The sequence below is a fragment of the Mesoplodon densirostris genome, chromosome 5 (genome assembly GCF_025265405.1).
Source record: "Mesoplodon densirostris isolate mMesDen1 chromosome 5, mMesDen1 primary haplotype, whole genome shotgun sequence".
NCBI lineage: Eukaryota > Metazoa > Chordata > Mammalia > Artiodactyla > Ziphiidae > Mesoplodon > Mesoplodon densirostris.
Genome location: NC_082665.1, coordinates 106,536,829 through 106,669,467, shown reverse-complemented (window position 1 = coordinate 106,669,467; position 132,639 = coordinate 106,536,829). Strand labels below are relative to the sequence as shown.

The 132,639-nt window shown below is 53.4% G+C and overlaps 11 protein-coding genes and 2 non-coding genes across 34 annotated transcripts in view; 4 read left to right on the top strand and 9 right to left on the bottom strand.

Annotated features, from left to right (window-relative positions):
- CHRD (chordin) overlaps nucleotides 1-3,156 on the bottom strand; it is an 8,895-nt gene extending 5,739 nt beyond the window's left edge. For all 5 annotated transcript variants that reach the window (XM_060100091.1, XM_060100092.1, XM_060100093.1 and 2 more), the window contains exons 1-11: nucleotides 2,949-3,156; nucleotides 2,605-2,708; nucleotides 1,997-2,126; nucleotides 1,730-1,858; nucleotides 1,534-1,633; nucleotides 1,323-1,410; nucleotides 823-964; nucleotides 567-707; nucleotides 400-482; nucleotides 176-323; nucleotides 1-17 (exon numbers count right to left, since the gene is read on the bottom strand). The exon at nucleotides 1-17 is cut by the window's left edge and continues 90 nt beyond it. In XM_060100091.1, the coding sequence (XP_059956074.1) occupies nucleotides 1-17; nucleotides 176-323; nucleotides 400-482; nucleotides 567-707; nucleotides 823-964; nucleotides 1,323-1,410; nucleotides 1,534-1,633; nucleotides 1,730-1,858; nucleotides 1,997-2,126; nucleotides 2,605-2,708; nucleotides 2,949-3,096 (1,230 nt within the window). In that variant the 5' untranslated portion in view covers nucleotides 3,097-3,156. The remainder of the gene's footprint in view (nucleotides 18-175; nucleotides 324-399; nucleotides 483-566; nucleotides 708-822; nucleotides 965-1,322; nucleotides 1,411-1,533; nucleotides 1,634-1,729; nucleotides 1,859-1,996; nucleotides 2,127-2,604; nucleotides 2,709-2,948) is intronic.
- A 3,666-nt stretch (nucleotides 3,157-6,822) lies between these two features.
- Nucleotides 6,823-10,155, top strand: THPO (thrombopoietin). Its single transcript, XM_060100090.1, has 6 exons — nucleotides 6,823-6,835; nucleotides 7,070-7,197; nucleotides 7,505-7,591; nucleotides 9,087-9,254; nucleotides 9,494-9,574; nucleotides 9,691-10,155. Exons 1-6 carry the CDS (start codon nucleotides 6,823-6,825, stop codon nucleotides 10,072-10,074), a joined length of 861 nt encoding a protein of 286 aa, XP_059956073.1. The 3' UTR covers nucleotides 10,075-10,155.
- Nucleotides 10,156-14,330: 4,175 nt separating this feature from the next.
- On the bottom strand, nucleotides 14,331-19,745 carry POLR2H (RNA polymerase II, I and III subunit H). 3 transcript variants are annotated; one of them, XM_060100089.1, is made up of 5 exons: nucleotides 19,533-19,745; nucleotides 16,668-16,751; nucleotides 16,490-16,583; nucleotides 15,614-15,697; nucleotides 14,331-14,702 (listed from the first exon to the last, which is right to left on the bottom strand). In XM_060100089.1, the coding sequence occupies exons 2-5, from the start codon at nucleotides 16,714-16,716 to the stop codon at nucleotides 14,585-14,587; spliced, it is 345 nt and encodes a 114-aa protein (XP_059956072.1). In that variant the 5' UTR covers nucleotides 16,717-16,751; nucleotides 19,533-19,745; the 3' UTR covers nucleotides 14,331-14,584. The 3 variants fall into 3 exon arrangements, with proteins under 3 accessions (XP_059956072.1, XP_059956070.1, XP_059956071.1); XM_060100087.1 differs by lacking the exon at nucleotides 19,533-19,745 and adding an exon at nucleotides 18,007-18,740; XM_060100088.1 differs by lacking the exons at nucleotides 15,614-15,697; nucleotides 19,533-19,745 and adding an exon at nucleotides 18,007-18,747.
- Nucleotides 19,746-20,005: 260 nt separating this feature from the next.
- On the top strand, nucleotides 20,006-34,215 carry CLCN2 (chloride voltage-gated channel 2). Of its 5 annotated transcripts, XM_060099233.1 has the most exons (24): nucleotides 20,006-20,215; nucleotides 22,477-22,633; nucleotides 22,777-22,908; nucleotides 23,252-23,380; nucleotides 23,467-23,600; nucleotides 23,706-23,783; nucleotides 23,881-23,959; nucleotides 24,062-24,187; nucleotides 24,285-24,369; nucleotides 24,460-24,561; nucleotides 25,430-25,514; nucleotides 25,652-25,807; nucleotides 26,192-26,261; nucleotides 26,499-26,609; nucleotides 26,829-27,042; nucleotides 27,368-27,501; nucleotides 27,745-27,917; nucleotides 28,044-28,158; nucleotides 28,376-28,449; nucleotides 28,682-28,741; nucleotides 28,884-28,922; nucleotides 29,095-29,199; nucleotides 33,420-33,506; nucleotides 33,638-34,215. In XM_060099233.1, exons 1-24 carry the CDS (start codon nucleotides 20,141-20,143, stop codon nucleotides 33,830-33,832), a joined length of 2,715 nt encoding a protein of 904 aa, XP_059955216.1. In that variant the 5' UTR covers nucleotides 20,006-20,140; the 3' UTR covers nucleotides 33,833-34,215. The 5 variants fall into 5 exon arrangements, with proteins under 5 accessions (XP_059955216.1, XP_059955219.1, XP_059955217.1 ...); XM_060099236.1 differs by lacking the exon at nucleotides 23,252-23,380; XM_060099234.1 differs by lacking the exon at nucleotides 28,682-28,741.
- A 610-nt stretch (nucleotides 34,216-34,825) lies between these two features.
- Nucleotides 34,826-43,052, bottom strand: FAM131A (family with sequence similarity 131 member A). Of its 3 annotated transcripts, XM_060099240.1 has the most exons (7): nucleotides 42,557-43,052; nucleotides 41,279-41,339; nucleotides 40,140-40,282; nucleotides 37,894-37,987; nucleotides 37,477-37,659; nucleotides 37,202-37,318; nucleotides 34,826-35,895 (listed from the first exon to the last, which is right to left on the bottom strand). In XM_060099240.1, the coding sequence occupies exons 4-7, from the start codon at nucleotides 37,961-37,963 to the stop codon at nucleotides 35,420-35,422; spliced, it is 846 nt and encodes a 281-aa protein (XP_059955223.1). In that variant the 5' UTR covers nucleotides 37,964-37,987; nucleotides 40,140-40,282; nucleotides 41,279-41,339; nucleotides 42,557-43,052; the 3' UTR covers nucleotides 34,826-35,419. The 3 variants fall into 3 exon arrangements, with proteins under 3 accessions (XP_059955223.1, XP_059955222.1, XP_059955224.1); XM_060099239.1 differs by lacking the exon at nucleotides 41,279-41,339; XM_060099241.1 differs by lacking the exons at nucleotides 40,140-40,282; nucleotides 41,279-41,339 and having other exon boundaries at nucleotides 42,557-42,887.
- Nucleotides 43,053-43,383: 331 nt separating this feature from the next.
- On the bottom strand, nucleotides 43,384-61,737 carry EIF4G1 (eukaryotic translation initiation factor 4 gamma 1). 4 transcript variants are annotated; one of them, XM_060099229.1, is made up of 33 exons: nucleotides 61,592-61,737; nucleotides 60,715-60,771; nucleotides 60,399-60,492; nucleotides 60,021-60,107; nucleotides 58,724-58,900; nucleotides 58,394-58,493; nucleotides 57,201-57,313; nucleotides 56,309-56,401; nucleotides 56,044-56,110; nucleotides 54,938-55,756; nucleotides 54,601-54,689; nucleotides 54,322-54,508; nucleotides 54,097-54,230; nucleotides 53,810-53,968; nucleotides 53,472-53,660; nucleotides 53,087-53,284; nucleotides 52,731-52,877; nucleotides 52,283-52,519; nucleotides 51,984-52,088; nucleotides 51,709-51,868; nucleotides 51,406-51,506; nucleotides 50,711-50,813; nucleotides 50,383-50,485; nucleotides 49,925-50,157; nucleotides 49,663-49,781; nucleotides 49,365-49,537; nucleotides 48,934-49,059; nucleotides 48,694-48,775; nucleotides 46,853-46,951; nucleotides 46,606-46,740; nucleotides 46,399-46,480; nucleotides 46,121-46,261; nucleotides 43,384-44,009 (listed from the first exon to the last, which is right to left on the bottom strand). In XM_060099229.1, the coding sequence occupies exons 3-33, from the start codon at nucleotides 60,456-60,458 to the stop codon at nucleotides 43,825-43,827; spliced, it is 4,803 nt and encodes a 1,600-aa protein (XP_059955212.1). In that variant the 5' UTR covers nucleotides 60,459-60,492; nucleotides 60,715-60,771; nucleotides 61,592-61,737; the 3' UTR covers nucleotides 43,384-43,824. The 4 variants fall into 4 exon arrangements, with proteins under 4 accessions (XP_059955212.1, XP_059955213.1, XP_059955215.1 ...); XM_060099230.1 differs by having other exon boundaries at nucleotides 53,472-53,657; XM_060099232.1 differs by lacking the exon at nucleotides 58,724-58,900.
- On the bottom strand, nucleotides 51,585-51,660 carry LOC132491483 (small nucleolar RNA SNORD66). Its single transcript, XR_009532699.1, has one exon. It is a non-coding gene; the product is annotated as a small nucleolar RNA SNORD66 (small nucleolar RNA).
- Nucleotides 54,806-54,885, bottom strand: LOC132491484 (small nucleolar RNA SNORD66). Its single transcript, XR_009532700.1, has one exon. It is a non-coding gene; the product is annotated as a small nucleolar RNA SNORD66 (small nucleolar RNA).
- Nucleotides 61,738-66,448: 4,711 nt separating the features above from the next.
- On the bottom strand, nucleotides 66,449-75,366 carry PSMD2 (proteasome 26S subunit ubiquitin receptor, non-ATPase 2). The gene is made up of 21 exons (XM_060099228.1): nucleotides 75,178-75,366; nucleotides 74,672-74,728; nucleotides 74,126-74,290; nucleotides 72,864-72,985; nucleotides 72,474-72,698; nucleotides 72,033-72,191; nucleotides 71,735-71,879; nucleotides 71,491-71,551; nucleotides 71,094-71,240; nucleotides 70,816-70,922; nucleotides 70,491-70,618; nucleotides 70,184-70,271; nucleotides 69,258-69,420; nucleotides 69,031-69,132; nucleotides 68,720-68,865; nucleotides 68,396-68,479; nucleotides 68,014-68,182; nucleotides 67,827-67,921; nucleotides 67,471-67,597; nucleotides 66,937-67,055; nucleotides 66,449-66,790 (listed from the first exon to the last, which is right to left on the bottom strand). The coding sequence occupies exons 1-21, from the start codon at nucleotides 75,310-75,312 to the stop codon at nucleotides 66,608-66,610; spliced, it is 2,727 nt and encodes a 908-aa protein (XP_059955211.1). The 5' UTR covers nucleotides 75,313-75,366; the 3' UTR covers nucleotides 66,449-66,607.
- Nucleotides 75,367-80,828: 5,462 nt separating this feature from the next.
- Nucleotides 80,829-111,225, bottom strand: ECE2 (endothelin converting enzyme 2). Of its 4 annotated transcripts, XM_060099227.1 has the most exons (20): nucleotides 111,006-111,225; nucleotides 106,774-107,057; nucleotides 94,117-94,341; nucleotides 93,772-93,907; nucleotides 93,342-93,557; nucleotides 92,756-92,880; nucleotides 92,493-92,639; nucleotides 92,275-92,340; nucleotides 88,333-88,521; nucleotides 87,495-87,637; nucleotides 87,097-87,211; nucleotides 85,611-85,721; nucleotides 84,588-84,686; nucleotides 84,384-84,461; nucleotides 83,531-83,634; nucleotides 83,242-83,352; nucleotides 83,049-83,116; nucleotides 82,677-82,867; nucleotides 82,474-82,569; nucleotides 80,829-81,777 (listed from the first exon to the last, which is right to left on the bottom strand). In XM_060099227.1, the coding sequence occupies exons 1-20, from the start codon at nucleotides 111,199-111,201 to the stop codon at nucleotides 81,601-81,603; spliced, it is 2,877 nt and encodes a 958-aa protein (XP_059955210.1). In that variant the 5' UTR covers nucleotides 111,202-111,225; the 3' UTR covers nucleotides 80,829-81,600. The 4 variants fall into 4 exon arrangements, with proteins under 4 accessions (XP_059955210.1, XP_059955206.1, XP_059955207.1 ...); XM_060099223.1 differs by lacking the exons at nucleotides 106,774-107,057; nucleotides 111,006-111,225 and adding an exon at nucleotides 94,611-94,752; XM_060099224.1 differs by lacking the exons at nucleotides 94,117-94,341; nucleotides 106,774-107,057; nucleotides 111,006-111,225 and adding an exon at nucleotides 94,611-94,752.
- CAMK2N2 (calcium/calmodulin dependent protein kinase II inhibitor 2) lies at nucleotides 103,039-104,329 on the top strand. Its single transcript, XM_060100208.1, has 2 exons — nucleotides 103,039-103,371; nucleotides 104,259-104,329. Exons 1-2 carry the CDS (start codon nucleotides 103,203-103,205, stop codon nucleotides 104,327-104,329), a joined length of 240 nt encoding a protein of 79 aa, XP_059956191.1. The 5' UTR covers nucleotides 103,039-103,202.
- A 776-nt stretch (nucleotides 111,226-112,001) lies between the features above and the next one.
- Nucleotides 112,002-117,242, top strand: ALG3 (ALG3 alpha-1,3- mannosyltransferase). Of its 2 annotated transcripts, XM_060100097.1 has the most exons (9): nucleotides 112,002-112,205; nucleotides 114,043-114,142; nucleotides 114,240-114,387; nucleotides 114,497-114,657; nucleotides 115,148-115,268; nucleotides 115,691-115,896; nucleotides 116,036-116,113; nucleotides 116,707-116,850; nucleotides 116,994-117,242. In XM_060100097.1, the coding sequence occupies exons 1-9, from the start codon at nucleotides 112,010-112,012 to the stop codon at nucleotides 117,154-117,156; spliced, it is 1,317 nt and encodes a 438-aa protein (XP_059956080.1). In that variant the 5' UTR covers nucleotides 112,002-112,009; the 3' UTR covers nucleotides 117,157-117,242. The 2 variants fall into 2 exon arrangements, with proteins under 2 accessions (XP_059956080.1, XP_059956081.1); XM_060100098.1 differs by lacking the exons at nucleotides 116,036-116,113; nucleotides 116,707-116,850.
- A 358-nt stretch (nucleotides 117,243-117,600) lies between these two features.
- On the bottom strand, nucleotides 117,601-128,517 carry VWA5B2 (von Willebrand factor A domain containing 5B2). Of its 3 annotated transcripts, none has more exons than XM_060100085.1 (19): nucleotides 128,379-128,517; nucleotides 128,125-128,295; nucleotides 126,002-126,233; nucleotides 125,676-125,833; nucleotides 125,018-125,149; nucleotides 124,659-124,783; nucleotides 124,102-124,257; nucleotides 123,565-123,675; nucleotides 123,276-123,484; nucleotides 123,076-123,187; nucleotides 122,441-122,626; nucleotides 121,397-121,568; nucleotides 120,997-121,310; nucleotides 120,278-120,467; nucleotides 119,820-120,176; nucleotides 118,738-118,875; nucleotides 118,554-118,637; nucleotides 118,236-118,480; nucleotides 117,601-118,149 (listed from the first exon to the last, which is right to left on the bottom strand). In XM_060100085.1, the coding sequence occupies exons 1-19, from the start codon at nucleotides 128,515-128,517 to the stop codon at nucleotides 117,601-117,603; spliced, it is 3,780 nt and encodes a 1,259-aa protein (XP_059956068.1). The 3 variants fall into 3 exon arrangements, with proteins under 3 accessions (XP_059956068.1, XP_059956066.1, XP_059956069.1); XM_060100083.1 differs by having other exon boundaries at nucleotides 125,676-125,878; nucleotides 126,014-126,233; XM_060100086.1 differs by having other exon boundaries at nucleotides 126,014-126,233.
- Between the last annotated feature and the right edge of the window lie 4,122 nt (nucleotides 128,518-132,639).

Genomic DNA, 132,639 nt, shown 5'->3' with positions numbered 1-132,639 from the left:
AAGGACACTTTGCAGAACTGCAGAGGGGCAAGACAGGTGGAAGGAGGTTTGCTGCATGGCCATTCACAGCCCCAGCCCCCAGGATCCCTCCTATACCCACCCGGCCCCTCCTCTGGCACTTCTCTGTGCCTCTCACTTGTGTGTACCCAGGGTGCCAGGCTTCGCCCTGCCTCACCATCACAGCTCTGCCTGGCAGCAATGTGTCCACTGATGCGCAGCCCTGGCCCACTTGCCCTCTCCAGGGCCATCTGCAGCTCCCCCAGCACCAGCCAGTCCATCTCCTGGGCTGTCAGGTTGGGCAGCACTTCAGCAAAGCCTGGCTCCTGGGGGCAGAGCAGGGTATGGTGGGCACAGCAATAGGCCAGAGCCGGTGGCAGTAAGAGCCAGACCCGTGCTCACCTGGGCGGAGGCATTGGCCTGGAGCTCTCGCAGTAGCTTCCCCTGGTGTAGAATCTGGAGCCGCAAGGGAACCTGGGTTGGTCCTGCAACAGCCGCACATGTGGACACCTCTGAAACATAGGTGATCTCCCTACCCTCCTCACATGTGCTGCCCCCATCCCACTTACCCCCACTCCTGGCTTCCAGCAGCCCACGGAAGAGCAGCAAAAAATGCAAGGAGTCCTCTGTGTCACTGAGCGTGAGGAGGGCAATGCCCCCTATGCCCTGCTGTGGGGGGCCTTCCAGGGTCAGGATGGCACTGAAGGTCTCTGGGGGAGAAAGGACCATGAGAGCCCACCAGAAAGTCCCCTCCTCAGCCCACTCCATTCCTGGGGGTAGAGAAGACTCCAAACTTCACGTCCAGGAGCTGTTTGCTCCCCTCACCTGCGGCCAGGGCCCGATGCCGGATGAGAGGCCCCCAGACCTCCCCTGAAGGGTGACTGGGTGTCACGAGTGCTACATGCAGCTGTTCTGCCCTAAGGAGCCGCAGAGACAACCGAGGCACTGCTCGCCACACCCCACAGACCTGGAGCAGAGAGACGAGAAGACTCTACTCAGAATGCAGGACAGGCCTGCTGAGAGGCCCACGTCTGGTGGGGAAGGAATATGGGAAGCTGCCCCCAGGCCCTCCTAGGAAGTTTGAGAAGGGGCCCTGGAGCCAGATGCCAGGGTCCAAATCCTGGCTCCACCACTTACTAGCTGTGTGACCTTGAGCAAGTCACATTCTGCTACTGAGCCTCAGTTCCCTCATCTGTAAAATGGGCATCATAATGTCAGTGCCTTTCTCCCACTGGGCTGTTGTGAGGACCCAAGCAGGTAATGCAGAACATGCTCTCAGCACAGCGCCCAGACTGGATAAGCACTCATAAACGGCATCATCTCACCAGGCCATCTTGGGTAGGGGCTGCAGGGTGTTCAAACAGGATGCTGCCAGTGGAGTCTGAGAAGCGGATTCGGGTAGGGCGGTCCAGCCTGGTAATGAGAGTCCCCTGAGCACGGACTCCGAGCCTGGGCCAGAAGCAGCCCCTCCAGCCTCTCCCAATTCTCCCTCCCTGGCCCCCAGCTGACCCCTCCTCCCTCCTTCCCCTTTCTCACTGCCGGTAGGAGATGGAGAACCGCAGACTAGAGCGCAGCAGTGACACTCGGGCCCGTGCCACCGCTTGCGACCTTGGCCCTGTCAGCAGCGCCACGAAGTCTGTGAGGGAAGGAAGATATCCCTAGTACTGTCACCCGCTGCTGCAGCCCGGCCCCAGCCATGACCCCGGTCCTCTCTTGCGTAGCCCCTGCCTACCCGTGTGGCCGTCTCCACGCCCCCGATCCTCAGCTCCAGGCTCCCCGCGGTCGCTGTAGCTTCGGTGCTCTGGGTCCCGCGGATACTCGAAGGCCAGGCCCGTTGGCTGCTTTCCTGGACCGCTGCGCTCTGCACCGGGGGTGGGGGACGCGGGTTTCAGCTGGGCACGAGGAGGGCCAGTTGGCCGCTCCATTCGCTCCATCCGCGTGGCCCAGGACTAAGCATCGCGGCCCTGCTGCCCTCCTCTCACCGCGGAGCGGGCCTTACCCTGGGGGCAGGTCTGGCAGCAGTGTCCGGGCAGCTGGCGCGGCTGCCCGCAGGCCAGGGTTGGGCACTCGGGTTTGATGTTCTTGCAGCTGACCCTGCCCGCGCCCCTTGCGCGGCGACCCCACTGAGGCTGCTCGCAGAGAAGACGGGAAAACCGAGTGAGGGCAAGACGCTGTTGGTGAGACTCAAAGGCGAGCCGGGAGGAGGCACGGGACCAGGGCAAGGTCTTCCCACGGGGTGAGACTGCTCTGCTACATACAAGCTGCATAACTCTAGACAAGTTACTTAACCTCTCTGGGCCGTAGGATCCCTATCTGAAAAATGGGAGTAATGATAGTATCTATCTAGCATGGTTGTACTAGGAGTTAAGCGAGAGACAGATGAAATGGAGTTGGCAAAGAGCCTGACACACAGTGGGTGATCAATAATAGGCAACACCTGAGACTTGAAGGGGGCTCTTCCTCCCCGCTTCCTCCGTCAGAAAAATATCCCAAATATCTACAGACTGACTTCTCTTTCTTCAGCAACTCCGAGTCCCTCCGACGTCCCAAGACCCCAGCGGTCCCCGACCCGCGAGGGCCCCGGCCACGGCCATTGGGTCCACTCACCGCCTCGCAGGCACACAACACGCAGCGCATCACCCCGAAGGGCTCCCCCAGGTCTGGGTGCCACGTCTCGTCCAAGGCATAGACCTTCCCGCCGAAGGAGCAGCCTACGGGGACGGACTTGGCTGGCGGCAGCTGTCCCGCTCCTACCGTGTACCCGCCCCGGGCGCTGCCGGCCGGGCCCCGGGGCCCCGGGTCCCCGGGCGCGACGCGCCTCGCGGCCCCCGCCCACCCCTCCGGGCCGCCCGCCGCACCGAGCCACCTGCGCCCGGCGCCCCCTCCGGGCGGGGGCAGACTTGCCCGGAGCAGGACTCCCCGCCCGCGCCTCCCCAGGGGCGTCCACCTACCTGCTGCTCCCCGAATGGGCAGCGGCTCCTTCTCGGGCCGGATGGGCAGCGCTGGGTGCTCGGGGCCGGCGCCGCGGGCCGGCCGGGAGCAGAGCAGCAGCAGCCCGAGGAGCAGCAGCGGGGCCGGCGGGGCCGGGAGGCTCGGCATGACGCGAACGGGACAGCTGGGGAGGCGGGAGGGAGGAGGGAGCTGGAGAGGGAGGAGGGAGGTGGGAGGAGGGCCGGGCCGGGGGCGGTACGGCGGGAGGGGGCCGGGGCCAGGGCCCGAGCTGTGCGGCTAGGGGCTCGTCGGGCGGCCGCGGAGTCGGCGCCGGGCCGGGCGGGGCGGGAGGAGCGGCCGGGAGGAGCGCGGGCGGGCGGGCGGCCGCTGACCCGGGCCGTACGCGGCTCTAGTGCCCCGGACGACGGCTCTGGCCCGTTTTATGCCCCGCGCCCGGCGCCCCGGCCGGGGGCCTCCTCCTCAGCAAACGGGGCGGCGGCGGCGGCTCGGCGAGGGGCCGGGCTGAGCCCGGGGGGTCCGGCCCAGCAGCAGCGGCCCGGATCGCGAATGGGGGAGGGGAGGGAGGGGCTGGAACCGGGCAGGGGAGGAGGGAGGGGCTGTAGGGGAAGGGGGAGGGGAGGGGGAGGGGAGGGGGAGGGGAGGGAGGGGAGGGGAGGGACCAGGGGGCGCAAAGAGGGGAGGAGAGGCGGGTCTGGAGCGCCCCCCACCAAGCTGGACCAGGAGGTGCGTGTCCGGCCCAGGATGGGAGCCCCAGACCAGGGAGGGGCAGAGACTGCCCGAGGCCTGGGCCGGCCACTGAGCTAGGACTGGGTTCCTGCAGGAAGGATGAAGAGTTGTCTTTAAGGATGACTACGTGCAGAAAAGTCCCGTCAACTCATCTTCGCCTGACGCTGGGCCCACAGCACCTCTCAAAGCCCACACCACTCTCACTGCCTAGCCTGTGTCCTACCTCTTCTCTGAGCTCTCCTCATTCTACTGTTCCCCAGGATAGGAACTTAGCCAAAAACAGATAGTGACAGTGTTTCTCTCCCTACAGTTACCTGTGCTCAGGCCCATCCAACCATCATCATCCCCAACCTGACGCACTTTCCCACCCTCTCCCTTCACCCTGGGGACCCTCTGTCTCTCCACCCTACCCACAACCTCTTTTGTCTTGGTTTCCTGGTCATGACACCCTCCCTGCCCCCTCCCACCCCTACTCTCCCACCATCCTCCCAACCATCCCGGCACCCTCCTTCCTAATCTTGGGAGGCATCTCGTCTGGCTGAACTGGAGAATTCCGGGATCTAGGCCATACTCTTTAGCAGACAGCCCCATCCTGGGGAGGAGGAGCAGGAGACAGCCTGAGGAAGAACTAGGGGGGAGGGGGGGATGGGAACAAGGTCAGGCCAGGAGGCCCCTGAGGACGGACTGTGGGGAGAGTGGGACTGAGGGGAAAGCAAAGGAACTAGAGCCAGGGCCAAAGGAAGAGGGGGGCCAGCGGGAGGTATTTGCGGGGGAGGTTCAGCAGCTGTCTTTCCTAAGACAGGGACACATGGGCCTGGTTATTCCTCTTGTCACATGTGGAGTGGTAGGAGATGGAAGAGGGAGAAAGACCGGGCAGGCAAAGAGGGCACCGGCACAGAGATAAGTGAGCTTAGCCATCGGAGCCACTGGGCCCCAACAGAGTGGTACCTGAGCACTGCTTAATCCAGCACAGGCACCCCCTCAGCTTGAAGGCCTCTCAAACTGTCCAAACTGCTTCCTGGCAACACCGACCCCTGACAGGGTCTTCTGTAATACAGGCGACACCCACGTTCCCACTTGCAAAGGGGGCATAAGACATGACCCCCAGAGGGTGATTGGCGAGAAAAGCAGGAAAGCAAGAGTCCTAGTAGATTTTAGCAGCAGGTGTGGTGTCCAGGGAAAAGCAATTTGGACAGCCAAGAACTGAGAGACCCACCAGTCTAAAGCCAGACCTCCATGCCTCTTCCTCAGGGACAAAAGTGTCCTGCCAGAATCCTCCTGGAAAAAAACCCGTTTCTCTCCCATCTTCTCCCCCAACCAGGTCCCAGATTTCCCATCTCCTAGGGAAAGACAGATCCCCCTGTTCAAATCCTCTGTGTGGTGTGCGTGGGTGGAGGAGCTGGGGCTCCGCTAGTGAACCATGGTCCAGGCAGGGGCTCCAGGTCCTGCGCGGGTGGGAGGAGAAGGCGTCACTTCCGGGGGCCATTGCCAGTGTCTAGTGGCTCCCTGCTCTCTGATTGGGCAGAAGTGGCCCGGGCAGGCGTGTGACCCCACTGCCCTGGAGGGGCTATGCCCCAACGCCACCTGTTTTCCTACCCATCTGCTCCGCAGAGTGCCGCCTGCTCCGCACCTGGGTCCTGGAGCCCTTCTCCACCCGGTGAGTGGCAAGCAAGGTTTGGAGTTCAGTGAGGGTAGGAAGGACAGGAAAGAAGAACTGGGCTCTCTGCTGGGGGAGGGGCAGGCAAACTGGAACCTGCAGGCACTGACCTTTGTCGAGAAGAGTGTAGCCTTCCCAGAATGGGAGGAGCAGGACAGAGCAGGGGTAGGGGGTGGGGTGCTGGGTTCTGAGGGACTGATCACAGACTTGGTGGAATACAGCACAGTCGCGGCTGGCCCTAAGGAAAGGGGACATGGGCCAGGGGGGAAAATAAGGAGGTGTTTTTTTGGACTTAGGGAACATAGCACCAAGCTGGACACAGCCCCAGTCCCCATTCTTACCCAGTCATTCCTAGTTAGCTCACGAGGTTCTGAATCCTGGGGCTGGGGAAGCTGGGCCAGGCAAGCCAGGGCACAAGGAGAGGGCAATGGGAGGAGGGCTCATGCATGTTGACAGACCTACAGGAAATCCCAATATTGAATCAGGTGCAGGCCTCTTTGCACAACTTGTGAAAGAAGGAGGAAGCCATGTGTGGGGTCCTGCAAAGGAACCGGAAGGGGTCTGCAGAGGGGGCAGGGAGGAAGGTGCAGGCTAGGAGACAGATATGGTGGGTGTCTAAGGCGAGGTAAGCCCTGCAAGGTGGGCATCATCTCACCCAGCCTGTGCTCATTCCTGGGCAACTTGCTTCAGGAAGGAAGTTCCAGGACTGTTAGCCCATCTCTTCACCTTGGATAACCCAGTATTTCAGAACCTAGAGTACAAAGAAAAACTCCAAGAGGCTTTGTATGTTGGGGTAAATAGAAAAAGAATGAGAGGTTAATTTCTCCTACACCACCTTCTCAATCTTTTAATCACCGACCTTTAGTAGTTAAGTTTCATTTTTGCCCAATTTCCCTCCTCAACCCCACTCCCCAAGCTACCCCTGAGCACACTGTACATGTTTGCTAGCTCCTTGTCCTGGCCCTGTATCCCATTTCCAATCTCTTCTCCAGGCTTGTGCCACAATACTTCCCTTCTCTATCCCCATCCCAGATTTTCTCCAACCAAACAGGGTTGCTCAGACTTTGAGGCCAATTAGATGTGTGTGTACATCCTGTCCTGCAGCTCTCGGCAGGGGGCAGGGGCACCAGAGCCACCGCAGACGTCCTGAGGAACCCTGACAAAGAGGAGATGCCGTATGCTAACATCACAAGATGCTATGGGAGCGGTCCGAGCTTTAGCAGTCCTAGGCTGGTCAGCATCTCACACCCTCCCAGCATCTGTTCCACCAGCCAGGCAGAGTGTTTTCCTGGAAACTCGATAATGTTCATTATTCCTGTCACTTGCAGGATAGATTCTAGACCCTCCTCCTTGGCCCACCTGTGCCCCACCTGTGCCCCACCCCACTCTGCCCAGAAGTGCAAGAGCCCAAGCCGCCTCCATGGCCCCAGGACGGATTCAGGGGAGAGGCCCCATACAGGGAGCCACTCCAACCAGACAGCCTGGCCAGAATGGAGCTGACTGGTAAGAAAACCCTTGAGAGACCTAGGGCCAAATCAGAACTTGGTAGAGGGGAAAGAGAAAGGAGATGTGCTGTGGTGCGGGGGCAGGGGGACCTCAATCTCCCAGGAATAAGGCCTCTGAGAGGCAGATTCCCTGGATTTCAGGTCTGGGTCCTAAGTGGGAATTCCTGGACCACCACCCAACAACGATTTCTTCCTTATCCGCCCCTTTCAACCTCACCTCTCCTCATCTAAGAATTGCTCCTCGTGGTCATGCCTCTCCTAACTGCAAGACTAACTCTGTCCAGCCCGGCTCCTCCTGCCTGTGACCCCCGACTCCTAAATAAACTGCTTCGTGACTCCCATGTCCTTCACAGCAGACTGGTGAGAATCCCCAAGCACTCTCCCCACTATCCACCTAACTGGTGAGATACCCTGACTCCCATCACTTCCTCTCATTCCCTCCAATCACCACTCTTCTAATATTGTCTTCGGTAAGACCACCCCGCCCCCGCCCCCCCCCCGCCCCGATTACCACCCCTTTACAAGGATTATGGTTTACAATCAAACCCTCTCCTAAAAGCTCTAGTCTTGTTATATTTCATGGAAGCCTGTCCTGGTAATTGGGCCACCATAACCCCCTCTATTTCAGCGCCCTCTCCACCATCCCCCCACCAATCTTTTTCAACAGAGCCAGTGCCCAGACGTTAACCCTTTGTCCACACCCGTCCTGCTGCCCGCTGTGGACTTCAGCTTGGGAGAATGGAAAACCCAGACAGTAAGAAAGCCATCCTTTCCCTTGGTTTCCCGAATCCTGTCTTCATGTGTTTCCTACTGATTCCCATGGATTTTTCAAAATTCCTGAGCTCCCTAAAAAGATCTCACCTTCAGTTTGGCCACCCTAACCCAACGTACAATCTACTATGGGGATATCCTCTGGACAAGATGATGGCTTGTGGTCCAGTATGTAAAATAGAGTCAAAGTTGACCACCATGAAAAGCGGGATAGAAGTCTCTCATGGCCATGCTTTTGACCTATTTCTGTTCAGCCTTCTTAAGTTGGTGTGAAGAAGACTGATCTGTCATCCTCAGATGACACAAAACTGGGACGCACAGCTAAAATAACAAAAAACAGAATTAAGGTTCAAACTGCTAAAAGGCTAGGTCAAAAACAAGGTGAAATTTAACAGAGATGTATATAAAGTTCTAGATGTGAAAAGTAATTGAATAAAGTCCTATTCCAGCTTTCAGGCCACAGTGTCCCTACTTCCCTCATATAAACTTCTAGCCCTAGTACTTACTGTGTAAAGGACCGGGGAGGGGTGGATTGACCCCAAACTTAGCATTGTAACAACATTATTGTTGTACTTAAAAAGGTAGGGCTCATAGGTGGCTTTAGATGTTTTAACATCCACATGGTAGAAATCTTCCTAAAAAACTCTATTCTGAGTGGACTGCACTTAAACTACTGCACTGAGTACTAGCCATCCTCTTTTAGAAACATGCTAATTTACTCAGAGGGACCATATTAAACTAGCATGTTTCCAAAAGGAGGAAAGCAACCTGAACAGTGAGAGGTTAGAAAATATGTTATGCAAGGAATGGTTTAAAAAAATAATAAAGCTTGTGTGATTAGCTTGGAGAAGAGTGTCAGTCTTGTGGTAGTGCATGAAGTGCGTCAGTCTGAGACTCACTCAGGAAACCTACCAGGAGGGAGCACTGCTTAGAAGGTCAGCTCCTCTCCCCTCAAGATCCCTAGAACTCCCTTGCTTCCCTCAGGTCTTCTGGGGGACTGGGCCAGGGAGGAAGGGTAATTGCTAGTGATCCCATGTAGTTCTAGCTCTGCCATTTATCAGCAAGCCCCTTCCCTTCATCTTTATAATCTTTATGATGGTCTTATATCTACATTAATTTTTTTTAAAGCATATGATCCTGGTTTTGTAGCAGAAAGAGTAGATTTGCAGCACTAGAACCAAGAGGTAAAAGCTCTAATAGGGCAGATTTCAGCATAATGTAAGAAAAAAAAAAAAAGAGCTTTTCTCACTGAAATTACATGGGAGACCAGGCTGCGTTACTGGACACTGGCGTTATTCAAGCAGAGGCTGATGACCAATTGTCGGGAGACTGAAGGAATTCCTGTACTGGGTGGGACCTAGGTCCTGTCCAATTCTCAGCTCCTATGATTCATTCTGCTGGCTACTCTTACAGGCTCCCCACCCGCTATTAGCATACCCTTTGAAGCTGTCTGCTTCTCTCTTCCATCTCTTTCCCAGGAGCAGACCAAGGCACAGGACGTTCTGGGAGCCGCGACCCTTCTGCTGGAGGCAGTCATGGCAGCGCGGGGACAACTGGGACCCACTTGCCTCTCGTCCCTACTGGTGCAGCTTTCTGGACAGGTCCGCCTCCTCCTTGGGGCCCTGCAGGGCCTCCTAGGAACCCAGGTAAGTCCCCAGTCAAGGGAACTATAGAAGCTGTCTTTCTTTTCTGACTCGGTCCCCTCAGAAGACCTGAGGGAAGAAAGGGGAATTTTAGAAATCTTGAGGGTGGAAGAGCTGACCTGCGAAGGAGTGCTCCCTCCAGCCACAAAGCCTGGGTTCTGGTACCTTATCTTTCCCACATAGACAGGGAGGCATGATATCTGGCCCAGGTCTCTGGCCTCAGGCCCATCCTCTGCCCTCAGCTTTCTGCACAGGGAAGGACCACAGCTCACAAGGATCCAAGTGCCATCTTCCTGAGCTTCCAACGACTGCTCCGAGGAAAGGTGCGTTTCCTGCTGCTTGTAGTGGGACCCACCCTCTGTGCCAAGCGGGCCCCACCTACCACAGCTCTCCTGGGGAACACCTCTCCATTTCTCATACTGAACAAGCTCCCAAACAGGACTTCTGGATTGTTGGAGACAAACTCCAGTGTCTCAGCCAGAACTACTGGCTCTGGACTTCTGAACAGGCTGCAGGGATTCAGAGCCAAGATTCCTGGTCTGCTGAACCAAACCTCCAGGTCCCTAGACCAAATCCCTGGACACCTGAACAGGACACATGGACTCCTGAGTGGAATTCACGGACTCGTTCCTGGACCCACACCCAGGGCCCCAAGAGCCCCGGATATTCCTCCGGAAACTTCAGACATGGACTCCCTGCCACCCTACCTCCAGCCTGGAGAGTCTCCTTCCCCAGCCCATCCTCCTCCTGGACAGTACACACTCTTCTCTCCTTCACCCACCTTGCCCATCCCCACGGTCCAGCTCCAACCCCTGCTTCCTGACCCCTCTGCTATCACACCCAACTCTACCAGTCGTCTTCTAGTTGCAGCCCACTCTCACTTCCAGAATCTGTCTCAGGAAGAGTAAGGTACTCGGGCACTGCCGACATCAGCATCGCCTCCCAAGTACAATCCCCTTACTCGGAGGAGAGGCCCTGGGAGACAACTGCAGCTATACAGGCATACCTCATTTGATTGCGCTTCATTTTATTATGCTTTACAGATACTGCATTGTTTACAAATTGAAGGTTTGTGACAACCCTGTGTTGTCAGATGATGGTTAGCATTTTTTAGCAATAAAGTATTTTTGAATGAAGGTATGTACATTGCTTTTTTTTTTAGACATAATACTATTACAGTTAATAGACTAGAGTATCATGTAAACATAACTGGGAAACCAAAAAAAACCCAAAAAATTTGTGTGACTCGCTTTATTGTGATATTCACTTTATTGTGGTGGTCTGGAACTGAACCTGCAATATCTCCGAGGTATGCCTTTACCAGATTTCCTGCTTTCACCTGAAACCCAAAGCCCGGGTGAAGGGAGACATGCAGGACAGAAAAAGTATAATTTTTTACTACATGCCATAAAACTACAAAAGCTATTTTTTAACTATTAATAATGTTCACCAGAGCAGTTAGTTATCCCTGGTCTATTTTCTGAACAAATTTATAACTTACTATTACTCTATATACTCTTTTTTTTTTTTTTTTTTTTTTTGCGGTACGCGGGCCTCTCACTGTTGTGGCCTCTCCCATTGCGGAGCACAGGCTCCGGACGCGCAGGCTCAGTGGCCATGGCTCACGGGCCCAGCCGCTCCGCGGCATGTGGGATCTTCCCGGACCGGGGCACGAACCCGTGTCCCCTGCATCGGCAGGCGGACTCTCAACCACTGCGCCACCAGGGAAGCCCTCTATATACTCTTTTTCATATGATAATTCTGCAAAGGCCTGGCCTGGCCTAGCTTCTGAACGGAGGTAGGGCTTATAACAGAAAAAGGCTTTGGTTTTCTGCTCAGAACTAAGGTTAGTCTCTTTACCCCCTTTATTACCATTCTTAATGGGGCTCTGATCTCCTTTTCTTAGGAGATCCTTACCCTTGAGAAATGAATGAGAAGTCTCTCAGAAAAGCAGTTCCTACGCAATAGACAAAACTGAGACTGTATAAAGACAGAATAAACGAGAGGAACCAAAAGCTACCTGCAAAGCGAGGGGAAGATGTTCTTCTCGTGGGCAACAGATCCCCCCTCCCTGAGAAAAAGCTAACAGGAAGCTTTGGAGAGCCTTACACCCCAGGTAAGGCTGTGCAGACGGGTCAGTCAGACAAGATGAGACCCGGATGTGACAGCTGAGCAAACAGCCAGCACTTCAGCAGCTCAGCAGGAAGCTTCACCAGGCGTGGGTTCCTGCCTCCCTCCTGTGGAGGTCAGGGGGAAATGCAGGAAGTGGCTTGAGTCAGTCTCCTAGAGCTCACACAGCAGGAGGGACAAGCACAAGTCAAGTGCAAGTTGAAGGCTCATTTCCCAATTCCCAGAAGTGTACATTATCTAAAAAGCAACCCTGTGTGACACCATAAACTCTGCCAGGGGATCTCTAGAAAAGAAGTCAGGCTTATGGGGCTTTCTGAATAAATGCCACCATGGTGCTTGGGAAGCAGAGGTTTATATTGCCCCAAGCACTCCACTGCAAGGTCAACACTACCTCCAGAGTTGTCTGTAGGAAAACTAATGGAAGCTTTTTCCTCTCCCACCTCAACTCCCCAAAGGACAGGAAAAGTTAGCATGTAGGTAGAGGAGCCAGAAACCTAGGGTTCCAAACACTACCATAAAACCCCAGGGTCATTAAAGGCATTCCAAAACAGTAGAATGGAAGCCAGTATGTCAGGAAACTTATGCACATTATCTTTTTTAACACTCACACATCTCTATAAGGTAGGTATTATCATCTCTGCTTTACGGATGAGGAAACAGGCTCAGAGAAGCCCGGCAAGTTCCCAGTGGTTTCACAGCCTGTGAACAGGAGAAGAAGCACCCTAGGTTGACTTAGTCTGGAGCCCATACATTCCCCAGTGTGGTGCACTGTCCAGTATATCAGTCAGTGACTCTATTTATTGGAAAAAATTTCCAAGTCCTTAGGGAGTACACATCAACAGTTAAAGAGTTCTGAGTAGAAAACCAAAGCTCTTGGTGGAGTGACCAATTTAGGCATCTCCAGGTGTCTCCCCCCACCACCCCATGGACAGAACAGTTGCCATGGAGAAAAAGTCAACAAACGCACAAAGCTCAGAAGTGCCGTCCAAATCTCGGATGGTGTCAGTTTCTGCATGGTAGAAAATCAGTTCATCCACACTACAAATTCCAGCATGGAGTCAAGAGAATAGTAAGTGGAAATTTTAACTTACTGAAATATTAAAGTAGGTTAACTTTAATGAACAAATGAAACATTTTATGGCACATGAAAGCCAGCACCCAGTACAAGAGATGCCAAAGGGACCAGAGACAAAGGATTAAGGGCTTTTCAGACAGTCAGCTGAGAGACAAAGATGGCAAAACTGCAAGAAGTACGTAGCCAGAAAGTTCCAGGCATCCAGTACTGGCATTTGACTTACCCTAGGGCAAAGGTAAATAACCCATGGGCTTCTCCAGTGGCAACTAACTTGCCTCTACAGAGCATCTAACCAATTCCCAAATCATTCTATCTGGCTGATTCAGTCCCTTCTTCCCTTTACAGAAAAGACAAAAAACTGTTACAACGAGGAAGCTCTTCTCTCTATTCAACTGTACACCAGTTCTCATTCTTCTGCCACCCCAGGGCAGCTAGGACAGTCTGCTACACTACCCTGCAAACTATTAGCTATCCCGCAAACTGTTATCGGTAATTATGTTCTCCCTCTCCAACCTAAATCCATCCTTCTCCAACCCCTACAAAAAAATTTAACTGCACGGAAGAGGTTCTAGGATTCTATAAAAATTCACCCCAACTCCCACTTCACCTCCTACTTCCCTCTCCCCTCACCCCCACCCCACAGTAAAGCAAAAGAAACACCTTTTCCTCCCCCCTACAGAGGCCATTCATTTTCAACCCATTTCCCTAAATACTATTTCTAACACCTCCTGTGAAGACCTGAAAATGATGGGGAAGGAAATACCCCAGGCATCCCAGCAGGAGGACCAACTCTCACGGCAAAACCAGGAGATCAAAAGAGACAACTACTGGGCTTCCCTGGTGGCGCAGTGGTTGAGAGTCCGCCTGCCAATGCAGGGGACACGGGTTCGTGCCCCGGTCCGGGAGGATCCCACATGCCACGGAGCTGCTGGGCCCGTGAGCCATGGCCACTGAGCCTGCGCGTCCGGAGCCTGTGCTCCGCAACAGGAGAGGCCACAACAGTGAGAGGCCCGTGTACCGCAAAAAAAAAAAAAAAAGACAACTTAATACACACTTATGATCTTTCTGGATTGTTACCCTGAACTTCCCAGGGGAAATGAGAGTCTCATGTACTGAGACCTCAAATGCCAGGCTGAAGACCCAGCTCCAATGCTGGAGTCCTTGTAAGCATCACCATTTCCTCAACTTTGTTCTTCCCCCACTGATAAATTAGATTAGTGACTGCAGTCAGACTGCTGTATTGTCCCAAGCACTGAACTGCCAAACCTCATTGGTATTGCTGTCCTGTCTACTTCACTGGTCTGTGAGGCAGCTCCCTGTTGAGTGTCACTGGTAAAAACCACCACCACTTACCCTCCCTCCAGGTCACCACTAGAATGTAAAGCAGAGAGCTAACTCCTCCACCTGCTTCCACAACCACCGAATCGTTCTTCCTCTCCTCTTCAGAGTTGTGTCCCATGCGTGTGTCGAAAAGCCTCATCTCAAAGCTTCCATAAAAATGACGAACATTTCCAGGCTATGCAAGCAACTCATTCAAGTCAACGTGATCTGACTTCCTGAGAAACTGAAAGTGTTGGAAGAACACGAGCAGAGCTCCTTGCCTATTCAGGGTTCTATGCCAAATGGGTGGTGCCCTCAGGAGCCAAAAGCACAACACTCTCTCCCAGACAGAAAACCACACTGGAGGATAAATACTGGGGGTAGTCAGCCAGGAGACGGAGAGAACCCCGAACCCAGATACCAAAATGTTGGGATAGATCCTAACATTGACATGTGATCATCTGGCTGTGGACCAGAAACATAATATACCATAGGCAAACTGGAAAAAATGGTTTTAAAATAAATGGAAAACACTTTGCTAAAAAAGAGGGGAAAAGAGTCTGAAAAAGTAAAGTTTAATTTAAAAAATCATATACATAAAACAACTTCTGATTCATTTTAAGCTCTCCCACTGGGTCTTTTGCAGGCAAGTCAGTTTCCCATTGAGTCCAGACCTCCTAAAGATGCACCCACAGTGGACGGAGAGCCAGCCCCTCCTGAACAGGTGAACAACAGCAACTGCTACTCGGGCTTGAACAAACGTCCATGACCTGCGTGACTAAGCAGCAAGCCTGGCTCCCTAGGTGGTTCAGAAGGCCAGTTTCTTCATCAGCAGATAAACTCGGGAATCCACTTCAAATCCATGCAGATTGTTGGCATCACCCTGCAGCCTCATGAGCAGGCCCCCATAGGACACGTAGGCAGAGCTGAAACAGAAGACCCAGTCCCATGAGTCTGAGCTCCATAGCCACTGCTACTCAGCAGCTCTCCAACCCAACCTAAGAAAAAAAAGGCATCCTTCTAGAGTTTTGTCATCAGGAACCAAATTGTTCTTTATATCGGCAAAGGTGGAAAATACTCCATGCCCAGAATAAAGGAAATGGTCAAATCAATTAAGATATATCCGTTTACTAGAATGTTACATAGCTATTAAAATGTTTAGGAATAGCTTAAAATTGACATGGGGAAACATGTTTTACATAACATTAAGCAAAAAGAACAGAACAAAACATTGTAATAAACAACACGAGCTCAAAGAAAAAAGTACACAGAAAAAAAAACCCTAGAACATTCAAGAATGTTTATGTAAAAGATTCCCTCTGTTTATAGAACTATAGGTGACTTTTTTCCTTCTTCACATTACTTCTCTGCTTTTCAAATTTCTTACAAAGGGCACATGCTGTTTTAATAAGATTTTAAAGAAAAGAAAAAAATAATTGGGCAGAGAAACCAAAGAACTAGGGATTGGATTGCAGAGTGGCAAAACACACACACACACACACGCACACGCACGCGCACGCGCGCGCCTAGCAGTTTAATCACTTATGCTGCATTTAGTTCTTGGAGAAGTAACCTTCCTTGGCATTTCACACAGCTAGATTACCAGTTTCTCATTTGGACCACCAGGCCCTGAGGTCCTGACAGAGGGCAAAGTGAGCAATCTACATTTCAGACTGAAAATTGTTCCCAAAACAGTTTCTTCCCGGGTCCCACCTAGGCCTGAGGTGCTTGGGGAAAGAAACCCAGGAAGCCTGAGCATGGTCCAAATTTTCAGAGCATAGTCCAAATTCTCACAAAAGGGAGGGGGCGAGGGCTCTCACAAGACTGCGGAACTTACAGGCGTGTTGCTGCTTCAGTAGAAGTTTCATCTCCCTCAATCCTGTACACTTTCCCATACATTACATACTCAAATTGGTCAGCCCTGTGGAACAATAGTGGCAGTTATTCTTAAATGTAGTTAACAACAATAAGAGGCCCTTTAAAAATGGTAACTGGTAACTAAGTGCCAGCATCATAACAACAGGCACTTTCCAAACATAATGTCATTTAGTCCTCAGAGTAGCCCTGTGAGCTGGGTATGACCATCGATATTTTACTGATGAGAAAACTAAGGTTGAAAGAGGTTAAGGTTGGACTTTCCTGGTGGCACAGTGGTTAAGGATCCCCCACCAATGCAAGGGACACGGGTTCGATCCCTGGTCCAGGAAGATCCCACATGCTGCGGAGCAACAAAGCCCCATGCGCCACAACAACTGAGCCTGCGCTCTAGTGCCCACACGCTGCAACTACTAGGCCCCCGCTCCCTGCAACTAGAGAAAGCCCAGGTACAGCAACAAAGACCCAACGCAGCCAAAAAGAAAAAAAGAAAGAGGTTAAGGTTATTCAACAAATAAGTGGTAGAGCTGAGATGTGAACTGAGTGGGGCTCAAAAGCCTCTGCATCACACCAAACTCCCTCCCAAGACACAAGGCCCACAGAGCCTAGGTCATTCAGTGGTCATTTCCTCTGCCATCAAAAAGCTACAACTCACACTGTAATCACTGCTTTGGATAAACACCTGAATGTCTGAATTCTTAAGTGCAGCAATTTCCTTAAGGTTACATAGATTCTGCTGATAATCATTTATTTTATGAATTAAGTAAGGGTCTTTCTATACCACTTATCTACTTAGTCCTCAGGCATATTTCAAGTTCTCCCTGCTCCACTCCCTCACCTGGAAGGCCTGTCATCTGTAGGGTTGTATTCACCATCATCCAGAGTACCATCTTCATACAAAGTACTGGCTATGACCAACCGGAACTTGTCACCTGAAAAATAACAGCAGCATCAGAGGGTGAAGAATAGCTGAAATGGCAAAAAGCCTCCTGCTGTTGTTTATGTTCAATACTTACCCAAGTCTACAGGGTAAATCTGAATGTTTACATCTAATATGAGGTCCATCTTGAAAGATTCACTCTCACAATGCAGTCGAGACACTGGAGGGAAATAGGGAAAGAGTGGCAGAGGTCATTGCCTGGCCCAGGGCAGACCCTACAGCACAGGGCAGACTCCTACTTTGTGGGGGCTGGATGCAATAGAATACTCAATCTAACCCAACCTGTATCCACTGGCCTCTCATAGACGTGCAGGCTCAACCAGAACCACATATGCAGGGACTTCCCTGGTGGCGCAGTGGTTAAGAATCCACCTGCCAATGCAGGGACACGGGTTCGAGCCCTGGTCTGGGAAGATCCCACATGCCACAGAGCAACTAAGCCCGTGTGCCACAACTACCGAGCCTGTGCTCTAGAGCCCACGAGCTACAACTACTGAGCCCACATGCCACAACTACTGAGCCCTCGTGCCTAGAGCCCGTGCTCCGCAACAAGAGAAGCCACTGCAATGAGAAGCCCGCGTGCAGCAACAGAGACGCAAGGCAGCCAAAAATAAATATTTTTTTTTAAAAAAGAACCACATATGCAAGAAGGAAAGGGGACACAACCTATGGCAAGTGGATAGAATCCCCAGAAAAGAATCAAAGATCCTCTGGCAACAAATAGTATCCAGGTTCTAGGCCTACCTAGGTGGTTAAGAAACAACCTGATTTGGGGCAAGTTATTCATTCATCCAAAGGTTTTGTCTCTCTGTGCCAGGTGCTCTGCTAAGGGGATTATCAACTTGTGTAAGAACTGCGTTTTGTCCCAAAAAACATCCCAGTCTCTAGGCAAAAGAAGAGACACCAAGGACAATTATTGATCAATGACAGAATAAAGACTTGTACACCAAGCAGTCAACTCTGACTCCGAGAGGATTTCACAAAGAGCTAAAGACTCTGAGGGCAATGGGCTCTGAGGTCGGATTATTCGCTGTACAGCCTTGGGTGGGTTGCTTAGTCTCTCAGAGCAAAATGGGTAAGACATCACCTCCCTCATGGAGGCTCTTGAAAGGAATAAGTAAGATAAAGTGTGTGTAAGCGCCTAGCACTGAGTGGGTAGCGATTAGAAAGATGCCCGGAGAAAAGGCCATCCAGGCACCGGGCACAGCTTGTGCCAGGGAGAGCCAGGAGAGCCAGGAGAGCCAGGGAGAGCGCGAAGCCTCCGTTTCCTCTGTAAAATGTTTCCTGAGAAAGGTCCCTACACCAAGACCTGCCGGTAGGGGTCGGCTACGTCAAATGGGTGGACTAGAGGCCCAGGGGCGTGTTCCCGAGAGGATTAGCCCCTTCCCCCAACAGCCCCTCCAAATCTTACTTACCTCGGTCAAACTTTTTGCCCTCCGGATCAATGTCTTTTACATCAAAAATATCCTCAAACAGGATGCCCGCCATGGTGAGGGGGCCACGAAAATAGCGGAGGGGCTGAGAGCACGACCACGACGACTAGGGGTACGCGCACCCCCTCGCGTGGAGGTAAAGAGGAGAAAGGAAAAAGAAGCGCTTGAAGAGCGGCGGCTAAGAAATAGAATAACGCATGCGCACGGACAAGCAGGAACGCGGCCACTTCCGCCACCTAGCTCTCGGGGCTTCTTAACTTCCGCCCCGAACGGTTCCTTCCGAGAGGCTGCAGTATTAAGGGCGGGTCTCAGGTCCAAATAACTCCGCCCCGGGCGGCAACACGATAGGTCCCACCTCCGGCCGAGGCGGCGTCTTGTCCGGCTCTCTCCAGTGGCTCTACTGCGCCCTCTTCAGAAGCCAGGTCAGGAAGACTGGAATGCTTGGGGGCCTACCCCAGCCAGGGACATTGATCCTTGGCCCAGAGAAGCCCGGCCCGAGCCCTACCGTGCCGGTCTGCCTGCCCGCCGAGGGCACAGTCCGTGCGAAGGGAGAGCGGAGAAGAACCCCGCCCCCAGGGCGCTGGCCCGGCAGGGCTCAGGACCCAGCCCCTCCAGCTGGCACCCAGGCCGGCCCGGGCCGGCTCGGCCCATATGGCTGTCACCTGAGCCGGGTCCGTCCAGTTTGGGAATTTGCCATGATGTCACCATGGGAAAGAGGAAAGCCTGCACCGTCCCCACCCCTACTCTCTTCCCTCACACCGCCCCTTCAGCAGGCATTAACCCCCACGCACTGCCCTCCTTGAGCACTGCCCCTTAAGCTCGGTTCTGCCCTTTCCCCCCGCCACGACCCTCTCCTGGACAAGCTCTCCTATGTGTTCCTTCATCCTGACACTATCCTCTCCTACGGATACCACCTCTTCGTTTACATTGCCCCTTCCTCTAGGGTGCCGGCTCTCACACTGCCCCCTTCCTGGACACTGCTCCCTCCTCCTGGGAACCCCCGCTGCTCCCACGTGCCCCTACACCCTGGTGCTGCCTCCTCTGGCACACTGCCTGTTTCCTGGGCACACGCCTTTCCCCTGACACTATCTCTGACACTGCCCATCCACCTGTGCTCACCCCACCCTCTGCTCTATCCTTCTTCGGACCCTTACAGAGAACGCAGAGCGCAGAGCGCCAGCAGGCCGTTCCCCCTTGGCGGCTAGACGTCAGCAGCTACTCGGATTTCTCCTTGGGCCCTGCCAGGGAGAAGCGACCTCTGTCCCCCCACGCCCAACTCCCAGGCACCTAGACCTCCCTCCCCTCTGGCCTCACCCCTTCCCGTTCCCTCTCCACCTCCACCCCCGCACAAGCGGAAGGCCAAGTTGCTCCAAGTGCACCTCCCTCGGGGAGCCGAGAAGAAGGCAAGGAGAAAGGAAGGGGATGAGAGAGACCGAGGGTCCCAGTTCCAAGCACCCCCCTTCTGGGCCTAGCGTCCCCCTCCGAGTCCCCCCAGCTTTGTTTCTCACCCCCGACGGAGTGGAGGGGCCCTGCCAGGCCGGTCTGAGCCCTTGGCCCCAGCGGAAAAGCAAGAGAGGACGCCGCTCCTGAGGGATTGGGCCTGAAAGTCTGATTTAGACGGCTCGGCAGCCCCCGGCCCCAGGCCCTACAGAGCCCCGGCGAGTCCGGCCCCTCTCGGCCGGACGCGGAGAGCCACAGACCCCGTCCGGCCCCTCCACGTGCCAGTGGACCCGCCCCCGCCCTGGCCCGGGCGCCGCTCTCAGCCACCCGCCTCGGCAGAGACTGGGCCCGGGCTCGCGCGTTTCAAGCGCCCCCTGCCGCCTCTCCCGAGCCCGGGAGGCGGCCCCAACGCGGACCCCGGCCGCGCTGGGCCGGCTCCCTTAGATGGGCCGGCGGGCGGAGCACCACGGAGGGCACCGCCCTCGGCCCGCCCGCCGAGGAGGGGACGCGAGCGGGAGGCTGCGCCAGCGGCGCCCGCCCGGGGCCCGCCGCACTCTGCACTCGACCGCCCGGGCTGCGGGGACGGGACGGGTGTGGGCGCGGGCTCTGCGGGCCGGGAGGCGAGTCCGGGCCAGAGCCCGAGCCGCGGCGGGAGGCCAGAGGGCTGTGAGCGGAGATGGCGGCGGCGGCGGGGGCGGCGGCGGCGGAGGAAGGGATGGAGCCACGGGCGCTGCAGTACGAGCAGACCCTGGTAAGTGAAGCCAGCAGATCCCTGAGGAGTGTGCTCCCGGACCGCTGCTCCTGGTTACCCGTGGAAGCGCGAGGACGGGACGGGGGCGGGGGGTGGGGGGCTACCCTAACCCCGCCCCAGCCCTCTGAGCTGGGGAAACTGAGGCTCGAGGGCCTGAGAGCCTGGAGTGCTAAATGGTGGAACGCTGCATGCAGGTTTCTGGCTGAGGCTGGGGGCCTGCAGACGACAGGGACTTCAGGTGCCTGTTCCAGGTGTCCTTCCCTTTACTCCCCCCACCAACGTTTTCTTTGCTCCTCCCCACTGGCACTTGGGTCCAAGTCTCAGCACCCTACTACCCCTTCCCAGCACCACTCACATGCTTGAACTTTATCTCTCTGCACTGTATCTCCACCATCTGAGACATTCCTTCTGTCTCCACTATGTGCATGGCACTGCTAGGAAGATGATCAGACCCAAACCCAGCCCTGGCCCTTACCCCTGGGAGCTGGCAATCCAGCACTGGCAGGAACCCCTCAGTGGATTCTCTGGAAAAATGTGGCCTGCCACCCTGGGGCACAGGAGCCTTACGGGAGTATGGGTCAAGCAAGAGTTGGGACCTTTGCTCATCTGACTCTGGGTGTCCGGCCCCACCCCCACCCCCACCCCCACCCCAGGGCTGTCCCTCAGTGTCATTAGAAGCAGGGGTTCTGGGGATCTGCGCTGACTCACAGCCACCACTGCAACTTAGTGTTTGAGAAACCTTTTGCCTCTGCTTGTGTCACAGGGGTGGGGGACCCAAACTCTAGGGAAGGGAGTGGGCGTTGTAACTTTTTTATCAGCGTGGGCCGGAATTTGCCCAGGAAGGAGGCAAGGAAGGAACTTCTCCAGGAGAAGGGGGCCTGGGCTGTATCTGAGGCTAGGAGGTGCCCAGTTACAAGAAAGAGTGACTGGATGAAACATGATGACAGGGAGAGGTGGCAAAGGTGAGGGTGGAGCGAGGGTAGAGGGGTAAGCCTCTGCACAGAGTGGGATGTGTCTGTCAATCTGCGTGGGACACTGGTCTAGCAAGCCAGGCACCAGCTACCTCTCCATCTCCTTCGCCCGGTCTCTATCTCTGGAATGAGTTCTCAGGGTCAAGCTCTCTCCCTGGCACTCTGCTCCAGCCTCTCTCTCTTGTCCTTCCGATCCCTTTGTCTTTCTCTCACTCACTCACCTCCCCCTCCTGCGCTGTCTGCCTCTTTATACTCTACTCTCTCTCTTTTCCTCCTCCCTTCTTCCCCTCTGGTTTCCTTCTCTCTCTTCTCTGCCCTTTCCCCTGGACTCTCTTTTCCCCCTCTTTCTCCTCCCGCTGGTTCCCTCTCGTCCCTTTCCTGCGCTCGCACGCGCTCTCTCTCTCTCTCTCCCTCTCTCTCTCTCTTTCCCTCCCTCCACCCCCCCCCAGCCCCAACAGGAGCCCTTTGTGTCCCGAAGCTCTGCGGGTGGCAGCCGGAATCTACTCCTCCCTGCCCCCCAACACACACCCAGCTTGGCAGGTCTAGCCACTGCTCAGCCACTATCCGATCCCATCACCCCAGCATTCACGGTCACACTCCAGCCATCAGCTTCTGCTATCCCCCAACCCACCACTGGTCTCAGGGCAGCTCCAGAATGGGGCTGAGGCCACTAAGTACTCTCTCCCCATCCAGAGAGGCTTTCCACTCCCAGCTGGGCTGGCAGGCTGGTGAGGGGTGGGTGTGGAGAATGGGGACAAGGGGATTAGGGTGGGTGGGGGGGTGCAGCTGAGTTGGTTCCAGGCCAGAGGCCCAGCAGGAACGTGATAAGGATTGGGGCCCCGCCTGTTCCTAGGCCCAAGGCAGCTGCCCCCGGTTCCATGAGGCCCTTATTGTTACCCACATGCCCTTGACCATCCCCTATTCTCTGACCTTCCCTCCTCCCACTTGCAGACTGCCGTAGGACTTTCCATCTTTTCCTCCTCTGGGGCCTTCCCTCCCACTCCTCCTCAGTGCTCCGCGCCTCCCCAGGCGTGTGAGAAGGGGACCGATTATTCTGCCACCCCCAGAGCTGTGTCCCTGTACCATGGCTGTCCCCATCCCTCCAGCCAGGACAGCCCCCACGATCTGCAGTGTGCATTGTTCCCACACGCCAAGCCCAAGTGGGAAGCGTGGGTTCAAGAAGGGGTATATGATGTGGGGACTGGGAGAAGGGGAGTTGAGGCCCCAGGAACCCTCCCTGCATCCCCACTCGGCCCATGTCTGCTGACTCCCATCTTCCCTGTTGCTCAGATGTATGGCCGGTATACTCAGGACCTTGGGGCCTTTGCCAAAGAGGAAGCTGCTCGGATCCGTCTGGGAGGGCCTGAGCCCTGGAGGGGTCCACCTTCCCCTCGGGCTGCCCCAGAGCTTCTGGAATACGGACAGAGCCATTGCACCCGATGCCGTAGTGAGACCTGGGTTGGGGCAGGGGACTTGGCTGTGCTGTGCTGAGGGGGTCCGAGACCATTAGAGCTGCCTGGGGGTGGGGGGGGGGACAGGGGTAGGAGCACTTCGGTGCCAGCCTCCCCTTCTTCCCTTCCCTGCTCCCAGTCTGTACTGTACACTGCCATAAGTTCCTAGTGTCCAGGGTTGGTGAAGACTGGATCTTCCTGGTCCTGCTGGGGCTCCTCATGGCACTGGTCAGCTGGGCCATGGACTATGCCATCGCTGCCTGCCTGCAGGGTGAGGACAAGGGCTGGTGGGGAAGGGCTAGGGAGAACCAACCTGCCTCCTCTATGCCACACTTGTCCATTGACTACTTCCCCCGGCCAGCCTGACTGCCCCATCTTCAGGCATAATCACCGCCACTCCCATAGGCCACAACTTGTTGCCACGCCTGTCCAACTGACCCTCTTACCTATAGTGATCTTTGTCTCCATGCATGCCCTCTAGCCCCCGCCCTACCCCTTGTGCCTGTGCTCTATGTGATATTCCCCGGGACACCTTGTCACACCAGTATGTCCAGTGGCCAGGCGGGGACTGGGTGTGCGCTTCGGAGCTCCAATGGCACATCCTCTCCCCACAGCTCAACAGTGGATGTCCCGGGGCTTGAACACTAACCTCTTACTCCAGTATCTGGCCTGGGTCACCTACCCCGTCGTCCTCATCACTTTCTCTGCCGGATTCACACAGATCCTGGCTCCTCAGGCTGTCGGTACAATAGAAGAGAAAGAGAGGGCAGAGATGGGACATCCTGAAACCGGCACATCAAATGACTCTCCTGGGATTGTGCCTTTCCAGGGTCCGGCATCCCCGAGATGAAGACCATCTTGCGGGGAGTGGTGCTCAAGGAATACCTCACCCTCAAGACCTTCGTAGCTAAGGTTATCGGGCTGACCTGTGCCCTCGGCAGTGGGATGCCCCTTGGCAAAGAAGTAAGTGCAGGTTGGGGAATAAAGGAGACCATCAAGTGGAGGAAGAAGCCAGGCCAAGGTCAGGGTGTGCCCCTTCCCCACTCACCACCTGCCCCCACCTCCCAGGGCCCTTTTGTGCATATCGCAAGCATGTGTGCTGCTCTTCTCAGCAAGTTCCTCTCCCTGTTCGGGGGCATCTATGAGGTAAGGGGGACCTTGGGAGAAGGCCGGGGGGGGGGGGGGGGAGATGGGCTGCTGAGCCCACACTGACGTCAACTCCCCTTTTCACCGCTCTCGCCAGAACGAATCCCGGAACACAGAGATGCTGGCCGCCGCCTGTGCCGTGGGAGTGGGCTGCTGCTTTGCGGCACCCATTGGAGGTGGGCAGTCAGGTCAGCCCCAGCCCTGCCCTTGGGTCTGAGACGATAGGCCAGGCCCCGGCCTCAAGGGGCGCCCTCCTTGTCCACACCCCGCCCCCGCAGGTGTGCTCTTCAGCATCGAGGTCACCTCTACCTTCTTCGCTGTGCGGAACTACTGGCGGGGCTTCTTTGCCGCCACCTTCAGCGCCTTCATCTTCCGGGTCCTGGCAGTCTGGAACCGTGATGAAGGTGGGGGGACCTGGGGCCTGAGAGGAGCCCTGAAATGGCTGAGGTGGGGATCTCCGAGGCTACAGCCACCTCCCTCTGCTACTCTGCTTCCCTTCAGAGACCATTACGGCTCTCTTCAAAACCCGGTTCCGGCTTGACTTCCCCTTCGACCTCCAGGAGCTGCCGGCCTTTGCCGTCATTGGGTGAGGAGCTGAGGGAGCTGAGGTGGGTCAGAGAGGAGGAGGTGAGAGAAGGGAGACCTCCTTTCACCCAGGTGCTTGTTCCCTCTCCAGTATTGCAAGTGGCTTCGGGGGAGCGCTCTTTGTCTACCTGAACCGGAAGATTGTCCAGGTCATGAGGAAGCAGAAGACCATCAACCGTTTCCTCATGAAGAAGTGAGTTGATTCTGGGGCACTTTGGGTTGTGTGAGGGTCATGGCCTGGGGGCAGGGGGGTGACAGGTGAGATGGCAGATAGTGGCCGAGTCAAAAATAGGCACTCAGTGGTGTTTTCCAGACTGATTGAACATTTTGACTTTTATTTGAATTACCTGAAAATTGGCACTTTTGGATTTTTAGTCAGTGGCAGAGGGCATTTTAGATCAAAGGCTAAGGCTTCCTGTAGGCCCTTGGCCTGGCCCAGATAGCAGTGCTCCCTGGAGAATGTTTGAGTCTTAGCTCTTCCCTCATGGAACACAGCTCTCTCAGTTGTGACCCTGAGGACTGGGAGTGGGGAGGCCTGAGACATGACTTCTGTTGGGACTGACGTCCTTCAGGGAAGGGGCAACCAACTGAACCTGCTCCCTTTGGCACCTTCGGTCAACTTCATGAGTGACCCCGGCTTCCCCCAACACCGACCTTCACTCTTTTTTTTTTTTTAACCTCTTTATTGGAGTATATGCTGTGTGACCTTCCCTGTTAAGTCACCTCAGAGAAACAGAGGCAGAAGAAACTTGAGCGTAAGGGGAGGCGTCACGGCTTAGAGGTGTCCAAAGAGGGCTGGGGGAATGAATGTTCCACTGGTGCTACCCACTTAGGGAGTCAGGAGCCAACAGAAAGACATTTGGGTTCATTATAACCCTGGATGGCCATCACCCTCAGAGACACCGCATCATGAACGGCAAAGGGGGCCTTCTTTCAGAACTGTGTGCTTTTCTGTAAGAGCCAAGGCCCTGCTGTGACCTCAGCCCTGAGGTATGTGAGGGCACCCAAGCCTATCACCAGCCTGTAGTAAGTATTTGATGCTATGAAATCTACATCTCTAGACGCCTGCTCTTCCCGGCTCTGGTGACCCTGCTCATCTCTACTCTGACCTTCCCCCCTGGCTTTGGACAGTTCATGGCCGGACAGGTAACCCCAGGCAGAACAGGAACTTGTACTTTCTCTTGGGATGCATCCCTTCTAAAGCCAACAGTCCCTGCTCTCCTGTGGGCCCCTTCCCTTCATCCTGTTTGTCCCCCAGCCTGAGGCACCCTGTTCACCTACAGCTCTCACAGAAAGAGACACTGGTCACCCTGTTTGACAACCGGACGTGGGTCCGCCAGGGCCTGATGGAGGAGCTTGAGCCACCCGGAACCTCACAGGCCTGGAACCCACCACGTGCCAATGTCTTCCTCACCCTGGTCATCTTCATTCTCATGAAGGTGGGGCTCCTTACATATGTATAGCCAACGTAAACTTTCTAGGTGTGGGGCACTGTTCTAAGCGCTTTCCGAATGTTAACTCCTTTAAGCCTCACAACAATGCTGTGAGAAAGGTACTATTCGTACCCCTGTTTTAAAGATGGGAAGTCGAGGCACAAAGAGGTTAAGTAACTGGCCCAAAGTCACACAGCTAGATGGCAGGGTGAGGATTTGAACCCAAGCCACCTGGTTCCTGAGTCCTCCTTTCCTTCACCTCTGGGGGATTCCAAGATAGCTGGGAAGTTTGTGCCTGACTGATAAGCAAGGTAGGCTTCTGGGGTGGAGCTGGGAGCTGCCTGGGGCCTGGAGGCGCCTCTACCTGTTTGAACGACCTCCTGCCTGCAGTTCTGGATGTCTGCACTGGCCACCACCATCCCAGTGCCCTGCGGGGCCTTCATGCCTGTCTTTGTCATTGGTGAGTCCTCAGCTGCGGTTCTCCCAGCTTGCACCCTCTGGCCGCCCCCTGGCCGCCCCCTGTCTGCCTGGGAGTGGGTTTGGGTCCAGCCCCCGCCCCCGCCGCCACCCCCACAGGGCAGTCCCCTGCACTGAATGACCCACCAGCCCCCTCCCCTACCCTCTGACCCTCTCTCTTCCTAGTGTCCCTGCCCACCCCCTCCACTACCTGTTTCAATTCCCACCCCCCTCCCTGAAGGAGCAGCATTTGGGCGTCTGGTGGGCGAAAGCATGGCTGCCTGGTTCCCAGACGGGATTCACACAGACGGCAGCACTTACCGGATCGTGCCAGGAGGCTATGCAGTGGTGGGTGAGTGCAGCAGGTCCCCTTCTGTCTCCGAAAACCCCTGGCTGAGCCACAGGGCCAGAGGCTCTGGCGCCCCCTGCTGGCAGAAACCAGGCTTCTCTCGGCGGCAGAAGCCCACTCCCCAGGATTGTACTGGGCAGCCCAGAGGGTCCCTACAGGACTGGGGGGTGGGGTCGTCTGGGGCCTGGGCACCCTGAGGAGACTGAGGGTGGCTGTCCCCAGGGGCGGCTGCGCTGGCAGGAGCAGTGACACACACAGTGTCCACGGCCGTGATCGTGTTCGAGCTCACAGGCCAGATCGCCCACATCCTGCCTGTTATGATCGCCGTCATCCTGGCCAACGCGGTTGCCCAGAGCCTACAGCCCTCGCTCTACGACAGCATCATCCGAATCAAGAAACTGCCCTATCTGCCTGAGCTGGGCTGGGGCCGCCACCAGTATGGAGGGCTGGGTGACGAGGGGGGAGCGGTTGAGGGGCAGAAGCCACCCTAGGACTCCCTCCCACCCACCTTCAGCAAGGTCTTCAGCCAGTGAGGCTGGGAGACCAGCCACCCTGCTCCCTCCTGGCCAGAGCTGCCCTTGTCCACTCCCTGGGGGAGCTGTGGCTGACCCACCCCATCAGAACGAAGGCAGTAGGTACACCTCGGCCCTTAGCCCTTGTCCCCATAGCCTCTGGGGCCTTCCTCACGGCCCTGGGCTAGTAGTGCTCCGGGCTCCCCTCCCCATGCTGACGGCAAACCACGTGCCTCTCTCTGCCCTCAGGCAGTACCGGGTGCGAGTGGAGGACATCATGGTGCGGGATGTTCCCCACGTGGCCCTCAGCTGCACCTTCCGGGACCTGCGGTTGGCACTGCACAGGACCAAGGGCCGCGTGCTGGCCCTAGTAGAGTCCCCTGGTGAGACCAGGAGAGGGCCCAGGTGCTAGGGTCATCTGCCCGGGTCGCTGCTCAGGAAGGGGGCGGGGCAGGAGCTCAGGACTGGTCTCCTTGGTTCCGAAGGCAGTAGGCTAGCAAACCCAGCCAGGGTTTCCCTCGGGAGTGTGGTCTGTGTCCAAGGCCCCACACTGGGTGTGAGAGAAGGTCAGGGGGGTAGGAGGGCCTCACCCCCAGCTCCTGAGTCCTCCCACCTGCTCTATCCAGAGTCCATGATCCTCCTGGGCTCCATCGAGTGCTCACAGGTGGTGGCATTGCTGGGGGCTCAGCTGAGCCCAGCCCGCCGGCGGCAGTACATGCAGGAGCGTCGAGCTGCCCGGACCTCTTCCCCCTCCGATCAGGAGAGTCCCCCCAGCCCTGAGACCTCCCTCCTCTTCCAGGTGAGGGGAAAAGCCCCATGGCAGGGGCACCCAGACTTCCTAAATGTCATTGTGTAGACTGCTTGGGAGGGCGACTTAGAGGTGGTCCGAGGCCATGGGCTCCCCAACCCCCTCCTGCCTGTGCAGGTGAACACAGAAGACTCGGGCTTCCCTGCAGCACGGGGGGAGACTCACAAGCCCCTGAAGCCTGCTCTCAAGAGGGGGCCCAGCAACACCATGAACCTCAAGGAGAGTCCCACAGGTGAGCCCATCTGCTAGCACAACGGAGCCAGAGACCAGCCCCGGAGACGCACTAGGGTCCCTGCCCAGCCTTTTTACTGGAGCACATCCCAGCTAAGAGGCTGCCCAGGTGGGCCAGGAGTAGAACCAGGACGCCTCTCCCCTTGCCCTCCTCACCTCTCCTGGTCCTCTCCAGCAAGGATGACATTGCCCTCAGGGCCTTGTGTTTGGGAACACAGGGAACATGGAGCAGGCAGGCATCGCCCTCAGAAGCCTCTTCTGTGGCAGTCCGCCCCCTGAGCCTGCTTCAGAGGTGAGTGGTTCGAGCCTCTCCATCTGGCTCTTTCTCTCCAGCTCTCTCTCTGACGCTGAGACCACCTGTCCGTTAACCCTGCAGTGCCTGCCTCCACTCTCCCTGCCCTTCTGCCCTCCTGGATATCAGCTGTCCCTGCATCGTGCCCTTCCTCCCAGCCCCACCACTGTCCCTCACCTCCCTCCTCCCTATAACATCAACTCCTCTTCTCTCTGGTTTGGCGCTAACAAAGTTGGAGAAGTCGGAAAAATGTGACAAACGCAAGCCGAAGCGGGTCCGAATTTCCTTGGCGGTAAGTGCTCCCTTTCTTCCTGCAGCTCAGGAGCACTAGACAGGGAGGGCCGGGTTCTAGGCAGGGTAAGCTTCCCCTGAGCTGGTGAGATACACCACCTCCCCCAAGCCCCTAGCTGCCAACCTTCCTTCCTCTCTCCTAGAGTGACTCAGACCTGGAAGGCGAGATGACCCCTGAGGAGGTAAGGTGTGACTGGACTCTGAACTCTTCTTCCTGAGTGTGTTCAGTCATCATGTTGGCTGCTGTCCCCATGGGAGGGACCATGGGGTAGGAAAAAGGGCAGGCCAACTTTCAAGGAGGTGAGAGCAGCTGTTGGCACTTTCTCCCTAACCCTGCTAGTCTTGTCCCCTCAGATTCTAGAGTGGGAGGAGCAGCAACTAGATGAACCTGTCAACTTCAGCGACTGCAAAATTGACCCTGCCCCCTTCCAGCTGGTGGAGCGGACCTCTTTGCACAAGGTAGGGCCAGAGGCCCGGGGCCGCCTGGGCTCTCAGGAGCACAGGGTGGGGAGCTAAGTCCTCCCACAAGTTTGGACTCAAGCCATGGGGAAAAAAGAGACAGCAGAGAGTGGGCTCTGTGCTGAGATGTTTTTCAAACACATTGCTTCAAACGATGGGAGGCCAGGAGCAGGGCCCCTTAGCCTCTTCCTGCCTATGGTGAAGCCAAGCATCATTTTTCTTCTGCTCAGCCTTGCCCCCAGGGAACTCTGGACCAAAGCGGCAACAAAGACAGGGCTGGAGCTGGGTGGAAGCCAGAAGGCCTCTGACCCTCTAGAGTCAGAGCTAGGCAGGAGGCTGCCAGCGCCTGACAAGGCTGATACACCCACGCTGAAAAAAATGGGTGAGAAATAGGCAGGATAAGAAAATCTAATAAACAAGCGAACAAACATCCAAGTAGGATTGGGGACACTGCAGAGAAGAGATAAACAAAGATGAGAAGTGCCTAGTGGGGGGCTTGGAATGTCAGACCCCAGAAAGTCTGACTCAGTGTAGGCCAAAGGAAAACTGGTAGAGACAGGAAGATAGCTCAGCAGAAGGGCACAATGGCCTGCATAAATGCAGAGAAAACTGGACTGCAGACAGGTTGGCGGTGGGTGAGGCTGACGCTAACAGAGGGCGGGGGCTCTCTTTGCAGGACTGCCTCGGATACCCCCAGAATGGTGCAGCCGGCATCACTGGGCACCTTCAGGCCTCTAAGCGAAGGCAGGGAGTACAGGCACACCCAGCAGGCTGCTTGGGCAAAAACCAGGGGGGTTTAGCTAAACTGTTGAGAGATTTAACGTGCAAGCCTCTGAGCACATTAGACGGGGGGAAGGGGAGGAATTTTCCCAAGGTCTGCAGCTTGGGCAGCTAGCTTAGACACAAACTGTGCCCAAGAGCCAGCCTAGTGCAGACAAGCAGGGCAGGAAAAACGGGGGACAAAAACAAAAAAGCAAAAGGTAATAAAGGAACGTATAAGCCTTTGGGTAAAGACCTCGGATCAAAATGAGTGGGGAACTGCAGTGCAATTGCAAGAAAAAAAGAAGATAGGCCTGTGAATAATATATTTGGCTTTTATTTAAAGCCTTTCTTCCTAAGACTTCTAAAGCGTTTCCATCACCTTACTTAATCCTCAGACATCACACGATGATGATGATAATGCTGACGTGTTTTTTTTAGTGCCTGCTACATGCCAGGCAGTGGGCTAAGCTCTTCACATGTTTAATTTAATCCTCACAACCACCCTGTAAGATGGGTATTGTGATATTCTAGTTTTTCTATTCTAGTTTTTATGAGGACATTGAGATTCAGAGAGGTTAAGCACGTTGCCCAAGGTCACACAGCTAGTAAGTAGCAGAACTAGGCCTGGAATCCAAGGTGGTCTGACCCAAAAGCCTGTGGATTTAACCATTTTAATACACAGGGAAGCTGAGGCAGTGAGGAGGTTACTTGTCCGAGTCAATATAGCAGAGTCAGGCCCAGAGGCCAGATTTCCTGGCCCCAATCCCAGGATTCTTTTGGAAGGCAAAACTGACCCTCTCCCTGTCAATTCACTGTTTCCAAGCCCAAGAAGTATGGGCCCGCCAATGGGCTCCCTGGTGTCTAATTAAATGAAAATGAAAAAGAACAAAGTAGGCGTTTGTTGCAAACTTAAAAATCAGAGGAAGACAGGCTTCCCTGGTGGCGCAGTGGTTGAGAGTCCGCCTGCTGATGCAGGGGACACGGGTTCGTGCCCCGGTCCGGGAAGATCCCACATGCCGCGGAGTGGCTAGGCCCATGAGCCATGGCCGCTGGGCCTGCGCGTCCGGAGCCTGTGCTCCGCAACGGGAGAGGCCACAACAGTGAGAGGCCCACGTACCGCAAAAAAAAAAAAAAAAAAAAAAAAATCAGAGGAAGAAGTGAAGCCTTTGAGGAACCAACTAACAAAAGTACAAAGAACTGAAAGTGATAAGAACATACAAGATGAGAATTCAAAATGTCCTTGTAGGCCTGAGGAGTCAGTAAGTAGTAGCCCAGTGAAGTCCAGGAAAGGAACATGCAGAGGGAAGAGGAATACACTGGAGACTATTTAGGAACCTGTGCAACTGGACGTCCCCGTACCATCAGAGTGCCTCATTCATTCAGGGCCGCCTGCAGAGCAGCAGTGGGTGGAGGGGGGAAGCTAGAGTGCCAGTGGGCTGAACCCGAAACCTTGTCACATTTCTTAGCCTCTGTGCCTCACTTTCTTTCTCTGTGAAATGGGATCGTTGTGCCAACATAGGTTTTTCTGAGGATTAAAGTTGATAACATGTGAAGCACTTAGAACAGTGCCCAGCACATAGCAAGTATTCGATATATGTTAGGAATTACTGCTACTACTTATACTGAGAGGTGAACAACAGGAGACTTTAAAAGATGGTATCGTGAGGGAAGGGCTGAAGTGTGGAAGAAATGGATGTTCTCAGAAAAGGATGAGTGATTATCTGAGGCTGGAAGCTGGGGTGCCTGGCAGCACCTGAGGCTGGAAAGACAGGCTGAGGCGAGTTTGGGAAGGGTCTTAATGGGCCATTCTGGGGAGTCTGGGGTCTAACTCAAGTTTGAGAAAGCTCTTAGGATGGCAGAGCCAAGTTGGAGGGAAGGGAGGCAGAAAGCAGAACCCATTAGGATGTTGCAGCCCTGTCTGGTGAGGATGGTGAGGAGGTTGGGGGGAATGACGAGGATGTTCAGAAAGTCAATCAGTAAGGCTTAGTGGGACAAGTGGTTTGCAAATCTAAAAAGCATATATAGTCTTCCAGAAGCTCACTCTGATTAGGATGGTGGAGAACAGAAAATCAATGGGAACCATTTAATAGGATCCTTGGGAGAAGCTGAGAGGGATTATTAAATGATAAGAAGGCAAGGCTAAGGGATTATTGAAACAGGAAATATAACGATATGTTTCCCTCTGAAGTCTTATGAAGAAATTAAAGATAACTTGTAGCACATAGGATTCAAGTTAGATATGAGGAGGAACTTGCTAACCACATGACAGTTACGACGTAGGCATGGAAGGAGCACAGAAAAGTGTATTCTAAAACTGAACTTCTGTCTATCTCCTTTTATAATGACTGTCATGTCTTAGATGGAGAATTTAGCACTGTATAATAAAACATTTTTAAAGTGTTAAGATGATAACAGTGAATTCTGAGTGAGTGGTACTCAGAAAGCTGGGTTATTAATGCCCATTTTGATTCAAATATTAAGCCAAAAGGCTTACAAGTAAACTCAAAACAGTGCGATAAATGATGGGCCAAAAATTCCAGGAACTGCTGAGTCAGTAGAGTGTTTTTCAAGACATCTGGCCCAAGAAAATCCACTTAGAGCACAAGGGGAACTGCCTGACAATTTCTGAACCCTTGGTGATTACATTCGAAAGCCTGCGGGGAGGGCCCGAAGCAAGAAAAACGTGGGGGGATGGGTGTGACTGTTGTCCCCCTGGACCCGGGATGCTACTTGGGCCCCAGAAAAGACAAACTGAGAGATGTAGAGTGCTGCAGGCCAAGATTGGAGGGGTACCAAAACTGGCCAGCCAACTGAGAGCCAATGGGAAGCGTGTATCAGCCGCAGAGGTGAGTTAGAGGCAGAGGATTCAGGGCCAATACCCCTAAGGGGGAGTGGGGTGCATGTGGAACTTCGGTCCATGACTAATTAGACAGCTGCATGGGATGACGGGCTGTGCTTCCTCCTTCTATAATGTGATGAAAAGTGAGCTCGGGCTGCAAGGCCACTTCTTCCTGATGACCTTGAGCGAGTCACTTCAGCTCTGACCCTCATGTTGCCTCTCCTGTAGAATGGGTATCATACTTACTTCTCAGGACACTACTGAAATTAAATGTTAATGTAGGAAAGACCTAGCCCGGTGCCTGGCCAATCATCTGATGTCGTATTTCAACAGTTGTTCTCTCCTCTGTCCTCCTTTCTAACGTGGAACAAAGAAGCCTTCCTCTGTCCCTTGCTCCATCAATGTAAGCAACATAAAGATTCCCACTATCAAGTTTCTGAGGCCTGGTTACAGAAACATTCTATTGTTCTTTTTCCTCCAGTGGTTCTGTCCCCTTCCTCACCATCCATCCTCACCCCTTCTACTGCCCCCCACCACCTTGTTCTGGGTTCCTCTGGCCTATAATCTAGAGCTGTCCCCTCACACATCAAGTCCAATGTGTTTTCTCCCCACCCCGCAGACTCACACCATCTTCTCACTGCTGGGAGTGGACCATGCTTACGTCACCAGTATTGGCAGACTCATTGGAATTGTCACCCTAAAGGAGGTGAGATGATAGTGACCACTTCCACTTGCAAAAAGGCTCAGAGGCTTATGTCCAGCTACCTGGGGAAGTGCTGGGGAGGAGTCTGAGCAGGGAGCTCCGAGTCCATACCTCTGATCGTCTCACCTTTCCAGCTCCGGAAGGCTATCGAGGGCTCTGTCACAGCACAGGGTGTGAAAGTCCGGCCGCCCCTTGCCAGCTTCCGAGACAGTGCCACCAGCAGCAGTGACACAGAGACCACCGAGGTGCATGCACTCTGGGGGCCCCGCTCCCGCCACGGCCTCCCCCGGGAGGGCAGTCCTTCTGACAGCGACGACAAGTGCCAGTGATCCCCTCAAGGGGTGGCCTGGGATGGCAGTGGCCATGGCTGTCGGCCCAGATCCTGCAGCTCTCCTGTTCCTTCTGCCTTGGGAAAACAGGAGCTCCAGCCCCACTTCCAGACCTGGGGTGCTAGCTTCTCCTGGCTCATCCTACCTGAAATCTGACCCAGTGCCCACCTGCAGCAAGTGTTCCAAGGGCAGGAAGGTCGGCACTGCCCTGACAGGGTGGGGGTGGGTTCACTTGACCCCTGCTCCCCCTTTGAGGGAAGGGGTAGAACTAATATGGGTTTATACTGGAACCTCCCGTGACCAGATGTATATAGAGATTTACAAAGATTTTTATATTAATTTAATAAAACAAATTCTTAAATAGAACAAAATAAACACCTAATGAGCCACTTCTCTGTAGAATGCCTGTGCCCACCGGCTCTTGTTCTTACCTTGGGCCCTCTCACCTGCCAAAGCCTGCAAGGCTCCAGATTCAGCAGCCACCCACCCCCTGACAGCCATAAAACTCCAGAGCCTGCTGTCCGTGGAATGCAGGGTCTGCAGAGGCCACCACCACCGCTTGCTCATCAACACCCTGGTTGGGGCGCAGTCCCCCAGTAAGGTGGCTTTGGCCTTTTGTTCAGCCAAGAAAGGCACTACCCTCTTTCCTCCCCAAGGAGAGACACTCCCTCATGACTGTCACTCGTTGGCACCATTCCTGCTGACAGCTGCCCGGCCACCTGTGTGGCCCCCTCGTGGCCCGCTCTGGAAGAACATCCAAATCACGGCTCCGTGGCAACCTGAGCCATCCCTTCTTCCAGCTCCACCCTAAAGAGAACTCTCGAGTGAATGGGGCAGCCCCCGGGCTGAGAGCCACCAGGAGAGTCCTACAAGTAGCTGGGAAAGGGCCCAGACCCCGCCAGGGGGGCCAGGGAAAGGGCCGACAGTACAGGCTTTCATCATTCCAGTGCCTCCCAGAGAAGATCCGACTGAAAGAACAGACCAAGACCCCTCTTTAGGAAAAAGAAGATTTAGAGATGATGGACAGGTGAAGCACAGCACGAGCCCAGCTGGGCGAGGGGACCTTGGGGGGACAGCTCAATCCAGAGGCTCCAGGAGGGTCAGAGCCGGCCCCCCACCCCGGGCGGGGGCAATTCTGTCAAGCACTACACATGGACTCGGAGGTGAGGAGAGAAGCAGAGGAGAGGCAGGGGGCGGGGGCGGGGAGGCAGGGCTCCCTCCCGCTCCACCCCCCGCAGCCCAGTCACAGCTGTCCCCGTAGGGGTTCACATCACCCGAGGGGGAAATGTGCACGTGGTGGTTTTGATTTAAGAACATGAACATCACTGTCTGCCACAGCTGTAGCCATGCCCCAGGGGCCCCGGGCAACCCCCGGCAAACCCCAGGAGTGGGGGCAGGACATGCGCCCCCAGCCTGGCCCCTGCCTCCTCTGAACACTTTCATGCAAACACACAATGGAGGAGTGAGTGCTCCCAGGAGCCCTCCAGGCTTTGGAGCTCTGCTGGAAGCCTCGCCCGTGCTTGGGCACAGAGGCTCTGCCCCCAGCAGCGGCCAGGGGACACATGCCACCACCGGGCATGATTTGGGTCACTGTTCCTCTGGCTCCACCTCATCCTCGTCTAAGGACACCACCCCAGAAGAAGCTACGTCAGAGGCTTGCCGCTGCCGTTCCCAGCTGCTCGCTGGCGGCAGGCAGAGCGGCTGGCAGTCCTTGCAGGGGGCTGGCTCCTCCTCAGCGGGAGAAAGGCAGGACTCTGTGAGGGGCGAGTTGTAGAGCGAGTCCTGGGCCTCCAATGGGCCCAGGCTGCGGAAGGCACTTTCCCGGCTGTGGGGCAGTTTGGCGAGGAGCAGCTCGTCGCCCAGCAGCTGGGAAGCCAGGCGGGCCGGGGAGCCCAACAGCCCGTCCTCCAGGCTGCACAGACTAGAGCACAGGGTCTCTGGGGACACGGTCTGCGAGCAGTCGCTCTCGGGTTCCACGGAGCCCTGGCGCATAGGCCGGGAGAATCGGTGGCCGGTGAAGAGGTCCTGCAGGTGGGGCCCCAGGGGCAGCTGCCCAGCCATGTCTGCAGGGGGAGAGAAAGAAGACAGCCCTGCTAGCCCCACTTCAATTGGCTGACCTGGAATGGAAGCCGCAACCTCTCAGCTCCACCCTCACAGGAGCTGAGTAACCTGGAGCAAGTCACTTAACCTCTCAGTGCCTCGATTCCCTTAATGGTGAATTGGGAGTTATAAATTTACAGGGTTCTTGAGAGAACAACAGACTCTGGTACACCGTCTAAAACCAAATATACAGGGATACCATACATGGTGCAGGTTGTCCACTGCACGAGGGGAGCCTGTCCAAGGCAGTGAGTGAGGGCTGAAGTTCAGCCCTCACTCTACCCACCAAGCAACATGCCCTAGCATGGGTCTGTGCCCACCAGATAAAGACATGCCTTTTTCTAATTTGCACAAAGATTCCACATAGGCTAGTAGTGGCCTTGGATAAATGTTAGTTATTATCATTATACCAGGAGTCAAAGCAGGCCTGGAACTCAATTAAGCAAAAACGCTTGTGGTCCAGGCATCCAAATCAGTCCCCTCTAGACCACAGCAGCAGTCTCCAATCTGCTCTAATGTATTGCCCACCTTGGAGAACTTGTTAATTAGCTGGAGGGGTCGGGGTGGGTGGAGGCAATCTTCAAAGGCAAAGAGGTGTAGTGGGGGAAGGTGGCCTGTGAGGTTTGAGCCCAGAAGCTACAGAGAAAGTCAGCCATGTGGTTCAGAGAATGGAAGATGAAAGGAGGGCCTCTGCACAGCTGCACAGCCCCCCACAGGGTCCCCTCTGCACGCCCTGGCCCGGAGAAAGGTCCACAGGCAGGCCTTGGCTGGAAGGCAAGGATGCTGAGCTGGAGCCAGCGGCCCTGTGGGCAGCCCAGGCCCAGCAAGCCTTCCTGTTTGCCTGGGGCCCCAGCCCTGTGAGGAGCTGTGCTGCTGCACTGCAGCTCCTCTGCGCTGCCACAGCCAGCCAGAAGCGGACCCTCTCAGAGAGCAGCTGCTGAGAACGTATCAGTGAGGTCTCTGGGCCTTTTTTTTTTTTTCAGGACTGCAAAGCCCAACTGCACAGACAAGCAGAGAAGGCTCAGCACCTGTGGAAGAGGAACCACTCCATTTCCAACTGCTGACTGCCCATCCACAAGCGTAGATAGCCTGCCTACCCCTTGAAGGTCAAGGACTGCCTGGACAGAGTCTGTCCCTCTCCTCTCCCCTTCCACAGCTGGAGGACATTCTGGATCTCCCCTTCCAAAACCAAGGCCAAGCTCTGAATCGCAAGGCCTATCAGGCAGTTCCAGCCCAGCTGGCAGCACTAGCAATGGGATGTCCCCTCACCTGAGTCAGTTCCCCCAGCAAAGTCCTCATCATAGGACTCATCGGTGGAGTCCTCCCCATCCACTGATGACCACGCCCGGAGCTTGGCTTCTGCAATGGCGAATTGCTCGGCCACTCCTGAGAGGAAGGACACAGAATTCGTTTAGCAGAGAGGATGAACTAAGACTAGGGCTCAGCTTGGACACAGGAGAGGGTAGACACAGGGGTGTAGAAAGACTCCAACCCCCACATCAGGCCCAAGGAGAGGCACGCGAGCATCCCTACGATAAACCCACCTGCTGCAAAGCGAGCCTCTTGTTCACCCTCACTGAGGTCTGAGTAGGAGGAAAAGGCTGATTCTAGGGCAGCGGGCGAGTCACTTGGCTTGCTCCAGCCCTTCCACTCAATGAGGTGAGCCACTCGGCCCTGGGCCATGGCAGTGGGCTTGGTCACGTGGTCCTTCACTACCTGGGAAATACCTGAAGGTGGGGCAGAGTGAGGAAAGCTGGTAAGGGGAAAGACCAGGGAGCACCTGGGAGGGAAGTGGTAGGGTCCACATGTGCCCTTGGATGGGAGGAGGGGGCTGGGATTCATCTGAGAAAGAGAGGAAAAGGGAGATCCCAGCAAGAGCTCACAGGATACAGGCCCCAAGGTCATGTGCAAAAGGGCAAAGAAAGGACCAAATGGCCAGAGGCACGGGAGGGGGTGCATACCATGCAGGGAGGATCTGGCCAGCGCAGCGATCTCCTGGATAGTTAGGGCTCTTCGGGACTTGGGCAGCATCGCGACTGTGTCTCCAACATTCACCTTGGGCGACAGCATCAGAGGGTGAGTGCCCCTCTGACAGCAGTGTCCCCAGATGCCCATGCTCCACCCAAGGCATCAAGCGGATGTGGGCGCCAAGAAGAGATGCCAGAGCATCTCAGGTGTCCCAGTGGCTGCTGGGATATGTAAGAGGGTAAGAAGCCAGGATCAGCAAACTGTGTCCTCCCAGGGAGCAACAGAGACTCCGGCAGGCCCAAAGAAGCAGAACTGCAGCTAACCCTCCACCGTCCCAGCTTGCAGAGGGGAGGGAAGCAGGTTGGCAAGTAAAGGGAGTGGGGCCTTTGAGAAGAGCAAAGAGGAGGGGACAAGGGTATGGGAAGAGGGACTTCCCTTCAGGTCCTCTCCCCCTCGCCCCTCTCCTCCTCTCAGTCTTCTGACCCCCATTCTAGCTGTTTCTAGAGCCTACAGCATGACCAAAACCAAGCCCAACACCTTCTCCCCATATCTGGCCCTGCTTCCAGACTTCCTGACTTTGCATCACCCCACCATTCGCCCATTCAGCCTGGCTCCAAACCTCAGCTCTCCCCTAAGCCTTGCTTACCCATATCTGTTGTTAAAGACCTAATGATTCCATCGCCAAACTGTCTCTTATACTACCCTCAACCTTTCCACTCCCACTGCCACTGCCCTTCCTCAAGGGCAAGCCCTCAGTGCCCCTTGCCCAGATTAGCACAAGTGGTGGTACCCCAAGTTCCGACTCATGCTGAGACTTGGAACACACTGTTTTCTCAGCCCAGAATGTTGTGTATGTAAGTGTTCCCCCACCCCTTCCCATGACTGTCTGGCTCTTTCTCATCTTTGGCGTCTTGGCTGAAATATTACTCTCTCAGAGAGCCTTCCTGGCCACCCTACCAGTAGTCCATCTTCCCTCTGTAGTCTGTAACAAGTCACCATCCTCAATCAACGTGTGTGTCATTATGGTCTATTTCCTGTGTTTCCTTATTTCTTGTTGATCTTTAGCTCTTTGAGGAATTTGGTCTCTCTTGGTCACTGCTGCACCCTTGTGTTTAACACAGCGCCTGGTACACAGTAATCTCTCAAAATACATAGGCTGAATGAATGAGGCAAAGTATAAATGTAAACAAATAATTTTCCTGGAGTGCAACTGGTCACAATATGTCCCTATTTAAAACCTTTCCTGGACTCCTCCAAGGCCCAGTGAAGCGCAAGCTTCACAGTCAGGCACTGAAGGAACCCACTCCGTGAGGCCCCGGCCTCCTTCCAGGCCTGTTTGGAATCCACCACTGATCTCTGCCCAGTAAAAGTCCACTTCCCCGTCTTCCCTCTAGGCAAAGGAACGCAGCTTTCCCCTGGGCGAAGAATGCCATCCTTGCCTGACAAAATGCTCCCTACCATTTAAGGCCTGACCCTCAAATGCCACCTCCCATTATGTTTTCAGTCCAGTTTCTCTCTCTGTCCTCTTGGATGCCTGCAGCCCCACCTCAGCGATGCCCTTGCATCTCTCCTGAGGGATCTTGGGATGGCAAAGCCTGAGTCTGATTCACCTGGGTTCCTACCTCCACCCTACCCCTGGCTCAGCGCTCCTTCGCAGCCCGGGGAAACGTTTCCCTCAATGAATGAATGAAGTCAGAGGCACACGCCCCCTCCTCGGCATTGCCTAGCTCTCCTCCGTTACGTTCCCACCCCTCAGAAGAGGGACTCCACCTGCCCCTTGACCTCAGGCCCACCCTGTCCCTCCCCTTCAGTACCTGGCTGACAGGGCCCCCAGGGTGGTGCCGGCAGCTTCTGGCCAGGCCTGGGGGGAGGAGCACCTGGTGGGTGTTTCCTGGCTCGCCCCCCTCTCACCCATCACTCCCCCCAGCCACCGCCATCCTTGCCTGCGCTCGCGCAGCTGCGGCCCAGGCCCAGAGAAAAGGTGTATGTCTCCCTGGCAACCCATCACCATGCAACAGGGTCTCCAGGGATACGGCCCGGGATGCGCTGACGTCAGGGCCCAAGGCGCAAGCAAGCCCGCCCGCTGGCACAGCGCCAAGCAGAGCAGACCGGCATGGGGGCGGCCTTGGGGCCCCGCCGGCCGGATAGCGCCTCCGCTCGCTCGCAGGAAAAGGGAGCCAGGCTGGCGAAGCGGGGGTGGGGCACACCCTCCCCACTACCAACACCAGGGGCCCAGCACCTCTGGCAAGTCCTGGCTGTCCACTGAGGAAGGGCGGGAGGACCGGCTCCAGCCTCGGAGGGTCCGAGCAGATCCCAAGGAAGATAGAGAGAGGCCCCGAGGAAGTTCGATCCACTCCACAGCCCACGCCGGATCCGAGGCCACTGAGGGGTGGAGGGAAGGCTTTTCAGCGGGGCTCCCACTTCTGCCAAGATCCCCATTTTCATCCGGGGTTGCCGTTCCATTTCTCCATACCACCTCCCCCACCTCCCAGAATATAAGCATCCACTGGAGCGCTCCGCAAGTCTGAAAGCCCCCATCCCACAGCCCTGAACTTCAGGCCTCCAGGGCCCTTTTGTGGCAGCCACTACCCACCATCCTCCTCAAGATATATCGTGCCATCAAAGCCCTAGGTATGAAACCTAGACTTTGATAAATTCGGAATCTTCTCAGGTTTCTCAGCCTACCCATTCCTCTTGGAAAGCACACCACAGTCTTCCACCACCATCACCACCACCACCAACAACAACAACTTGGACCCTTTACAGGCTTGCTCTGGTTCCTTCCTCTCGCCAGCCACAGCTTGTGCGCAGCCCTTTACTCTTCTTTTCTGACAAACCCGTGATTTTTTCTGACTTTCGCCCCAGTCCCCTAAGGCTTTTTCCTAATGCCCTGTTTGGCCCCAACTTGGTTGCTCCTATTTCAGCCTGGTTCCCAAAATCTAAGCCAGAGTAATTTTCCTCTTGCCACATAAGCATCCTACTCCTCAGCTTCCCATCACCTCCCAAATCACATCTGCGTCCCTGATCTCACCTCTGCGACTTGTCTGACAAGTCCATCGTCCTCCAGGCCCTTCACGCTGCCACAGAAACATTTTGCCCAGCACAGAAATCATAGGCATGCTGGCTGTGTTGATGCAGAGAACCAAAAGCCCAGAACTGCTCCAGGCTCAGCTCCCAGTTCTATTCCTATTTTGGCTCCGGATGCTGAGCCAGTCCCCTCCCCACTTGGAACCTGTGCCTAGTCACATAAGGAGAACACTTCTGCCTCATGGCTTTGAGGAGGTGGGAGTGCCAGGGCCCAGCTGAGCTCTCTGGAGCTCAGGGAGATGAGGCTCATCCCCTAGACAGTGCCAACAGGCAATGTACATAACAACTGACCTTTAGCTGGAGCAGCCGTCTCTGTCCCTGAGCCTCAGCCAGCTGGTGGTCCCCAGAAATGCTACCAACCAGAAGGAAGACACAAGGTTACAGGCCATCCCTGGCCGCCAGCTGGTACCTAATCAGGGCTCTTGAGGCTAGTCATGAGGTCAGCCAAACTCTCCTGACTAAAGGAGGGATGACTTCCTGAACTCTAAGCCTTAGCAGGGCCAGAGGAATCAGAGCAGCCTGCTGCTTCTCAGCTTCAAAAGTCGTGAGATTAATTTAGGACTACAAATCCCAGAATTCCTCATGGGAACCCAAGTAAAGTACAAATCTCAGCTAGAGTCTTAGTTCCAAAGAATCTCAAGTACCACACATACTAAGGCCCGTGTGACTGACCACCTGCCCTGAAAGCCCAGGACCCATTCCAAACCCAGCCCTCAATGTCACAAGCTCCTGCCTGGCCTAAGGCGTGGAGAAATACATTACACTGGAGTTAAGTAGGCTGGCCCACCTCAGACACTAGAACTAAGGCCAGGCCCCAGTGTGCGCCACCATCTGTGGGAACCAAGGCCCAAGCAGGGATCAGCAGTTGTGGGAAGGATGCCTTGATAGCCTTGGGAGACTTGGGCTCCTGTTTCCCTCCACAGGGTAGGGTGATTTTTGTTTCCGTTGGAAGTGGGGTAAGGGAACTAAAACAGTTTTAAGAGGTGAGAGGTGATCAGGTGCTCATAGGTGCCCCCAAATGGGGCCGCGGTCCACTTCATCAACCTGCAGACTCTAAAGCGGGTAATAAGTTTAGTCAAAAACTCCGTGGTAGGGAGCATGGCCAGCGTTTCCAGACTACCTCCTGAAGGGGGTTGGGACACAGCTCGGAGAGGCAGGTTCCCAGCACAGGGCCACTCCCAGGACAGTGAGAGGAGAGATGTAGGCAGAGGGGGGTGATCGTGAGTGGGCGTGCAAGGCCAGTCGCCACGGGCTGGAGAGGGTTGACCAGCCCCTCTCTAGGCTGTGCGCCTCCTGCCACCCTCAGCGGTGGGGAGGCAGGTGGAAAGACCACGAGTCCACCCCGCAAAGCCCAGAGGCAGGCAGCAGGCCTTTAGGAGCGAGCCCGAGTCGGTTTAGCCCCCTCCCGGCTCGGCCCGCTCCCTCCTCTTGCCGGGCCCGCCTCCCCAGTGCAGGCTCCTCCCTCTCCCAACACCAGCCCCCTCCTCAAGGCCCCCACCCCCCCCGCGGCCCGCGCACCGGGCAGCCGCAGCCAGACTCCCCAACACCGGCCCGGCCTCCGCCTCTTACCCTGACCCGCCGGGCTCCGAGAGCCGATACAGCCCATGGCCGGGCACCCAGGCACGCTAGCCCGCGCTCGGGGCCCGGGCCATCGCCTTGCAGAGGGTCGGGCCGCGGCCGCCACCGGGGAGGGGAGAGCCCGTGAGAGGGGAGGGGGTGGGAGCCGCGCGTCCGCCAACGCTCCCGGGAGAGGGAACCGGGCTGGTGACGTAAGCGCGGGGGCGTACCCACCCCCGCGTCACCACCCAATGCGGGCGGGGCGAAGCGGACGTCACAGCTACACAGAGGGGGTCTGGGGCCGAGTCCGGCGAGAAAAGCTCGTCCTCTGCTCCCAGACCTGACTGCGGAGTGACCTGAAGGCAGGAGGGGTGGGAACCGAAGGGACGGGGCACGGACGAAGACTCACTGGGGCCGTGCTACCGGTCATACTGCATGGGGACAGAAAACCTCATTGTGTCCAGGGTTCTCTTTTCAAGATGAGACCTTGAAGCCATAGGTTTCAGCTATAGACGGCCTGAAACCCAGGGCCTTCACACACAGGAGTCTGCATCACATTCTGGTAGGAGCCGAGACAGGCGTGTGTTCTACGAAGTACCCCACAGCTGTGTCCCCCTTCTCCCCTCCTAATCAACAGTGAGCCTTACCATGTCCACTTTGAGGGCCAACCCTCCAGAAGAGAGACTCCCTAGCCCTCCCAACCATGGACAGGGGAAGAGGCAAGAGGGGTGCCAAGTTACAGGGAACATGCTACAGTGCCAGCTCTGGAAAGGAAGCTGCCCACCTACCCAGACCCCTTCTCCAGAGGGAGCAGGCCATAAAGCAGAGAGGCAGTGAGCTTAATTGAATTCATGTTTAATAATTACAGGCACCGTGCCCCCCCTTCCCCCTGCCCAGGCAGCAGCAGGGGTGGTGCAGGGGCTGGGGCGTATGCCCCCAGCAGCGAGGACGGCAGTCCCAAGAGTGATTTTTCAGAAAATAAAAAAGGACCAGGGGCAGGCGGTGGTGCCCCCCCCAAGACACACCAAATTTCAAGACTTTATATATAATATATCTCTGTGCCCCAGGGGGAGGAGAGGGACACCTGGCAGCATCCTGGAGGGGAGCCCCACGCAGCCCCAAGCCATCCTGCCTCTTCAGCCACTTTATTAGCTCAGACATCGCACTACAGGAACCCACTGCCACTGCCGCCGCTGCTGCCGCCCGCCCCTTGCAGTCCGGGCGGCTGGCCTGGCCATCCGAGTGTCCATGGGGCTCCAAGTCCCCGGCCCCACCCGCCCTCAGTTGTGGTCAGACTCCTCCTCCTCCGCCTCACGAAGCCACTTGAAGAAAGCCGTGACAGATTTAAGGGCCACACCCTTGCCCTGCTGTTCAGCGGGGTCCTTGCTACTCTCCCAACTATAGAAGGCGTCCTCCTTCACCACGTCCTCATCGTACAGCGCATCAAAGAACATCCGAAGCAGGTCTGCAAGCAGGCAGGACAGCAGTTACAGGCACGCTGCCCACAACCACTCCATCCCCCCTCCCAGGGATCCCTCCCCTAAGCCCCACTGCTGAGACAAGGCCCTGACCCACCGTGCCGACATTTGTGTGTCTGGCCATTCCAGAGTAACTAGGTCTCTGACAGGATGCTTATCTCATGATCTAAGAGACTGATGTGCAAGAGTGAGTCATTTGGCCAAAACTCGGAAACCTGCACGCACACCCTCAGATCCACAACCGCTGCCTATGGACAGCCTCCCACCCCCATCCCACAGCAATGGCAGCAACAGATTATTTACCCCAAGCTTGTTCTCCAAATCCCACGCACACCCATCCTGGGGACCCTATACAATCAATTATCCACTCTGCCCTGTATTTTCAAGCCCAAGTTTCTCCCATCTAAACACAAAAGGCCTCCTTTACAACTGCTCTCTTTACAGCCAAAAAGATCTCTTTTGACAAGAGATTAGTTGAATTCAAAGATTTTTGTCTACACTTGCTGTTTTCTTTTCCTCCTGATTCAGGTATTACTCTGTCCTTTCCAATCCAGATCCTGCCCCCTGCTGTACCAAATACTGTTTCTGCCAGGGTGGCCTCCATGTTTTCACACTCCAGAGGCCCTAATTTTCAGATCTGCTCCTATGGAATCCGGGCACATCTAGCATTACTGACCACTTCCCTCTCCTGAAATCACTCTGTCCTTTGTTCACAGGGTCCTATCCTCCTTTGGTCCCTACCTGTGGGACCTCTACCTCCTCAAGGCTGTATCCCTTGGGCAATCCTATACCCTCTTGTGACTTGCACATGTGTTGCCCTGTGCCAGCAGTTCAAGAGATGGGCCTCCAGCCCTCACCTCTTCCTCTCCAAATGAAATCAGACACCCAGTTGTCTACCTGATATCTCTGATCGCCCCCACCAGGACCACAAACTCAACATGACCAAACTCAACTTGACCCAGTGTTCCCTACCGCCCAGTGAATGGCATCCCCCACTATCACCTCACCTGCTGAAACTATCCTGGGAGTCATATACGACTTCCAATCTCTCACCACCCGTCCCCCAGGCCAGTGTGTGTCTTGAATCTGCCCACTCCTCTCCCATCTCCATTGCCACCAGTGAGGCTGAGTCACTACCAACACACCCCTGATCTGCTGACCCGGCCACATTCACATTCACCCCACTCCAAAACACTCTTCCCACTAATGGCCAGGATGATCTAAAAACTAAAAAAGAATGTTTAAAATCCTTGCTTAAAATCCCATAAAGGCCTTTTCCTATCCATAGATTAAAGCCCAAAACTCATCCCATGGCTTACACAGCCCTGCATGACCTGGCCACATCCATCCCTCCACCCAACTTGCCTCACATACAACTGGTTGCTGTGCTCTCCCACACTGGTATTCCTTCAACGGTTTTTACCTTGCATCATGTTTTCTACCTCAGGGCTTCCCTTAACACACAGTTCCTTCTTGTCAAGTCTCCCCCTCCCATTTGTCATTTAGCTCCCATGTGTCAATTCCCACTCATTCTCTGACTAGGTAAATTCTCCCAGAGAGTACCCTTGCAGGACCCATTTTCCAACATTCATCTTGACTCCATGCCAACATGGCAACTATGCTTGACTTAATCACTGGTAATACCCCAATGTCCTGGCACATACCTGTTTGCTAAATGCATTAACCTCAGGCATATTAACCTAAGCCTCAGCCTCCCAATATGGAAAAGGGGGGAACACCATCTACCCTAAACAATAGTTGTGAGGATTAACTGAGGCAAAGAAAAGCAGCTCAGCCCTGTACCAGGCAGAGGGAGCACAGGATACTTGGAAAACGTTACCATTTATCACCTCTGCACTCCTGGCATCTAACAGTTGGCTAGGCACAAAACAGGTAGTCAATTAACCTTCAAGGCCGAGTCTTGCACTTGTAGGTAAGGAAACAAACAAATGTTTGTTTCAGGGGGAAGGACTCAACCATCAGGATATTTTGCTCTCCAGTGACTACCCACTTCTCCTGGATTGAGACCCTTTCCACAAGTGCCCCTACTATCTGGTAGTTCCTCCAGCCCACCCCATCCCTGTGGCCTGGATCTTACTGGGGGGCTGTTCTAAGGTCACTACAAGGGCCTGGAGGGCATAGAGCGCCTGCAGTTCCTTCTGCTCGTCACATAGGTACTTCTGTAGCAGTTTCGCTCGCGCTTTCAGCACCGCAACATCCACTCGGAGAGGAGTCTCAACTACAGGGAGGAAGACAGGGATAAGTGGAATAATGCACCCTCAGCCTGGTTCAGAACTGGAGACAAAGACCAAAACCTCCCTCCCTCCATATCTGTTGGGCCCACCCTTGCCCCACCAACTCCCTGGCTCCTCTTACAGAAAATTGCAGAATAGCAGACCGTTGTCATGAGAGCTCGAACTAATGTGTTGGATGCTACCTGCTGCTCATTCACGTTGGCCTGTGAAGAAGACAGACAAATGGCCCGTAAGTTCTGAATTATGCCTGGAAGGCTCCATTCCTGCTGCCCTCACTTGCACTACCTTCTCCTTTCTCTCTCTCCCCCAATATCCAGGAGAAATATACCTCTATCCAGTCAAACACCCGCTGGTTACTGCTGCCCTCCTTCAGCAGCTTCTCCAGCTGCTTGCTCAGCTCCTCAGAGGACAGCAACCTCTGGCCAGGGGCTTCTGACTCCTCTCCCAAGGTATACTCCACCTTCTGCAAGCAAAAAGGCCCACGGTTGGGAGGTAAGTGTGTCACGTGAGATGAGGGAAGAGGAAAGGACTGGCTGACCCCAACTGCTAGAGTTAACTTAAGTCCAGCTGCAAACCTGTGCAGTGACAAAGGCACCGACATCCTGGCCTTCAGGTAAAAATTCCTTCCAGCTGAGTCCAGCCTCTCGCCACAGCGTCCCCACCTTCTTGGGACCCTGGAAAACATAAGACCAACTTAGCAACTCTCTTTCTCTCCAAGAAGCTAACAGCTCCACAAATGTCATCCAACAAATGCCTACTGAAAGCCCACTAGGTGCCGGCTAGCAGCTCAGGATGCTACAGAGGTCCTGAATGGGAACAGTGCTTCCACGCCTACGGTCTAGTAACGGGCACCAACATCAGTCAAATAACCACCCCAAGTCATAAGAACTCACCCACCACCACTCTGTGAGCTGTCACAGGATTCTCAAAGAATTACTGGACCACAAAAGGTAAACAACCAAATCCAAGTATCTCATCCTAGCCTTCCACGCTCATCTACATTTTTTCTAAAATAGCTTAGTTTTTCATTATTGCAAGTAACAAATGCTTATGGGAGAGAAAAACTTCTAATAGGTACGCTTATTTGGTTCCCAAGTCCAGAAAATTTTAGAAGCAGATGTTAAGTCCCCATCCCCAACCCAACACAAATCAGAAATCTTCACGTAAACGGCAGTTTGAGTTCATTTTCTGTAAAGGGCAAGAGATTCTGAAGCCATCACTGTTTTACAATAACAGATATTCAGGATGACGCCATCAACCCTTGACAAAATTACTGTACTGCATGGATTTTAAAAACGCCCATTTTACCACCACTAAAACTGAGTTGTCTCACAGTTGGCGTATTACCACATTTTAAAAATATGACCATGGGCTTCCCTGGTGGCGCAGTGGTTGAGAGTCCGCCTGCCGATGCAGGGGACACGGGTTCATGCCCCGGTCCGGGAAGATCCCACAGTCTGCGGAGCGGCTGGGCCCGTGAGCCATGGCCGCTGAGCCTGCGCGTCCGGAGCCTGTGCTCCACAACAGGAAAGACCACGACAGTGAGAGGCCCACGTACCGCAAAAAAAAAAAAATATATATATATATATATATATATATATTTATATATGACCATGTCTTTTCTTTCTCAGCAGTGCATAGATAAGATGTTGTAGAATCTATGGCACCTTAGAGTCAATGAAATACATCAATAGTTCCATATGCTTTTTCTTTTAAATTTCTCAGAAACTATCCTGGTACATATTTCTACCTAAAACAAGTAATATTATGCTGAAAGAACAATTCCTCTCGATTCAAAGACTTACTCCTCTAAGTTCCAGATAGCTGAACTCTTTTAAAAAACTGCACTTCCCAACATCTCACCACTACTAAGTACCACACCCAACTTGCCTTTCCCATCATTTCACCATTCTCCTTGCTAATCAAAATTAATTTTAACAAAGCGGTTTCTGTCGTGAACGTTACCAAATAGACACCACTTTGCAACTTCACAGTACTTAAGGCACTCCATTTTAGCTATTTTATTTCACACTTTACTTCACACTGTTGTTTTCATTAAGCTGTCGTTTCTTGTTTCTTTTCCAACTTGTTTCCTAACTGTGTTTTTATTCACTGCTGTGTTCCCAGTGCCTAGTATACGGTAAATGTTCTAAAAGATGCCAGTTGAATGAATGAGTGAATCAATCAAGGGCCTAGGGCCTTAGATTCTCATTCTCCTCCAGCCTTGGCCAGAACCTACAACAGGCACTGGTCTGAGGGAGAATGCCAGCCTCGACATTTCCTCTCCCAGGTACCCACACAGCACTACCATCCCACCAAAGGACCATGAGGCTTCAGGGTCACTGCCAGCACCCAAAACCACATGGTGGGAAGAGAAGTTCTCAACACACCACCTCTGAAAGGCTCTCTCACTCACCATGCTTTTGCATAGGAGCCCCAGGATCTCCAGCAACAGGGAAGCAGCTTTGCCCAGGGGTCTCAGAGGTTTTGTAATCTCCCTACAAGAGAAAAATCCAGTGTTGATAGCCTTCCACGCCCTCTCAACACACTATCCCATCCCTCCCTAAATCCGGGGGTCTAAGTTGCCACACCTCCCCTCCCTCTCCCCTCTTCTTCCTGTTTTTACCTCCCCTGAATTCCACCAAAGGGGACTAACCTGAACAGCTCCCCCATGGGCACCCCACCTTCATGCAGAATGGGCGTTACCAGTTCTGCTAGGTAGAGCCACACATGAGGGATATCAATTTCCATGTCTTCAGCCAATTCCAGGATTTCATAGAGCCTGCAAAGAGAATTCAAAGTCATCTAGGAGAGACAAGATGCACTCCTACCCTCCTGCTTGAGCAACAAAGGCACGGCTAAAGGATCAACCGTGGAGCACTTCAGGAACACTTCCTAAACATGGGGCAATTATCTCAAACTAAGGCCATCTTCTTCTGCTTAGATGGCTCACCGCCAACCCTGCCAAAAGTTATGTTGACCAGGATGGCTGAGGAGCCTACATTCTTATCTAAGGTTCCACGGGTCCTACAAAGGAGGGAAATTAGTGGGTATGTAAAAGTGGGAGGCCCATCAAGTCAGTCATACCCTTGGTAGTACTGGGCAGTGGAGAGGTGCCCGGCACAGAGCAGCTGGTGCAGCAGTCGCCCCATGTGCTCACGGGCAATGGCGCTGCGCTCCAGTGTGGACTCGATGCCGTGCCGCACAAAGATGAAGAGCAGCGAGGGCGAGGCCAGCTCCTGCACGCACTGAACTGCCTCCTGCAGGGGCGCAGCACACAGAAGAGAGACCAGTCACTGTCTGGCCCAGACCCTACACCCATGCCTGTCGGAACAGGCCCCTTCCCGCCCACCCTGCCATCACTCAGACCACTCCCACTGCTTACCTTCATGTCATTGAGATGGAGGTATTCCTCAATGATGGCCCTGGATTTCTTCTCCAGCTCCTCTTCAGAGAGCGCAGCCTTCGGAGGACTCACAGGGGGCAGGGCGGCTTCTCGCTTCACTGAGCGAAGAAAAACAGATCAGAGATTCTTCAGTTCCAGTCTTCCTAGCAAGCAGGGTCTGGAGCCCTGAAGACACTGTCTGGGTACTAGCTAGTCCCAAACCAGCCCACACCCTTCCCTTCCCCACCCCCCAGCCCCTTACCAGCATCCCGCCCGCGGTCCCGATCCTCCGTGAGGCTAGCTGCCTTGCGCAGTCCCTCAGGCTGAGAGGGCCGCTCTCTACTCCGCTCCTCCACTTCCTTGCTGAAGCTCCGCTTGGTGGCGGGTGTCCGTGCGCGATCAAGCCGGTCACCACGGTCACCTCCCCGTTCACTTCGCTCTAGGCGGTCTCCCCGGTCCCCAGCTTTCTCACCTCGTTCCCGGCTCAAGCTACTCCTGGAAGAAAGACAGGCACATCGTCTCTCACCTATACTGCCCACATGCACTCTTGTTTAACTATCCAACATGCTGAGCAACTGTCAGGCCTTGTTCTTGTCATCAGGTATATGCCCAATCTCAGCCAGGAGCTCTGAGAATTACAGGTGTAAGGATTCCTATGGCAGCAGTCAAAACCCAATCAGTACTCCCAGCGTGAAAACAAAAACACCGAGGAAACCTCACCTCTGTACCACACGTCTGTTATCTGTGCTTTCTGTAGGTACTGCTTGTTGAAGGGCTGAGAAGCGATTCAAGGTACTAGTAGCTGCACGAGCAGCTTCTGATGCTGGGGAGGGAGAAAACCCAGATTAAAACCTATTTCCGTACATCCTATCCCCTACTCGCCAATTTAGGACACTTGGTCCTAGTCCTGACACTAGAGTAGTTCAGTCCCTAGTGCCAAGTATTACCTAACTAACCACTCTGTAATGAAAGCCCCCGGTACAGAGAAGACGCTGCCCTCAGGAGAGCTGATTCCTAACCACCCAGCTCTTTACAGTGGCCTCCATACCTGCATCGGAGGGCTTGGCTCCTGAGCCTCCACTGCTACCCTTGCCCCAGCTCAATCGCCCTCCAGGTGCAAACAGCTGGTTGTTAGAATCAATGGAGCCAGGCTGAGGAAGGAAAGGGAGTGAGGGTCACGGGTCTGATCCAGCCAAAGCCCCCGCCAGCCCTCACCACACACAGCCGTAAGGGGCCCAGACCAGGGTCCAGACAAACTTTCCCTGTAAAGGGCCAGACAGTAAATATTCACTACAGACCAGGTAGTTTGGACTACTCAACTCTGCCACTGTAGCACAAGAGCAGTCACAGACAAAACATAACCACACTGTGCACACTGAAATTTAAACTTTATATAATTCCTTAACACAAAGTATCATTCACTTTTTGATTCTTTTCAACCATTAAACAATATAGAAAACTCTCATTCTTCGCTTGTGGGCTGTATAGAAGGAGGGAATGGCTGGATTTGGTGTGTATATCAGGGTGCTGACCACTGGTCCAGACCAATGTGAATACATCCCCTAGAGTTGGCACTCCCGTCTCCAGCAATCTAACCAGCTAGTCTAAGGGGGAAAACTGAGCTGTCACCTTCCCAACCTCAGACAAGTGAGGGGATTAAGATCCAAACCTGGGCTTAAGGCCCATCTGACCTCTTTATCCTCCCATCACTGACATCAGCCCTTCCAACACACACACCCCTACCTTCGTGATCTTAGTGAGTCGTGAGGTGTCAATAGGGCGGCTGCCCTTGCTGATGGGCACTGTGTTCCAGCCACCATCATCCACAAGTGGAAGGCCACGGCCTGGGACAAAAAGGAAAGCATATGGAATGACGGGTAAGTCCCAAGAACCTCGTTCCCGAGGGCTGCCCCCAGCCTCCCTTCCTCAGATCCTCAGTTCCATCATGGGGTCTCAGTGGCCCAGACACGTGGCACTAACAAGAAGTCATCAGTGGAAAGCACAACCCCTCACATTGTCCCTCCTCAGTCCCAGCCTCAAACTCACTGATGGGTGGGCCTGGAGGGCCACCTCGACGCTTGTCGCTGCCCTTGGCCATTAACTGCTGCACTTTTATGTGCTCCCGATGCTCCTCCAACTCAGCTTCCTTGTGGATCTGGTCAATCGTCTTGGGACCCTGGTCCCCTCGACGCGGCACCCAATTACTCTGTGGGGACAGGCCAGTCACAAGGTAATAACATCAGACAGGGCCAGACAAAAGTGTCGGGAACTGGGACTGTGGGGTCAGAGGCAGCAAACAGTGGGAAAGAGGGGACACACACCCGTCGCAGATCCAGCACATCTTGCAGCATAAAACGGATTCGGGATGAAGTCTTCTTTTCCTTAATGATTTTTTCCATCTGGTTGAAATACTGATCCATCCGGGGCTAACAAGAAGCAAAGGGATCAAGTTCAGGAATTTCTAAAACTTCACCTCCAACTACAGGCCCTGCCCCTCCTCAGGCCTTCAGCTCCGCCACTGTAGCTCAGTGGCACACAACAGCTGGGAAGGGTGTCTGCCAGTGGACCGCAGACCCCATGAGCTTCAGCCTGTCCTCTCCCGTACCCCAGGACCCCCTACCTTGGCCTTTTCAAAGTCCAGGTCTTTGCCAATGGTGGTGAGCAGACGACAAAGGCATTCGAGGGACTCTTCATCATGGTTCTTAAGTAGTTTAACCACACAGTCGTGCATGATTGCCTCTGTTAACATCTTCAGCTTGAACAACTCCCCAATAAACTTGATATTCCCTAAAGAGCGCCGCCGGGCTATGTCTCGAGCCTCTTCCAGCTCTTCCTTCAGGCGTCCCCGTTCCTCTGCCTGCCAGTCATGGGACAGGGACCACATCAAAAAGACAGCCAGCCACTCAGCTAAAACTGTTCTCTCTTCCACTATCTAGATCCTAAACCTAGCAGCAAGCACTCACGTCCTAAGGCAGAGAAACCCCCAAAACACCAATATCCCCACCCCCACGTCTGCAGCTGAGTAGCATCTGGGTGAGCAGCAGAACTGGGAATGGAGTTTCTCTCACCGTAGCAGCTTCATCCATCTCTTTTTGCTTCTTCTCAAAAACCTCATCATCATCTTTGTCTTTTTCAAACTCCTTCTGACATCGATTTAACAACAGTTTTCGGAAATTCACAGTCACTGTTGGCTTTTCTGTAGTGGGCACTTTCAGCTGTATGTCAAAGAGAATGCCACATTCAGACCAGTCCAGGGAAGGGAAAACCCTCCAGAAGTCTTCAACTACCTGACCCAGGAAGACCCCTGGCCCTGGCTCTGCCACCAACAGCACAGGATAGAGGAGAACCAAGAAGCTGGACTCAGAGTCTTAGGAAGAGAAGTGGGAGGCTAAACCACAAGGTTTAGGAAACAGTGGACACTGACCGCCATGAGGCAGCGGCACATGTTGGCATAGGCCACGGAGAAGTTGGGTTCCGAAATGGCCTTCTCGAAGATGAGGTCAATGACCCCTTTGAGGCGCTCCTCGGTGTCGATGGCTAGCTGCGTCACCTGCTTCATCAGCTGCTGGAACATCTGGGGTGTCAGCTTATTCAGGATGGAGCGCACCCTGCGGAACAGGTCCTGGAGAGGAGAGGAGACAGAGGAGACATGGAATCCAGTGAAGTTTTCAGAAGAACAGGGGCTGCTGGGAGGGATGGGGAACGTAGATACCAGTAACGAGAACGGACAGAGGCAAAGAGGGCAAGGCTGGCTCAGAGGGCAGACTTTGCAAAGAAGGGATGGAGACCAAACCACCACGTGCAGGTACCTGGGTCTTGCTGCCATCCGTGTCCTCCTCCCCTCGGTCCTTATCAGCCACTGTCCGCTTGCTACTCGGTTTCCAGGCCTTCTCTGCTTTGTTCAGCTTTATATCTTCGGTCATTGACACCGTGGCAATGATCTTGCGCGGTTCCTTTCGGGGGCCCTGCTGAGATCGCCGGGGTCCCAGACCAGCCTGCTAAGCAAGGAGCAGGGACAAGAGAAGCCACGGAACTAGTCAGCACGACCTACCACCACTACCACACATATCCAGGGCAGACTTCTCCCCACCCCCCAACGAGATACAGGAGGCCAACATCCCCAACTCCCCTTGCCAGTCCCACTCACCGGCCCTCGGGGCAGCTCCCCACCTGGCCCACCCCTTGGGGGCCCACGGGTGTTAAGCGCTGGTCGGCCAAGGTTGGCAAAGGACGGAGTGAAGTCTGGGCCACAATTTATGCCTGGAAGTCTAGCGGGATCCACTGACCGCAATGGTGTTTTATTGGCCTGCGAAAAGGACAGGGAAGGTATGAGAAACAGGCTAGGGCTAGCTACTGACCACTCTTTCAAGACCTCTGGCTCCTCCCCAGCCAGCCAACCTGCCCAGACTTACCCTCTCCCTTAAGCCCACCAACCTTATCCAACACCACATCACTGATATGGGGCAATCCCTCTGGCTTCTGCATACTGGCAAAGATGAACTGAAAGCCAAGCAGGAACTCACGGTCATAACGCTTTTTCTCCTCAAGGTTTAGAGGCTTCCACTGATCTGCAAGGAAAACAGGATGAACCAATCACACTGCTTTCTCGTGGGGCCCTGGTAAGCATACTCAACCCTTCTCAACCCTTCCTCTGCATACCTGACTTATATTCATACTTCTGTTCCCCCGGCTGGATGTTCTCAGCATTTTCAATCTTGTCTTCCTTTGAGTCCCAGGTCTCATCTGCTTCCTCAGGTCGCGGGGGCACACTGCTGCCCTCAGGCTCTGGGCTGGGATTGTTGCCTACAGGAGGCTGATTTTCTACCTCTGGTACTCCTGGGTTCACCTGTCACCATTGGACATTCCGTTTTGGTTGCAGTGTGACCGCTGTTCCATACCCAAACTTTGCCCTTCTCCCTCCACTTTCTGCTCCCTTACCTCCTTGAAGGCATCTAGAAGGTCTCCTACAGCCTCCTTCTTATTGAGCTCCTTAATTTTCCGTCTCCTCTTTGGCACAGATACTGCCACTATTTGGGGGGGGAGGAGTGAGAATAACTTAAGGAGTACCCTCAATCCCTCAGAAAAACAAAAAGCAGCCACTGTACAATATTCCCTTTTTTCATCACACCCTCTCGACTTAAAATTCCTTAATCTAACCCTTAGGAGTTCCATTACAGAGCTTCTATGACCCAGACACAATGGCACGAGAGGTCATCAATGAAGAAAAAGAACCACACCCAGCGTGCCCCACCTCTACCATCCAGCCACACCTTACCTTGGGTGGCTGATGCCACCTCCAAATTCTGGGACAGGTGGGCTGGGACAGGGGTGCTCTCTAGGGGGAGCGGTTCCTCTCCTCCCTTCTCACCCTCAGCTTCTCCTTCCTCTTCCTCTTCTTCCTCTTCCTCCATGTCCTCCTCCTGAGCAGGGGAAGCAGCTGGAGGAGCCACAGCTGGAGTGGCAGAAAGGATGGTGGGAGGAGCCACCGATGCAGCCTCCTTGGCCTGCTCCTCTGGTTCACTGACTGGGCTTAAGTCCACAGCTGGTGGCGAGGGGGCTCCGTTGAGCAGTTCCTCAGGTTGGGCAGTTGGAGCAATGGGCATGGGGGATTCAGAGGGACAAGCCGGGGGAGGGAGAGGGGCAAGCTCCGGGCTCAACTCCAACTCTGGTTCCAAATTCTCAGATAGGACCGTGCCATTAGGCTCAGGAAGAATTTCCACCTTGTGGGATGCCAGCGGGGTGGGAACCTGGAGAGGACTGGAAGAGAACTCAGATTCTGGAACTGGTTTGCTAAGTGTCACTTCTACTTCCAGTATGGGTTCAGCGAGGGGAGTGGGTTCTGGAGAGAGGCAATATGGCTCCCCAGTTTCAGGGGGCATGGGGGTTGATTCTTCTACAGACGTTTGTATCATCCCCGTTGTCATAGTGTCCCCAGGAATAGGGAGGACTGTGAGATTAGGCTCAGACCCTGGTTCCAAGACTGGGGGTGGTGATGGGGTCGGAGAAGGTGATGAAGGCTGGGATTCTGAAGGGCTGTGCTCTGGGCCAGGCAGCCCTGGCCGCTCCCCAATGATTGCTCCCTGCGACCGGTCATCTGCACCATAGGAAGAACGAGTAATTAGAGGCAAGTCCTTCACTGCTACTGCTCTTCCTCCTCCCAGTCAAGCATTCCCAACCTAACAGCCCCCTACACACACACCAGTCTTCTCCCACCTAGGTCTTTTCCATTCTCACTCAAAATCCAATCTACCCTAAAATCCGACTACCTGACACCTAAGTCATTCTTCTCTGGCACCCAGTTCAAGTCACTCCACTTCCCTGGCATTTTAAATGTTCACACTCCTTTTCCCCATAAAGGCTCTGCCCCACCCGCTTACTTACCTGGCCGGACAACAACAGCAACCTGGGGTGTCTCCCCATTAGCCTGAGGCTCCAGACCACCTCCCGTCTGCAGGACACAAAGGGTTACCAAGTTTGCCCTGAAGAGTCCCACAACCCTTCTTTACTAGAGCCATTTCTACTTTAGCCGCCTAGAAATCCAGGAAAGCAGGGAAATAAATCCCTTAGTTGAAGAAAAAGATCCAGGGACCTAGGAGTCCAGGGCAGAACAGCCATCCCAGCCAGGGCATCACTCAAAGAACAGTACCTGGGGAGGGGTGGGTGTGGAGGCAGTGCGGGCCCCAGACATGATCTCCTCTGTGATATCCTTCCCTCCTTGGTTTGGGTCTCGAATTCGGATCTGGGGGAAAAAAAGCTACAGGATGAGTGGGAAGCAGAAGGAACCCACCTCTCCACCCTGCCCCACTCCTAGGACTCCAGGCCAACCCCCTACCCCTCACTGAGAAGCAGGCAGGTGGGTGCCAGAAACCCCATGAGTTCTACTGTCAACCCATCCAGCTGCTCTTACAGTCTCGTCTTGGCCCCCACCCCTAAGACACCCTTGACCTCACAGCAGCCACGTACATCACAATGCCCCTCCCTCCCTCATCCCTGCCCAACCAGAAGTCCTCAAGAAGTGGCTGCATGCCCTGGGGCCCAGGACCCCCATCTAGCACCCATCCGGCTCACTTGTGGCTAGTCTGCTTGATCTCTGGGGGCAGGGACCAGATCCAGTGGGTGGAGCCAGGGTGACTCAGCGGCTTCCCCAGCCCTGGCACCCTATTCTGGGCACCACGCCCAGGGCTTGAGGACCGAGCAGAGGCGGAGGCCTCGAGAGCTTCCAGGACTGGGGGGTGGGGCCACAAAAAGCAAACCATTTCCAAGGCAAGCCACCAGAAATCCAAAACCAAACTTAGATGTTACAGACCCAGGACCCAGGTCTCTAATGAATTTCCCCACCAGACACTCCAATCTTCCAGTAAGCTTCTTCTACACGGAAATCTTAGCACCTTACAAAGAACCTAAGCACTTCACAGATACCCATTCTCTGCCTACTCTCAGCTGAAGATCTCCCTCAATTTCCTGCTCCCTGACCCACAACGTGCCTGACCTTGATTCTCCCTTTCCCAGATATCCTAGAGCCCCCTGCTGCTACTCACCGTCTTCCGCTCCCTCTTAGGAGCAATCTGGGGTGGCTGGTTCATCAAAACCGGCGGGGGAGCCACACCAGTGGGAAATTGCTGCACACCCTGGGCTGGGTAGTAGGCACCAGCTTGGGGGACGGGAGGGACACGGAAAGGAAGAACAGTGGCAGGGTCAGAGCCCAACCACATACAAATGCCTGCTTGAACACCTCCCACCCCCTGGAGAACCTCTCATCACCCACAGCTGGCCCCTCGCCCTGCCCCACCCTCCTCCCCAAGGGAATGAGGTGTCTATCAAAGCTGGGGAACCAGTCTGAACTGCGTTTACAAGAATTCCTAACACTGACACACACACGCCTTGTAGGCAGGCACTTCTTCCCCACCATACACCAGCTACCAGGACTATGTCTGCTCCTCTTCTGCCCCGTAAGGTAACACGTATGCACCCCACCCCCAGCAACACACACACATATACTCTGAGAGAGCAGCAACTACTTAACCTGAAACAGAATCAGGTCTTTGGCTGGGAATGATAAAAACAGATTTGCCACCCCTGTTCCATTCAACCTGAGTCCAATTCCAGTCTCCAGCCCTTTGCTAAGGGGCAAGGAAACAAAAAGTAACATTATGAACCAGGCCCAGGATGAGAAAAATTCCTTAAAGCAATGGTCTCCAAAATGGGATACATTCTTTAATATCATCCATAACCTCCACTTGTTTGTTTCTGACAAGCAACATTAAGTGCTATTTGTCTAAATTATGCATACGTATAACAAACAAAAACATACATTAAAAGTACATACTCAAAATTTTTCCTGATGGTCAAAAAATTTTGGAAACCACTGCCATAAAGAACAGACTAATCCTTTCCTAGAATATAAATGAAAAACAGCTACAGAAACCTCTCAGATCCATGTCACATGGGCTCCCCCCAACCATGGAACGAGTGTCACAGGGAATATTTACTAACAGGCCTTCAAACTAGTGCTTGAACTGTATTCCTTGACGTGGGGAGGACTCCAACTCTCAGCAACCGTATAAAATCCTCTCCGTACCACCCCCAACACCAGTTACACATTAAGCACCAATCCCTGCTACCCCTGTCATTTTTAGACCAAGAAACAAGCCTGGGAAGGGTCTTAGCAATTAGTAAGTGAGTTTAGATGCTCCCTGGGACTCACTCTCACCTGACTCCCTCCCCTGCTTACCGTAGGTCCCAAACTCTGTAGGGCTTGCACCCGGATAGAAGCTTGGGGCTCCCGGCTGCACAGGATACTGCTGTGTCGGGACAACATATGTGGAACGCCCCTGGTGGAGGGGAAGGGGGGAGAAGGAGGGGAGAGGAGTTGACGGAGCTACAAATACCGTATCAGGCTACAAAGAGAATATAAGGCAAGACACGACAAGCCAACTCTAGGCAATGGCCAGAAGAAAGTCCCACCTCTGGAGAAGAGGTGGGACTGGGGGGTCAGGGTAAGGAAAGTAGGAGTTGGGGTACAAGGTTGTGTGGCCTCCAGCCCCCAAGCCTCCAGCCTCACCTGTCCAGGGATGTAGTAGGCCCCCTGGGAGGCTGGGTAGGAGATCTGGGAAGGGATCATCATTACTTGGGATCCAGCAGGGTAGACATGGGCAGCTGGGCCAGGGCGGGCGGGGGCTGCACTCTGCACTCGGGAGGCTGCACTGCTCGGGGGCTGGGCCCGGCTAGGGTAGAAGTGCTGTCAGGAGGGAGGAAGGCAGTTGGCACTGGGAAGGGGAGGAAGTGGACAGCAAAATGGCCATTCTGCTATGTCTCTAGTCTGGTGAGAAGTGCCAGGGGCTTTGGAGCATGGGGACCAACACTTCCAAGATTCACCTGACCAAGTGATGTTTAAGTGGCCTCTTGTACTCACAATGTGCCCTCCAAACTCAGATACACACTTTGCACTCTGCACATTTACTCCCTCCCTGCCATGCATACTCATGTCACCTCCTCCGGTCTATCCTTCAGCAGAGACTTCCTAACACCCAGATGCATCATGCCTAAGTAAAGCCTTTTTCAGCAACATACTCCCCAGCATGCACTGCTCCACCCTAAGGTACTGAGGAGCTAACCGCTAACATGCAAGTCTCCCAGTTCCCAGATATGCGCTATGCAAGATTTAGCCCCTAACATGCATTGGTCAGCCTCAGAATGAGGACCTGAACAGCAAACAAGTCCCCACCCTGAGGAACCCCAGTCCCTGTCTCTAGTCCCTGACTAGGGTGGAGGGTAACGGTGAGACCAGGAGAGAGTCCAGGATTAGCAAAGGGGTATTACCTGCAGAGACCTGAATCCTCCCTGAGAGCACATGGGGACAGGAAAGAAGAGAATTATCCCCAAGGTGAGGGGAAAAGATGAAGGAAAATATGAAGGACGCAGGACAAGAATCCTCTCCCACTTAGTGAGGAAGAATTTAGGGAATAGAGAAAGGCAAGAACCAGCTGGAGTGTTTATCTTCCCACAGTCCAAAGAGAAAGAAGGGATGGGGAATGGAGCAACGGCAACTTCCCAGTAAAAGGAGGAAATAGGAAAGCAGGGCCCAAAGAGTTGGCAGCAGGGCCCAACACTGCCCCCAATTCTTAAGGCACCAGGACCCCTAGTAATGCCGCCCCCACCGACTACATACTAACCGAGGGGCCAGCCACCGTAAGTAATCAACAGTGAGAAGTGCAGAGCCCCATGAAAGAACACATAGCAACTGTCAGGAAACTGGGGCAGGTACAGGGCCTCCATAGTTTCCATCCTAGGCCCAAACTGGCCTAAGCTTTACGTGGCCCCCACCCATGCCCCCTACTCCCCTCCCCACAGCCCCTCACCTGGCGGGGCTGAGAAGGCGTGTTCATTTGTGTCGCTTGAGGCGTACTGAACACCACCGGTGCTGTCTGCCCCGGGGGAAACGCTGGCTGAAGGGGGGAGACCAGATTTCAGCAAGAGGGGAAACCCAGGTGGGGCAGAAACTCAAGCTGGTGAAGGGGGCAGATCTGTGGCAAGAGCCTCAACAGTCCACATATACCCTCCCCATGACAGCCCCTGGGAACAGCCCAGGGGCCGTGTCTCAATTTGGCAGCAGGAAGCTGCACTTTGCCCTGACACAGAAAGGGGTGGGAAAATCCAGAGGCTGGAACCTGTTCCTGACCCGGCTGCCTGGTCTCCCCAACCTGCACCCCAGTCACTGCTAATTCCTCCCTAATTACCTGTGGGAGTCCAGGGGATGGGGCAGGTGGGGGGCCTGTGGGCTGTGGAGCTTTGTTCATTTCATTTGGTGCCACATCAGGGTCCCCCCAGCACCTGTTGGGAAAGAGAGGAGCTCAGAAAGGGGAAGGGACCCAAGCTGAAGGCAAATGGAGTGGGGGAAGGGATGAAGCAAGGGCTGGGGCCCACAGCGAGCCCGGGAGGCGCCAAGCGGGTGAAGGAGCATTAAAGACCCAGCTTACGTCCCCACCAACACCCTGTCAAACCCACACCGCCTCCAACCACCCCCCTGACCTGCTGAAACAACCCCTCACTCACCCCCTCGGTTAAGAATAAATCCACGGTGCGGCCTACAGGTTCTGGGCATCCGAGGGCCTGGGGTTGGGAGGTGAGGGGTATCAACCTGGCTCCGCGGGGCCCAAGACCAACCAGACCGGAAATTCCAGGTCTCGCTGGCACCAGGCTCCCGGATCACAAACGGAGCTAGCAGCTTCGGCCGTGGTGTCCCCACCCCCCACCCGGGGACACCGGGTTCGGGGCCTGGCCCGGGGGAACACGAGGCACGCCTGCCGCGGGTGACCACGGGGGCACCCGCGCGGGGCCAGAGACGAGGCCTGCCGCTGCCCAGGAGTGGAGGCCAGGAAGGGCGGCAGTCGGGCCGTAAAGGGCCAGGCGGGCGGCGGCCGAAGAGGAGCCGGTTTGAAGCAAGTGAGGGTCGGCCCGGAGGGCGGGCGGGGCCGGGGGCTCCTCCCTGCCGGCCGCCGCCGCCTCCTTCCCCTGCGCCCTCCCTGCGCAGCGCCGGCCAGTGCCAAAGAACAACGTGTCACTTCCCGGCGGCCGGGCCGCAAAGGGGGGAGGGGGCGGCGGGCCGGGAGCCGCGGTGCCTGCGCCCGCGGGGCCTCCTCGGGTCGGACCGAGGTGGCACTTAGCGGCCGGGGAACCCGGCGCCCTCCCAGCCCGCGGGGACCGCATATTCCGGCCCCGCGCTCCCCCACCCCCACCCAGCAGCCAGGCCGGGCCAGGCCGGGCACACGTGGGCCGGGGATCAGGCCCTGGCGGGCCGGGGCCCGGGCTTGGGCCACGGGGCCAGGGCGCCGGGGCGGCGGCGCAGGGTAGCCGGTCCGGGCCCGGATGGCGGCGGATGCGGGGGGAGGGGGTGGGGGGGCCGGGTCGGGCCCGGACATGGCGGCTTTACCTTCAGTCTCCTTCAGTCCGCGCGGCCGAGCCCCACGCAGCCGCACAGACGTAGTCCACAACCATTTCCGGCTCCCCGCACGGATCCCGCTCGGCGGCCACCGCTTCTCCGCAGGCGCAGCCGGCGCCCACACGTGACCGGCGCAGAAGGCGGAGCTTCGCCCGGCGCCGCGGAGCACATGGGATTTGCCCCGCCTCATCATGTGACCGCCACTGCCCGCCCCGTGTCCCCTCCCGAACTTTGGAACTCCCCAGACCGAGTCCCCTCTGCGTCTCTGTTCCGCGGTTCTTTAGTTCATTCATAATTCGAGCAAGCATTTATTGACTGCATATTGTGTGCTAGGCGAAGTGCTGGCTGAGGGCTGAGAACACTGAAATTAAAGATTCAGTCCTGCGGAAGTAAATCATGGACAAATACGGAAAGAAATACGAATTAGGCAGCTTTGAAACAATGTAAATTTGATCATTGAAAGACCGATTAAACTGAATGTTACACTAAAAGGATTGAAACATTCTAAGTAGGGAATTAGTAGATTTGTCTTTTATAGAGATCGGCCACTCCCAGGGAGGGATTAAAACCAATCACGGAAAGTTCAAATAGTGATGGAAGAAGTAATCCAAGACCTCTCCCTGCCCGATAGCGAAGATTTTGAACCGCCTGAAGGGACACACTAGAGCCACATCTAGTTACTCAGAGTCAGCCTGGATTTTAATCCAAACTCTGCCACTTACTCCCCTGGCGATGTACCTACTATCTACCTACTTAATACCTGTTGTAAAATGGGGATATTTGAAACGAGGCAGTCTGGCTCAGTTCTGGGCTTTTACCCACCGTGCTTTCACGCTATTGGATTGTGAGGATTAAAGGAATTAATTTTTGTGAAGGTGCTTAAAACTGTGCCTAGGTATCTAGCTCTGTTTTCTCTCTCTCCTCCCCAACCCCCTCTCTGTATACAAACACATATAATCTCAAAAGAAAACATTTTCTTTGCACCAATGATGAACTGGTCACTCAATATATGACCTTTGTGATCTCACTTAATCCTCACAATTTCCTACAAAATGGGTTGTATTATTATTCCCACTGTATCTGAGTAACTGAAACTCCAAAGAAAGGAGAGCAAAATAGACACACAGAGGAGGAACCGTAAAGAGAATGAAAATGCAGATCTAGAGTGTTCTCTGTTACACTCTTCACTTGACTTCTGTGACTTTATCATGTATGGCTGGCTCCCTTCTCTACTCTTCTCATTTCTCTTTCTCCCTAAGCAAACTAATAAATAAAAATCAGTTACTGCCTGCATGCCAATTCGTTTCTAGCTCAGAAATCACTCTCAAATTCCAGTCAGAACAAGGTACTACCTAAAAGACATCTTCACCTAGTCACCCCACAGGCGTCTTAAGTTGTGTATGCCCAGATAGAAATGTGTCATCTCTCCCCACTGGATAGAGTCCTCCTTTTGCCCCCAAACATGTTTTGCTCATGTATTCCTTTTTATGAATAAGTGCCTAACCAGAAAACTTGGGATTCATCCTACATTCCTTCCCGTACACATGTCTCATCAGACATCAGGTCCTCTTGGTGTTTGAATCAAAATCAAGTCCTGTTGATTTTGTCTTTAAAAGCACTTCTGCCCTTCCCCCCTCCCCATTTCTACTGCCATAATTCAGTTCATTTCCCTTGCCTGGCCTCCAGGCCTCCATGGTGAGCTTTCTCACCCAGATAGCTAGCTGACCATGTCACTTTCCTGCTCTCATTCATTGGTCCCCATTGAGAGACACTGTCAATTTCTTAGCACAACAAAGCTCTTCTAAACCTCATCAGCCTGTGTCTCTTATCTCCTACCACAGTTTCCCATAGCTCTATACACAGCCAAACCAAACTATCCATGGTTTCTGAAAACAAATAGCTTGTCTGCCTCTTGCTTTTCCTACTCCTTTAGCTATATTCTGCCTTCTTTTCCTCTGGATAAACTCATCTTTCTCCAAGAATCAGTTTCCTCAAAAATCTCCCCTCACTTACCTGGGCACTTAGGCCCTATTTCAGTGATCCTAGAATAACTTGTTCACACTCCAGTACAACACAATTGTTTTCTTTTTCATTATATAAGCTTTGTGAGGATTTGCTTTTCTATATTTTCTATATTTGCATATCCACAAACTAATGTCCAATGCAGAATAAGTAAGTCTCCATTGATATTTATTGCTGAATGACATTAAATGTGAAAGGTTAAGAGCCACTGTGAAAATTTCTTACTCTAAAGTACAATCACTGACTTGGATAGAGAACTATCCTTTTATTTATGTTTTTCAGTTTACAATCACTTTCTAATTTTGTTTCATGTTTTAAAACTTTATTTAGGTATGTTATAAACTGCACGTTTAAAATGTACAGGGAATTCCCTGGCAGTCCAGTGGTTAGGACTCTGTGCTCTCACTGCTGAGGGCCTGGGTTCAATCCCTGGCTGGGGAACTAAGATCCCACAAGCCACGCAGCCAAAAAAAAACAAGAAAAAGTACAAGTTGATGAGTTGTTTTTTTTTTTTAATTTTATTTATTTATTTATGGCTGTGTTGGGTCTTCGTTTCTGTGCGAGGGCTTTCTCTAGTTGCGGCAAGTGGGGGCCACTCCTCATCGCGGTGCGCGGGCCTCTCATTATCGCGGCCTCTCCTGTTGCGGAGCACAGGCTCCAGACGCGCAGGCTCAGTAATTGTGGCTCACGGGGCTAGCCGCTCCGTGGCATGTGGGATCCTCCCAGACCAGGGCTCGAACCCATGTCCCCTGCATTGGCAGGCAGACTCTCAACCACTGCACCACCAGGGAAGGGAAGCCCCCAAGTTGATGAGTTTTGACAGAGATGTTGAATATCATCAGCACCACTACCACAATCAAGATACTGACCAATTCCATCACTCTCAGAAGTTTTCTTCCTTTGGAATCATCTTTCTCTTCACTCCAATCCACAGATAACCACTGATCTGCTTTCTGTCACTAGAATTGTATATAAATGAACTAATAGAGTATGTACTCCTTGTTTTCTGTTTTTATTTTTGTACTTTTTTAAAATCTGGATTCTTTCATGCAAAATAATAAATTTGACATTCATTCATGTTGTTACTTGTGTCACTTTTTTTTTTGGCTGCCCTGTGCGGCTTGTGGGAGTTTAGTTCCCCCAACCAGGGATTGAACCTGGGCCTTCGGCAATGAGAACACAGAGTCCTAACCACTGGACCGCCAGGGAATTTCCCTTGTGTCACTTTTTATTGTTGAGGAATGTTCTACTGGATGGAAATACTTTCTAATTTCTTAACATCACCACCATTAGAAAATCAGGTAAGACAATTACTATATCCCCAATGTAGAGATAATAGAGACTTATCACACTGATTTGCTTAAGACAGTTCCCATTAAAGGGGCTTTACAGGTCTGCTGACTCCCAAGTCCAGCATTTCCACCTTTTATACAGGTTTTACACAGGCTGCTAAGTGAGACTAGAGAGAAGACTATGGAGATACTCCATCCAAAGCTGCTGCTTCTCCAGCCTAGCCAAGAGCTTGGACTACTATGGGGTCCACAAGTCTCCAAGGCTACAGAGACTGATTAACAGTGAAAAGGGCATGGGCCTTGGAGTCAGATGGACTTAGATTCCAATCCTGGCTCTACTACTTACTATGTGATCCTGAACAAGTTACTTAACCTCTCTGAACTTTACATTCCTCACCAAAACACAGGGATAATACCTACCTCTCAAAGTTGTTGTGAGGTATGTAGAACAATTATTCTTTCAACATTTATTGATGATCTATTAGGTGCTGGTCACTATTTGGAGGTTAAACCCACAGTAAGTGTTTTCACAATAAGTATTGGATAAATGCTAGCAATTATCTGACAGGGCCACATGTTCTCCTCCACTGCATCCACAGGGATCTAGGCCCCCACCGGCAGTGTAGCTATACTCATACCAGTCCCACCAGGAAGGAGCACTACAGATCAAGAGTGATTACAGGGCCTCCCTGGTGGCGCAAGTGGTTGGGAGTCCGCCTGCCGATGCAGGGGATACGGGTTCGTGCCCCGGTCTGGGAGGATCCCATGTGCCGCGGAGCGGCTGGGCCCGTGAGCCATGGCCGCTGAGCCTGCGCGTCCGGAGCCTGTGCTCCGCAACGGGGGAGGCCACAACAGTGAGAGGCCCGCATACCGCAAAAAAAAAAAAAAAAAAAAAAGAGTGATTACATTCCAGGAAGGAGGCCATTTCTTTCCCATTTCTCTACTAAGAGGAAGGTCAGGATCAAGCTTTCTTGCACCGTTCCCGCAAGGACAGCCTAGGGGTAGATGTTAACATGATCTTATCTCTCAAATAGCAGCCTCCCCAAAAGGACAAGCAGGTCATACGAGGTAAAGATGTCCATTTCATTCAGTAGCACAGAAGTCAAGTTAGGAAGAGTGGAACTATCTCTGCTGCCTCTGAAGAGAAGGGATCCTTAGTCCAAAGCCAGGGAATGATGGGCTTGAGGTGGGTGTGCGTTGGCAGGTGGGAATGGGGGGGATGTTTGGGATCTACAAGCCCCTTGGAAAGTTATTTGTAAAAGTTTAAGTAAAAATTTGTGTACATACATCTCTTAGAAAGAAGATCCATTACATTTATCAGCTTCTCAACGGTTCATGCCTTTAAAGATGAACCACTGTTCTAAGATGATTAGGAAGGAGGGGAGAAGGAAAAGGGGCTTAGTTTTTTCCATTCTTGGCAGCCTCCCTGCTAGCCCAGGCTCAGAGTTGCTACAAACAATACCCTCTCACATCCACTCCCCACCCCAGTCTGGCCTCCAGCCACAATACCCCAGAAAACAGACACAGAGGGACCTCGGGGATAAAGGTCTTTATTCAACAAAGTTATCTCACTCAGTAACAAAAGAACAGGAGGTAACAATTCCCCCAAAGGTTTGGAGCAGTGTCCACCCCTGACGGAAGGAAGCATGACCCGCTGACATATCAGCTGCAGCTCAGAGCCTCTGGTGGCCACTTAGAGATCATAGTTTGGGTTCTTCCGAAGGATAACAAAACCTTCTAGGATAGGGGTGACGGGAAGGAACTCCTCAGTGGCCAATTCTGCCCGCTCCCCGTGAGCCAGCAATACCGGGGTTGTGTGTGTCTGGAACCCTGTGATGGTCTTGGGCTTGCCGGCCTGGCCCACCACATCCACTGCCTGTGGAATGAGAAGACTGAGATAGGGACTCTGGATAGGAGTACAGCAGCAACCCAGTGCCCATTCAAGTTTCAGAGAAATGGTATCTCTGCATTCTACAAGCTCTAGAATACAGCCTGAGCCCTCCCTTCTGCTCAGCCCCTCACCTGGCCCACACGGACAGACACTGGCAATGGCCGCAGCTCCTCATCGAATGTGACCAGCATTCGGGGCTGCATGGCAGCCACCAGTCCATATAATACATAGTGCGACTTGCCTAAGATGACTTAAGAGCACAGGACAAATATAGTTAGAGGCATGCCTGAACCTTGGGACCCCACTCCAGCCCTGACTCTTTAACCCCTCAGTTATACAGCTGAACCCACAACCCTCCCCTCATACACCCTACTACTGGAGATGCCACCCCCATACTCTGCCTACAGGTTGCGGACTTGATCATCAATTTCCCCCAGTCACTCAGAGGCAAAAACTGGGCTCAGTTCTTCATCTTCAAAAGAAAATCTTGATGGGTCAAATCAAAAGTGTGGGAGATGGAAGTCTCAATGAGGCCCAAAGAACCTCAGGAACCCAGAGCAGCAGAGTTAACTCAGAGTCTTGCTCCTAAATTACCAAGGAGGCCCTGGTAGGGGTGCGGAGAGGGTGCCATGTGCCACCATGTAAGATTCCTGACAGGGACTCACTGTTGCGGACATCCAGGAAAGAGACAAGCACGGTGAGCAGCCCAGCCACGGCCACTTGACTCATAAGCTGCCGGTCACTGTGGTAGGGGCAGAGGGTGAGTGTGCCCTTCCCTAAATGGGTCAGGCCCTGGGGAAAAGAAAACAAAACAAAATGGAGAGAAGTGGACGTGGGGAGTCACAAGTCACATCTAAGGAGAAATCACCTAACCCGGCCACACAGAAACCTCACAGCTCGTTCACACTCTCCTTTCCAGGCCAAACTCAAGGTCCCCTTCACGAAGCGTCACATCTCCCTCCCATCACACAGACACTTCCTCTGGCACACTCACTCTAAGGAGAAGAGTTCTAGCCTCTACCTGTGCCAAGCGCACCATGAAGAGGTTGTTGGGGTCCTTGGCATGATACTGGGCTAACTGGCGCAGCATCGCAGCCAGACGGGCATTATTGGTACCTGGAAATGTTAAGCATTACAAAGGCTTGAAAAAAGGGCCTCAACAACCCTTCCCCCAAGATGCTTATGATCTCTTTCTGACCAATACTCACCACTGCCCACCATGCCCATGGCAAAGATGGAGTTATAGGAAACTTCTGGGTCAGCATCATGAGAGAACTTGCTTAGGGTATCCAAGATGTTGAGTCGTGGATTTGAAACGGAGATTAAGGCCAGTGCTAAAGGCACAGCCCTTCGGAGTGTAGGCTCCCCATATCTCAGCTGGTGATAAAAGAAAGTAACAAGGGTTATCACAGAAAGCAGAAAGAATAAGCTCGGTTACAGGAACAGATGGGTAGACAGGGTCTTAATTTTTGTAGAAAGGGTACAGCAAAAAGACCATTTCTCCACCGAGAAAACCCATCAGGGAAATCTCCTGGGGAAACCCCAGGCATCAAAACTAATATACTTCAATCTTCTCCACGGGATACTCACCAGGTGGCCAAAGGTTCGTAGTGCCATCTCTGCACCAATCTCCTCCCCCATAGCAATAAGGGCAATCCCCAGCACAGCTACTCCCTGCAATTGAAGAGGCAGCAGAGCCCAATAAGCTCAGGGAACAGAAAACTCACCCCTGACTCAAGTCCCATGTAAGGAAAAAAAGCCATCCTGTGGGGCACACCCTGACCCCTCATGTATGGAACCCAGTCTCATGCTATTTCAATACACAGTGATACCCAGAGAGACTCTAAAACAAACCAACCCACAGTTATCTTTTCTCAGAGCTTCCCTCGGAGTATGCCCAGCTGCCCACAGAACCTGATGTGCTCCCATGTCGGCAGGGGCTTCCTTCTTGTCCTTGTCCTTCTTTTCCTTTTTGTCTTTGTCTTCCTCCTTTTCCTTGGAGTCAAAGTGTTCGCTGCAAATGTGGAGCAGCTGCTGCACCTTCAGTACATTCCCAGAGCCTGGGGCAGGGTGGTAAGGGAGAGGAAGGGTCGAAATGAGAAGACACCAAGGAAAAGCTTGCTCTAGGAACAGAAGCTAAAGAATCTAAGGCGATTCCGAATGACTTAAGAAAGGAAGTCCAAGAGAGAAGTGGAGAGTCACCGAGGAAGAACAAAGACACAGACCTGCATAGGCACACACATCCACCAGTGTGTTGGCAAAACTGCGGAATGGCTCTGACACAACCTCCAGCGCGGCCAGGATGGCCTCGATGGCCTCTCCCTTCCCTAACGGAGAGATTCGAGGGGTCAGAGGACACGTACTCCCTTCCAGCACAGCCTGACTCATAAACTCTCCCTGTTGTATCCAGTTACTACTAGCCTTTTGCCCAAATAGAGAGACATCCCCTCACCTAGGTGGTTGAGGCCCAGTCCAAGAGGAAGCCAACGGGCGTAAGTGTCCTTGAGCTCAGTCTCCGACTTCTCCATGATGGTCTGAAGGACAGTGGAAGTGACATCGCCATTGCAGGATCCCACTGCTATCATTCCACAGGCGAGAGCTGTCACGCCTGCCACCTAGCAATAGGGAAATCGACATCGAGCTATTAAAATAAGGTATTACAACAGTTGTTCACCTATCTTGATTCAAGATAGCCAATTCCTACGGCCCACCGAAACCACATGAGGTAATAACCCCTTTCTGATGGTAGGTCACAATAACAGTAGCATCACCCATTCACTGAATACTTACTACAGGTCAGCCACTATGCCAACTCGTTTGCATACTGTTAACATTTAATCCTCACAACCCCATGAAACGGGTCCTACTGTTATTCCTCTTTTATTGATGAGAAAAATGATGCCTAAGGAGACTGAGTTACGTGTCCAAGATCACATTGTTTGTAAGCAGAGGTGGCAGGATCTGAACCGAAGCCTATCTGACTAAAACCTATGCTTTTAGCCACCATATTATATTTAGCCATCACGAAAATGATTCTGCACAAGTAAGAAAATTTAAAGTTGGCTCATGACTAAAACAGTGTACCACCCCAAGCTGGGTTAAGTTACTCCCCACTCTATTCTGGTACTTCCTCATGGATCCCAAGGGCTGGAACTCAATACTAAAATGTTAACTCTTGAGCCTCAGTATCTCCTGAGGCTTAGAAGCCCAATTCCAAGCAGTTTCACTGAAATGATACATATCTCTCTCTCTCTCTCACACTCACTCACACACAGACACACACACACACACACATTTTTTCACCATTTATCAGAGACCGGCAAGACTCAGAGCACCTTCCCTACTATCTCCCCTAAGTGATGAACAAACTCTACTCACCTCCATACTGGACTTGGAATCTCCCATCACAGGTAGCAGCAGTGTTAGAACATCTTCGCGATTGGAGCCAGCATAGGCCAAGCCAAGCCTGCAAAAGCCAGGGAGAGGCAGTCCCCGACACACACCCGAGGATAGGACAAGGAAGAAACAAAAAGAGGATTGGTCATTTCAACAAACAGTCACCAAGAGCCACATACTCAACAGGCACAGTGGTTCTCTTTGGCAATACAAAGGTGAAAGGGCCTGATTCTGTTTTCACAGAGCTTACAGGCTAAGCACTACCAAAAGGAGAAGCAAGAAGCCTTACCCAAAGATGGAACCAAGTCTCATTGTGTTACTGTTGTGGAGGACATAGTCTGAGAGGAGTGCCAGAGCAGGGTCACACTCATTTCGGACACCAGAGTTCACGATGCCACAGGCCAGGAGGGCTCCTGACTGCAAAATGCAAATAGATTCTTCACTCGGGCTACTCTACCTTCCTCACCACAAAGGATGCAACATGGGCCTTATTATAGCACCCGCCTTAACTGGAGTTAAAAACAGGGTAGACCTTACCAGTGAAAGGGAGGTCCTGAGAGGGCTCTAGAACATGGGAGGGGATGTCTGCATTAGTGGGCTGTACCCAGACCAACCTTGATATAGTCCTCAGAAGAGTACAGGTACTTGTCAATCTGGGTAAGGCCACCATCCACATCCCACAGCAGAATCATGCCAAGGGATGCAGCTGCACTCAACATTCCTATACCAAGGAAAAATCTATCAGTCTTAAAATGGCCCTGCCCTGAGAAAACTGTTATAAAGAAGCTCTCCAAAGAACTGCCTTGGGGATCTGCCATTGTAACACATGAACCTAGGAGAACAACAAGATTGACCAAAATTATACAAAGATAGAGTAGGAACAGAATTATACCATGATCCTTGTTCTTGTAAAGCCATTTGTTGCCATCATCAGTCAGCAGCTTGTCCTGGCCAAAGGCTGCATTCACAAAGCCATTCACAAAAGAGGAGGCCAGGTTCATGCGGGCAGAGTCCACCTGAGAGCCACTGCCCCCAAACCCTGCAAAGGAGGGAAGGAGGAAATGAAGGTTTAGCGTAGGACAAGAAAAGAACACAGTATGGCAGCTGGTCTCTGATTCTGAGCTGGCCCCTTGGAATCCTCTATCTATAACCCCAACAGTGACCTAGGGAAAAAGTATGTGGGAATTCTGAGCTCTATAGGATAAGTATGTTGGGCCAAGCCATCACTCTCAATACAAGGGGCATAATTAACAATCCTCCAATCCCCACACATGGAGATGTTTACTCACTGTTGTTCTCTAGGTGGGTTTTATAGATGTCATCAGGCACCTTGGGTTCCATGATGTCCAGCTGAAGAGAAGGCAGAGGATCACAACTGCTCCCCCAGTCCTCCCCTAGCTGTCCCTTCTGTTACCCCATTGAATGGCAATTCTAACCAAGGAGAGTCTAGTCAGAGGCATATCATTAGGGAAGTGAAATGCCAGGTATCATCACAACCAAAAAACCTTGTTGGAAAAGGGCAAAGAGTCTCACCTCCCGAGCTAAAGCCAAGAAGTTGCTGTTGAGCTGCACATTGGACATGATCTCTGTCAGATCCTCATACTCCTCCACATCTTCACTCAGCTCCAAAAACACCCCATGTCGGCCTAGCATGAATGCCATTTGCTTCTGTACAACCCTGTGGGAGGGAGCCATCACATCTGCTCAGCCCCCATCCACTAAGGGCACAGAAAAGCCCTTCAAGCCCTAACCAGAAACTACATGTCCCAGCACTTCATGCACATGTCCCACCCATGAGCTTATGGCTTTGCCAACTTTTTCCTTTACATACACGTCCTTGCAGGAGGTGAAAATATCTTCTACCAGCTCCATGTCATTGAGCATCAATGCCAATCTCAGTGCTTCAGGGAAGCGACTGAACTTTCGGAACACACCCAGGGCACAACGCAGTAGGGCGGAGTTCTCGGGCTCGGGCACGTAATTCACACAACTACAAAGGTAAAAATAATAAAGCTATCAGGCATTCATTTACCCCATTTAATTCACTTACCCAACACTGAATGCCCACTACATACCAGGCAGTATACTAGTTATTGGGACTGCTAAGGAGACATGCCGTCTCTGACCTCAAGAAGTTCACAGATGTTAACAAATTCACTACAGCTTGATTGCGACCTTTGAAGCAGATACTCTTGGAGAATAAAGGAGTCACAGTTGAGAAGAAGTGCTGGGGAGGGCAGGCCTGCCACCGTTCCCCATCCTGCTCACTCACCTGGTGAGATAGAGGCAGACCTTTGCATATGCATTCTCATCAATGTCTTTCTCCAGCATATCCACCTGCTCAATTTCCATAAGCAGGTCGCAGGCCTCATGCTCTGCATTGTGGGCCATGTTGTAGGGGACAATCTCCTTCACCAGGGTCAGCAGTGGCTCCCGCTGCGTCTTCTCTGCATCATCCAGCTCCTGCCACTCCTTAGCCACTTCTCCTGCCAGATGCCTACGGACAGGCCCAGACTATTAGAGGAGCAGACCTTCATGGGAAGCATTTCCCTGTGGGTCAAGGAATTCACTATCTGGGAAACTCAATACACTGGTACTCCAAGACAGAACTCAGAACTGTATCTCAGAACCCCTTCAGATTCCCAAGAAGAAAAGGTCTTACCTGACGTACTCATGACCCCATGATGCCAATTCCTCCTGGGAGCCCACTAGACGATATTTGAGGCACTCACGCTCCCCGCTCATGGTCATGGCCAAAACAGAGATGATGTCAGCGGCAAAACGCTATAAAGAAACCAGTCCTTTGAAGTCAAATCCAGGGTAAGGGGAATGTTACATTATGGAATCAAGATCACTGTCACTACCCCCAAAATTAAATGTTAATTATATCACCAGCCTCCATACTAAAAACTGAAAACACGTTATATCAGCTAAGCCTCATAGTGATCCTAAGGTTAGTGTTGCAATCTCCCTTTTGAACCAACATGACTGAAGGGTGATAACAAGTGGAGAGTGGAGAAACATGGAGACTCTGAGTTTTATTCCAATCGTAATAATAAACTATTAAAAGGTTTTAAGCAGAAAAGATTCGCACTCTAGAAAAATCACTATGGCTGCTGTATGAAAGACAAACTGCGTAGGAGGTCGCAGACAAAAGGAAGAGGGCCAGTTAGGAGGCTGCTGCAGTAGTTCTGGTGAGAACTGAAAACCTGGATCAGGGTTGTGCCAACAGGCAAGAAAGTTACTGAACTGGGAATATATTTTAGAGGTAAAACAAACGAAGGTGCATGTGATAAAAAGAAAAAAAAATTAAGGTTAAAAGGAAGTTAATAATAAACCATGATAATAAAATCCTAAGGCCCAACATAAATGACAGAAACACTGTCCTCTCTGAAGACAATCTTCCTGTCAGCTCTTACGTGACCATTTCGATTACGATGAGCGCTGTTTCGTTGTTTTAATTTTTTAATTTAATTTAATTTTTATTTATTTATTTTTGGTTGCATCGGGTCTCTGTTGCTGGGCATGGGCTTTCTCTAGTTGTGGCGAGCGGGGGCTACTCTTTGTTGTGGTGCATGGGTTTCTCACTGCGGTGGCTTCTCTTGTTGTGGAGCACGGGCTCTAGGCGTGCAGGCTTCAGTAGTTGTGGCACGTGGGCTCTAGGCGCGCGGGCTTCAGTAGTTGTGGCGCACGGGCTTAGTTGCTCCGTGGCATGTGAGATCTTCCCGGACCAGGGCTCAAACCCCTGTCCCCTGCATTGGCAGGTGGATTCTTAACCGCTGCGCCACCAGGAAGTCCCGGGCACTGTTCAACTAGCTCAGCTCTCAGGTCTATCAGGCTTCCTGAGATTCACCATGAGCCCCGTGGTCTAGACGAAAAGGAATTCCTAAACTAGGTCTCCACCAGCTTCTGCAATAGTTTTACCTTATTCTCCCCAGGGGTCATGTTCTCATAGATCTCCTTCAGTTTGCCATAGTGTGGACGCAGAAATTTGAGAGGCTTGGGCACTGAAGTCATGGAAGTTGTAGAAGAACGGATCTGCCTCCGCAGTTCCTCCAGGGCTGGTCGGTACAGGGCCGTGTCCTTCTCCTGATCAGGAGATGTTAGGGCTCAGACAAAAGGAGTCTCATACCTTAAGTCATAATACATAAGTGTTCAACAACCTCCTAGGAAAGTAACTGTGTCTTATCCATCTGTGATTGCCCAACTCCCTGCACACACACTGCCTGACACAAAAACAAATGTCCCAGGTTAAGAGTTCAAGAACTGCTTCTCCCACGAAACAAAGCTACAAAATCTTTCAATTATCTTTTTTTATTCCCCTTCCTCACAACATGGCTGTAATATGACTCCAAAATACAGTCTCTCTTTCCCTATACCTCATATAGGAGTTGTTGCCCCAAGTGGAATAAAGAAAACAAGTGGGAAAGATCCATATATGCACCGGCTCTTGTTAACATCGTGACTCACCCCCAGTCGTTCCACGAGCATCTCCAGTTCATCCTGAAGTTGTTTGTCCTCCTCAGACTGGAGGGTTGGGGGAAGAAGCTCATCAAGACAAGGAATCTCAAACACATCCTCCTCCCATTCACCCTGGGGCAGGTGGAGAGTGAGCCTGCCTCCTTAGGAAGGACCAGATGAGACAAGGAAAGAGAGAGGGAATGGGAAGCCCTGGTGGGAAGGCAGCCTGGCTTCTGGGCCAGGCTCTGCTTGAACGCCGTTCTGAAAAACGAGGGTGACAGTGACCCGCCCGGGCCCACCTCACGAGTCGGTGGTGAGGACTAGTAGGGGCGGCGGCGGTGACAGCGCGGAATGGAGGATGAGGGGCAGAGAGGCGGGTGCCGGGAGCCCCGAGGGTCGCCCCATCCGCCCTCTCCCGGACGCGGCGGGGCCATTGGGAGTCGGGCCCGAGGCCTGCGGAGCCGCCGTGACTCAGCCCGCGGCCTCCTCCGCCGGCTCCCGGGGCCGCGCCTCACCAGCTCCTGCTCTTTGTCCTTGTCTCCGGCATCCCGCCGTTCCTTGCCGCTCGGCTTCTCATCCCCGCCGCCGGGGGACGTCACTGGGGGCTGCTGGGGCTGCAGCGGTGCCTTCTCCCGGCCACCCTCCTCCATCGCCGCCGCCACTGCCGGCCCGTTGCGCGCGCACCGCCCCGTTTCCCAGATGTCCTCGCGCGCGTGGCCCACGGCGCCCCTCCTTCTCCAGAGCCCGCCTGCGACCGGAAACGCCGCGGCAACCCACCCACCCCCGCGGCCTGGGAGTTCCATCCCTCGGACCTCGCCCTCCGAAACCGCACGAAAACTCCAATTCCCAGCTTCCCGCGTGCCATAGGCACCTCCCCGGTTCGGACCTGGAGTTTCCTGAACGCCGTCTGGGGTTGGGGGCGCCAGCTGCGGTAGGAGTTGAGCTGGCTGCGAGCCGAGACCGCCCCTCGGTTCCCCCAAAGCAGTGTGAATACTACACCCCAGTGACACCCCCGTTAGCCGCGTGGTGGGACAAACGGAAGAGATTCTTGAAATCCTGGACGCTTGATTGCCGTCTTTGTGAAGCCTGTGTAATCTATGTTTAGCCCCACACTACTGTGGCATATTCATCTCCCCAGCTGAAGAATAGTGCTCTACTATTACGTAACATAAGGATGTGGATACCATCTTAAATCCACCTGCGGAGCCAGATGGAGTAGAAATGAATACATCAAGCCCTATACCCTAATGCGAAGTTCTGGAGCTAAAAACGGGACATGATAAGGTCTTTGTCCTCAGTGTGTCTTTTGGTCTTCCTCTCCCTCTTATGACTTAAGAGGGGATGTGACCGACACTTTATGCCAGGACTTATTTTAAATTATATATATTGTTCGCACAACTTTTTGAGTTTGGTAGGATTGTGTCCATTTTACAGCGGAAATCATATAGTAAGTAGTAGAATCAGGGTATGAATCTCGATCTTTGAGTCTCCCAAGTTCTTGAGTGTTTCAGGCAAACCTCAAAGTTCTTCTGATCGGGCTATGTGTATATATCTAGAAGGTGAGAAAAGAGGAAGTAATTCTTCTCCCCTTCATCTGGTGGGAACACTCACCATTAGGCCTGGAGTCTTTATTTTATGGGTCCTGAGGCATTAAAGAATGCAGAAAATGTTTGTTTAAAAAAAACAAACCACCTGTCACAGCACAGTTAGCATTGAATTAATGTTGGCTAAACATTTGTATAGGTATTGATGTAAGGGTCTGATGCCCATTTTAAAACTTGTTGCTCTTTTCCACTCAGTGTTTGGATTCTGGGGATGACCTTCCACTTGCATCACTGGTGATGGCCCCAGCCCTAGTCTACTGACAGAAATTGGATGGTCTATAGCTGGTGAGCCTACTCTGTTTTCTGGCTTCGTGATGTCCATACTTTGTCATGCTTTCTTCGGTCATCTGTAGAGGTATTTCTCCTAAATCTCTCCTATTTCCATGACTTCTTTCTATCCGATCTCAGATTTTGTCTTTTATACCAGACACATCCCCACCAGTACCTTAGAGGAGACGGGGTGATGTTGTGGCATAAAGCACAGGCTATTAACAGCTGGTGACTCCAGGTGAAGAGTAAACGAATGTCTGTGTACTATGTTTCAACATTTTTGTAGGTTTAAAATACAAAGTTGGCAAAGTTTGTAAAATAAAAAGTTGGGGGTGGGTGGGAGAACATAAGCTTTAGAGAGGACAGACCCGATATTTAAAACCAAATTCTGCCCTTCACCAGCTGTGATATTTGGGCAAGCTTCCTAACCTCTCTCAGCTTGGTTTCTTCTTCTATGAAATGAGAGTAATAACGTATCTCCCTCAGAAGTTTTTATGAGAATAAAGACAGTGTATATAAAGTGCTTAGCTAAGTGCCTGGCAACTGGAGAGGAGGCAGTTACCATTTTCCAGCTTCCTCAAATTTGCAGGGCTGCCCCTTGCTCCCCACCTCCAAACACTCAAGCCCCAAACCTCTCTGGCCAAATGCAGATGTCTGGCAATTATTCTCAAGGCCTTATGATAACATTGATATCCTGCCTCAAGCTTCATTTCAAATTGCTCTCCCAGAAGCACTCTTTCCTACCATTTGGCCAGACTCCCAGCCTTGTGACCAAATTGCTCTCCAATCAGGGGACAGCCCATCACCTGTCCCTTCCTACCACCTTCCTTCAAATTGCACCCACTGGCCAGCCATGCTTCCCCCAAACGTATGGCCTGAGCTATAGAGCTACACATTTTATGGATGGTTCTACTCATCTGAGAATCATTTGACCCAAAGCGTCACTTATGTAATACCAGAAATGCTTCAGGCCGGACACAGCATTGCACTGTTTCCACTGGGTTGCTACTTTCTTTGTGTGATATTTTTCAAAATCAGATTGCATTGGGGCCCTTTTACTGTTAATTCCCAGGACTGAAAGGAGTTGTTACAATCCCCTTTTTTATAACTACTGTTACAACTTCCCTTCTTCAGGCTCTCACCTCTCATTATGCCCCTTTCATCTACCTCCTTCTGATCACCCTAAACATTTCACCATTTCTGAACATGCCCTGCCCCTTCAAGCTGGATCAGTCTTTTCTTGTTGCTGTTCTTTCTGTATGGAATGCCCTTCACTGTTTTTGGCTAGCAAATTCTCCCATCCTCTGTACTCCAGCTCAGTATCACCTGTGTAGGAAGCCTTTCCTGTTCTGTCTTTCAAGTTATTAGTTTCTTCCCTGTGCTCCTACAATGCTTGATACATACCTCTCCCTCCCTCCACTCTGAGCTCTTAGGACAGGAACTGTGTCTTACTCAACTTTGTGCCCCTAGCACCCAATTTAACACCTGGCTTGTGGTAGGCCTTGACAAATATTTGTTGAATAAATGGCTTTGCATTCAACTTCAGGTCATCTTTGTTTATAATAATAGCCCATTGGGAGCTCTCTTTGGAGCCCAGAGCTCAGCACTGGGAAACTGTCAGGAGTCTACATTTGTGACTCATGATAGGTCTACTGAAACTGTGCTTATTTTATGGAGACTCTCTTCCAACTTGACATTTTGAGAGCACTTCCAAGTGTGAAATCATATTGTTTGGCACATGTTACTGTATTGTGCATGGGAATTAGTCAAACTTCCAATGGGATAGTGTAGGGTATGGCCCAGCACCTTACTAATAACTATTCTCATGTGTCCACCCAGGAGCACCATGCATTATTCCCCCTTCTGCTTTACCACATCAGAGCATATTGCAGATGCATATTTATCAGCTTGGCAGGCTACTAAGGGTGAAGGTTACATCTGTCACTTGATGTTCACCTTGCCTTGCCCATGGAACCAAGCACCTGCAGAGTGCTCAACAAACAGTGCCACCTGGCTTAATTTCAGGTCAACATGTGCTTAGGTTTCCTGCAGCTGCATGGTTGTTGCAGGTACCTGGCCCGGGTGAGATGGGGGCCATGAAAGTGCACCTGCTGGTAATGGCCTCACTTGGAAGCATGATAAAATTGCCCAGAAGAGGCAGATGTATATGCTTGAGTCTAAATTCTGCCATGGCTTAGCAGACTAAATGGTGGTGATTAAGAACATCTGAATTACAAATCTGAGGCTCTGAGTTCCAAATTTGACTTTAATGCAATCTTGGCTGACACTGGAAGTTATGTCATCTTTTTCCTTAGTTTCGCCACTTGTGAGATAGAGACAATGATAGGACCTCCTTATAAGGTGTTGTGGGAATTTAATGAGGTGATGTTTTTAAAGTGCTTAGCACAGGCTTAAGCAAAAAAAAAAAAAAAAAAAGGAACTTGGTAAATGAGGGCTGCTCATCATCATCACCATCATCATCATCATTTGACACTTGGACCTTTGCAAATATGGAGTTTTAATGCCACAGTGGCCAGCTGGTCAGTATCCCAAGCTGGCCCCTGAAATCAGGTGTCAAGGGAAGGGCAGGGCTTTGTGATACCAAGCCTATCTCCTCTATCATTACACTGACATTATAAATCTTATACTCTGTGCAACACCCAAACTTCACAAGCCATTTCTCAATATTTCTTTGGGTTCTGGAACTTGCTAAGCCCTTGAATTCACTTCTTAAAACATTAAAGCTGATCTAGTCCTCAGAGATCATCTCATCCAACCCACTTATTGTACAGACTGCTAAGGTTACTGAGATCTGAAGAGGGGATAAGCCATGCCTGGTGTCACAGCTGGGGGATGGCAGAACTGGGGCCAGATTTCCAGACGTGATGGCCCTCCTCTTTCCAATACACTTTGCCACCCCTCCTAGAGTTTTGTACTCAGAGCAGAGACTCAAGCCATGCTTTCCCTTGGTCTTAGAGTTCCCAAGGCCACTTTTCCTTTTTCTTAGTAGCCAGCAATTTCCTTCCCTTGGTGAGCAGCCACAGTTCCAAGTAACTTGACAGAGACCCACATACAGCTCTTTATGGGGACAGTCTGATGCTGGGACAGGATACAGACTGTGGGACATGTGCTGGTGCCATCACCCAGGAACCAGTGACCCCAGCAGCAATCACTGACAAAGCTTCACTCTTACTCCTCCAAACTTAATAAACCCACACCTACTTACACCTTGGGGAACACTGCATTTTAAAGAGAACTGAGACTGGGCTCTTTCCACTGCTTTGCTCTGGTTCTCATTTTACAGATAAAGAAACTGAGGCTTGTAGAGGTTAGGGAACCGGCTCAAGCTCACACAGCTGTCAGAGCTTCAATTTCAATCCAGGTCTCTGACTGCAGTGAAGTGTTTACAGTTAGACCTGTAAAAATGGAAACTGGAGCACTTATAAAACATGTTGCTGCGAGGATCAGGCGAGCTTATGAAGGTGAAAGTGCCAACAGAAGAAGAGTCACCTGAGGGAGGGAATCATCTTATTCCTCTTTCTGTCACCAGTGCCTGGCACATTATTGGTAATCAATATACTTATAAAAATAAATCTATGAATATACAGATTTATAAATAAATGAATGAAGAAAGAAATGAGCCACCTAGCAGAAGTGCCTGGAACACAGAGGTGTTCAATAAATGCTCTGTTTCCCTTGCTTGTTCTGGAGGGTGGCAGCCAAACCTGCAGTCTCTGTGCCTGGAACTTGGTAGGCCTCGATGAGTGTGTGTAGGTGGGATGAGCGGCTCTCAGGAGCGCTAAGCCTTTGAGAACATGGAGAAATGCATGTCTTCTCAGCCACCAGCAGAGGCTGGTGCTCCAAGCTCCAGGGAGTAAAATGCTACCTTGGCCAGGGCCGCCCTCCACTGCAGGGTAAGGGCCACCCATCTTCCAAGCCGACCCTGGCCAAGTAGTTACCCAGACTCAGTGTCAGACTCAGCTGCATGCACCAGTGGAGGGCCATGGCCAACGCTTCCAGCTATAGAACAGCCAGTGATGGAATATGGCCACCAGTGAGCGGAGGATGTACTCCATTTGCCAGACTCAATTTCATGCCATTCCTCCATGCTGCCTTTCTTTTTCTTCTTGGGACTTCAAATTTCAGTCCCCTGTGTCTGGTGCATGAGTAAATGAGTGCCTATAAGAGTACCTGGCATACAGCAGGTACTCAATAAATACTGGTGGAATGAGTAAATGAAAACAGGGCTGAAGGAAGAGACAGGCTGACTGATGTGTGTCTGTTTATTGTCACAGGGTCCTACAGGGCCAAGACCACTCCTTCCCCACCCTCTTTCCTGTAAAAATAAACTCTATCCTTCCCTCTCCCTGCCCTGTCTGCTTTCCTGCTTGGTCCAGGGAGAATCAGTCATCCCCTAAGACTTGCATGCCGAGACACAGGGACTAGCATCCCCTACATGTACACTCTTCCCCTCTGAGCCCAGGGAACCTGGGGGGCGGCAGGAAGGTTCGTAAAGGCTTCCACTAAGCACTGAGCACAGGTGGTTTGTCAGCGAGGGCTGGCAGCAGTATTAGCAGCAGCAGCAGGAACACGGGGTGGGGGCCACCCCGAGGGTGGGGCTGAAAGGAGTTCCGTCTACTCCCGAGGGAGCACTGAGTGAGCCTCGGGGAGATGTGTGGGAGGCACACCAGCCGGGCCCTGCGTGGGCAGCGTGTGGCAGTCACAGCAGGCCCCGTGGCCACCAAGCCCAGGGAGCTTGGGACCAGAAGAGGTGGACTCTTTCCTGTGGGAGCTGGTGCCCCCTGCCCAGGCCTCCTCCAGGCAGGGTGACGCGGAAGAATGTCACAGTGAATGGTGGGGGCTCTGCTGGAGGCAGGGACACCCCCAAAGCCTTGGCACAATGTGGTGGGCGAGGAGGGACTAGGACTCATGTCATCTGTGGTGTGGAGGGGCCGGACCCAGCCCAGCTGGCATTTGCCTTCTCCAAACCGCAGAGCAGACAGCCTCGCTGGGCAAGCTGCCCCAGGCCCTGGCAACAGCTGGCCATTTCTCCCCGACCCAAGTCTACCACACCTCACAAAGCAGCCCTGAGTTCATGGGGGAGCCGACAGGGCAGCCGAAGTGCCGCAGGAAGTCACGGGAGTTGGCGAGCGTGCCCAGCACGCGGAAGCGGGCAGGGCTGTGGGGGTCCGTCACCAGCCCCTCGTGAGAGCTCTCGGGTGTGCGGACCGAGCACCACACCTGCAGGCCAGGACAGACATGGGGACACAGGGTGTCTAGTGCGGGCAAGGCCACTGTCCCAGCTGCAGCAGAGCCATCCCGGGGACACACGGTACCACCGCCCCAGGCCCTGGGTTCCGAGAGCCTCAGGGATGTAGGAGAGGGCTTAGCAAGGAGTCTCAGCCCCGACCCCTTGCCATCGGCACCAAGGGAGGAGAAAGCGCCCTCCCTCCCAAGTTCCTTAAGGGCCTTCCAAAGCTGCCTGGACAATGGGTTGCCTAGATGGATGTGTCCGAGGGGAAGAAACCCAGCCCCCAGAGGCTGCAAAGTACCTGGAGGAGACCCTGCTGAGTCTGTCACTTACTTTATTCCTGGGTAGCCCTGGACGAGCCACTTTGCCCCGCACTTCCTCCTCCACAGCCACCTCACAGGAGCATCATGGAGATCAACCCCGCTCCCCACCCCTTGCCCCATCAGGCAGGGCAGCCCTGCCCTTCGAGATCTGCAAAAGCCTCCTGAAGCCTTCTCCCTCCTCAGCCCTCCTCACATGCTTTTGTGGACCCCACCAAAAGGCTTCACAAGGCCTTCCCAAACCACTTTCCACACTCCAAGTTCGGCCCCATTTCCCAGTCCCTTCTGCATGCCCCAGACTTCTAATGACATGCCCAGGAGGTTGTAGGAGAAGGGCAGACCCCTGGCCTCCCAGGAGGGCAATACCTGGGCAAATCCCACAAAGAAGAGCTGGTGGTTGGTGAGCCCCACGGCTGGTAGCTGCTGCTCCTCCCCATGCTTTCTTAGCCATGCTTTGTAAGCCTGGGGTTGGGAACGGATGGCAAGTCTGTTGGGGCCTGCCCACCAGCTCCACCCAGTGCCCTGCCCCCCCAGGGCAGGTGAGCCTCAGCCACCAGGGGGCCACTCACGTTGTAGGCAGCCTTAAGCCCTCCGTTGTCAGCGATGTTCTCGCCCAGCGTCTGGCGGCCGTTGAGCTTCTCCCCGTTGACCTGGTACTGGCTATACTGCTCCTCCATGCAGGCCGTGTGGTTCCGGAAGGCTGCCAGCGACTCATTCCGCCACCACGGCCGCAGGTTCCCTTCCTTGTCATACTCGCGCCCTGAGGAGAACTAACCTTTGCACCCCACCGAGAGCAGAACTCAACCCTTGGGGGCACAAGTGCCCCCACCAGCCCTGGTCCACAGACCCCGGGGTCCACAGGGCCTGCTTCCAACATCCCAAGGTTTTGCAGGAGCCACTAGGAATTCTAGGCTGGAGGAGACAACTCCATGGACCTCTACCTTGGTCATCAAAGGCATGTGTCAACTCGTGGCCCATCACCACGCCGATGCCACCAAAGTTCAGGGCCCTGGTAGGTGAGGAATGTTGAGTGAGGACGTGGTGGGGGGACTTCTAGATCCCACCTCCAGCCCTGCTCCCAGCTCACCCGCAGGCCCAGGCCCCAGCACCCAGCCCCTCCTGCCTCAGACACACTTGGGGTGGTTGCGGGCGTAGAAGGGGGCCTGCAGGATGCCGGCGGGGAAGACGATTTCATTCTTGGTTGGAAGGTAGTAGGCATTCACTGTCTGGGGGGTCATGCTCCACCTGGGGGAGGGAGAAGCTGAGGCGGAGCCCGACTCTCTCGATGCCCAGCAGCCCTGACCTACATTCTAGAAGAACCTCGCACCTCATTTGGGATCCATCTTGCCATCCCCTTCCTTCAGCCCTGGAAACCTCCCCTACATTTCCTGCTGCCCCAAGTGTCTGCAGCCCCCATTCTTACTGGTCCCGGCTGGGAGGCTTGCGGAGCTGGTCAGCCATCACCTTTGCAGAGAAGTTGTACAAATTCAACATGTTCTGGAAGAAGGAATCTTCAGACACTTCATACTGTGGGAATGGTAGGAAGTAGAAAGCCAGTGAGAGGACACGTTGGAGAAGATAATAGTCCCAGTTTGGCTACTAATTAGCACCCTTCGGAGCCTCAGTTTCTTCAACTGTAAAATGGGTGTAAAATAGCTAATAAATAATAATTGTCGGGCCTCCCTGGTGGCGCAGTGGTTAAGAGTCCGCCTGCCGATGCAGGGGATACGGGTTCGTGCCCCGGTCTGGGAGGATCCCATATGCCGCGGAGCGGCTGGGCCCGTGAGCCATGGCCGCTGGGCCTGCGCATCCGGAGCCTGTGCTCCGCAACGGGAGAGGCCACAACAGTGAGAGGCCCACATACCGCAAAAAGAAAAAAAAAAAAATAATAATTGTCAATATTATGTTGAAGTTGCTTTATTTTTTTTTAATACTATCTCCTTTTATTCTCACAACAATCCTATCAGGTAAGTGCTAATAGGACTCCCTTTTACAGATGAAGAAACTGAGGCCCAGGGAGGTTATATAACTTGTCCAAGGTTACAGTTAGGTAAAAACAGGTTTGACTACAAACCCCTGCTTGTGAACACTGCATTCTACGGCTGTCTGGCCTGCAGCCTGGCACACAGCCAGCACTTGAGCAATGCTGGCTGCCTGCACTTGCCTCTGAAAGGCACCAACAAGCATCTCCTTCCCTCTCAGTGCTTGAGCTCCCATTCCTGAGCCCTGTGCCCCCCACAGGGCTAAGGTTCAGTACTGATGGGCAGGGTACTCACCCCATCATAAACATCATCCAGCTCTTTGGGCTCCAGGATGAAGTCTGGGAAACCAATCATATCATAGATGGCATCTGCCTAAAGAGAGCAGGTTAAGGGTTTCCTCCCCAGGCTCCCCCCTGCCCCCCCCCGCCCCCCCGCCAACCAAAACTGTATTCTCCATCCTCACCTCAAGATGGCACCCCAACCCTGGCCACTGCTCACTTTCTCCTTGGCTGCCTGGCGGGTCTTCTCATCCATCCAAACCAACTGTCCCAGGGCCTCCTCAAAGGCAGTCCGGATCTCGCTGATCATCCCCTCTGCCTGGGAGAGAGGGTGCACAAGTCTGCCTCCCACTCGCATTAAAGCATCCTTTCTCCCCGTCTACCCTAGTGCCCCATCCCTGTCCTTCCAGGGGAGCACATGGGAGTACCCAGACTCTTGAAATAAGGCTGAGCATCTGGGCAGGATGAGAAGGAAACATGATTTGTGAAGGTACTGGGACTGTGGTGGTTTTTTTTCTAACTAATCAAAAAACTGACAATAAGTTAACTGAATTAACATTATAATTTAATGTAGTGCATTCATTTTTATCCAATTATGAAAAGAAGGCATTAATAGCAGAAAATGTGGAAAATTGAGAAGAGTTGAAGAAGAAAATAGACCGTTTAAAATCTTATCCCTCACAGATAACTCCTTTCAACATTTTGACTATGTCTAGTGTCTTCCCCTGCTGGGATATTCATATATATATATATATATTTTTTTACACACATATACATATAATATGGAATTATGTTGTGCAACATATATACATTTCATAACTTACTTTCTGTTCACTTAACAATCATCAGATTTAAGGCTGCCTCATAATCCAGCCTAATCACAATTTGTTTTTCCAGTCCCCTATGCTGGACATTTAAGCGGTTGTCATTTTCACCTATTATAAACAACACTGCCATTTACATCCTTATAGGTAATATTTTAAGCACAAACATAATTTCCTAAAAAGTAAACATTATTTTTCTAATTATATAGGTAACATAAACTCATTGTAGAACACTTGGAAAACACAGAAAACTTTAAAAGAAGAAAAAAAAAACCCTCATAATCCCAACCACCCAAAGTAATCACCGCTAATTTGTCGATGAATTTCCTCCAAATTTTTTCCCTGTAGGTACATACAAATATGAATGGTGAATTTTAACTAAAACAAGGGGCAGTGTTGGAAGGACCCTGAAGACTCACAATTTCCTTACTCTGCCGGTCAAACGTGGCCTTCACAAAGAGGGAGCCCAGAGCGAAGCCAAGGGCGTCGTCCGTGTTGGAGATGCAGGTCTGCCACCTTGGCGTGCAGGACTGGAAGGGGTAAAGAGCCAGGCCTCCTGGAGATCGCTCTGCCCTCCAGTCTGAGGGCCTTTCTCTGTCTCTAGGGCCAGCCCCTCTCGCTCTGCACACAGGAGGCCTGGGTTTGGGGTGCCATCTCTCCTTCAGACTCCAGGGAAAATGAAGGGCAATATCGCAAAGCATGCCAATGCCAGCAGCGAAACCTCAGGAGGGACATGTGTGCTGCCCACTCTATTTGCAGCACTCTCCTCCTCTTATGTTTCTCAGAGGCCCACTGGGGTCCAGACGTTTCTTTGCTCAGCTGCACATCTCAGTCTTATATCCAGTCAGTCCCCCATGCCAGAAACCTGGGAGTCACCAGCTTCCTCCATCTCCCTACCCTCATGTTCAATCTATCACCAGATTCTAATACTAATTCTGCTTCTTAATCGTCTCCTTCGTCCACGCCGTTGTCACTTCCCTGTCCTATAACACTGTCGTCTCTTGCCTGAAGATTGCAGTGGCCTCCTAACTAGACACTCGACTCCATTCTCATCCCCCTCCCGTCACCCCCTCCATCCATCTTCCATTTAGCTACAGAAAGATGATCTAATACATAAATCCAACCAGGTTACACCTCTGCTTAAAACCATCCTAGGTTCTCCATCCCTGAATCAAGGCCAGGCTTCCTAGGCACAGCGTTCAGGTCCCTCCAAGGATTGCCCCAGGCCCGCCTCACCACCCTCAGCCTCTCCGGTGCCCTGTCCTCAAAGTCATGCCCGAACACATGCAAAACTACCACGCTCCTTCTGGCCTCTGGGAATTTACACATCGTATTCCTTCAGTCGGGAATCCCTTTTCCCTGGCTTTCTTGATGAACTCATTCTTCAAATGTCACCTCTTCAGAGAAGACTTTCCTAATGCCCCCCATCCCCCAGGTAAAATGTGCTGTCTCCACCTCTGCCCTACAACACAAAGAAGGTTTGTCTCTCAGTGTGAGCGCTTATCACCCCAAAATATAATGTTGGTTTACACGTCTCCTTCCCCCACTTAACAGGGCTTCTTGAAACTAAGAACTGCATTTATTCATTCTCTCCTTCACCCTCATCATCAAAGTTGAGTGCCTACACATAGCATGCACTGGGTAGGTGCTTCACTTACGTGAACTCAGTCCTCATAACAACCCCACAAGAAATTCCTGTTTTACAGACCAAGAAATGGAGGGTCAGAGAGGTAGGGGGATATGCTCAAGGTCCCATAGGCCAAGAGATAGAGGAGTTAGGAATGGAACCCAAGTCAGCCTGATTCCTAATCCTGTGCTCCATGTGCAAATAGTGCCTGACACACAGTGGGTGTGAAGTGTCAGCCTGACTGGATTGGAAGGTGGGAGCAGAGTCAGAGAGCCCACCTTCTTGGTGCCATAGAGGGTCTCCAGCAGCTTCTCTTGTGCAGACTCAAAGCGGCGGTCCAGGCTTGATGTTGTCTTCTGTACCAGGTTCCAGATCAGGTAGTTGTTCAGGACACTGGCATTCAGGTAGCCAGAACATAAGGTAAAGGCAGGTAACATTTCCACCCCAAACCAGCTCTACCAGCATGCAGACAGCAGGAGTCCCGAGAGGCACATGTGGGAGCTGTTCCATAATCCCTCGCTCTTGCCCTGGGACCACACACCTGCCTGTAAAAGTCAGGTTGGAGCTAGGTGTGCAAATAGAGACCACAAGTGGGTCCCCTGAAGCCCCAGCCAAGGGTAAGAGCCTTCACAGAGCCCTGAGCCCCACCCCTGACACCTTGGGCTCCACCCCCCACCTTGGCTCTGTGCGGTTGATGAGCTCTGACACCTGCTGCAAATAATCCATCCCATACACCACCACAGGCTCAGAATCACCCAGCTCCAGCGGTGACAGCAAGAAGGACAGGAATTCCAGCCAGTCCATGGAGGGCGCCAGGGCCTGTGAGCAAAAATATCTCAAGCGTCCCTGCCCCCTTGGCTTTCAGCAGACCACTCCCCCATTGATACACTGGAGCTGGGAGCCCTTTCCATTGTCATAGCAACAGCTACTAGCTGCTTGGAGGCCCCTTCCTATAATAAACCCATTTTCAGGCCTAAGTGCTCTTCAATCAGGGAACCCAATCACATATCATACAAGGAAAACCACCATGTGTGATATTTAGTTGGACTGCAGATATTCCAATATCTTTCAGACAGTTAACAAACTCCCCAGATACCACCCAGGGTCCCTACATACCTGGCCTCTCCTCCAGAACCCCCCCTTATCCAACTTTTCCATAATCCAACGACTAAGAGGCTGATGCCTGGCACAGTAAGGGCCCTCCAGGAGATGCTTCCATTTCTCTTCTGATTGTTTTGTGAACATCTTGTACAAGTTGTCATGGATTTTTAACATAATCCCTCTATGCATCCCCAGGCAATACGAAAGGGACCAAGGGATGGCCCAGTGGGGGTGCCCTAAAATGGACACCACTTTTCCTTCCAGGATAGCAACAGTTCAGCTGGGAAGCTCAGAGAAAGCAAGGAAATGAGGAGATTCTTGGCTGCCTCAGACAGATGGCGTGAAGGGAAGCTGCGTGGCCTGTGCTGGGGCTGGGCCCCCCCCCAGCTGTCTCTATTCCCTGCCTGCCCCACCTGCAGCTCTGCGATGCTCATCTTGTGGTAGATCTTCTCCTCATCCCGCCGCTGGTCCTGGGGCACCGTGATGTTGGCCAGTTGTATCTCCAGCTCCAGCACCTGCTGCATCTGCTCCCGCGTGGAGGCTGGATGTCCTCCCAGCAGCATCCCCAGCTCCTCCATGTAGTCCAGGTAGGCGGTAAGCACCTGTCAAGGCCCCAAGTCACCCTCAGAGCCCAGCAACAAGTCCTGCCCAAGGCTAAGACGACTATTCTGGCTGCTACCCCTGCTCACCATCTCCTCTGCAGACCCTCCTCGTAGAAGCTTTCCTGGATGACCCTCATCATTTCTGTCATACTGCTTATCACCACCTGCTAGGATCTTTTTTTATTTATTTGTGCAATTATTCATCATCTGTTTCCCCAAGGAGAAGGTAAGTTACAGGAGAGCACTGTTCTAAGTTACAGCGGCTTAGTCACCACTGTATCCCAAGTGTCTGGAATAGGGCCTAGCACAGAATAGGAGCCCTGTAAATATTTGTGCAGTGGATGGATCCGCTTCCCATACTGCTCTCATTTCCTAAAGCCCTTCTACTTTTCCCAGCCTGTCAGTGACCATGTGCCCTCACTTAACAGCTGAGTGGACCCCAGTGGGGAATTTGGTCCACAGTAGCTTCAATTTCCTTCTACCTCCCATCCTGCTAGGCCTCAAACTTGCTGCCTTCCCCTCTGGTCTCCAAGGGGGAGAAAAACACAGAAAAGAAATATTTAGTGACTACATGCATATACATGTATCAAATTTTCTGCTTGCGTTTTACATGTAATATATCTGTGCCCTGACCCCGCGCCCACCACGGCAACTCCATATAGTTCCATCTTACAGATGAAGCTTGGCAAGATTACATGATTTGACTCATACTACAAACTAGCAGATGGCAGAGTTGAAATGTGGCCTAGGCCTGATGACTCCAGGGCCACAATCCCAGCACTGCCTGGGCTCAGAACAAACCCATGTCGCCTCGGAGCCTGCTGGCACTTGAGCTGCATGGGGGCAGGGGCTGTTTGTTCTGTTCTGCACTGTAGTCTCAGGCTCTAGCACAGCATCTGGCACACAGTAGGTGCTCAATAAATATTTGTTGACTGATGGATGAAAACCCGTGCACAGACCCTCTGCTCTGCTCAGCACTGACTTCCTGTGGCCCTCTTCCCAGGGACCACTCTCACTCTTGCCCTGAAGCCCCACCCGGGGCTCCTTTAATTGCCAAAGGCCATCTCCTCTTCCACTTTACTGAGAAGTTTTATATCCCTAAATATCCATTCTCTGCAAAATATTCAAAATATTCAAATATCAAGATATTCAAAATATCTTTTTCCCACCTCCCTTCCTTCTTGCTGCTGCTGTCAGAAGAAGAGGTTTGCCTACCAACTCCAGTCATCCCAGCTCCTAAAGTGGATGGTTGGTTCAACCAGTGATCTTGCCCCGCCCTCCAACTCACTTACCCCTCTCTCCCTACTTCCTTCCTTTCAGCTTATGACTTGCCTTTTTTTTTATGTGTTTTTTTTTGTTGTTGTTGTTGTTTTTGGCCGTGACACTCAGCTTGCGGGATCTTAGTTTCCTGACCAGGGATCGAACCCGGGCCCCTGGCATTGGAAGTGCTGAGTCCTAACCACTGGACCGCCAGAGAATTCCCAAGACTTCCTTTGGCACTACAGCTTCCCCTAGATGCTGGCACAGGAGACTTCCTACCCAAGACAACTGGTGACACACTGAGAGGTGAATCGAGGCTTCTCCTGCCCTTTCCTGGGGGTCAGGCCACGTGGTTCTCTCATGAATTCTCAAAATTCCTCCCCTGACTCAGGTGATATCAAAATCACACATCTGTTCATAACACTCTCCACTTTTGAGTTTCCTATTCCATTTCTTTTGGGATAAATGCTAAACTTGACCGATAGTGTTTATGTATAACATGACTCCACCTACCTGTCCAGAAGGACTTGGCCCACTCTCCCCTCCCACTCCCCTCTCTGATCTGTTAACAAGTCACACCGCTTCCCACCTCAGAGCCTTTGCATCAGCTGTTCCCTTTGCCTAGAACCCTCTCCCTTCCCACAGCCTACCCTCACCCTAGGACCAGGCTGGCTCCCTGTTACTGCACTCTTGGAATGCCATGCTCCTCCTCTTACAACAGTCCCAGCAACTGTGCACAGGATAACTGCACTTGGCCATTTCTTGCCTTCTCCCCCACTGAGTGGCAGTGTCTTGTTCACCACATGGTAGCAGAGGGTCTGGCTGAGGGATGCTTGGTAAGTGTTTGGGAGTGAATGGGAGAAGGACAAACCCCCCGCTCTTGGTTATCCTTCCCCACAGAAGTCTCTCTTTCTCCCGCTGCCCTTGAAATACAAGGATCTCCTCCTTCTTCTTTTTTTTAAAAAAATATTTATTTATTTGGTTGCACCGGGTCTTACTTGCGGCACGTGGGCTCCTTAGTTGTGGCATGCAAACTCTTAGTTGTGGCATGCATGTGGGATCCAGTTCCCGGACCAGGGATCAAACCTGGGCCCCCTGCACTGGGAGCACAGAGTCTTATCCACTGCGCCACCAGGGAAGTCCCAAGGATCTCCTTGTTTTCCTTCTCTAGTCTTGCCCTTTCTCTCACTTCTCCTAAGCCTTTGTCTAGGCTTTTAAGGAGATGCCCCTCAAGCCTTCGGCTCCCTCCAGGCCCGTGCTCTCTCCAGGACCCCACCCAGCTTTCACAGCTGTCTGCTGACCTCTGTACAGAGATGGTACCCAGGTCCCTCACACTCACACGTCTGACACGAGCAGCTCCCACTCCCTAAGGGTCTGCCACATGCAGAAGCATAAACTTGCATCCTCCTCCTGCCTCCAAGCACTATATGAGGTAGATGCTGTGATCCCCATTTTTCAGATGAAGAAACAGCCTCAGAGAGCTTAATCAACTTGCACCAAGCTGCCAAGCTGGGATTAAAATCAAGGTCTGAGTTCAAAGTCTGCCTTTTTCCTGTGATATCACCACCTCCCCAATGTGCTTGAAGCTGGTTCTCCCTGTAGGCATCCCGAATTCTCTAAGGACCCCTCCATCCCACCATCATTCAGGTGCACAGCCTCAACTGTCTTTACCTGTTCCTCCTTCTACTCCTCTAACATCCAGGCATCAACAATTCATGATTTGCACTTGATTATGTCTCTTGCATCCACCCCTTCCTGACTTTCCTTCTGCCACTTCCCCTATTTGGGTCCTCACAGATTCAGAGCCTGGAGTACTGCAGACACTCTTATCTGATCTCCAGGCTCCCTCTCTTGCGTCTACTTTTCACACCCAGCCATACTGCCTTCCCAAACTAGTTCCTACCCACCTTTCCACCCTCTCATCTGCTTTGAGCTCTACACTTTGCCAAACTGGACCCCTTCCTGTGGTCCAAACACGCCTTAGCTTTTCCTTCTTCAACACTTTTGTTTAAAATCTGAGCATGCCCTCACCCAGTCCTAGATATTCTACAGGGCCTGGCTCAAATGCAACCTCCTTAGGAAAACTTCTCTGGCTGCCAGGTCTCTCCTGAGTCCCAGAGGCCCTCTTTTGAGCCGTGTTCTCAGCTATCTAGGTCTGTGAACCCATCTACACTGAAAGCTTCCTATGACAGTGACTCTGAAATGTACGTCTCACAGCAGGTGCCTGTAAAATGTTTTCCTGGAAGAGTAAGAGAAAGGAAGGAAGGAAAGAAGGAAAGAGGAAGGGAGAAAGGAAAGGGAAGGGAAGAAAGGAGGGAGGGAAGAATGCAGGGAGGGGAGAATGAAGAGAGAAAGAAGGAATGGTAGTCGGCTCACTAGGTGACAGGATAGGCTCACCTTCGCCACTCTGACCCTGGGTAAAGGTAAAAGTAAACAGGGATGAGCCCAGCTCAACAGGGGGGTCAGGGTGGATATTCTGAGGATGCTCCTTACTTTCTCATTGGCAGTCCTGTTTAGGTAGTAATCTCGAGAGGGCAGAAAGAGCCCAGACTGGTCCACCTGCAATAGCAAGGTGAGGAGTGAGTCCTCCCCCCATGAAATCTGGACTCTTGTGCGGGGGGAGCCACCCTAGCCAGCCCAGCACAGGGGAGGGGAGTCTGGTCTCAGCAAATAGTCCGTAAGTCCCTCCCCACCCTCCCCCAGCCCAGTACCTGGATAACATTGCTGTTGGAACTCTTAGAGTCGGCACTGATGTAGACAGTGAAGAAGGGGGTGGCCCTGTAGGTCCCTGCTACTGCCTTCAGCACCTCCATGAAGTTGTCCTGGTCCCAGGGCCCCGTAACGTTCCAGCCACCAATCTGAGTAGAGACCATGGTGGCACCTCTGGAACAGGGGCCCCTAAAGCTTTCTGGGGCCACATCCTCTCCCAAGGCCTGTGCTGCTCCCCCACCTGCAGCCCATCCCGGGGGCCTACCTTGTCAATGAGGTCTCGCAGCGGCTGGGCTCCCAGCTCTTCAATTCGCTCCACCTGTAGGCAGGAGAGGTAGAAGCGCTGTGTCTTCCGCTCAGCTTCACTGCTGGAGTTGAAGGTGGTGTTTTCTGTTGAATAGAACACAGGTCCGGGTGGCAACCATGCTAACTGCTAAGAGGGGTCCTGGACCCTTGCTTGATCCCTCTCCTTGCCTTCTCAAGGGGGTAGTCCTCCTAATGTAGACCCAGGAAGACTGTCTGCCACAGCAAAGAGTAGCTTTCTCTCCCCTGTCCGGGGAGACTCTCAAAGATCTCTAAGCACTACGGACTCCCTGGTGCCTACCACACCTCAGCAGTGTTCCAGAGTGCAGAGAGGAGTCCCTTCATTAACCTCAGAGGTCTGCCCCCTCAAACTCATCTCCACCCCTCAGGAGCCCCCTGCTCTCTGCAACCCCTAGGCCAGGAGTGGTGGCAGTCATCCACTTATTCATTTATTCATGGACATTTCTTGAGTACCTACTAAGTGCCGAGCCCTGTGCTGGGAACAAGGCATGTACTTGGCTCAGTGCCTCCCGGACAGGCCCATTTACCGAGCAGGTGCTTCAGTATGGCCTGGTTCTGGTCCCAGAGGCTGTTGAAGGTGTTCCAGCGAGAACGCCCATCAGGCAGAGGGTTTCTCCGAATCCAGCCTCCGCAGGAGAACTGGTAAAAGTCTTCACAGGGGCTCACCCCACGGTCCAGGGACTCCAGGATTTTTCCAGCCACTCGAATGCAGGCCTCTGTGAGGCAAGTGCTGTGGGATGGGTCTGTGGCAGGGGACACGGTGGGTAGGGGGGTGGGGGACTGTCAGTCAGTCTGGGAGAGGCAAATGCTTTGGGAGGGGCCGTGACAGCAGGAAGGCTGGGAGGAGGGAGAACAGCTGGGGGAAGGCTGGCCCCACCCAGGGAGAACTTTAGCAGCCCCTTCTGCCTCCAGAGCCCCCAAGCTAAGAGGGCTGATGACAGGAGTGGGCCCACCTACCTCTGTGGCACTGGACCCACAGGGCCACCAAGCAACCCAGAAGCAGTGCAGCCAGCAGTAGAGAGACACCAGCCAAGACCAGCTCCAGCTGGGTGTGCGAGCCCAAGAGGTGTTTTGTCCTCTTCCGGAATCCCACCTGGGGAACAGAGGAGGACCTGGAGCTAGCAAGCTGCAGGTGGGCGACCCAATCACAGAAGTCGTCCCAGAGGGTGAAGGCTCAGGCAGCTTCCAGAGCCATGAAGCAAAGACGCTAATGGGGTTAACTTGGGGCACAGGGGCAATGAAGCAAGCTGAGTTGATCCCTCAGCCTGTTTTGTGCAACGTCATGACTTCGAATCGCCTCACCATAGTCCTAGCGCAGAGGCCAGAGATGAAGCGGAGGTGGGGGCAGGTGACCCTCCAGGGCAACCCAGAGCTCCTGGGTGTGCCGGCCGTCATGCCAGGGCGGGGGCCTGGTGAGACAGGGATGACCCCCTTGCCCACCTCCACGGCGTCCGGGGAGGCCCCGCCCTCTACGGGGGTCTCGGGTGCGTCTTCATCCCGCAGCGTGGCGCGTTTGTACTCCACCATCTGCCAGACAGTCGGGGCGCCAACCCAGGTCAGGCAGAGAGAGCTGCGCGCCCACTGCCCTGCCCCGGCGCCCCTTGCCCGGCCGGGCCCCTCCTGCATGAAGTGCGGGCTCCTTCCCTCCGGCCCGCCGGGCTCTCCGGCCTGGGTCCCTCCGACCCCCGCCCGTCAAGTTCGCAGCCCCTTCTCCGCGAGCCAGAGCTCCTTCCCGACGCCGCCTGCCCCTCTGCCTCCCCCCAACCCCGGTCCTTTCCCCCGGGGCCCCCACTCACGTTGCCGCCGCCGCCGCTCATCTCCTGCAGCGCGACGCTCATGGTGGAGTCGGAGCCGGCGGCACCTTAGGGCTCCCGGCGGCTGGCCCTCGCCAGGGCCGTGGCCTCGGCCCCCGGCCCGGCCGCGCCACCGCCCTTCATCGCAGCAGTCGCCGTAGCCTCTTGCTCCGCTGCCGCCGCCGCCCCCGCCTGCCTGCGCCCCCCTCCCCCCGCGGCGCCGCGCCAGGAGTGGGGGAGACGTGGGGCAGGGGGAGGAGCGCGCCTGCCGCGCCCCGCCGTCCGCCCGGCGCCTGGTCCTCGTTCCGGGTGCCCGCGGCCCGCCCCGCAGAGCTGTACCCAGCCTGCCGCCCCAGCCGGAGCGAGCCGCCCTGCAGAAACGCCGGAGACTCCCTCTCCGCTTCGTGGTCAGCACCCATCCCAGCAACACCCTCTTGCAAGACTCCCGGAATTTACATTTCTTTGACCCAGGCCCAAACCCTTATGATATTTTTTGGCCCAACTCCCCAGATTGCAGGCCCTCCCCATTCCCTTTAACACCTTTGAGAAATTATGCTCTCGTGGAGAACGTCTTCCCCTAGCTGTCCGCACTGCCCCTCTTCAGCCAGCACATACAGAGCAGCACGGAGGAGATGACCCACATTCAGGATGTCAGCACGATATCTATACAGGGAACACATAGACCCAAAGTACACAGGCAGGCACTCAGCCCGACACACGGTCCACACACACACACTCACCACTCACAGAATGCACACACTGCATATTCACACAAAATGTATACACGCACCAGGCACCCAGAGTCAACATATGTTCTTTACTGAGGTTCTGGACACACACAAACACACATACAACACACACAAAGTGCTCGGGCATCATGTACACACAGCCCACACTCTGAGTCCACCCTTACATGTTGTTTCAAGACTGCACTTTTACTCTCCAAGATAATTGTTGCCATCAGATCATCTCACAAAGAAAGGGTTACAGATGGTAACAAATCGGCAGGGAAAAAAACAGCTAGGCACAGATATTTAAAGGAAAGACGAACTAACACTTCTAACTTGAGGAAAGCAAATCACTTTATTTGGGAGGTTTACAAGAAAAAAAAAAACCCACACACCAAGCAATATTTAACTGAAAGGCAATAGTGTGGCATCTATGCATCTGCCATCTGCCTTCCATATTGTCATTCCTTAATCAAGCCTGGTGGTGTTGCAGTCTGCTTCACTGAAGAGTGCCTAGTTTTTGGTTTTGTTTGTTTTTTTACCACAAAAATTTTTAAAGTGCCTCATCCTCATCCCGCCTCTCTTTTGCAAAAGAGTATATGGATTTGACCTGAGAAGGCTTGGAATGGTAGCAAATCCATCACCCATTTCTTGACTTTCACCTCAGTTCTCAAACCTCTTGCTGTGAGCATTTCTAACATGGAATGCTCTTGTGGCTGAGAGAGGGTAGGTGATGAATGGATCAGGCTGAGAAATGTTGGATTGCTGTCTTTTGGCATTTTCCACCCCAAAATTGCATGTTCTCAAACAAGAGACAGTACAGTGTCATAGTTAGGATGAAAGATTCTGGATTCAGACTCGATTTCCTCTCTTGTAAAATGGAAATAAGAATAGTACCTATTTCAAAGGATGGTTGTGAGAATTAAATGAAACAATACTTGTAAAATGCTTAGGACAATGTGTGGCGCGTAATGAGTACTCCAGCTGCTGTTATTGTTGTTGTTGTTGTTATTATTAAAATCCTATAGGTAGAAATGAGAATTGCACGGCTGGAGGAAGCCTGTTCTGTTTCCCAGATGGTAGAGTAGGCACATGGGTTCTAGGTTGTCAGGGGTTCCCTGAGCAAGGAACTTTCACATCCAGCCACACTGTGGTTTGCAGCAGCACGACCTTGGGGTATCCACATAGGACAAGTCTCTGGAGTTGTTCATGTTCAGTCTGATGACAATGTGGCATCACATCACTCACCTCTTTCCCCTCTCCCGCAAGCCTGGATGAAGCGAAACATGGCAGCAGGATCAGTCCTGCCACATGGAAAATTCCACCATGACATGGCCATGTGAGTATAAGCAAAGCCACTTTGTAAGGACTTTCTGGCAACAGGTTCATTAGAGTGGTCCCATGGCTGCTGCAATGACGTGCTGTAAGTAGCCAGCTTATACAGCACTGTACCATGGCCAGCCACTGCTCCAGGTGCTTTACCTCGATGTACTCATTTATCCTCGTGGCACTTATGAAGCCATTTTACAGATGAGGAAACTGAGGTGTAGAGAGGCTGAGTCACACAGCTAGTAAGCAGTAGAGCTGGAATTCAAACCCAGGCAATCTGACAGCCCTCTGAAGAGCAGGTTGGCAATATGAATCAAAAGGAGGATATACTTCCTCCCAGCATTAGTTGATAGTCTTCTGCCACACCTCTGGAAGAGTAAGGGGAAGCACATAGTTTTCAAGCCAGACAGACCTGGACTCAAATCTGGGCTCAAATCTTTATCAGGTGTATAATCTATATTAATTTATTTGAAAGCTCTGACCTTTCACTTTTCTTCATCTGTAAGGTGGAAACAATCATCCCTATCTCAGAGTATTGTTGTAAGAATTAAATGCAACCACATAAGAAAGAGGCTGGTACCTGCTTTTACAGTGTTCCCAGTTTCACTAGGTTTGGCCTAAATGGACATTTCCTTTCCATGCTTCTTTGATGACCCAAATCATTTATTAGGTTCACAGCTATTCCTGAATGCATGTTAAGTACCCTATGTATAAAAAGGCTTGGAGGTTGCTCTATTATTTTTTTTTTTCTTTTGGCTGTGCTGGGTCTTTATTGCGGCAGCACGTGGGCTTAGTTTCCCCAAGGCATGTAGGATCTTAATTCCCCTGACCAGGGATCAAACCCACGTCCCCTGCATTGGAAGGCAGATTCTTAACCATTGGACCACCGGGGAAGTCCCTGCTGCATTCTATATTTCTATTTTTTTTCCTCTGTGTTTATAACCTTTGACTCTGTTTTATTCTCTCACTATTATTTTCTCTCTCTTTTCTGCTCTTCTTTTCCTATAAGAGTAAGTTTTGGGGGTCTATTTTTCTCTAAATTGACTGTGAATTGAGAGGGAATGGAAAATGTTTATGTGTTAACTTACAAGAACAGTATAGTCATGAAGATAACAACACACATTAATGTCCAGTGTTGACAAAGATGGGGAATGTGGGCACTGTCATATACTGCTGGTGGCTTATAAACTGATACAGTCTTTTTGGCAATATGAATCAAAAGGTATGTGTACATATTTTCTGACCCAGAAAGTTGAATTCTAGGAAATTGTTCTAGGAAATAATCATTATCTACAGCATGTTTGTATCAATTAGCTTTGGCTGCATAACAAACCTCCCCAAACTTCATGGATTAAAATAGCAAACATTTATTACTTTTCATGTTCAGTAGATTGATTGGGTGATTCTTCAGGTCTGGGTTAGCTCACCAGGAGCTGAATGGTGTAGCTGAATGACCTCATTTACATGCTTGGGCCTCAGCTGGGATGGCTGGGCCCAGTCTCTGTGTGGTCTCTCCTTCCCCAGGAGGCTAGCCCAGGCTTCTTCATATGGTGGTCTCAGGATTCCCAGCAACAAAAAACAAGGCAAGCCCTAGTACATAAACACTTTTCAAGCCTCTGCTTGCATCACATTTGCTAATGTCCCTATTGAGCAAAGCAAGTCAGGTGGTCAAGCCCAGATTCAATGATGGAGAAATAGATTCTACTTTTTTAAAAAAATATTTATTTATTTGGCTTGCAGTGTCTTAGTTGCGGCACGTGGGATCTTCACTGTGGCATGAGGGATCTAGTTCCCTGACCAGGGATCAAACCCGGGCCCCCTTCATTGGGAGTGCAGAGTCTTAACCACTGGACCACCAGGGAAGTCCCAGATTCTACTTCTTGATTGGAAGAGCTATTAAATATTTGGGCCATTTTTCTCCTACAACAAATGTTCATCTCAGCACTGTCTACAATAACAAAAAAAAAAAAGGGAGGGATTCAATGTCTGAGAGTAGAGGACTTGTTAAATAAATCAAACATCCATACAATGGGATACAATGCAACATTTACAAATGATAGAAAAGAAGAGTTAATACTATCAGGAAATGTTCTCCATATAGAGTTAAGTGGAGGAGAAAAAGAATTACAATGCATCTCATTTTATTGAAGCAAAAAAGTAAAAAAGCTTAGGTTAAAAAAAGAGATTGGAAGGACATGCAACAAAATGTGAATCTGAATATATCTAATGATGAGGTTACTTTTAACTTCTTCTTTATGCTTTTCTGTATAGTAGCTAACAATTCTATTGTCTAGCACTTACCTAAGCACTTTATGTATGTTAACTTATTTAGTCCTCACAATGACCCAACGAAATAGAGTCTACCAATATCACTGTCCAGATGAGGAACCTACAACACAGGGAGGCTTAATAACATACCTAAAAGTCACACGTCAGGGAGAAGGCAGATCCTTCATTTGAATCTAAACTCCATGGTGTTAACTACTAATCTCCTTTCTAAGTCAACTGATTTGTCTAGGGTCAGAGTGTGATGTTTGATAAATGGACTATATCAACGGTTTTAAACCTTTAAAAAAATCACTAAAAGCTTTTTATTGCAAATGTAATATACTCCAGAGGTATATAGAATAAAAGATGAACTTCATTCTGCCAGGATCCCAGTACCATCCTCAGAGATAAACATTATTAGCAGTTGGGTATGTATCCTTCCTGCTCTTTCTTTTATATGCATTTACATACCTAAATACACTGTTGTGTGTGTGTGTGTAAGTGTGCATACGTATGTATACACACATATGAAATCATACTCTACACTTGTTATTTGGTGATATTTTGGCAGGCCTTGGAGATCTTACTATGTCAATCCACACAGATGTGCTTCATCCTTTTTTGTGATTTATCAGCTTCTGCTAAATAGAAGAGTCCCAGAAATACCCTCATGGTGTAGGCTTCCCTTGAGTGGACAGGGTGGGAGCAAAGGGTCCGGGGAGAGCTTAAGAAAGGAGAAACATGATCATGAGAGATGTGAAAAGATGACCCCAAAATACTTCTAACTGATTGTATTTGTTTCCTAGAACTGCTGTAACAAAGTACCATGAACAGGGTGGCTTAAAACAGAAACTTATAATGAATTCCCTGGTGGTCCAGTGGTTAGGATAATGGACTTCCACTGCAGGGGCCGTGGGTTTGATCCCTGGTTGGGGAACTAATGCCACGTGGTGCAGCCAAAAAACAAACAAACAAACCCAGAAACTTATTCTCTTACAGTTCCAGAAGTGAGAAGTCCAAAATCTAGGCAGGGCCATGCTCTCTCAGAAGGCCCTAGGGAAGAATGCTTCCTTGCCTCTTCCATCTTCTTGTGGCTCCCAGCAACACTATGTGTTCCTTGGCTCGCAGCCACATCACTCCTATCTCTGCTTCTTCACGAGGCCTTCTCATGTGTATATATGTCTTGTTCACTTGTCCTCTTCTTACAAAGACACCAGTGATTGAATATAGGGCCCACTCTAATCCAGTATGACCTTAGCTTAATTTGGCTACTTAACATCTGCAAAGACCCTATTTCCAAATAAGGTCTATTCTGAGGTTCCAGGTAGACATGAATTTTGGGGGGGGGGAGGACCCTGTTCAACCCACTACACAGGCCTACAGTTTCCACTTGAATAAAAGTGTCATTAACAATTGTCAAAAGGCATATTATTCTTCTGAGAACGTATGGATTAATCCCACTAGGTTTTGAGGGGCTTTCAAAAGAAACTCAATGCATTTTCACAAAAATCCAAGCAAACTTTACTTCATTTTAGCTGTGAAAATGAATTTTCATCTCATGGTCAGGGATGCAGAACATCAGAATTTAAGTAAAGGAGCATAATTTAAAGAACTCCCTCCAGGGCTTCCCTGGTGGTGCAGTGGTTAAGAATCTGCCTGCCAATGCAGGGGACACGGGTTCGAGCCCTGCTCTGGGAAGATCCCACATGCTGTGGAGCAACTAAGTCCATGTTCCACAACTACTGAGCCTGTGCTCTAGAGCCCACGAGTCACAACTACTGGGCTCACGCGCTGCATCTGCTGAAGCCTGCGCTCCAGAGTCTGTGCTCCGCAACGAGAAGCCCGCGCACTGCAACAAAGAGAAGCCCCTGCTTGCCGCAACTAGAGAAAGCCTGCACACAGCAACGAAGACCCAACGCAGCCAAAATTAATAAATAAAAATAAGTGAATTTATTAAAAAAAACTCCCTCCAAATTTTCACAACATAGCTGAAACATATATTACTATATCCTTACAATTATGCACTATGTCTTTTGCTTTAATCACAATCCAGCATGTACCTTACAGGACTAAGATTATTTAAGAAGGATCTCCAAGTTAAATTGTTGTTCCTTCAGTCTCCCTCATTCTGAGGGGAGAAACGAGAAATGTTTCAGTTCCTCACCCAGTGCTCTCATCCTATTCTTGGCAAGAACCTGGATGGCCCCTTTAGCATTTTTGGTAGGGGCAGCTCATTACCTCCTGAGACAAACCACTTCACCTCATGACAAGTTCATCTACAAAACTGTCATTATGTAGGCTCTATCATCTCTAGGCTTCACACTAGAACATGGAGGCTCAGAGAGGTATGCATATTATGCAAATGCATGAGAAAAAGATGGGAAAGATATATATAACAGGTTTTGTGTGATTTTCCATATTTCCCTAAAAGGTTACAGGTACAAATGAACTAATTTTTTAAAACTAGTTATGGGGTCATCAGTTCAAGGCCACACAGAAAGTGGCAGAGGCTGGATTGGAACCCATTGCTGGACAACCCCCGGCGGGGGTGGAATTTTCTGGACTCTCTCCTAGTGACCCTGAGCTCCAGCTTCTCCTGTCCTTCCCGGTCTGGAGGCTCCTCTCACTCCAGCTGGGCCTCCACCTCCAGCTTCAGCCCTCATCCCAGAGACTAGGACACAGCAGAGGAGGGTTTGATAGGGCTAGGATTGTGGTCTTGAGTGAGGCCTGTACAGAGGCAACTCTGGCACTTCCCAACCTCGTCCTGAGGGCAGCCACCATGGCATTCGCCTTTGTGTCCCCAGGACTAACACGTGGTGAGGAGTTGCTGGAGGAAGGAGACCCAGCGCCAGGAACTAAGTGATTTAGAGGGCGGGAGGAAAAGCGCTTCAGGGACGGTGGAGAACTCTCCGCCTCGAGTATGGACTGAACGTCCGGATGATAATTACCCTTATCAGCGCTGTCGTCACTGTCACCGAATGTGAGACGCCCCCCTCCCCCAAGGCCAGAGATTGCGCCAGAGCCCTAGCGCGCTAGCGAGCAGGTGACGAAGCCGCTGACGGCCAGAGGGGGAGAGGGGGAGAGAAGAGGGTGCGTTACAGTCCTTGAGGCGAGAGCTGTTACGCGATGCACCGCACCCAGGGCGGAGGCGTCCTCTATCCCTCCCCCTCTACCTCCGGACACAAACTCGCGCGCGCGACGCGTCCTCAGGCGCTCCGGGCTTCCCCGCGTCACCTGCAGCCAGGGCGCCCCCCGCGATGCCTTCATTCATTCCTCCTACACTGCAAGCGCAGCGCGGGCCTCGGGGGCTGAGAGAACCGCAGGGCGCGGCGGGCGCTTTGAGCCCGAGTTTCGGCGGCTGCAACAGCGCTGGGGGTGGAGGGCTGCCCTGGTGAGCGCGCGTCGGCCCAGTTACCGAGAATCCTCCAAGAAGAGACCGAGACCAGAAGAGCAGAGACACTTAAGAGATAGACGTAGACAGAGACCATGACACAAAGAGATATGGGGCACTGAGACAGAGACACAGACAGACACATGGAGATAGACTGACATATAAATAGGCACAGACAGAAACAGAGCACAGTCAGAGAAACACAGGCTCCAGATGAACAGTTTAAGACCCGAAGAGCAACCCTGTACAAGAGCGCGCCAGACCCGAAGAGCAACCCTATACAAGAGCGCGCCAACGGCGGGGGCACCACCTATTGGCCTGAGCTATTCCCGCGTCCTGCGGGTTCCCGCACATCTCCGCCGTATCCGACCCCCCCGCTCGCAGCGCTTCCGGTGTCCGCCTCCTGCACCCGTTGGCCGGTACCCTTCGCCCAGCAGCCAGTCCCGCCAATGGAAGGACCCTCCCATTTTCGCTCCTTTTCCTCCGCAGAGAGCTGGGCCCGCTCCTGTCCGCACACCACCCCACCCCCGCGGCCGGCCTCCCTCCCTGCCCTGGCCGGTGTCCTCCCCACCTCCACTGCGCCCCGCCCGCCGCGCTCTGCGGCAGTCGGGCGCTCATCGTCATTCCGCTCTCGCCGCCGCCGCCACCCCCGCCCCCCCCGCGCACCGCCCCCGCCCGGTCCCCGCCGCCGCCGCCGCCGCCGCCTGCCCAGCGGCCCGGGAGGCGGAGGCGCGGGGGAGGAGGCCCCGCTTGGCTCCGCAGCCCCGGATGCTGCATGACTTCATCTTTCCGCCGGCTCCCCTGCTAGGCTAGGGCCGGTCCGGCAGCTAGCCCGCCGCCCGCGCCCCGCCGCAGTCCCGCGCCCACCCCGCACCCGCCATGTCCGAGATCCTGCCCTACAGTGAGGACAAGATGGGCCGCTTCGGCGCCGACCCCGAGGGCTCTGACCTCTCCTTCAGCTGCCGCCTGCAGGACACCAACTCCTTCTTCGCGGGCAACCAAGCCAAGCGACCCCCCAAGCTGGGCCAGATCGGCCGAGCCAAGAGAGGTACGCGGCCGGGGCCCGGAGTCGTCGCTTGACCCAGAAACCCTCCGCCGGGCGCCCCCCGGCTGCAGTTCCCCGCCAAGCGCCAGCAGCTCTTGCCGCAGACCAGCGCAGCCAGCCGCTCGCCGGCCGGGGTTGGGGGGGTGGTGGTCCCTGCTGCAGTGTTGTGTCCCCCTCTTCCCCTCTCCTGGGAAAGCAGTGCTCCGGATTCGATGCTCGCCACCTCTGGAAGTAGAGCCTGGGCATCCGGGCGAAGGGGAGGGGCCGGCCGGGGCATTTGGGGCTGCCTGAAGTGGGAACATGGGGCGACGGCCGCTTCTTCGGGAGCAAACGCTAAGTCGGTGTATGCTACGGAAGAACCTTCGGGTGGGGAGGGATGTCTGACTGGAGAATGGGCAGGGGGCCGGGGGTTCGCTTGTCCTGGTTGTTTGCATGGGGAAGGGGCTCTGTTAGTGCCAGGATCGGAAGAGGGGTTCTAGCCACAAGAAGGTTAGGTTGGGGAGAGGGCTGGAATAGATGGAGATTCGGTTTGAGGAGGAAATCCTGTTGAAGTGAGGGTGGAAGAGGGGGATCCCATAAGCAAAAGCTTTCCGATCAGCTCGGATGGAGGAGAGCTCAGGCGGCGGGAGGGTTTGGACTGGAAGGTTGAACGGCTGGAGTCTTTGGAAGAGGGGCGTTCCTCCACAAGGAGAGGAGTGGGTCTGTGGGAGCTGGGGTCAGCAGTGGGTTGAGTCGGCAGGAGAGTTCGGACGGGGAGGTCACTGTAGCACGGAGGTCCGAGGGGCGTCTCTGGGCCACGGGCAGTAGCTGAGCGGGGCGCGGGGACCAGGGCCCCATTCTCGCCACCGCCCCCCGAGGCCGCGCGGCTGACGCGCTTTCTCCCTGCGCAGTGGTGATCGAGGATGACCGGATAGACGACGTGCTGAAAGGGATGGGGGAGAAGCCGCCGTCCGGAGTGTAGACGCGCCGGCTCAGGCGGCGGGCTCCGGGCCCAGCCCCGCGGCGGCCAGGACCGCGAGCCGGCGATGCGGCTGCCGGCGCCCCCCGCCCCGGCCCAGGCGCTCGCGGGCGGGGGCTGCAGGACCGCGCCGCTTTCGGGTCATAGTCGCTGCCGCCGCCGCCGCCAGGCACTCCGGAGCTGTCCGCTTCAGCACCACGGCGGCGGCGGTAGCGGCGGCGCGGACCGGCCCGGAGCCCGTCGCCGCGCTCATGCACTTTAGAACCTCGGGCCGCAGCCCCACCCCGCACACCGGAACGGACAGAGACCCGCGGCCCTCAGCCCCGGCCCGTCCCCTCCCGCACGGCTCCCCTGCCCCGCCCCTCTCAGGCAGGTCTGGTCCGCAGACCGGCTGCCTGCCGGTGTCGGACCTCGCACGCGGCCAGGGATGTTTGGCTGCACATTTGCATGAGCTTCCCACCCACCTGAGCCCAGCCCTCCAGGCCGCTCCTCACCCTCCACCCCTGTCTGGCGTGACCCCAGCCTCAGCCTCTTTCTAAGGGACTTCCTCAGCACATTTGTATTTTTATATCCGACTCTTTGTTTACTGATTCCCCTCGTGGTTCATGCCCTCCCCCCACGGTCTCGGCCACGCTCTTCTGCGCCTGGCAGATAGGATGGGTGTTGAGGCTGGGATGGGACAAGCCCCCAACATGGTAACCAACCATATGACCAGTCTGCCCATGCCTGACCCTAGGCGGCTCTCTGGCAGACTCCTCCCCTCAAGGTATCACCTTCCAAGGGCCCAGGTCTAATTTTACCTTGGACCCTTGCGTCCTGCCCCTGGGAATCCAAATGGGGGCTGCATTGCATCTTTGGATGACACCTGTAGCCCTAGCCCTGGAGATATTCTCAACCCCAGGGATGTCCTTTGTAAATGTTCCTCCATCCTCACTGTACCAGGAGTGTGTGAATAAACACAGACCCCCCTGTGTGTGCGTGTGTGTGTAGCTGCTGCTTTGGTTTGCTATAGGAACCAGCCCAAAATGGCTCCAATTCTTTTTTGGGGAGGGGATCAGATACTTGGGAATCTCAGGTGCATGTAACTGACAGAGAAGCGTTGCCAAGTAAACACAGGCAGGTCAGCCTGGCCTGGGAACATCATTACAGCGTGGCCTCCTTGGGTAAATAATACAACCTGAGCAGGATAGGTCACCAGAGTTGGGGCTGGAGCTGGGGTCAGAAGCAGTCTATATTCAAAGTGTGCAGCCTCCTATGAATACGTCCAGGTTGAATGGGGGTCAGTAACAGGCCCCAGGGATGCAAGTCTCCAAGTCTGGCTGGCATGCACAGGGGTTGTGCTGAGATTTGCCCCTGGGGATGAATCACTGATGGTTCAGTATGGTGGGGGAGGAAGTTGGGGAATCCAGGAAAGGTCTGAGGAGCCTAAGAAGGAAGTCAGAAACCTGAGATCTGGGATCTAGTTTGACCTAGCCTGTATTTTTTTCATGTGGGGTTGCTCCCATCAGCTCTTAGTTAGGCATGAGGCCCCTGGGATGTGGGCACTTTGGACCTGACCTTAAGCACTGAGTCAGGAATTCTGAATACTTGAGCCTGGGGCAGAAAGGCAGGAGAACCATGCTTCTGGCCTCACAGCTGAATGGCACTGAGGAAGTCCTCATGATCTGAGTCCTGGAGGAAGCAGGGTGGGGTGGGAGGTCTAGGAGGTGAGAGGATCTGGGCCCCAAGGGCCAGCTGGGCCACACTGAGCTCTTTGCCCTTCTGCATGAGGTAGAAATGGAAGTGGAAACCATTGCCATAGGTTGCATGCCTCAAGGACCAGCCGTAACGAGCTTGGGCGTAGTGTCTTGTCCGAAAGTGGGGGGCAGCAGAGGTCATTGAGATGAACTGGCCCCCAGGGACCAGTACTCGGCTCACCTGAAAGGCAGATAGAGAAGCCATTGGTGAGAAGCCCATCTCCAGGTTCTCAAAGGTCAGTATGGCCCCAGATGCCCTCCCAGTGAAATCTCAGGTACGACCCTCCATCCAGTAGCTCAGGGCTCAGGGCTTTCCATGGCAAAAGAGTGAGGCTTCCTCTCTGCCCCTGGTTGTTCCATGGGGGTAGGGCTATTTTTTAAACAGGTAGGAGCATGGGAGTGATGTCAGGTGCAGGGGGCACTGCCTTCCTGTCAGCTGCTTACCTTCCCTACCTGGAACCTGGCCGCTACCTCATCTCTATGGCAACACAGTATTCAATCCTCAGCCTCTGTGAGCCTGGCCACTCCAGCCCCCTACAATCTCGATCCAGCTTAACACCCCCTTCCTTCAGGTAACCATAGTCCTGAAGGGACCCACTACTTGTTCCAAACCATGCCTCCTTCTGGCTTCTGAGTTCTTCTAGTCTCCTAAAACCTTAACCCCTCATCCCCAGCTCTTGATCAGCCGTCTTTCCCTTGGTGCTCCCTCACCTCACTCAGCACCTGGTCCACAGTGTGGATACCTTCAGAGGACACGTTCCAGGGATCCTGTTCTCCAGTCAACAGGGCATCCAGCGTGCCCTTCTCGAGCACCACGTCAAAGGAGCCACTGGGGAAGCCCAGTGCCCGCACGTCCATGGTCTCCCAGCGCAGCTTGGGCACATGGGCATATCGAGCTCGCATGGCAGCCACCACTACTGATGAGTAGTCCACACTGGTCACATCAGGGAAGCCCCCAAGGAATAGTTCGTAGCTCAGGGCACTGTTTCCACAGCCTGGGGTGAGAAGGGGTGGATGACAAAAGGTCTAGGTTAGCTTTGGTTCTCACCTCCCCAGTTATCCATCCACTCTTGGCCTGTTTTCTCTCAGCGCAAACCCTCCTGTACTGAGGGAGAAGCAGCATGGTACGAGAGCATGAGCCTTAGAGTCATACAGATCTGGGCACATATCCTGGCTCTATCATTCCTGGCTGTGTGGACTAAAGCAAGTCGTTTACATACTAGGAACTTGGATTTCCTAGTCAGAAAAATGAAGATAACAATACCTAGCCTACATGTAGGATGTGATGCTCTAAATTTAAAAACTAAACAACTGGAGAGTAGGAGCTTTGAACTTAGGAGTTCAAAGATTTGGGTTCTGATATCTCTAGTCATACAGCCATGGCAAGTCATTCAACTCAGCCTCAGTTTCCTCAGACTCAGAATGGGAATAATATTGGCATCGTAATATTATTAACAGGATAATGCTAGTATTATCCTAATTCCTAACCTCTCAGAGATCCTCTGATGATATCAGCCCTGGGAAGACTTCATGTTAGGGGTTTTTATCTTACTTTGCTTTCCAAGGCAGAATTAACAAGTGAAGGGGAAACTAAGTGGGGACACACAGTGGAGATGATTCCTTGTAATTTCTTCATGTATGATTGAGCGCCACATATTGGGTTCTGCTGATGAATAAAAAGCTTCTGCCCTCAAGGAGCTGATGCTCTGGTGAGAGGAACGGATGTGTAGTCAGGCAACTGCCACATAATGCAGTGAGAGTTTCAATAGGGACAGGCTGCAGGAGCACACAGGAGAGTCCCTGTCCCCACTTTAGATGGGTGGGCCAACAGGATCGGGGGAACTGACAACCAGTCAGAGTCTTGAAGAATCATAACACTCTGGTGGGAAGTGCCCGGAAAGCAGTCGCAAAGTGGTGGAGGGTGGAGGTTAGAGGAGTGGATGTGGACCACTGCCCAGTGGGCATGGCTCCCTTCAAAGATCTGTTGGCCTCTTCCAGGCCCTCTTGTGGTCAGTATCAGCCCAAGAACAGGCCTGGATGACAGTTCTTGGTGGCCTCACATGAGGATCCCCAGCTCTTGGGATTAGATTGCCTTTCATCCCCATTTGCCTCCCTAAAGGGATCACAGAATCAGCTGTTGGGATAGCCCTAATCTAGCAGGCAGAGCTTGGCACCTGGACAGGTGCCAGAGACTGCTGGTTGGTCCTCGGCTGCCCCTTCTTGTGTTTCTCCTCAGGCTCTGGGGCTCAGGAAGAGTACAATCTTACCTGCGAAAACCCAATGTGTGCGTCCCAACACTGGAACCACAACAGGCTCTGGGACGGGAGGTGAGGGTAGCTGAATAGGAGACTCTAACCCAGTTCAGCCTGAAATCCCACTGGGTTCTCTGACCACAATGCCTTCATCAACCAACACCTGACCTCATATGCCTGCAGAGCTCTGCCTAACTGTGGACAAACCCAAATTTCCTTCCTTCGTTCCCTTTGGTACAGGAATGGTATCTCCCAAAACAACTTTATTAAAGATGAAGGGAAAATAAAACTTGACCACAGGGCCAGTTATGCCTACAAAGCAGTGATTTGGGGCTAACAACTAAGATGAGGCTTGGAACCGCCACTGCTTCCCTAGGTGGGGCCTTAGGGAAGCAGAGCTCTGGAAAACTGAGCCAGATCCAAGAACCCATCATATGGGAGCCCAGAGCTATGTGGATGCTATCCCAACACCAAGAGACTGAAGTGTAAACCAGAATACCAATCTGCTTATTTATAATAGGAAAAAATAGCCATCATGGGGTCTGGACAGTCAATCCTCTGGTCAGTCCCTTGTGTCTCTATAGGAAATAAAAACTGAAGCCAAATTATAATCCGAAGATTCTACAGAGCATGGAGTCAAGCAAGAAGAGAATCAGAGAAGTATAATGACAGCAAAACTGGGACGGCCACATGAACTCATCTGTAATGAGGAATCTAGCCATAGGGACCAGACACACAAGTCTTCAGGCAAGGTACTCTTTCTCCGAGCAGTCCTGGAGAAAGTGCCTCTCTGACTCCCATTTTCAATAATAATGATAGCTAACAGTTTTTGAACACTAGGTCCCATGCTAAGTACTTTATAAGGATTATCTCAGTTTATTTTCCCAGTAGCTCCATACTGAAGATTCTATTATAACAACCATCGCCATTTTCTAGTTGTGACACCAACTGTGTAGCCTGAAAGGCCTAAAATATTTACTATTTGGCCATTTTTCAGAAAAAGTTTACTGAACCCTAACCTACAGTAGTTCTCCTAATATTTATCACTAACCTCTTGGGGTTGCCATGAGGATTAAATAAGTTAGAAAGGGCTCACCACATTCCCTAGCACCTACCAGGTGTTCAATTTGTTTGTTTAGGTGGAATGTAACATAGGGTACCCCCCAAGCTGCGGGTCCTGTTCTTAGATCTTGGGAATCCTGTCTGGAAAGTTCTTCTTTTTGATTTTTAGACTTTTCCCTCCTCTATCCAGAAAAGGATATCTCCCAGTCAGGCAGAATTTAAGGCAGTGTTACTCTGCCAATTACCAGCATGAGAATCAGCCTGTGGGCTTGTTGAAAATACAGACCCCGGGACCTGCCTTAGACCATCCCTGGAATTATATACTCAGAGTGGGGTCCAGTTTTCCAGGTTACTACACTAAATCTTGAAAAACATAGATCTATGGTAAATCTATAGATAAATGCAATGGTTTAAAGCCACAAAATTCAAGAGAGGTTTTACCTCTGGGGGGAAGAGGTTTGGGGGACCACACAGAAAACCTTGGATATACAACGCTTTTTATTTTGTCAGGCTTTTTTCTAGTTATCTTTCATACACACTCAATCATCTTAAAAACCTGATAAATAAGTATGTACTCTTACTTTTTTTTTTTAAGGCTGAGAAAATGGAGGCACAGAAATTTAAGTATTTTGCCCATGATTCCACAGCTAAGATGACATGTGCTGAGATCCCTACATAATTAGCCGCCTCCAGGGTTCAAGTTCTTAAGCACTTTCTAGTCCTAGGAATGCTGTATTTCTCAAACCGAGTAGGGTATTCACACACATTCGAGTTATTATTTATACTTTATATATATACTGTATTATAAATGTCTCATATATGTGAAATATTTCACTTAATACATGGTTTTAAAAATAGCAAAATAAAAACTGTAATTGGAAGGAAATCCGTTGTTTAATCAAACTTCACTGGAGCCCCCAAGGCTGGCAGTGGAAGAGAACCCCAAGGGGGGCAGGTGGACCTCTCAGAGCCCCACCTGAAACCCCAGTACTTGTTCCTTTTGGGGAGTCACACCAATCTCGGCTGCAATCTCCCCTCAGAGGGAGCTGTCCTCATCCTCACTAAACACGGTGGGATGGGGTGGGGGGTGGGGGGGGGGAAGACGACGACATAGGACCAAGTTTCAGTTAGAGCTTGGAGAGTCAAGAGATAACTCTCTAGGCGACAATGGCTCACGGTGCCCAGTGGCGCACCCAGAAAAGCGCTAGGCATTGCGCTCGAGGTGCCTGCACGTGCCTTATCCGACTTGATTTCGCAGTCCCATTTCTAGAAGTGAATCCGGGGCTCAGAACAGGTTCATGATTTGTCCTAAGTCCTACAGTCAACTAGCGCTGGGACTTGAACTAGTTACTGTGAACTCTCCAGTGCTCGAGGCTGCCTCCCCAGGGTCCGGAAAGGGGTCATGGGTCACCTACCACACTCAGACTCAGAGAGACTGTCTTTCTCCTGGGGGTCCCCGGACTAAGAATCTCTTGGCTCCTGTTTGCCCTGGCTAAATACTGCCGCGATTCTAAAGGTACTGGATCCTGACTCCTGACTGGGGAGTCGTCTGAGAGGGGCAGGCAGGAGCGAGGGGCGGGGCCAGTCCAACCAGCTCCACCTGGCCTGGGCAGCCCCGCGACTACCCACCTAGCACGAGGATACGGTCCTCCGGCCTCAGCTCCGGCTCTAGGAGGTCACGAAAGGAAGAGAAGTCCCCGAACCACTCGTAGGGAGCAGAGTCGGCAGCGCCCCGGTAGCGCTGGTCCCAGTACTGGACCTCGCGGTACCCACAGTTCTTCTCTGGTAACTCCGGCAGCGGCGCCCAGGCCCCAGGACAGGCCATGATTGCGGCTGCCGGGCCTTGAAGGCAACTGGCCCCCACCTCTGGGCGGGGCTTGGCTCCTTATGTAGCCAATTGGAATGGCTGCATGTGGGAGGCGGGGCCTTTGTGTCTCCGCCCAGCACCAGCAGTTGCTCAACATAAACACGTGGAACTTCCGTCCTCTGCTAAGCGCTCTTGGAAGAATCCTCCGGGTGGGAAAATAATATCGTCCAGACCCTGAATCCTCTGGATGCGCTGCTCACTAACTTCTGAGAGCCACACTCATGGTGTCAGACTCACTCCGGCTCGTCATTGCCCCTTTCATATCTTCAGTTTGGCTCCTTCCATTAAGAAGTCTGAAAATTAATGAAACATTCATTTCTTCCTAGTTTTGAGCACCCGAAAGGCTCTGGGGGGTGGCGGGAGTAGCGCGGACAGAGGTCTTGCTCTCCAGAAAAGACTGGCATGAACGCAGATATTACCAACATAGGCGAAGTGTTATGCTAGGCGGGGGAGGTGCGGAGGAGTGGGGGGAGACATGGCGTGGGCAGGAATGTTACTTTTCTGGGCAAACGTTCGATCCACATGAGCTCCTGTGTGCCCAGGGCTAAGTATGTACTGAGGAGTAAGACCGTTCCTGCTCGTATGGAGCATGCAGTCCATCAGGGGAGACATGTGGAAGAAGTAGATTTTAGTGGAGTAAATAAGGACTCCGGCAACTCCACTCAGCCCTCGGTCCGTTGGGGCACGCGGCGCGGGAAGCGGAACCTAAGTACCAAAGGGTCGGGCTTCCGGGGTAGCGGGCCCGCAAGTGCGGCGCACCTTCAAGATGGCGGCAGGCCTGAGGAAACGAGGCCGGGCAGGTCCCGCAGCTCGGGCGGTGGGACTGTGCGGGCAGTGGCTGCGGCGCGCCTGGCAAGAGCGGCGCCGACTGCTGCTGGAACCGCGCTACACGCTGCGGGTGGCCGCCTGCCTCTGCCTGGCGGAGGTGGGCATCACCACCTGGGTCATTCACAGGGTGGCATGTGAGTGCGCCGAGGGGGAGAGGAGGGTGGGAAGGGGGACCGAACCCCCGACCAAAACGGGGACCCACATTCGGAGCTCAGACTTAGACCCCTGATCCACTCAGTCATCAGTTGCAGACCCGTATCTTTTACCCAAATCCCAAGCCTGCTCCGCGGAGAGCCAAACCCGATCTTAATCCCTCCCAGAAAACCTGGGTCCAAGTTAATGGCTGCTGCTGCTGCTTGTCTCTGTGGCTTTGGACACGTCACTTCCCTTGCTGGGTCTCAATCTTATCATCTGTTCAATTCTGAGGTCTGGAAGTCTCTTCTCAGTGATGGCATTTTGTGACCGTTTGAGTCCGTTTGGCATTATTGGTGACTTCTCTCCAGGCTGAAAACACTGGACTTAAGGCTTACTTGCTAAAGACCAATAATTCAATACATATTTATTGAGTGCTTATTATATGGCTTACACTATGCTAGGTACCAAGGGTATAGTGGTGAAAAAGATAGACACATTTTCTACTTGCGTGTGTGGGCCTGGACAAAGATAACAGAAAATTACAACACATCATATTCATCGTGATGGTAGTAGACAGGGTGCTAAAAAGGACATAGGAGGGCACTTAATGCAGACTTGAGGAGTCAGAGAAGGTTTCCGAGAGTCCTCCTCGAAAGATAAGAGCTAGTTCCTTGAGGAAAGAGACAAAAGGGGTCGTGGGGAAGAGTACTCTAGGCATAGAGAATCCTGTATCAAAGAGCTCCTATCAAAAGAGAAAGTCTATTTCCTTTGAGGAACTGAAAGAAGTTTTTTAGAGCTGGAACACAGAAATCAAGTGAGGGTAGTACTAACAGATGAGATTGCAGAAGTCGAGACAAGATCGTGAAGGAATCTGTAAGCTGTGTTAAGGAGGTAGTTAGCATGGTGGTTAAGAATTTAGAGCTCCATGTGTTCCAATCTCAACTCTGCCCTTTCTAGCTCACTGTTCTTGAGCTAGTCACTTAACCTTATTAATTCATAATTTCATCTTCTAAAAATGGGAAGAATAGAATTTGGTCTTTATCTTAAGAGCCTTGGGGAATCATTGAAGAGTTTTAAGCAGAGAAATGTGATATGATTTCTATTATAGGATGAGCTCTCCGGTTGCAGGGTGGAAAATATATTGCAGTGGGGTGAAAGTGGAAGCTGGGAGCCTAGTTAGGGAGCTCTTGCACCATTGTGGCTAGAGATTATGTTAGGCCCAAATTTGAGTGCATGATAGCAGAGAAGGATGAGATAGTAGAGATATTTAGGATAAAGAATAGGCAGGGGGCTTCCCTGATGGCGCAGCGGTTGAGAGTCCGCCTGCCGATGGAGGGGACACGGGTTCGTGCCCCGGTCCGGGAAGATCCCACATGCCACGGAGCGGCTGGGCCCATGAGCCATGGCCGCTGAGCCTGCGCGTCCAGAGCCTGTGCTCCACAACGGGAGAGGCCACAACAGTGAGAGGCCTGCGTACAGCAAAAAGAAAAAAAAAAAAAAAAAGAATAGGCAGGACTTGGTGACTGGGCATTGGAAATGAAAGAGAAGGAAGTATCAAAGGTGTTTCCCAGGTTTGTGACTTGAGCAGCTGAGAGGTTAATGGTACCATTCATGGAACCCAGGAAGGGGAGCAGATTTGGAGTGGAAGGTTATGAGTTCCATTACAGACATGTTTGAGTTTGAGATACCTGAGTCCACCCAGAGAATGTCAGATAGGCCTTTAGAGAAGGGGTTATGATAGAAGTCCCGAGGATGAGCTGGAACTCTGTGCTTTGATGGGCTGAGGCAGAGAAATTCTGAACCTGGAAGTAACCACACCATCCTGTCCTTTTCCAGATACAGAGATTGATTGGAAAGCCTACATGTCTGAGGTGGAGGGTGTCATCAATGGCACCTATGACTATACTCAACTGCGGGGTGACACTGGACCTCTTGTGTGAGTGGGGATAGGTGGTTCAGTGAGGATGGGAGGGGCTGACTGGATGCCAGGCCGGATAGCTTGACCCAGACTCACGTTCTTTCTCCTCTTCCAGGTACCCAGCCGGCTTTGTGTACATCTTTATGGGGCTATACTATGCCACTGGCCGGGGCACTGACATCCGCATGGCCCAGCACATCTTCGCTGTGCTCTACCTGGCCACTTTGCTGCTTGTCTTCTTGATTTACCGCAAGACCTGCAAGGTGAGTCCTCACTACCAGGAACAGGGGGCCCCAAACTGGGAGGGCTGGGGAGTGGGGATGGTTCAGGGTTGATGAGCTGACCTTTTTCCCCACTGTGCCCACCTCTCAGGTACCTCCCTTCGTCTTTTTCTTCATGTGCTGTGCCTCTTACCGTGTCCACTCCATCTTTGTGCTGCGGCTCTTCAATGATCCAGTGGCCATGGTGCTGCTCTTCCTCAGTATCAACCTCCTGCTGGCCGAGCGCTGGAGCTGGGGCTGCTGCTGTTTCAGGTCAACACCCCTCCCTTCTGGCCCCCTCTTTCATTTTCTGTATTCATCACTTTCTCCCCAATTTTCTGCAGCAGAGGAAGTAAGGGAGTGGCCAGACAGTGTAGGTCAGTTAGGGCCATACTAGGTGAGTCCAGGATGTGTAGAAAGTCTTCACCCCCAGGCCCCCTACACACACACCCTCTTCCCATCCTCTGTCCCCTGCAGACAGCATCTGCTGTTGGAGTTGGTCATTGCACTTTCTAAATACTCAATATATATTTGCTCACTCAGTCTGAGTGTAGAGACAAGGCATCAGCACCCTACTCCCAGCCTCCTCCCAGGCTTCCTTATCCTCCCTCCAGCAGTTCTGAGTATGAGTGCTCACCCTCTGCCTGGAGCTTGCTGGCAGGGGAGGGGAGGAGTTGCTGTGGTGATGGTGGGCTGTACGTCTTTGGGTGGGGTGCATGGCCCTGGAGCTGATCTCCACTCTCCTCTCCCCTATCCACTGCAGCCTGGCAGTCTCTGTGAAGATGAATGTGCTGCTCTTCGCCCCTGGGTTACTATTCCTTCTCCTCACGCAATTTGGCCTCCGTGGGGCCCTCCCCAAGCTGGGCATCTGTGCTGTCCTTCAGGTATTCCCTCCTTACCCTTTCCCCTTTCTAACGAAGCGGAGGCCACTCTGTCTGGCCTCCTTTCATCCTTGAGACTTCCTCAAAGACAAGAGACAGTTTTGGAGTTGATTCTGATCTGGGCAGCCACCACCTCTAGGCTTTGGTTCCTTTAGCTGTCAAACAAGGGTGTTGAACTACATGGTCTCTGAGAGCCTTTCTAACTCTGCGCATTTATGACTTGGTGAATCCAAACTTAAAGCACTGTTATTACCTGCTTCTTTGGCCCAAGGCTCTTGTCTGGGTGGGTGGGCTGGCTTTCTTGCTATTCCTGGTGGGAGTTAGGGAACCTCTGAGACCTATACCTTGTTCTCCCTCCTCTCAGTGGTTAGCATGAGGCCGAGGGTGAGCCTGGGCAGCTCTGTTGACATCACACCCATCCTCAGGTGGTGCTGGGGCTACCCTTCCTGCTGGAGAACCCCGTCGGCTACGTATCCCGCTCCTTTGACCTTGGCCGCCAGTTTCTCTTCCGCTGGACAGTGAACTGGCGCTTCCTCCCCGAGGCCCTCTTCCTGCATCGTGCCTTCCACCTGGCACTTTTGACTGCCCACCTCACCCTGCTCTTGCTCTTTGCCCTCTGCAGGTGGCACAGGTGAGAAAGGGGAGCAATTTCATGAGCAGACATGGGGGAAGGAGTGAAGGGCCTAGGCCTTAGGGGCTGCATGGGGGATGTTGAGCTCCGCTTGGCCCACATTGGGGGCTTGATAAGTATCTCAATGGCTTCTCCCCAGGACAGGGGAAAGTATCCTGTCACTGCTGAAGGATCCCTCCAAAAGGAAGGTTCCACTCCAGCCCCTCACACCCAACCATATCCTTTAAGTCATGGGAAGGTAAGTCTTGCCCCCTCCAGCTGAAGTTGGGGTCCTGGTCAACTAGCCCTGCATGGCTGGTGACCTGGGAGAGGGAAAAGGAGCCAGCAGTAAGAGCTACAGGGCCCATTCGTAGAGCTCTTCCCAGTGCTGTGCTGAGCACTTTACACGTTGAAGCATTTTGTATTCTTTATTCTAAATATTATTGAGTTACCATTATGAGTGCTCACTCTCTGCCTGGTGCTGTCCTAAGAGATTTACATACATTCTAACATTTAAAGCTCACAAGAGACTCTGTTTTATCCTCATTTTACAGATTTTAAAGATGGGAACATTAGGGCTTTAAGAAGTTAAGTAATTTGCCAAGGTCACATAGCTCGTAAGTGACGACTCGTTAGGCGTTAGGGCTCTAGATATTACTGCCTCCACATCAGACTGAGCAATAGGTCCAGAGAGGTTAAGAAACTTGCCCAAAGGTATGCATCTAGGAACAGCAGAGCCAAGGGGCTATCTGACCCCAAAACTTTTGTCCCTCTGCTTTGAAACCTCCCTACCCCTTCTGCTTCTGCCCTTGGCCTTGACCACCGCATACAGATTGTTTCTGCCCTCTTCACCTCCAACTTCATTGGCATCTGCTTCAGCCGCTCCCTTCACTACCAGTTCTACGTCTGGTATTTCCACACACTGCCCTACCTCCTGTGGGCCACGCCTGCACGCTGGCTCACACACCTGCTCAGGTACCAGCTGGGACAACCTGGGGGCGTGGGAAGGGGTAGGGAGCTCCTCATCCCAAGACTGTGACCACGGAGGGGCAGGGGCTGAGCTGAAGTGCTGCAGGCCTAGAACCTGGACAGACCTGGAGCTTATTTCTCATCTCCAGGTTGCTGGTGCTGGGGCTCATTGAGCTCTCCTGGAACACATACCCATCCACGTCCTGCAGCTCTGGTGCCCTGCACATGTGCCATGCTGTCATCCTGCTGCAGCTCTGGCTGGGCCCCCAGCCGTTCCCCAAGACCATCCAGCACAGCAAGAAAGCCCACTGAGATCCATCTCTTCCCCTCCAGTCTATTCTCAGGACCCTGGATGGGGATGGACTGTGTGCCCTTCCCAATAAACTTTACGAAGTCCACTTCTGTGCAGCCTACGTGGAGGTGCCTGGACCAAGCTGTGAGGGACAGGCACGCGGCAATTAAAGAACTCATTCAGACAGTCCTAAGAGGCACTTTATTGCATAGGATTTAGGGACTGTGGCTCTCTCCCCTTCTACTGCACTGCACAGAGCTCAGAGGGGAAGGGGCATGGGGCGGAAGGAGCAGGAGAGAGCACAGGCAGGCACTTTCTGTGGGGCAAGTGGATTTTGTGAAGGGAATGAGAAGCAGTAGGGGCGGACTGTCACCAGCCCACCCCTTCCCAGCACCAAGAGGCCGGCTCTGGGTGGCAGTGACTTGAGTTTCTTGGGGGGTGCCAGCCAGAGCAACCGGTGACCCTCACATGTTTGCTGGGCTGTAGCACAGCAGGTGCAGCTGCAGGTTCTGGTCCCAGTGGCGCAGCAGCAGGAAGAGACCCCGGGCTGCGGCCTTGAGGTTGGCCAGGTCGAGGCCGTCGGGCAGGTGCTGGGCCCGCAGCCAACAGTCAGCCTTAGCTGCCGCCAGTTCCCACTCACCGAAGGCCGCGGCACAGCGGTGCTCCAGCCACGCAAGCGCCACAGCAGTGGCCCAAGTCCGGCCCCGCAGTTCGGCACCACCAGGCCCTTCCGCCCCCTCCGAGGCCTCGGTGTCTGAGCCCCGGCCACTGTCCACCTGGCCTGGACCCTCGGAGCCCGAGCTGGGGGACGGGCTGCAGGAGGCCGTGGCACTGTCACCCTGGCCAGCACCATGGCCTAGAAGTGCCCAGGGAGAGGAGGCCGAGGTGGGGCTGAGGCTGGCGCGATGCGCAGCGAAGGGCGAGGCGCGGCACAGGCGCTCCCGTGAGATGCGCACTGCTGCGCAGAAGGGCGCGTCTAGGCGGAAGGAGCCGGGCGCCTCCTGCAAGCGCACCTGAGGAGAGAGGAGGTGGGGGGAGAATCGAGCTGAGACAGCGCCCTGGCCCTGGCAGCGCCACCCTCCACCTCCCGAGTCCTCACCAAGGGCAGGTAGTCATGGTTGCTGCCTTCACTGTTGCTGTCACTGGCTTGGCCCATGTTGGGGCTGCAGAGTCTATGGCTGTCTGGGCCTCTGGCCTTCCGACGGCCCAGGCTGAGCCGAGAGGGATGCTCGGGGGGCAGACGATGAGGACGTCCGATGGGGGCTGCGCGGTCCCCCAAAGCAGAACTGGAGTTGCCAATCTGGTCCGGCTCCCAGCTGCCTGCCAGAGAGCCTCCCTTAAGTCCTGAACTGGAGCCATTCAGTGGTGGTCCCTAAGCCTGGTTGGTCCCTACCAGTTACCCAAATTTGAGTGTTACCTTTAGAGTGGACGGCTGTGGGCAGAGGAGCTGCATCTAGATGCCCTTGAGAGGCAGGAGGGGTGCCTGGGGGTTCGGCTGGCTCTGCAGGGGCACAGAAGAGAGGGGTGAGGTATGTCTCGGAGGGTGGCCAGTGAGATGGGAACCGGCACCTGGGAGGTCACCTGAAAGGGACCTTGCCTACCTGAGCTGTGCACCTGCAGGGCTGAAGGTAGGACCTCTCTGGTGGTAGCATCCACAGCTACAGGGCAGGTGAAGCAGGAGGGGGCAGAGCTGACCTTGCTTGTCTGAAGGGCTCGGAGCCAGGACCTCCGGGCATGACCTGCAAAACCAAGGGGCCACATGTTGACTGGGCGGGGGGTGCACTCCCAGCACCCACTCTCTACAAAGGGCTTCACAGAAAAAAATCTCAGTGCTCCCATAGCTTCTCCCTCTGTACATGTTTGTTTTTTTTTTTTTTTTTTTTTTTTTTTGCCGTGCCTCCAGGCTTGCGGGATCTTAGTAGTTCCCCGACCAAGGATTGAACCTGGTCCCTGGCAGTGAACGCACCAAGTCCTAACCACTGGACCGCCAGGGAATTCCCTGCCTTCTGTCCACTTTTGAACAGAGTGGAGTTCCTTCTCGGGGTCAGCTCAGACTCAGCTTTGACAAGAAGTGGTTAGGCTGAACACTCAAGGTACCAAGACTAGGCCCCTGGCCACCCACAAATTTAACATTCTGGATAGAGCCCAGAGGAGGCATTGACTGGTACCTTTTCCATCCACTCATTTCAGCACTGCCCAACAGAACTTCCTGCAATGATGGAAATGTTCTACATCTGCATGATCCAGTATAGTAGCCACTAGTCCCATGTGACTATTAAGCATTTGAAGTGTGGCTAGTGCAACTGAAGAACTGACATTTTAACTTTATTTAACTTTAATAACCTTCCTAAATGACAGATTTGTTTTTATGTTATGGGCACTGTGAATCATTACAAGATGAAATTCCCTCTCTGTTGGCTGCTAGGACGCTTGCCAGTTTGGGGTCCCATGCTTGCAAGGGCACAAAACCTCATGGTGTGCATCTCATTCCCTGCTTCCTTTTATTATCCCTTTTTCCCCCATTGCGCTGCTTAACTTTTTTTTCTTGACAATGTGGGTGAGCCGCCTCAAATCACCTGTGAGCAAGGTGAGGTATAGCGAGTGATCCCACAGACCTATGCTTCTGCCACTCTCTGTCCCATACAGGCTCCTTGAGCCCTGACTGGGGCCACCAGCAACTCACCCCGGTCAGCCCTGGTCTCGCCCCGTCCTCGGAGAGCCAGCTGCTCATTGTCCCGGACCACGGAAGCCGCTGTCAGTCGATGGAGTGCTTGGTCCCAAGCATTTCCGCTTTCAGGGGGTGACGGAGGCAGTGAGCCAGCATCCCTAGGCCCCCACAGCATCTCCAGCCCAACGCCCACCTCCCAGCTCATAGGCTGCTCCCCGCACAGGGCCCGGATCACCACATGGCAGCGCGGAGGCTGGGGAGGCAGTGGTATTGCTGGAGGGGCCAACTCCCCACTGGGGGGAACAGCCGTGAACAAGAAGGGTGGTTCCATCAACATGTCCCAGTCCATGGGGGCTGGGGAGAGCAGGTTTCCTGGGGAGAGACGATGGTAGGAGCAGGGTCAGTGGGGTGCCCTGGGCTCCACCTCCCCAAGGTCTACTTGGTGTCAGAACCTGGCTCCCCATAACCCTTACCTGAGTCATCCGGGCCCTGTCTCAGCAGCTGCCCTGGCTCAGGGCCTGGCCCATCTGGTGCTACACCCAGAGACGGGTGCCGGAGATGGCCAGGGACTGAGTTCACCCGGCCTGGGGGGGATGAGAGGCTTCGGCCAGTTAGAGCTGCTCTGCGTCGACGGCCCAGGACCTCAGCACTCAAGGCCCCAGTCTGCATGTGCGAAGGGTGGAGGGGTGGGGGAGGGGTCCAATGGTCAAGGAATGCAGAGCTCCTGGCCATCAGACATACATACACAGCTGGCCACATGCCCCTTTTCCTGAAACCCTGGATGGCTGCTCACCACCCTTAGGGGTGAGGCCAGACTCCTTCTGGCCCCTGACCCCCTTCCCATCGTCATCTCACTCCATGCCTATGTCTCAGTTGAGGTTATTGCTTGTCTGTTTTTATTCATGTCTTCTCCCGTTTTGCCTAGCTAACTTCTTATTCTTCCAGAGGTGGCTCTTGCTTTCCTGACCCCCTCAGACAGGGTTAGTCACCTTGACTCTGAACCCCCATAAAGCCACATCCCCGTGCTCATCAATGTATGTTGCATGGTATCATCATCATACATTATACCATCATTACCCATCTATTTCTTCAGGTAGACTTAATAGTAACCACGGCACGATTTATGGCATACAGCCAATGGTCAATAAATATTTGCTGGATACATGGTAGGTGGATGTGGATTGAATCTCACCTTGACTGGAGCCGGTGGGGGTGGAGGCAGGGGGCAGGAGTGGGAGCCAGCAGATTCTCCCCAGGCCAGGCTGCGGCAGCCCTGCTGAGAAGGGGGATCCAGGGGAGCACTGCCTTCGGGGGACCCAGGGCCCTGGGAGACGGGGGACTCGCTGCTGCCTGTGGAGCCTGGGCCTGGCTCTGGGCTGGCAGAGCAGTGGGTAAGCACATACTGCTCCCGGATGTACGAGGACTGGAAGATGCGGCGCCATATGGCTGTGTCAGAAGAGGGGTTAGGTCCAGGGTCCGTGACTGGGTCTGTCAGAGCATCAGTACCTATTGGGAGGCAGGAGAATAGATCCCAGCCCTGGCCCCTCCCACTGCCCACTCCTCCTCCAACACAAATACACTCAGGCACTCACTCCGATCTGAGTCCCCAGCAGCCCACGGGCTGGACAGCTCTGCCGACACAGTGCCTGTTCCCAGTGGCTCTGAGGTGCCAGTGGGCTCAGTGCCAGGGCTGGTGGCAGATGGTGCTTCCTCTGGGGATGGGAACACGGAGCTGCCCAAGCTCTGCCAGCCAGGCTCTTGGCCCTGGAGAGGGATAGACGTTGGGGGAAAAAACAACAACAACTGATTATAGTTATACACTAGCTCTTTCCAAACAGGATTTAAGATGGCTCACTGCAAGAGGCAATAAAGATAATAAACCAGAAGTGAAAACCCAGTACTAAGGAAAGAGGAAGCATACATGCTGACCATAGGGTTACTAGAGCTGCTGTGGCTGAGCTTCAGGTTTGGCCCTGAGCTTCCTGGCAGCCAGGGAAAAAGACAAACAGTCCATTATACATCTCTCCTGATCAAAAAGGAGGAAGCATACTTGGTTCTTCTAGAGAGATAAAGCTTTTCATAATAAAAATGACAATCATTTCTCCAACTCCTCGTATGTGTTAAGTATCCTACCAAGAGCACACATGTTATGACTTCTAATTACAACCTTATGAAAAAAATCAGTACAAGGAAATGGGCTCAGAGAGTTTAAGTGACTTGTCCAAAATCAAATGGTTAGTACATGGCAGAGTTGGGATCTGAGATTTCATTTAGACAATGCTCTGTCTGTTCCTGAATGTTACAGGAAATAATCCAGATGGTGCTTTTTGCAGGCACTGTGTGAAGTAATGAGCAAGTTTTGACAAAAACCTTGAAACTATGCTGGCGCTGTTCTCTGTAACTGTGTGCTTTAGTGACCAAGGGTAGCACTTTACAGGACAGCTCAGTGGAAGACCTTATGAGGGAGGCAGGCTGCAGTCACCTTGAGGGACCCAGTATGGTCTCTAAGGAGGTCTAGTGGGTAGCAGTAGGAGCGTATGGCAGAGAGAGGCACAGGGAATAGGAAATGGGTTTTGCAGAGATGCAGGGGCTTCAGCCACCCCAGGCCCACCTCCCACACCCCAGCCCAGGCTCACCCCTAGGGGGCGGGACCGGAAGCCGTCCACCTTGAAGAGCGAGCAGTAACCGAGCAACTGGTCCCCAGGATAGAGTGCTGGGATCTCCCGGGGCGTCAGCAATGCCTCCACCGCATCGGGCACAAACCAGTCCACAGAGATGTCGCTCAACGCGGGCTCCAGTGCCTTCCGCAGGGCCTGCACCAGCTGTGAGGAGTGACCAGAGGGAGGCCATGGGAGAGAAAGAGGTGCCACACAGCCAACAGAGTGGGAAAGCTGCCCGTCTGCTGATGCCATCTACCCAGCCCCTGGCTGAGGGGAGCAGGGTCCGGCTGGGGTTGGGGGAAGGAGTGGGGGTAGGAACAAGCAAGGGGACTGAGTGTTCATTGCTCAGGGCTCGGTGCTTCTCCTGGCCTGAACTGTGCCACGTGGATAAGGCAAGACTTTCCAAAGATATGGCTTAGTACCCGGACAAAACTGAGAGCAAGGTTTGGGGAGCAGTCAGAGGCCATGTCCCCCACACCTCCGGCCTCCTGCAGCACCCCACAGCAGGGTGCCTGGAGACCCCACGACCTGACCAGGTTCTGTTTCAGACTCAGTGCAACTTGGGAGGAGGACTTGGACGAATAGGGAACAGGGCCCAGGCTCAAGCTCACCATGGGCTGCAGCCTTTCCCCAGGCCTCAGGAAGTAGGCCTGGCCCCTGCTGAGGGCAGACAGACCCTGCAGCAGCGGGCGGCAGGCAGGCCCCAGCCCAAAGGAGAAGCACCTGACAAGAGAAGGGGAGCAGCCGTGACCTCCCGGAGCCTCTTTGGGAGGCCAATCTCGGGAGCCTGGCTGTGCCCACTCCATCCTACCTGGCTGCCCCCCTGTGCCGCCTCATGAGCTCCAGGGTTTGGTGGGTCGCAGCAGCCATGGGCGAGGCGGCGGTGAGCAGGAACAGCTGCCGAGGGTGGGCCCTGTGCTGGGGCTGCCCCAGGGCCCAGTCCAGCGCAGACCTCACGTCCGGGGGGCCGCCCGCAGCCTGCAGCCTCTCAATGCTCTCGCAGATCAGCTGCACAGCTTCCTGGAGGAAAAGGACATGGGCTGGGCCGCACTGGCTGAGACGCCTCTGGCTAGGCCCTCAAAGCCCCGGGCCACACTCACGTCACTGCAAGGCTGGCTCTCTGGGAAAAGGGGCTGCACCAATGTGCCAAACGTGGCCAGGTTGATGAGTGTCTGGGGCGGGAGCGACTTCACAGCCAAAACGATGGCATCCTGGAGAGAGCCAGGGAGGGCAGGGTGAGGCAGGCCCCACTGGCACCGGAAGAGAACAAGGGCTGCCAGATTGCTTGCTTTCTCCAGGCCGTGTGTGAAACGAGGGGCAATCTGGGTGAGGCCCTGTGGGTGTGAGACTGCAAGCGAGACCCTGGCACGTGAGGGAGACTCTGTGTGAGAGACGATTGTGTATGTGACCCTGGAGGCGTATGTGAATCCTTGGGTTTGAGAGTCGGTGTGACTGAATGTAACTTTACATATGAAAGAGGCTCTTGGAATCTGGGAGAAATGCATGTATGTATGAGCGTGAGAAGGAGAGAGAGGTGTGTGTGTGTGTGTGTGTCTTCGGGAGGCTGCCCCCCAGCCCACCTCAGACCCACTGCTGCACCAGCCCCAGGCCTGCCCACACCACATGCTCCCACAGGCCTTGTGTGCCACGCTGCTGCCATCCAACAGGAAGAGGAGCTCCCGAGTCGCTGTGCCCAGGTGTCCAGGCTTGGAGCTCAGGTCCGGGCAGAAGCTCAGCACCAGCACGGGGTTCAGCAGGATGTCCTTGTGGAAGCGTCGCTGCAGGAACCACACCTGAGCACGGGAGCCCCAAGTCATCCTGGGCCAGGCTGAGGGCAACTCCGACCTAGGCTGGCAGCAGGACCTAGCCCCGGAGACCTTTTCAATCCAGTCCACCCAGAGGGGGCACCCTTTGTAGTCATCTGAATAAAAGCGAGGGCAGAGACAAGTGGCTGTCCTCTGCCTAGGTCAGTCCTGCCCCCAATCCTCCGAGACACATTCCAGGGACACTTGACTGGGCCCTCCTGTGAAAATACTCATCAGTCCTCTGGGAGGGTGGTGGCAGCTACTGAGAGCTCCTGCTGAGAGCAGACGCCCCATGCCAACCCCAACGGAAGCCTGCCCGCCTGCTCCTCCTGCACTAACACAGCCATCAATGGGGCCAGGGGCCAGGCCAGGACCCCAGGCAGCCATACCTGCCGGTCCCCCTCACTGTCCCTTCGCTGCAGCCTCTGGAAATCCCGGCGGGCCCTCACCTGGGCCTCGTATTCTGCTGAGCTCAGGCTGCCGGCCTCCAGCATCAGATGTGGCTGGTGGGGCTCTGGGGAGACGGGGACACAGTTCTGTCAGGGAAGTCCCTGTCTCTAGACCCCAACTGCTCAGGCCCACTGTCCTGGGAGAACTTTGCAGGTCCGGCTTCCCTGTACCACCAGGCCCACCCTCACAAATGACTCAGTCGTCTGGCTTAGGGTCCAGAAATCTACACTTGAAAAATGCTACCCAGGTGGTCCTGAAGCAGGTCAGAGCTGACCTACTGTGTGTCCCAGTCTCTCACCACTGGGGTGCAGCAGGATCTCCAAGGCCCGGTCGCAGTGGTGGCCCTCTGCCAGTGTGACACAGATGGTGGCTGCAGAGCTGGCATGAGGGGGGGCATCTGCCCGCAGAGCATGAGAGGGGCTCTCCAGACCTGAGGGATGTAGAGGCAGGGAGAGGTGATGATTGCCCCACCCCAAGCCAGTACTAAGAGCACAACTATCACCTTCCCAGGCAATAGTGGTGGGGGCCGGGATCATGACTGATTCAGCTCAGCTCTCAGAGTCCAAGCTATGGAGTGGACAAGGGGGGATTTACCTGCCTTCGTGGACTGGGAGCAGAATTCCCAGGTGCATCCTGCCTGGCCAAACAGTTCTATATCAACCAACTGCTGATTTAACATCCTGGTCCACCTCGTGCAAAAGAAAACTCCACTTCATCACTTGGACCAGTCTCATTGTAAGCATCTCTCTTCTCATTGGCGAGTGGAGTGGGGTATAAATAAATGACACTGACAAACCTAGGGGTGTGTTTGTTGTGTGGAAGTGGCGAGGGGGTGATTCCACTGTGAGACTAGCGGCTCCTAAGGTTTAGGTCCCTGTCTTCTTTTTGTCCTGTGTTCCTCCCATCCCTGAGCCTTCAGTTATTTCCCAGTCAGCTATGCTGGGAGGGGCACCCACCTGCCAGCAGGCATGGCCCAGTCACCAGCATCTCGAAGGAGAAGGTGTACGGGGCTGGGCAACGGGCAGGGCCTGAGAACACGTCCCGAGGGGCAGCTGGCTCCTCCCAGGCCGGCCCATCCCCCTCAGGGCTGCCCATTCCGAAGCAGCTGGTGGGGCTGGAAAGGAACACAAGGAGGGTCACTGGGCCAGTACCAGGGCCCCTAGCCCCTCTGGCTGACTGGCCTCAGCCCTTCCCCACCCTGCCCATCCCCCGGGGCACCCTGCCAAAGCCCCCTCACCCGCACTAGACCCAGAGAAGCCGAGGGAGGGACGAAGAGAATCACCATAGGCCCAACCTGTCGTCACAGAGCCCCGGAGGCCTGGGGGGCCCCAGCGGGCCTGGCGGGGCCAGAGGGGTGAGCACGGAGGGCAGGGCCACGCGCAGCACCCCGTCAGGCCTGGAGGGCAGCTCCCGGCTGCTGCGCAGGGTCACTGTCATGGTGCCGGCTGCGGCGATGAGGCCTGTGGGCAGCACCAGTGTGGACCGGGCCTGGGCCAGATCCAAGACAAGATGACCTATGATGAGTGAGGAAAGGGGTCAGAGGGGGCTGGAAGCAGACGAGATGGGGGAATCTGGGCGTGGGAGCAGGCACTGAGTCAGGGGAGCTTGGGCAAGGGGGATTTTGTGAGGTTGGAGGGATGCTGGGCTAATGCACTGGTGATGCAGGATGGAGGCATGAGATGAACGATGGTTGAAGGAGAGGCAGGTTGGTGGTAGAAGGAGCTGGCTGTCATTAGGAAAGGCAGCAGTGACATGACTGCTAACAGAGGGCAGAGGAGGAGAAGGGGGCATGTCCACACCACCCCTAAGGTCCTGGGGGACCTATACCCTCCACCTCTCTTTCTTTACCTGCTCCAGCCTGTTCAACCCTTGGGCCTCATCTTCCTAAAGAACCCTCGCTGACATCTCCCATAGCCTGGTACCCACCTGCTCACAAATTCCCTGCTCATGAACAGTCAGGGACTCCCCACTGCCCACTAGGTGTGGCTCCAGAATTTTCTACCCAAGAGGAATTCAGGAACTGTAATCTATTTGGAAGCTAGCTAGAGGACATTTACATACCAAGCACATCATTTTACTTAGATCGTGGTTTGTTTGGGGACGGGTGGAGTCATGGGCATCACCACTGCTGCTAAAGGGAAAATGGCCAGGTGTATACAGTGATGGTCAAGGCCCTACATGATCTGGCCCCAGCCTACCTTTACAGCCCTACTTCACCTCATTTCCCCGCAATAATCATTTACCTATTCTTTTGAAAAATACTTGCTGAATAAATGAAGGGAAGAAAAAAATGGAAGGAAAAGAAGGAAGGTAAGAAGGAAGAAAGGAGCTTCCATCCCAGGCAGCTGAGGCTTGGGACAGTCTGATACAGTGAAGAGAGCACAGTGTCAGGTTTTGAGTCTCCACTCTGTGATTTCTAATTCTATCCTTTGGTAACTCTCTTGTTTAGAGGAGCCTTGGTTTCCTCATTTATAAAATGGGGGTCATAATTATATGTCAGGGACTGCGGTGAGGAATGAATGAGATGATATACACGAAGCATCCAACGTTTAAGAGACTGTTGCTGTTACTTTTGTCACCTATAAAAGGGGGAAGGAGAACAACACTTGCATTACATACCTCTCTGGATTCAAATGAGGTGACATCAGTGACTGGGCTTTGTCAACTGTGAATCACTATAAACATGAGGTATTTTATTACCATCACCCAGTATAACTTACTTCGAAACCTTTGCTTACACAACTGCCCCTGCCTGGAGTGCCTTTCCTCTCCTCTCCATATCACTACATCCCACCCTTCCTTTCAGTCAAATGCTGGCTCCACTTCCTTCTGGAATTTTCTTGAGGCCTCAGCCCAGAGCTCACTCTGGCCTCTAACTACCTGCGGGGCTTGTGCCAACTCTCAACACCACTGAATTCTGTCCCTCTTCTCACCCAGATGGTAAATCCCATGTGCAGTAATCAAGTGAATGTACAAATAAATAAAGGAATGAAGTGCAAGCCAGAAAACCTAGCAGAGGGGTGGGCTTCCACCGCCTCCCCCAGCACTCACTGATCCTCTCTGTGCCACATTTTGTGCCAGATGCTGGGATTCTGGGACTCCGAGATGACCAAAACCCTGTCCCAGGCTCAGGAGCTAAAGGTCCAGAGGGAGAGAGAGACGTGTGGACTGCCTGCCTTGTCTATCTACCTGGCTGCAAACCTCGGGTCAGGCCTGGTTCACATTCCCCCAGCACCTGGCCCACGTCAGGGGCCCAGTCCTCGACTGTGGAATAAAGGGATGAATCAATGAATGAAAAAAACAGTGGCTGGAGTGGGGACAGAGAGGGGCGGGATGCAGAGCGGGTGCAGGAACTAAAGTGCGGCTGCTTCCAGGGAGATGGGGCGGGGAGCGCCCTGGACTCACCCTGCGCACAGCGGCGGGGTGCTGAGGCCCCCAGCGCGGGGCCCACCGCGCGGCAGCAGGAGGCCTGCGAGCGGCGCCGGCTCTGCAGCTGGAAGGAGACGCGCCGTCCGGCGGCCTCCGCCTCGAAGCCCGAAACCACTTCGGCCTCGGCCAGCGGGTACACAAACACGCCTGGGGCGGGATGGGGCACAGGCGATGTCGGACCTTGCTAGGCTTGCGCTGGCCACCACCCTGCGCCCCCGCCCGGGCCTCACCGTCCACAGGCTGCGGCTGTGGGTTGTGGTAGGTGAGCCGGGCCCGCAGGCTGAGGCAGGGTCCATTGGCGCAGGCCCGAACCCAGGAGTCCGTGAGCGGCAGCGGCGTCCAGCTGGAGGGGCAGTACAGGCCGGGCATGGTGCCTCTGGTGGAGGGGGTGCTCGATGAGGGGTGCGCAGCGTGAGTTCAGGGCGCTCCGCCCCACCCTCCTGAAAGCAGGCGGGGAGGCTCTAACTCCGGCGCTGGGACGCGGACCTGCAGGGGGCGCGAGGCTGAGCCCCGCCCGGCGGACAGGTGGCGAGGGGAGGGAGGCAGCGGGGGTGGCGGGATGGGCATCTTCGCCGGTTACCTGGGAATCCGAGGCGGAGCGCAGCTCCAGGCAGCACGGGGACCCGGGGAGCGGAGGGTTAATGTTTAACTGGAGCTACGGGCGCCCAGCAGTCCCGCCGCCGGCTCCTCTAGGGGCGGGAGGGGGGGTAGTGTCGCAGCTGTTCCATCACACCCTCCCGGGCCTCACCGCCACCCCAGTACCTGCCGGCCCCCCGGGGCTTCCCGCGGCTGCCAGCTGTTGGAAGTGGCGCGGGTGGAGAGATGGAAGATGCTCTGGGTGGGGAGCAAGGGTTTAAAGGGCCAGCATCCTTCTGGGTGTCCCCAGCCCAGCAAGGGATAGCAGGGGGCGGGGTGGGATGGGGAGCCGAAGGGCCGCAGTCCCTCTCTCTCTCTCGGGCTCCTCAACTGACAGGGGCGCTGAGACGGGCTGCAGGCCGGAGTGGAGGGGATTGGGTTGGGAAGAACGAGACGGGAAGCGAAAGGAGGGGGTCTTACGGAGGCAAGACCCGGAGAGGTGTTGGGCAGAGGGATTAGTTGGCATCCGTCCAGGGCACCTCTCCCCTTCCTGGCAGAAGTGATCTGGGATTGGGAATGGGGGCTGCAGTCGCCGCCGCCCGCACAGCCAAACTGTCTAGGGATGCTGCGGGCTGGGTCTGGGGATTGTCCCCCTCCCCTCAGGCAGCCCCAGCCTCACCGTCGCGTCCTCTGCGGAGTTCTGGGCGCCACGACGGGACCAGGATAGGCGGTGCCGCCTCTGCGACCCGGGCCACATTCAGTCTGGACACCTGCCGGGCGCCCGCCGCGACCGCTCTGAGTCCGCCCAGGGGCGTCGGCCCGGTGGGTGCTGGTCCCGCCCCCGCTCGGAAGGCGGCCCCTCCAGCTGGCCTCGGGCCCGCCTGTCGCTGCGGCGGGGCTGCTGCTCCCCGCCCCCTTCGGGCGCGGTACCGCCTCCGCGCCAGCGCCGGCTGCTCCAGCCAGACCTGGCGCCGCAGTGCAGGAACCGCGTCCTCGCCCCGCGCAGCCCCCCATCAGTGCGGGCGGAGGCCTTCGAGGCCCCACCCTTTCCGTCCTTCAGGAAGTGAGGGGCTCTGCAAGTGCAGCAGAGGGGCTCAATTTTCAGTCCCCCCACCCCAGCACTGCAGGAAGCACAGCTATCCCGATATTACCCCACCCCTGCCCCCTCACCCCTCACCCCCACAATGGCTCAGATTTTCGTCACTGCAGTGACCCTCATCACTGCAGCGAACCCCAGGGCCCCATCACCATAGAAACCCCGAGCCCCCAAGAAGCCCGACCCTTTCCTGTGCAAAGCACTACTTCACTGCAGAAACCTTCCCCTCCCCCATCCCTGCAGGTGTCTTCAGCTAGTGTGATCACTTCCGTGACCACTCACTCCAAGCAGGGAATCCCCATCACTGAAGGAGTTCGCCCCCCTCCAACAGCCAACCTACCCACCACTGCTGTGCCATCTCCCCACTTCTTCTGGGGATGGGGAGGGTAGGCAGGATCGCCCTCTCAAGCTATAACTTCTGGGTACCTTCAGTTGCCCACCACCTTGGAGTGAGGCCTTTCGGCCTGCAGAGCCTTCTGGTGGCTGCAGACTGCCTCCATCGTAGCAGTGACCTCTCACGCCATCACTGAAGAACCTGTAGGAGAAAACAACCCTGACTGTTATCAGGTTCCTTTGTTACTGGCTGAAATTTCGTGCACTTGACAGTGTTATGCTGCAAAAGATTAGGGAAGTCTGTAAAATCTTCCCCAGGATCCCTGAGGGAGAGTCTGGGAGCCCTGGGAAAGTGACCGTCTTGGGGGTCACCCATGCAAGCTTTCTTGGAGAGGCCACACTCAGATTCTGCCAAGAGAGCTTGAGGAGAGCTGGGAGTGGGGGGCAGCCAGTAGGGAGTGGGCTTCAAGTCAGGCTCAGGGTTCTCACCCCTCCCCATTTACTGTATCCTGATTCCAGTCACTATCTCCATGCTGGTGCCAGGGGGGATCCCCTGCCTCCTTGAGCACCTGAACCCTCCACTCCAGCCCTTTCCCTTGCTCGAACCACTTAGCATGGTGGAGATAGCTTGGCCTTTTCCCAGGGAACTTCATGGGTGGAAATGCACAGGGATGATACAGGAGGCATAGCCACCATCACAATGATCCAGCTCACGGGGAGCTCCAGCTAAGTCCCAGCCTGTTCTTCTTTTTTTTCTAATTAAAAAAAATTTCTTTTTAATTTTTTTGGCTGCGTTGGGTCTTCATTCCTGCATGCGGGCTTTCTCTAGTTGTGGCGACCAGGGTCTACTCCGTTATGGTGTGCTGGCTTCTCATTGCGCTGGCTCCTCTTGTTGCGGAGCGCAGGCTCTAGGCTCACGGGCTTCAGTAGTTGTGGCGCACGGGATTAGTTGCTCTGTGGCATGTGGAATCTTCCTGGAGCAGGGATCAAACCCGTGTTCCCTATATTGGCAGGCAGATTCTTAACCACTGTGCCACCAGGGAAGTCCCCAGCCCCGTTCTTTTCACACTATCTGAGCCCTGGTTCCACTGACCCCCTCTCCTCCCTTCTCTGCTGAGCCCTCCCCCAGCCTCGTTCAGAGTGAATATTCCTCTAACAGGCTTGGGGAGAACGAGTAGATGGTGGGTGGGTGGATGGGCCCTCCAGGTGCTCCAGGTCTCCGGACAGGTCCAGCCCTGGCCCACGACAGTCCAGGCAGCGACCCCCTCCCCATGGGGGTTTTGTGCTCTGCCCCTTCTGCAAATGAGCCAAGAGCCACCTGTACAAATACGAAGCTGCAAGGAGCAGTCATTAAAGGGTCTCAAATGCACGGAAGTGGAAAAAGAGGTCCTTGTCTTGGGTCCTGAGGAGGGCTCGGATGTAAAACAGTGTCCCAGGAGGATGGTTTCTTGGTCAGAGACTAGACAACACATTGGTAGAAGCCAAGCTTTCCTGGGAAGCTGGACCAGCCCTGAGATCCTGCTGGGAAGGCTGTCTAAGATAGGTCAGCAGCTTGGCCGGAGGTGTAAAGCATTCTGCAGGATAGGGCAGGGCAGTGCAGGCTGCCTGGCTCTGGGGAGGAGGGGGGTTCTGTGGAGGGGCTCTGAGGCCCAGCTGGGAGGCACTTTGGTGGTGGGGCCGCAGCATGGCAGGCAGCTAAGGGCTGGAAGGGGCAGCACAGACCCAGAGGGTCACAGAACCAGATTTCAGGAGGTGGAGGAGATCCTAGGCAGGGCTAAGGAATGGCCTGGAGGCTGAGTGCTCCGCTATGTGCCAGGCATAGGGGAGGGCGTGGGGAATATAGAGCTACAAGGGCATCGCCTCTGTCCTGAAAGGCTCACACTCTGATGAAGAAGGCAAACACACAGTTACAGTAGGCTAGGATGACGGCTGCATTACAGGGATATCATGGATATTACAAAAGCTTTTAACTGAGACCTTATAGGAGGGGTACCTAACCTGGTGGTTGAAGGGTGGTGCCGTTTAAGTGGAGTCCTAAATGGGAGTTAAGCAGTAAAGAGGAAGATGTTTCAAGCAGAGGGATCAGCTCGTCAAAACATGAAGAGCTAGAGGGACTAAGGAAAGGCTAAGTAGGTGTGCATTGGTTTCTTCCTCTTAGTTAATATGTGGCAAGCACTTACTATTGGCCAGGCACTGCACTAAGCATGCATCACCTCCTTTAATGATTAAAATAGCCCAAGAGACAAGTACTATTATTATCTTACAGGTGAGGAAACCAAAGCCCAGACAAAGTAAGTAACTTGCTCTTGATAAGCTAGTAAAGTGGTAGAGCCAGGATGTTGAACTCAGATGATCTACCCTCAGAACCCTTGAACCTTTGTTTTTAAACTACTACAGTAGACAATAAAATTTCCTTAATGTTTATTTCCTGGTTTATTTCTCTTTGATTTTCCCTAAATCTTTTTTTTTTTCTGAATCTTTTTAAA

What these genes read in the sequence shown, in the direction of transcription:
- THPO (XM_060100090.1), top strand. An exon ending in ATGTCCTTCACAGCAGACTG is followed by an intron (nt 7,198 to 7,504) that starts GTGAGAATCCCC and finishes CTTTTTCAACAG; the next exon opens with AGCCAGTGCCCAGACGTTAA. An exon ending in GAGAATGGAAAACCCAGACA is followed by an intron (nt 7,592 to 9,086) that starts GTAAGAAAGCCA and finishes TCTCTTTCCCAG; the next exon opens with GAGCAGACCAAGGCACAGGA.
- POLR2H (XM_060100087.1), bottom strand. Translation starts at nt 18,079, where the DNA reads ATGGCGGGCATCCTGTTTGAGGATATTTTTGATGTAAAAGACATTGAT. An exon ending in GGGCAAAAAGTTTGACCGAG is followed by an intron (nt 16,752 to 18,006) that starts GTAAGTAAGATT and finishes ATTTCCCTCCAG; the next exon opens with TGTCTCGACTGCATTGTGAG. An exon ending in GATTTACCCTGTAGACTTGG is followed by an intron (nt 16,584 to 16,667) that starts GTAAGTATTGAA and finishes GTTATTTTTCAG; the next exon opens with GTGACAAGTTCCGGTTGGTC.
- CLCN2 (XM_060099233.1), top strand. Translation starts at nt 20,141, where the DNA reads ATGGCGGCGGCGGCGGGGGCGGCGGCGGCGGAGGAAGGGATGGAGCCA. An exon ending in CCATTGCACCCGATGCCGTA is followed by an intron (nt 22,634 to 22,776) that starts GTGAGACCTGGG and finishes CCCTGCTCCCAG; the next exon opens with TCTGTACTGTACACTGCCAT. An exon ending in CCGGCCTTTGCCGTCATTGG is followed by an intron (nt 24,370 to 24,459) that starts GTGAGGAGCTGA and finishes TTCCCTCTCCAG; the next exon opens with TATTGCAAGTGGCTTCGGGG.
- FAM131A (XM_060099239.1), bottom strand. Translation starts at nt 42,593, where the DNA reads ATGGGCTGTATCGGCTCTCGGAGCCCGGCGGGTCAGG. An exon ending in ACAGCCAGGACTTGCCAGAG is followed by an intron (nt 37,988 to 40,139) that starts GTGCTGGGCCCC and finishes CTGTCGCCCAAG; the next exon opens with GTGAATGTTGGAGACACAGT. An exon ending in AGAGGCTCGCTTTGCAGCAG is followed by an intron (nt 37,319 to 37,476) that starts GTGGGTTTATCG and finishes CCTTCCTCTCAG; the next exon opens with GAGTGGCCGAGCAATTCGCC.
- EIF4G1 (XM_060099229.1), bottom strand. Translation starts at nt 60,458, where the DNA reads ATGAACAAAGCTCCACAGCCCACAGGCCCCCCACCTGCCCCATCCCCT. An exon ending in CATCCCCTGGACTCCCACAG is followed by an intron (nt 60,108 to 60,398) that starts GTAATTAGGGAG and finishes TCCCCCCTTCAG; the next exon opens with CCAGCGTTTCCCCCGGGGCA. An exon ending in AACAGACGTGTGGTACAGAG is followed by an intron (nt 50,158 to 50,382) that starts GTGAGGTTTCCT and finishes TCTTTCTTCCAG; the next exon opens with GAGTAGCTTGAGCCGGGAAC.
- PSMD2 (XM_060099228.1), bottom strand. Translation starts at nt 75,312, where the DNA reads ATGGAGGAGGGTGGCCGGGAGAAGGCACCGCTGCAGCCCCAGCAGCCC. An exon ending in ACTGGGCCTCAACCACCTAG is followed by an intron (nt 69,133 to 69,257) that starts GTGAGGGGATGT and finishes TCTCTCCGTTAG; the next exon opens with GGAAGGGAGAGGCCATCGAG. An exon ending in TACGAACCTTTGGCCACCTG is followed by an intron (nt 68,183 to 68,395) that starts GTGAGTATCCCG and finishes TTTTATCACCAG; the next exon opens with CTGAGATATGGGGAGCCTAC.
- CAMK2N2 (XM_060100208.1), top strand. Translation starts at nt 103,203, where the DNA reads ATGTCCGAGATCCTGCCCTACAGTGAGGACAAGATGGGCCGCTTCGGC. An exon ending in GATCGGCCGAGCCAAGAGAG is followed by an intron (nt 103,372 to 104,258) that starts GTACGCGGCCGG and finishes CTCCCTGCGCAG; the next exon opens with TGGTGATCGAGGATGACCGG.
- ECE2 (XM_060099227.1), bottom strand. Translation starts at nt 111,201, where the DNA reads ATGGCCTGTCCTGGGGCCTGGGCGCCGCTGCCGGAGTTACCAGAGAAG. An exon ending in GTGGGTCCAGTGCCACAGAG is followed by an intron (nt 93,558 to 93,771) that starts GTAGGTGGGCCC and finishes CCCCTGCCACAG; the next exon opens with ACCCATCCCACAGCACTTGC. An exon ending in TGCGAGACCTCATTGACAAG is followed by an intron (nt 92,640 to 92,755) that starts GTAGGCCCCCGG and finishes GTCTCTACTCAG; the next exon opens with ATTGGTGGCTGGAACGTTAC.
- ALG3 (XM_060100097.1), top strand. Translation starts at nt 112,010, where the DNA reads ATGGCGGCAGGCCTGAGGAAACGAGGCCGGGCAGGTCCCGCAGCTCGG. An exon ending in GGTCATTCACAGGGTGGCAT is followed by an intron (nt 112,206 to 114,042) that starts GTGAGTGCGCCG and finishes GTCCTTTTCCAG; the next exon opens with ATACAGAGATTGATTGGAAA. An exon ending in TGGCTCACACACCTGCTCAG is followed by an intron (nt 116,851 to 116,993) that starts GTACCAGCTGGG and finishes TCTCATCTCCAG; the next exon opens with GTTGCTGGTGCTGGGGCTCA.
- VWA5B2 (XM_060100083.1), bottom strand. Translation starts at nt 128,517, where the DNA reads ATGCCCGGCCTGTACTGCCCCTCCAGCTGGACGCCGCTGCCGCTCACG. An exon ending in ACCCCGCCGCTGTGCGCAGG is followed by an intron (nt 126,234 to 128,124) that starts GTGAGTCCAGGG and finishes CACTCATCATAG; the next exon opens with GTCATCTTGTCTTGGATCTG. An exon ending in CACAGCCGTCCACTCTAAAG is followed by an intron (nt 118,481 to 118,553) that starts GTAACACTCAAA and finishes GCTCCAGTTCAG; the next exon opens with GACTTAAGGGAGGCTCTCTG.